The following is a 144,179-nucleotide window of genomic DNA, read 5'->3' as shown; positions in this document are numbered from 1 at the left end:
TTTCTATTGAAAACCAGTTACCCCTAGGACTTGTGTAGAACAACTAACCATTGGAAACTATTCTTTCTACTGAGGAGCAGTCCCATCCAGAGCTTGTGTAGAACAACTAACCAAAGGAAACTATTCTTTTTACTGAGAACCAGTCACCTCCAGGACTTGTGTAGAACAACCAACTATCGGTTACCCCCAGGACTTGTGTAGAACAACTAACCAAAGGAAACAATTCTTTCTACTGAGAACCAGTCACCTCCGGGATTTATGTAGAACAACTAACCATCGCAAATTATTCTTTCCACTTAGAACCAGTCACCTCCAGGACTTGTGTAGAAAAACTAACCATCGGAAAGTATTCTTTCTACTGAGAACCAATCACATTCAGAACTTGTGTAGAACAACTTACCATCGGAAACTATTCTTTCCACTGAGAACCAGTCACCCCAGGACTTGTGTAGACCATCAAACCATCAGAAATTATTCTTTCTTATGAGAACTAGTCACCCCCCAGGACTTGTGTAGAACAACTAACCAACGCAAATTATTCTTTCTACTTAGAACCACTCACAACCAGGACTTGTGTAGAACAACTAACCATCGGAAACTATTCTTTCTAGTGAGAACTAGTCCCCTTCATGACTTGTTTAGAACAACTAACCATCGGAAACTATTGTTTCTACTGAGAACCAGTCACCTCTAGGACTTGTGTAGAACAACGAACCATCAGAAACTGTTCTGAAACTACACACGGCTTACACTTAGGTTATGGACCCAATGTGCGTATTTAGTTTGATAATAAGAGAAGCCCTGGACGACGGCTGCAAAGCCTTAAACATATTGAGAGCGCATTATTTATCGAAAGGAAAACCTAAAATTATTTCTTTATATACTGAATTGACCTCTCTAAAATGAATGGAAGCTGAAACCATTACAGATTATATTATAGGAGCCAAAACCACTGCAAATTCTTTAAAAATGTCTGGTGAAATTATTAGTGATAGTCTGTTAATTTCCATGGTCCTTAATGGATATCCGAGTGATTTCAAGTCATTTACCACCGTGATAACCCGGACAAGAAGGCCACGAAAATCCTATCACTGGTGCATTGTTACTTGAAGCGCCCCATGGAATCGATGGCCAGAGAACATTATAGATATGTGTTGAATTTCGTAGATGACTATTCAGGCTTAATAATGGTTTATTTTTTAAAGAACAAATCTGATACCCTGCTAGCAACTAAAAAATATTTAACCGGCATGGCTCCCTATGGTAAACTAAAGTGTATTCACTCTGACAACGGATGGAATTCACTAATAAAGACTTTGAACTTTTACTAATTAACCATCGTATCAAGCATGAACAATCGGCCCCCAAATCGCCACACCAAAACGGGACTGTGGAAAGAGCATTGCGGACAACTTTTGTAAATGGCAAGATGTCTACTCATTGAATCAAAACTCCCCAAAAACCTCTGGACATACGCACTTATGGCGGCTGCCTATATACGCAACAAGTGCGTTAACAAAACACTATCTAAAACTCCATATTAAGCTTTCTGTGATAGAAAACCAAATGTAAGCAGATTGCATGTATTTGGTTCAACTTGCTTCGCATATATAGATAAAAAGAGTAAATTAAATATTAAAACCGATAGAGATATATTTCTTGGATACAATAAAAACAGTCCAGCCAATTTAGTATTTTTTCCAGAGAAAAATAAAATAAGAAGAATCCGATGTGTAAAATTCACAGACACGTTAAATTTTAAAGACGAAACCCTGTCATATGAAGAGGATGAAATTATATTTCTTCCTAAAGCAGAGTGCTCAGTGTTGGAATACAGTATTTCATGATTATATGATTAAACAACAATTTAAACAATGCCCAGCAGACCCCTGTTTATATACCCAACACAAAGACAAACTACTGATTTTGGTTTTATGTGTCGATGATATTTTAATCGCATCAAATTGTGACATAATGTTGCCCGATGTTAATTAAAATTAAGTCAAAGATTCAAAATGACCGATCTTGGCAAAATATCCTGTTTTTTTTGTATAGAATTTGCTCAAAAGAAAGGACTCATTACGATGAATCAATCGAGATACACCAACAAAATACTATTAGAATTTGGAATGGAAGAGTGCAAGAAACGTTCTACACTGGTCGAAAATGATATTAATAAAAATATACACACAGAATCTGAAATAATAGAGGATAAATTATACTGAGAAATCATAGGAAGTCTTATATATTTAATGACTGTGATGAGACCTGATATATGCTATACAATAACAAACTGTCACAAAAATTATCAAGACCGACAATGAAGGATTTAAACAAAGCTAAACAAGTCCTTTGTTATTTAAAAGGAACTAAAGAACAGAAGTTAGTATTTAGAAAATAAAAAAATCGCCTAAAATTAGAAAGATTTTCAGATTCAGATTGAGGAAACGACGAAGATCGAAAAAGTAATATTATATATATATTTCATTGTTTCAGACTATCAGAACATGGGCCTATTATTTCCTGGAAATCTTAAAAGGAACAGACTGTACCTCTCTACGTGTGAAGCAGAATTTATCGCGATCACACACACGACCTAGGAAGCACTCTACCTTAAAAATATCCCCCAAACTATTTTAGAGCCAGAATTAACTAAAAGCCCCTTAGTAATTAATTGTGATAATCAAGCTAGTATAGTCTTAGCACAGAACACAATAATCCACCAAAGATCTAAGCATATAGATATAAAATACCATTTCATAAAAAACGAGGTGAAAAAGGAATCCATTATTTTGAATTACATATCATCAGAACAAAATATCGCTGATGTATTCACGAAACCTGCAACAAGAATAAAGTTAAATCGTTTTGCTTCAAAACTTGTTAAGGGGATTCGACTTTGAATAATTTTTCACAGGCCTGTATGTATATAAATTTCTATATATTGGAAAAAAAAATGTTGTGGACAAGACGTTAAACTGCATCCATTTTGTTTATAATAACACTTTAACCTACTAATGCATAACTAATACTTTTACTGAAATAAAAAAAAAAACGTAAAAAAAATAAAAGTCACCTTTTGCAAACATTTTCTGTGGAAATTTTCTTTGACAAATACTTTTTGCATGCTTATTTTAAGGCGCGCATAAATTACAATTGACTTTTACTTTTTATGCATTAGTTTTCTTTCTTATTTATCAAAAATGCCCTATTCTCATTTTTGCATTGTTTTAATAAACAAAAAAACACCCCCAAAACAAACAAAAAACTCTTTTTAATGGGTACATATTGCATGTATATTTATTTATATGCATATATGTATGCCTTTTTTGAACAAAACTGCATAATCAAATTTAAGAAATGGCTTCTTTTTTCACATGCCCACTCCTTTCTAAGATAAAAATACAAATCCATTTTTTTTAAATTTCTCTTTTCTGTATACATATGTTTGACATTTGAACAAAATTAAAAATGGCGTCTTTTTACATTTTGCTAAAATTTTAAGATCCAAATGATTCCTGATTTTGTTATGTATAATTGGATATAAAAATATATTTTATTTTTGAGCAGAATGAACCAAAGGGACTTCCCCATTATAAAAAATGGGAGGGGGACAATATTTTTGCACTATAATGGGTATGATCCCGCACAGTCAGGAGATTCTATTTATAAACTATGCTGCTAGGAAGTGACGAATCAAATTAATTCACGTTCTGCTACCATCCCATCAGAAACCAGAATTGCTCCATAAAAATTAAACCTTTTCTGTAGCAACTTCGCATGTTTTCTTCATGTCAAGATGGGAAGAATATTTTGCTCAGTGGATTCCAACTCGAGAACTGTCTACTGAGAACCAGTCACCTCCAGCACTTGTGTAGAACAACTAACCATCGGAAACTATTCTTTCTACTGAGAACCAGTCACCTCCATGACTTGTGTAGAACAACTAACCATCAGAAACTGTTCTGAAACTAAACATGGCTTACACTTCTAGAGATGCCCAACATTATCCTCACCATCTTCCTTTGTGCCACTGTCAAGATTTCACTTTGGTGAGATGTCAAGGCCCATGTTTCACTACCGCAGATCATCACAGGTGTTAGATCTTTGATGATCTTCCTAGCATTATTATTTGTGGTGATATGTGGTTTTGTTTAAAATAAGCTGTTCCAATAGTTTTGTTCTTTCTCCTCTTTATTACTCTTATTGTGTAAACTGATCTACCTATTTCAGGAAAAGAATGGACCTTCCTGGACATAATAAATACAGTTACATCTAAATGTGGGGGCTGTTATGGCTCCAGAATCATGACACATATTTTGGTAACATACTTTTTGGTACTTGTGCAGAATTTGAACAAGATGTAACTGTCCGCTTTGAACATATCAGGTGCTCAGGTTTGACTGTAATGCTTACTTGATATTAGTTACAAAAATCAAGAAAAAAATGCAAAAAAAAAAAATAAATAATGCATGAAAAACACATAAAATGTTTATTTAAAACCCTTTGTTAAAAAAACATGAAAAACACAAAAAATCGGTTTTCTTATTTTGTTAAATTTTGTTACATAAAAAAAAAATGGCTGAAAATTTTGTTACATAAAAAAAAAAATTTTGTTACATAAAAAATTTTGTTACATAAAAAAAAAATTTTGTTACATAAAAAATTTTGTTACATAAAAAAAAAAAATGGCTGAAAACACTACTTACTTGTTTATTTTTTTCACTTAAAAAAATTTGTTGCAATAGTAAAACAGAAATTGTTCTGGTAGGTCGTTGTTTCTTTTTTATTTTTTTTCTGGTGATTTTATTATATTAAATATTTTCTTCTGTATTTTCAAAGAGTAGCGGTTGACATCATGTTCTGAGCAAAGCCGAGTGGCCAGTAAGTTACATTGGATTCAAATTCTCATAAGTACCTATTTTTGTTAACTATACCAGTGTTTGTTTTTATTATTACTGACCTTCAAAAGCACATTTACCTTTGTTAATGAGTGGGGGGGGGGAGAGAGAGAGAAAGAAAGTAAAGGAAGCAAGAGTGATAGATGCCATATAAAATAAGAAGGAGGGAGTCAAACAACATAGTGCGAGAGAATGAAAATGATAGATGAAAGTTTAGTAAGATATGGGTCATTTAGTGAGTTAACTACAAATTACAACTAATTAGAATAATAAAAATGAAATTTTTTTCAAATATAATTCAGTCCTAAAACTTCTTTTTCTGATCAGAGTTGAGATCCGAAGCAGGTAAAGGTGTTCTCTCATGGCTTGCTGCCATCAAGAAATGTTAAGAGCAACTCTTAACATTCTGGTGTACAAACTACCAGTTTTCTTTTGCAAACATCCATATACAAGAATTGATGTAACAATAACTACAAAAAATCATCCTGCCATGCCTTGTTGAGCTCGACGTTGACTTTTGCAACATGAGCAGAATAAGCCCATGCTGTGGAATCCTTGTTAATCTTTTGAGAAACCGAATACTGCACTACATCAATCTCGGTAAAAAAAAAAAAAAATGGTTACGATAAAAGGGTTCCAACTATTCATCTTGGTAGAAAGACTTGACTTCCAGATTGTTTTCATCTTGTCCAGACAGACATTGATGATTTGTACATATAGTTTACTTGCTGTGCAATTTTGCTTTGAAACTTGATTGCCAAGACAGGTAAACTCTTTTTTTTTTTTTTTTTTTACACAGAGATCACCACTTATCAAGGCCCGGAAGCCACTCAGGGATAAGGGTTATTGCAAGTACATTACGTTAGTGAGGAGATTTGATGAAGTGTTTACTTAAGGGGGCAGTTCATTAGGAATTTGTTAACATTAGACTTGAAGACATCCAAGTTGTAGTCCGGAGGGAAGCAGGCAGACGGAACAGAGTTCCACAGGCGTGCAGTTCTAAGAAAGAAGCTTTGTTCATGAAATCCGCGTTTTGATTTAGGCACAGATATAGAGTGGGGGAAATTTTTCACAGTGGATTCAGCTAGACGGGTGTTTTTCGTGAAAGATTGGCGAGGGGGGACCAGGGATTGGAGTTCAGACGAGCACCTGCCATGAAAATAACGATAAAACAAGGATAGGCTTGCAATGTCTCTTCTGTGGGAGAGGGGTTGCAGGGTAGAGAAAAGGGCATCCCCCACTAAACCACGAAGTCTATTTTGTACTCTGTCAAGGCATGATAGGCTGTTTTTGGCAGCTCCTGCCCAGATATGGCAACAGTATTCCATCCTTGGACGTACTCAAAAGTTTTGAGATTACAGGGTGGAATGGTAAAATTCTCGATGAAAACAGGTTTTCTTTTATTGTAACTGACCATCTATTAGTTGACCAGTTGTGTACGAATCCCAAGGGCGATTTTGCGAGAGGAACCTTTTATCATGTCTGAAAGTGACACAACTCATGCTCTCTACCAATCCAAGTTATGACAACAGGACCATTGCAAAATGCATCGCTGGATTGCCACAAATAATAGGGATATACCCATGGTGATGAAAAAGGGCCACCTCACATCTTTGAAGTCGGCTTGAAAGTCAACACCAAAATGTACCTGGATGTGCTGAAAAGTGTGGTGATCCCTTGGTGCAATCAGGTGGCCGCTGGCAGACCGTAGGTGTGGCAGCAGGAGGGCGCTGGCCCACAAGCCCAAAGAGACCCAGGCTTGGCTTCAAAAAGAGTGTTACAAGTTTGTACTTTTCTCTCCCTGGCTCCCCCTCCTCCTCCAACCTGAACCTGCTGGATTGCTTGGTTTGGTCATACATTGAGAACATCACCAACATGACCTCCTACAACATCAAAGCGAGCCTGATCGCTGCCACCTGCCGAATATCTGCCAAGCTCCCACCAGCGCTTATGGAAAAAACATGCTCCCAGTTCTGGACCCGTATCGAGACGGTGAGCGAGACTGAAGGCTACATAAAATATATGTCAGCTCTACTACATAATCAAGTTACCTGAATTGATTTTTTTCAATAAAAGTTTTAAAAATAAAGCTGTAGTGTTCTTTAGGGCAACACTTTTATCGTTCCACCCTGTAGACCCATTTAGAAAGAAGAGATATTCTACTATTGGTTCAGGAAATGAGCTCTGTTTTGCTTGTGCTAACAGAAAACCCAAGGCAAGTTGCTCGTTCTTCGAAACATTGTAGTCAGGTTTCAGCTTGTTTAGTTGTATCAGTTAAAATTGCAAAGTCATCAACTTAGTCTGCGTCAGTAATTTTCTCTGCAGGATCATACCTCCTGCTTCTTGTAGCGACCAACATCAAACCATTTTCTTTCACCTTGTCGACTGACATGATTTTGTCTAAAGACTTTCTCAATTCCAGGTCAGATTCAGTTCAACAACATTCCACTGTAGAATTTGGCAGAAATGGCTTGTAGTATCTCTATTTACTTGTCTCCCCACCAGGGCAAAGTTGAACACAAGGTCGATTTTTGAAGTGGGGAAAATCCAAATCCTCCCCCCCCCCAAAAAAAAAAAAGCACTGGATTTGGACAAAAATAAATTAAGGGTTAACCAAATTAAATGCTATTTGGTATTTAAGTGTGATTAACCAAATTAAAAGATTGCCTCAATCTAGAAGGACTTTTTCATACCTGACTGAGGATAGAATAGATTAAGTGTATCATCTAAACAGATACTATGCTTTCTTCCTGGCCAAAAGGCAAAAGACATGGCTGTTAGAGTTATTCCACAGTAGTTTAAAGCAAGTCTCCTTTCTTTAGCAATGGAAGTATGTATACTTTTCTCCATTTATTAATGCAGGGAGGTCTGGAGAGAGAGTCACATTAATCCAGGCCAGGAGCCTGACCAAACAGATAGATTATTTGGGCTATTAATGACTACTTTTCTCATCTTGAATGTTTATTTGCACAACGTTTCGGTTGATGTAACCACCATTCTTCAGGTGTATGTTATCAAACTCGAAATCTACACAGAATTTCAAATGTAACCCTTTATTCAATCATTCTGTCAACCACGATCACGTAGAAGTCTTAATTTGCAATTTTATTCCGAGTATCGCTCGCACTGACAATTGAAACTTCAATCTCCGTAAGAGTATCACAACTGAATTTACCAAGTACTTTATCCACTATACCATGAGTCTTTGCAGACAATTTTAGGAGTCTTAAACCCATTCCGGTTTTTAGATGTATAATCTTACTGCTTACCATTATATTCATTATAGAACAGGGTTTCCCAAACTTCAGTACACTAAGGAGCCCCTGAGAAGGGCAAAGGTTTTTTACGGAGCACTAACAAGATAATTTCTAAAATAAATATGAAAAACCCTCATTTCAAATTTTAACACTAACTAATGATAATGTTTAAAACCATTTTTTGTTTTTTAATTGTTGCATTTTTTGTTAATTAACTTTTTATTTTCTTTTTCATGAACTATCCTGAAACACTTGACATATGTAGTTATGTATCTCTTCCCAATAAAAAAGATAAAAAATTAAATGTCTACAGCCATTTCATTTTTCCATATAAAACATTTGGTCCTCTTTAAGAAACGGTTTACGAAGTCTCTCAGCCTCACTCACAGAGCCCCAGGGTTTCTACGAACCCACTTTGGGAAACCCTGTATTAGACCTCTACTTATTAATACAGATCACTCTAGATGAGAACAGTAGTTTGAATAATTCAAATAATATGAATTACCAATCCTTATCTCAATACTTCAGAAACATTAATAAAAAAATCTTATAAAAATGATGCTTGCCGTCGTCATGAATTCATTTGAATGCAGATACAGATTATAAAAATGAAATTCAAAATGGCGATTGATAGGCACATGACAAAACAAATTGACACTTCGAAACCTAGTAGATGATGCCCTTTTCTCTTCCCTGTAACTTCTTTCCCAAAGAGAGACGTTGCAAGCCCGTCTCTGCTTTATCGTCATTTTAGACAATGACAATAAAAATATGCGAGTGTGAAACATTTGTTTATCATCATTCAATCCCGGGCAACATTGGTCACCATGCTTGTTATTTACTAGGTGTTCAATTGTTCTTTAACCTTGACAAATAGTTTATTATTATTATACTAAAGCCGAGCTAATCAACGTTTGTTTCTCTAAGGTTCTATAATATATATTTTAATTGCATCTTGAGTGTACAGCCATTCTTGAAAAGAAAAATGTAGTTGTCTCAAGCAAAAAAAAAAAAAAAAAAAAGGCAACCCAAATCCAGCCACTGAAACTTTTCCAGTAAGAATCAGCAAAACATAGTTGTTTTCTCGGGGGAAGTTATTATTAGTAAAGAATTATTGGAATTATTAAGGAGTCACTAAAGAAGTGCCCTGTGATTGGATGAAATACAGCCAATCACAGGCTTCCTTTTTAGATCCTCACCAACACCTGCGAGAGCATTTTTTTTACAAATTTCCTTCCTCTTTTGCTTATTGAGCTCTCAAAGACAACACGTTCGCGTCAGCTTCCTCCATCATTTTAACACCTGACACATGTGAAGATTTTCGACAACAATTGCAGCACAGAACAACTCAAGGCTTCTTTTTTTTTTTTTTCAACCCGGCCAAAACGACACAAGAAACATACACCATTAACAGAACGAATCTTTCCTATGAATGCAAGTTTTTATGACATTTTTCAGTTGTGTTCCTTTCTTCTTGTCGATGTTACAATATATAATTGTGAAATTCCCAGCAGTATCACAATTTCAGCCTTAAATTCTGTACAAAGTTTGAAAAAAAATACACCTGAAAAAGGATAGAGTTTACATCAGTTGAAACTTTATGAAAATAACAACTAAGATGAAAGTAATAGCTTGAATAATGCACATTATAAATCCTCATTTAAAAAATTCTAAAACATGAAGACGCCTTTATCTACAGAGTTTAAAAAACAATATAAAGCATTGGGCAGACAGCCACCATATTTAGGCTGTTATGATTTTCAGTTTTATTAAAGCTTGACCGATATGAAATACCTATCTTCGAAATGAGTATGGATTTTAGAAATAGTGTTGAAGCAGTATAGATGTGAGAGTGGGAGTATTGAGTGAGGAGGAGGAAGGGATCGTGGATAAAAAAAAACGTCAAAAACATTTCTTTGATTTAGAATAAATCGAAAATTATTTTCTCCAGACAACACAGTCAAGTGGAAAATATACTGGAATGAAAAAAAAAATGATCCAAAAGAATATATATATATATATATATATATATATATATATATATATATATATATATATATATATATATATAATTATGCATGTTTTACTAATATTTATTCTTTGATGAAAAGAACTTAGTTTTGAAAATCCATGGGTTAAAAATTTCTCTTTATTATAATTCATTGCTTGAATTTTTGATGGATCAATAAATATTGTAATTTATTCAATTTTATTTTTCATCATCAAGTTTTCCTATTTCTTTATGAATAAATGACAAAAAATCTATATCTCGAATTTCAAGCTGTTGTCCATTTTACCATTTATTTCTTTATGTATGTTGAAATATTCAATTCTTGGCAGCACCTGTTTTGTGGCGCAGAAAGATGGCGTAAATAAAAGAAAACACAATTGCAACTTCTTTTCCAGTTTTTGGATTTTGTAATCATGCCCATATTCCTTTATTTTCTTTTAAAGTTGATGAGTTCTTTACCTTTTGATGAGTTAAGGGCGGAATAAATTTAAAAAATGACATAATTAAATTACATGAATAATTCTGCACTACAAAACAGATGCTGTCAAAAATTGAACATTTCAATATGCTTAAAGAAATAAACGGTAAGATGGTTAACATCTTGAAATTTGGAATGTAGACACTTGTCATTTATTTGTATATGTTCTGTAGTTACATCAAGTTTCATAAATTAAAGGACTGGTATAAATAAAGGTGAAATATAATTGAATAAACATATTTTACACACACACACACATATATATATGTTATGAAAATATATATTAAAATACACAGAATTTTCAGCGTTTCATCCCTGTAAGGAGTATTAGCTTAATGAATCCTCATGAGGATGAAATGCAGAAAATTCTGTGTAGCTTAATTGCCATATATATTTTTATAACTTACTATATAGCTCTACTTAGAAATTGAGCACTGTTCAATACTAAGAATCGATACATTAAATATATCTCTTTATAAAATTTTGTGGATACATGAAATAATAATAATAATAATAATAATAATAATAATATATATATATATATATATATATATATATATACTTTTTTATTTGTTTTACATAAGCATTAATTTGTCACTACACATTTCCAAGCATGTTTCGGTCAGTCATTTATTAGTATTAGTAACAAAAGAAATCTTCAGGTAATATTGCTTATAAAAAAGCTTTGTTTGTAAAGAATAAGCAATATTGCCTGAAGAGGTCTCTAGTTACTTGTAACTGGCTGTCCGAAACATGCTCATGAATGTGTAGCGACATATCAATGCTTATGTAAAACAAATAAAAAGTATATCTTAACCTACTTTGGTATTGAGCACTCTTGTACTAACCTTGTTAAAACTTTATAGGTTATTTAACCTCTAGAAAATATTAAACTGGAATTATATAAATAAATATATATATATATATATATATATATATATATATATATTTCTGGGGAAATATTATTTATTCACTTATATTTCCTTTTCATATCTACTAATCCTTATTTAAGAAGCTCAATGTAATTACAGAGCATAAAATGAATAAATGACAAAACATATGGAATATAGACTTTTGTCATTTATTCATTATATATATATATGTACATATATATATATATATATATGTACATATATATATATATGTACATATATATATATATATATATGTACATACATATATATATATATGTACATATATATATATATATATGTACATATATATATATATATATGTACATATATATATATATATATATATATATATATATGTACATATATATATATATGTACATATATATATATATGTACATATATATATATATGTACATATATATATATATATATGTACATATATATATATGTACATATATATATATATATATGTACATATATATATATATATATGTACATATATATATATATGTACATATATATATATATGTACATATATATATATATATATGTACATATATATATATGTACATATATATATATATATGTACATATATATATATATATGTACATATATATATATATGTACATATATATATATATATGTACATATATATATATATATGTACATATATATATATATATGTACATATATATATATATATGTACATATATATATATATATGTACATATATATATATATATATGTACATATATATATATATATGTACATATATATATATATATGTACATATATATATATATATGTACATATATATATATATATATGTACATATATATATATATATGTACATATATATATATATGTACATATATATATATATATGTACATATATATATATATGTACATATATATATATATATATATACATATACATATATATATATATATATATACATATACATATATATATATATATATATACATATACATATATATATATATACATATATATATACATATATATATATACATATATATATATATATACATATATATATATATATATATATACATATATATATATATATACATATATATATATATATACATATATATATATATATACATATATATACATACATATATATATATATACATATATATATATATATATACATATATATATATATATACATATATATACATACATATATATATATATACATATATATATATATATATACATATATATACATATATATATATATATATATATATATATATATATATATATATATATATATATATATATAAAGAGAAAGAGACAGACAGAGAGATAAGGCAATTTACTCAATGACTAATATAATTTCTCTCTCTCAATTTCAAGTGCCGCTCTGGAAACAAGCAGAAAAAAGGAACAAAAATGTTTTGCTTTCATTTAAGAACTGGATAATCTCATTGGCAAGCCAGACAAATCCATTTGTGTTCGTTTTGTGATGAGAGAAAGAATTGAGCTGAAATACGCAATTCTGCGATAAACACTCGGATAAAAGCCATAAATTAGGAAACCATGTCTCTGCATAATTGCAGCCTTCTTTCAAAATGGGTTTTAGCAGAACAAACATTCCATTGACAGTGCAAATATGAGAAAAGTCAAAAGTTGAAACAATTTACAATGAAACAAAAACAAATATTCTTTAGACAATCCATTTCTTCTGTGCATTTTGTGTAAAGGAAATTATTTTAAACTTATTTAAGACAGAAAAACAAACATGTCATTTCTAACATATGACAGATCTTTAAAAATTCTATTAGGAATTTAATCTGGTGCTCAAACTTAATGCTATTTCAAATTTGTGTGACTAAACAAATTAAACACTATTTGGTATTTAAGTGTGATTAACCAAATTAAACGCTATTTGGTACTTAAATGTAATTAACCAAATTACATGCTATTTGGTATTTAAGTGTGATTAACCAAATTAAATGCTATTTGGTATTTAAGTGAGATTAACCAAATAAAATGCTATTTAATATTTAAGTGTGATTAACCAAATTAAATGCTATTTGGTATTTAAGTGGGATTTTACCAAATTAAATGCTATTTGATATTTAAGGGTGATTAACCAAATTAAATGCTATTTGGTATTTAAGTGAGATTAACCAAATTAAATGCTATTTGGTATTTAAGTGTGATTAACCAAATTAAATGCTACTTGGTATTTAAGTGTGATTAACCAAATTAAATGCTATTTGGTATTTAAGTGAGATTAACCAAATTAAATGCTATTTTATATTTAAGTGGGATTAACCAAATTAAATGCTATTTGATATTTAAGGGTGATTAACCAAATTAAATGCTATTTGGTATTTAAGTGTGATTAACCAAATTATATATGTAATAACATTCAAGTGTTACAAACCAAATTTAATGATATTTGATATTTAAGCTTGATAAAATTCTATTTGATATCCAACCCCTACAAGTTAAGGTAAATACTATCTGTCTATTTGATATTTTTTTGGTGTGACAACACCATGTTATATCTATTTTATATTTAAATGTGACAAACAAAGTAAATGCTATTTGATAGTTAAGTGTGATTTTGTTGCTGCAGGCTAACTGATCACGTGCCAATTGATCATACAACTAAGTAAACATATGCTAGAGATAATGCCAATAGCAAAGAGATGACACTGAATACAGCGTGTGTAGTTACCATAGAAAAACGGTAAACTCTATCGCAATGGAAATCATGTATTTCGATCATTTCGGTGTGAGGCCAGACATCTCACGGAGTTGAATTTTGAACATTCCTGAGGTATGATTATGTGTCTTTTGTTAATCTGGAACGTACATACAGGATCTACTGCCAGATGTTGATGGTCACTGAACTGATGGCTGGAGGTTGACGGGCACCCGAGCTGGGTGGATATCAGTGAGCACTGGAACAGATAGCTGGACGTTGACAGGCATTGTAATTGGTGGTTGGAACTGTAGGAACAGTTCTAGCCACCAATTCCAGTGCCTGTTAACATCTGGCTCCCTGTTCTAGTTCCTGTCAATGTCCGTTTCCCTGTTCCAGTGCTCATTGACATCTGGCTACCTGTTTCACTACCTGTAGACATTTAGTTATTGTTCCAGCATTAAGCCTCATCTCCATGGACCGGACTAAGCAAAGGTATGTCATCATACCTCAGGGATGTCTGAACTCCACCCCATAAGATGTCCGGCCTCACACCAAAACGATCAGGATTGTGGAGATTAATGAAGAAAGTAATAAACTCCCAACCGAATGTTTACTTGTCGGCTATCACAAACAAACGCGTCACTATGCATTGGCTTGATGCACCCGTCCAGTTAAAAAGAGAAAAATAATAAAAATTAATTAGTGAATGGGAGTGGGGCATGATAAAAATAAGATTTAACAACCAACATGTATGTGGGAGCTGGCAAGAAGAAATAAAAATCCAAGATTTTTGTAAATGAGAGAGAGACAAACAAGACACAGGTGCAATTAAGCGTGAAGTCACCCGCTTTCACTGTTAAAACCAGCAAACACTCCTCTTTATGACTGCTACTCGACCAACAAAAAGAAACAAGGAATAAGTAATCTTTATGAACATTCTCCTTTTTTTCTCCATTTATTTCAATGCTTTATTTTGTATTATTTTGAAAGGTGATGACAAATGAAAATGAACCTTTTTTGAATACACACATTTAATCTAGTCTTTTGTTGATAAATTTTTTTCAAACCTTAAATGTTCATAATTTGTCTTGTGTGAAATGGAGTTTCTATTTTATGCTTTTTTTATGTTGCAATACATAAAACAAGCTACAAATGGTGATCTTCCTAAGAAAAAAAGCCGACAGCCACTTTTCTGATAGGAACTGCTATCGCACTATATGCACACACAAAAAATACATAATCAAAAGAAATTTTTACTCTCTGAAAGACAGCACAAAGTACAAATCAACAAATAACAAAAAACTTTCATCAAAAAGGCCAACAACAATATTAATAATGACCAGCTTGATCTGTGGAAATTCTACAGCGGACTCTTTCATATGTAATATATTGATGTTGGTAATTTGTGGATGTTGGTGATACCCTGCGATTATTTTAGGCCTTTTGTTAAAACTGCAAAAGTATTTATTTAAGCTAGCAGGGATGCCTTGCGTAGCCTGGTCATAAAATGCGCTTAAATATGATATTTTAATTTCTGCACATTTCGTATATATTATTATAGAGTTAATTTTCTATCGATTCTTATATATTATAAAGTTTTGATTAAAAAAATATATCCATATGACTTGGAGGCATCAGCTTGAATTGAAACCGAAATCAAAACTTATGAAGAAAAATATATATATATATAACTTGAATTCCTTTAGCTGTAATTGAAACCGAAACCAAAACATGTTAAAATTATTTATTACAAGAAATGGAAGGTTATAACGATTAAATGACAGTCACTCGGAAAAAAAAAAGATGTAAACGTGACACACAAAATAACACACGCTATCGTATTAATTTATAGATAATAAAAAAAACAGAAGGAAGACCAAGAAAATCTAGCACAGTTGTAATAAAAAAGAAAACAAAATCAAATCCACTTTCAAAAAATAAGCACTGATGACACTTTTCTGCTAAGAAACTTGCACTGTACAACTAAAAGGAAAAAAAAGAATGGATTATAAAAACAATAACCAAACGAAAAATCTTGTTACAAAAGGACCATACAAAAAAACATTTTACGCAATTTTCTTCAAATAATTTGCGTGACTAAAATAGGAATTGGCAAAAAGTTAACTATGAAGCAATTTTTCTCATAAAAAATAAAAATAAAAAATATTCATAAGGCCAACACCAATAGCAACAAATAAAATGCAATCTTCTGATATTTTTCAAAGAAAACCAGCAACGAAAAGACAAATCTTTTGCATAAGTATGAAAGCAAATTGAACTAAACTTTCCAACATAAAATAATGTTAAAAAATATTGTGTGTGATAACGTAATCTCGGTTTATTCATTTTCAACTTAAATGTTGCAGTAAGTCCTTTACTTCAAAATATACGAAATCTACGGTTTCATCTTAAAAAAAAAAAAAAAAAAAAAAAAAAAACTTGTCTAATTAATAGAATAACACTTAAAATTCAACAACAAAAAAAGGAAATGGAAAAACAATCCTCATTAAAAAAAAATGTTTGCCCAAGGCAAGTGCTCGGCTGAGCTCCAATCTATGGTTCCCTCTTGCCAAACATTCATGAGAAACACTTGTCTAGCTGAAAACACTATCAATAATTTCCTGACTCTTTATCTGTGCCTAAACCTAAATGTAGATTCCATGAACAAAGCTTCTTTGTTAGAATTGCACGTCTGTGGAACTCTTCCGTTTACCTGCTTTCCAGCTGACTACAATATGGACGTTTTCAAGTCCAATGTAAACAAGTTCTTGGTGAGCCGTTCCCCATAAGTAATTCAATTTACCAAATTTGCACTTCTAACGATTACTCTGATATTGTCCCGTTGACTACTGTACACTCTTTAACCCTTATCCTCGAGTGGCCTTTGAGCTTTGATAAGTGGTGATTCTTTGTATAAAAAAAAAAAAAAAACCTATTGTCACACGCTCAGGCAGACATGTTTGTTTTGCGAAGTACAATGATCATATTTACTACAATTAAAGGAGGCTACACCAAAAATTTAACTTTTTGAAAAAAATTCATTATAGTAAGAAACCTAAACACACTCCCCCAGTTACAAGTACTCTCACCGAGGGTTCTTGCAATTTCGGGTGATGATGTATTGTGAGTATTCATGAAGAAAGTATTAAATTTATTCAAAACTTAAACGTTCATTGTTTGTCTTGTGTTAAATGGACTATTTCATGCTTTTCATTTATGTTGCAACACACAAAGCAAGCTATAAGATACAAGGTTTCCATTGCATTACAATTTATCATTTTTCTGTGGTAAATAAACGCACAATATCCATCGTCTTTAATCGTTCATTTGTGTTTCTCATCACTTTTCTATTGCTTTACCTCTTTGGCATCTATCTACTTTCTTAGTTGTATGGTCGATTGGCACCTCACCTGTCGGCCTGTTAAAACAACTTAATGCTATTTAATATTTAAATGTGACAAAACAAAATGCCATTTGATAATTAAGTATGACAGACAACAAATATGGAAATGGAAACGGCACTAATCTTATGCAGGTTTAACTGGCTTCCTCTAAAGGAGGAAGTTCCATGGGAGTATGAAATTCACAAGTGGTCTCCAGTCGCATGTATATCCCCATTAAGGGGAGATGATGACGTTCGATTTTTGCGACTCTGGCAAGGAGGTGTCGGTGTCCTCCTATATACAGCACCTGGAATTCCCAAATTGGTCACCCATCTAGTACTGACCAGGCTCAATGTTGCTTAACTTTGGTGATCTAATGAGAACCGATGTTTCAATGTGATTATGCCGTACAGACAACAGATATAGCTATTTTAGACTTGTGTACAATAGAAAACCAAAACTGCTTTTTTAAATTTAAGTGTGATTGATTGACCGATCACGCCTCTGATAGAATTATGAGGATGCATTCAATTAAACTATCAACAAAATTTGAACAAACTGATTGTATTAGATGAACTCTTCTCAATCCACTTCCAAACAATAAAGACAATGAAATTCAACAAAACATCAATAAATGATAAAATCCTTGAATATTTTTTTGCTGATAATGAAAAGAGGTTACAAGTTGCCGATAGCAAATTTCATTTGATTTAATCATTTCATTCAAATCGCTATCTGTTTTGCCTTCTCTTTGACATGGAAAATTCATTCCTAATTAAATAATTAGCAAAATAAGATTGGAATCTTTCCAAACGTTCAAAATTATTTTGATTTGTTGCAATGTTTTTCTTAAGAGAAATCAAGTAGACAAAAACAATTTTTTTTAATGAATAAGAATTATGGGAATCCATTTCTTTGTACAAACATTACATTTTTAAATCTCATTTCCATTTCTGTAGATTCACCTTGTCAAAAATCTTATACTTTTATAAGCATAATATTAATTATGTAATAATTATTTCAACCTAAAAAATGCTGATTTACTATCCATAACTTATGAGAAAAAGAAAGAAAATATAATTTCATCCAGCTTTACATTTGAACACAAAATATTAGAATATAAAATATATTTTGAGAAAATGTAGTTTTATAATATACTAGTGAGGGTGCCCGGCATTGCTTGGGTGTTTGTAGGTGTTAAAAAAAGTGGTAGCAGGCAGACAAGCTCAAATTCGCGATGGGAAGGCGGAAAAGAAAGTGAAAGAAAACCTGACATCTTACTGCTACGCCATGACACAAGCAGAAGTGTAAAGCATTCAAATTTAGTGATGTCAGCCATTATGCCATAATGGATTGCGAAATGAATGAGCTGGCTGTAGGCCAGTTAAGATTTTAGCTTTGTGCCATATTTGTTTCCTCACGATGTTGAGGAAAACCAGCTCCCCGCAAAAAGAGTGAACTCTGGCAGTGTCCAAATGAATAGCAATTGTCTGATATGAAGGGTTTCCCCACATTGATCAGAGCTACTCACCTTCAAGACTATATTTTTTGTAGTTTTATAAGATATGTTGATATATTCCTTTGTAGTTTTATATATGTTAATATATTCTTTTGTAGTTTTATAATATATTTTGGTATATTCTTTTGTAGTTTTATAATATACTAGCAGTGGTACCCGGCATTGTTTAGGTGTGGAGAGGTGGTGTAGAGGGGGAGGGATCAAAACAACAGTAAGCAGCCCGGGTGAAGAGAGATGTTTAAAAAAAAAAAGTGGTAGTAGGCAAGCAGGCTCGAACCTGTAACACTAAGGAGGAAAAGAAGGCGAAAAAACCTAACATCTTAGCTGATGTGTCCATCGCAAAACTGGAAGTTGCGGGCATTTAAATTAAGAGTATTCAATCCAACGGAGACGATGACTTTGCAAAAATGTCAACAAAAAAACCAACCCCTTCTTGTAAAAAATGGCCCTGTTGAGGGTGAAGGAATTAATGTTTTGGGCCAATTTTTTTATATTTGTTGTCCGAGAGACCAAGCTTAAAAACAATACTGATTTTGTAACATTATGATGCGTCTGTCAAAAGTTTTAGAGACATACAAACATACATTCATACTAATAGACAGGTAAGATTTATATAATAGACTAGCCTGGGTGCCTGGCGTTGCCCGGGTGTTTGGAGGTGTATGCTGAGGAAAAAAAAAGTGGTAGTAGGCAGGCTCAAACCCATGACGTTAAGGCAGAAAAGAAAGTGAAAGAAAATCTGACATTTTACTGCTACTCCATGATGCGACCGGAAATCTAAAGCGTTCAAATTTAATGTAGTCATTGCAGAAACTGCATTGCTTTTAAAGCTCCCACAAAAGCAAATTAGATACAAGGTCATTTTTAATGGGGGGGGGGCAGCTCTCCAAAAAGGGGGCACTCTGGCAGTAGCCAAATAAATAGTAAGTTTCCCCTACACTGACCAAGGACCAATTACAGAACAGATACTACCCAGCCCGAAGGCCAGGTGCTTGTGTTCGAATAGTTTTGCTTTATTTATACAAAAAAGACAAACATTGAAGACGATGGCACGGTGGGAATTTTGTTTAACTCGATCATGAAAAAAAAAGATAGAGACAATGTCCGTTTGTGAATGTGAAATATTATGATCTGTGAAGTATGCAGAAACTTTTTGCAGAATGTAACCGACACAAGAAGCCCGATGCAAAAAGCCTTTCATGGACATACACAAATGCTCGCGCCCATTTTGCCTTTTAAATAATAAACTAGCGGGGGTACCTGGCATTGCCCGGGTGTGTCGAGGTGGTGTAGTAAAGAACCCCAGGTGGAGACAAGTGTTACAAAAAAACAAAAAACAATGGTAGTAGAAGTCGGGGGAGGGGGGTAATCAAAACAACACTACGCAGCCCGGGTGGAGAGAGGTGTTTTAAAAATATAAATGTGGTAGTAGGCAGGCAGGCTTGAATGTAACGCGAGGGAGAAAAAGAAGGTTAAAAAAAAACGTAACATCTTAGCCTATGTGTCCATGGCTAAACCAGAAGTCGTGAGCATTGGAATAAAGGCTAGTCAATCCAACGGAGACGATGACTTGCAAAAATGTTGATGAAAAAGGCGATCCTCCTTGTAGAAAACTGGCCAGTAAAGGGTGAAGGATTTAATATTTTTTGCAAATTTTTTTATATTTGTCGTCAGAAAGACCAAGGTTTAAAACGATACCAGTTTCATCAGAATCTGTTGTGTGTGTCGGAAGTTTTTGGAGACATACATACATACTCACACACACTAACAGACAGGTAAGATTTATATAATAGATGTTGATATATTCTTTTGTAGTTTTATAAGATTTCTAGGTACAGCATGACGTCATTGTTGTAGTACCAGGAGGAGAGAAAATGAAGGAACGATTTTTTCGGCACCCTCCTTGTAGAAAAGGGCCCAGTTTAGAGTGAAGGAATTAATTTTTTTGGCTAATTTTTTTATATTTGTCGGTTGACGGTTGGAGCTTTAAAATGATACCTATCTGGCAAAAATCCGTGGCCCGTGTCGAAAGTTTTTGCGAGACATACAAACACACACACACACACACAAACATTTCCGCTTTTATACATATAGATACTGATATATTCTTTTTTGGTTTTATAATATGCTAGCGAGGGGTACCCGGCATTGCCCGGGTGTTTGGAGATGTGTGTGGAAACTCGGGGGGGGGGGGTAAAATAAAAAATAATGTTTTGGTAGGTAAGTATGAGGATGGAACACGAACCCTTGAGGCAAAGTTGGAAATTCAAGTGTGAAAAAAGAAAGAGTGCGACGGTTTTAACCATTGGGCCACTGCAAGATGCTAACAGAAACATGTTTGAATTTATTTAATTACTTGTATTTAGCAGGTGCACGTTTTAATGACTTAATGAGGTCAAGTTTAACTGCGGGATAGTATTTCATTTACTGCGGGAACGCTTTTTTTAATTTTTATTTTCCCAAGACATTAGGGGTAGGGGGAAACAGCTCCACTTCTCCAATTAAATAGCAATTGTTTGATATATGGAAAATATTTTCACATTAATCAAAGCTGATTGCTTTCGGACATTTCCGCCGATAGACGGAAAATACCACCAGAATTGGTGTCGCTTTTATTATAGGAAAAAGACTAATCCACATGCGGCGAGCGACAAATGTTGAATATTTATCTTCCCAAACTCAACCGACCGCTTCTCTGAAAAAAGCCTTTTGTAGACATAGGGAAAAAACGAACACACATACATACATTTTCGCTTTTATATTTATAGATGTTGATATATTCTTTTTTGGTTTTATAATATATGTTGATATATTTTTTTTATAGTTTTATAAGATATGTTGATATATTCTTTCTTGGTTTTATAATATGTTAATATATTCTTTTGTAGTTTTATAATATACTAGCGGGTGGGTACCCGGCGTGGCCCGTGTGTTTGTAGGTGTGTGTGTGTTTGAGGGGGGGGGTAGATCAAAACAACCCTGTTTTAAAAAAAAACATTGGCCGGGTGTTTGGAGGTGTAAAAGAAAAAAAAAGTTTTAGTAGGAAAGTAGGCTTGAAACCCAAACCTTTGATGTGGAGGTGGAAACGAAATGGAAAAAAAAAACTCCTGGGAATTAACCATCTCAGCCACGAGAGAAGATGAATGAAAAGCATCTTAATTTAACGTTTATAAAATGAAATTAACAGGTGCGATAAATTTAAGTCGCGTGATGTTTGACCTTGAAACATGACGTGGCTGCAAGCCAGTTTTCGCTTGTTTTATACTGAAAAGCGAAAGGGACACGTGGCGATCAAAATATCCAGAAAATATAGCGCGTGAAAGTCGGGCAAATTAAATACACACGCGATCCTCGTTCTTAAGTCATAGATATTATCATTTAGACGTGATATAAAATGTTTTAAGAAGAAGCGAGCCGAGCGAAAAGGCCGACGAAAAAAGCCTTTTGCAGACATACACAAAAAGCGAACATATATACATACATACATTTTCGCTTTTATATATATAGATGTTGATATATTCTTTTGTAGTTTTATCAGATATGTTGATATATTTTTTTGTAGTTTTATAATATACTAGCACTTCAGCCCGGCGTTGCCCGGGTGTTTGGCGGTGTATGCTGAGCAAAAAAAAAAAAAAAGAGTTAATTTTTTTAAACTTTGACTCCTATTATGACCCCTTAACATTTGTTTTTGGCTCAAATTAAGTTATTAAGTTAGATCCATGTACAAGGAACCTATATCTAAAATTTCAAGTGTTTAAACCCAAAATTGTTGGAGGAGTTTGGTAGAGTTCTCAAAGGTCAAATCGTTAAACTTTGACCCCTTAACAGCAAAATTTCAGGCCGAAACCGATCACATCAATTTTCCCAAATCTCAGTACCCTGTATATCAAATTTCGAGTCTGTAGACTGAAAATTGACAGAGCTATTGTGTAGGGAAATGTACACAGACACGTTCACTTTTATAGATATATAGATGTTGATATATTCTTTTGCAGTTTTATAAGATATGTTGATGTATTCTTTTTCAGTTTTATAATATACTAGCGAAGGGTACCCAGCGTTGCCCGGGTGTTTAGAGGTGTGTGTGTGTGTGTGTTGGGGGGGGGGTAGATCAAAGCAACCCTGTTTAAAAAAAAAACGTTGGCCGGGTGTTTGGAGGTGTAAAAGAAAAAAATGTTTTAGTAGAAAGGTAGGCTTGAACAGCAAACCTTTGGCGCAGAGGTGGAAAGGAAATGGGGGAAAAAACCCTGCGATCTAACCATCTCAACCACGGGAATAGATGAATTGATAAGTGTGTTAAGTTGACGTTTATAAAGCGAAATTAACAGGTGCGAGAATGTTAAGTCGCGTGATGTTTGCCCTAGTTTTGCGCTGGAAGCCAGTTTCTGTTTTCCCCGCTACACGGCGATTAAAAGGCTATCTCGAAAATAGCTTGTAAAAGTCAGGTAAATTAAAGATAGCTGCGACCAGAGTTCCTTAGTCATAGATATTATTATTTAGACAGCATATAAAAAGTTTTAAGAAGGAGCGAGCCAACCGAGAATCATGGCCAAAAAAGCCTTTTGTAGACATACACAAAAAGCGAACACACATACATACATACATTTTCGCTTTTATATATATAGATGTTGATATATTCTTTTGTAGTTTTATAAAATATGTTGATGTATTCTTTTGTAGTTTTATAAAATATGTTGATGTATTCTTTTGTAGTTTTATAAAATATGTTTATGTATTCTTTTGTAGTCTTATAATATATTAGTATGGATGCTCGGCGTTGCCCGAGTGTTTGGAGGTGTGTGTTGAAAAAAAAAAAAAAGGTGGTAGTAGGAAGGCAGGCTCGAACCCGTACTGCAAAGGAGAAAAAGAACGGGAAAAAAATGTAACGTTTTTGCTGTTATGACCACCACCAAACCGGAAGCGACGTAGGTTTAAATTACGGTTAGACAATCGAAAAGAGGGGATGACTTTCGAAAATATCGGTGAAAAAAGCAATCCCCCCCTGTAGAAAAATACCCAGTTAAGGGGGAAGAAATTAATGTTTTTAGCCAATTTTTCGGCATTTGTCATCTGAAGACTCAAGCTTCAAAATGACACTGATCTTGTGAAAATCCGTCGCCTCTGTCGAAAGTTTTAGGCAGACATGCAAAACTACATACATACATTTATATATTGGTAGCTCACATTTTCGACTCAAACCAATTAAAAAGCTTGCCCTATCTCTGAATACCCTTTATGTAAAATTTCAAATGTTTAGACCAGAAACTGTCTGAGTAATTTGGTAGAGATCGCAGAAGTCAAATTTTTTTAAACTTTGACCCCTATTATGACCTTTTAACATTTATTGTTTTCAGCTCAAATGAAGTTATTAAGTTAGATCTATGTCCAAGGAACCTATATCTAAAATTTCCATTGTTTATACCCAAAATTGGTAGAGGAGTCTGGTAGGGTTCTCAAAGGTTAAATCATTGAACTTTTACCCCTTAACAGCCAAATTTCTGGCAGAAAACAAATTACAAAGATTTTCCCAAATCTCCATACCCTGCATATCAAATTTCGAGTCTGTAGACTGAAAATTGACGGAGTTATTGTGTAGGGAAATGTACACAGACAGAAAAACACTTTCACTTTTATAGATATATAGATGTTGATATATTCTTTTGTAGTTTTATAATATACTAGCAATTCAGCCCGGCTGTTCATAACTTTATGTGCACGTGTATATGTATATGCATGTATATATATATATATATATATATATATATATATATTAAAAAGTTTAACTCATGTCCAGGTAACCTGCATCTAAAATTTCAAGTGTTTAGACCCAAAATTGGCGGAGGAATTTGGTAGAGTTTGCAAAGGTCAACTCTTTACACTTTAAGTTGTTGCCAGCCACATTTTCGCTCAAAAACTGATTAAAAAGCTTGCTGCATATCTGAATACCCTTTATGTAAAGTTTCAAACGTTTAGACCTAAAATTGGCTGAATACTTTGCTAGAAACTGCAAAAGTCAAATCTTTTGAACTTTGACCTCCTTGGTAGCCAAAGTTTTGGCCAAAAACTGATTAAAAAGTTCGCCCTCTGAATACACTTTATCTAAAATTTCTAATGTTTAGACCAAAAATTGGCTGAGTAATTTGGTAGAGACCGAAGACGTCAAGTTTTAACTTTGACCTCAATTTTGACCCCTTAGCATTTATTATTTTGGGCTCCAATCAAATAAAAAGCTTTGTCCATGTCCAAGTAAACTACATCTAAAATTTCAAGTGTTTGGACCCAAAATTGGCAGAGGAGTTTGGTAGAGTTTTCAGAGTCAAATCGTTGAACTTTGACTCCTTGACAGCCAAATTTCTAGTTGAAAACTGATTAAAAAGATTTCCCAAATCTCAATACCCTTATGTCAAATCTCGATTCTGCAGACTGAAAACTGACAGAGTAGTTTGGTAGGGAAATGTACACACACAGACAATTTCACTTTTATGGATATATAGATGTTGACATTCTTTTTAATTTTATAATATATGTTGATATATTTTTTTGTAGTTTTATAATACACCGATATATTTTTATAGTTTTAACTAACTAAAATTAACAATAAATATTTTTTTAATCATCTACATCATAATTCAGGCCATAAAGGGTTAAAGATATAAATGTATATTTAAACATACATAGAAATAACACATTTAGTTGATTTGTACATGTCAAGTTTCCAAATTTTTTCAATTTTGACCCTTTGGCAGCTATTTTTACAAGCTAAAGACCAAAATGAATTTGTTCCACAAGTCTAAATCCCTTATATACTAAGTTTCAAGTCTATAGCCTAAAAATTGACAAAGGAGTTTGGTAGAGACTTTTCCTCACACAGACATGGTCACTTTTACATATAAATATATATGTGGAAATATATTTTCTTATAATATATACCAATCCTTATTTAAGAAGCTCAATATAATTACAGAGCAATATAGTGAATAAATGAGTAAAGACTATATTCCAAAGTTCATGATGTTTACCATCTTCTAATTTATTCCATATATATATATATATATATATATATATATATATATATATATATATATATATACCTGAACAGTGAGAATTATATATATATATTTTTTTCTTTCACTGGTTTTCCAACTGAAACCAATTTCCCTCTTTCCTCATTCGATTCTTAGCTTTTAATTTATCATTCTGACGTTCCTCTTAGAGGGTCAGACGATAAGGCTTTAAGGAAAAAAAAATTTTTTTAACAATTCCACCTGCCCGTTTTTTTTGTTTCTTTGGTATTTAAATTAAATTATGTTTCCTCTGAAATTTCTCCTTCCATTTTGCTGTACCAAGAATTTACTTATATATATTTTTTTTTTTTTTTAAATATTTTTATTACATTTTCACCCCAAACAAGGCAAATTGCCACTTTGGTGTAGGGGGCTACTATCACGGGCAACAACTACTGGGGTACTATGTAGGGATTCGGGCAGCAAGGTGTTGGTTCACGTTACACTTGAGCTTCTGCACGTCAGTACTGTTGGGGAAGCAGGGACCTGGAATGGAATTCCAGAGTCTAGCGGTTCTGGGGAAGAAACTATTGGAGTAAAAAGATCTTTTACATCTAGGGATCTCTACAGTGTGGGGGTGGGATTTAGCAGCCTGTTGGGTTTGTCGAGGGTGCTCACCTCGTGGGGGCACAAGTAATTGCAGTTCGTCAGAGCATTCACCACTAAGATACTTGTAGAAAAGGCAGAGGGATGCAACATTTCGTCGATGGGACAGAGGCTGAAGCTTAGATGCCAGTTCAGGGCCTATCAGGTTTGCGACTCTCTTTTGAACCTTGTCAAGGAGTGAGAGACTAGTAGCAGATGCACCAGCCCAGATGTGGCAGCAATACTCCATACATGGGCGAATGGTGGCCTTATAGAGGTACAGGATACTTTCAGGTGTTAGTAGTTTTCTAGCACGGTAGAGAGAGCCCACCTTTCTTGCAGCGGTCCTGGCAATGCCTTCAATGTAATTGTTCCAACTCATGTTTCCTGTGAACGTTAGGCCAAGGAGTTTGAAAGATGGACTCTCAGATAAAGAGTCGTTGGCCATTGCTATGGGTGGTAGAGAGGGTTTCTTGTAATTATTGAATGAAACTAGTTTAGTCTTGGCAGCATTGAACGTGACCAACCACTTTTGTCCCCATTCCACTACAGATTGGAGGTCTTCCTCTAGTGTTTCTACCATTTCTTTAGAAATATATATACAGTGATGATCATATTTATTGGCACGGTAAAATAAAAGTTAAATTTTGTCTAATAAATTCTAAAAAAGGGATTAAATTAAAGAAAATAACAAAGTATATTATGTATTTTTAACTGGCCTTTCCGATGCAGCAATTGGATTTTAGAAAAAATAAATAACAAAGGAACAACAAACATAATTGCAAAAAACCCTTGTTCAAAATTATTGGCACGGCTTTGTTTTTCTTTTAGTATCAGTATAATATCAATCAATTTCCGGTTTACGTGCTTTCTGAACTTTTTTATAGCCATATTATGCTTGTTTAACGCTAATTCAGTGAATAATTTTTTTTCAGATAATTTTTAGATAGCGATTTATTTAAACTATTATAAGTGACTAAATTATAATTTTCAATCACCATGGTTAAAACTAAGGAACACAGCGAAGACGTCAGGAAGCTTGTTGTAGCATGCCATACCAATGGGGAGGGCGATGATAAGATTTCAAAGAAGCTAAACCTTCCCAAATCCACTGTTAGAGCCATAATAAACAAGTTCAAATCGCAAGGCCACGTTATGAGTTTAGAGGGTAGAGGGAGAAAAAGGATTCTTTCCCCAAGAGATGAACGGAAAATTGTTTGACAAGTAAAACAAAACCCAAGGATCTCTGTTGGGGAGATTGTTGATGAACAGAGCACCTCTGCAGTGAATGTATCTCGACATACAGTTGGTAGAGTTTTGAAGAGAGCTGGTTTAAAAGCATGTCGTCCGAGAAAGACTCCCTTATTGATGCCTATGCACCTGAAAGCAAGGCTAGCCTTTGCAAAACGTCATATTGATAAAGATGTTGCATTCTGGAAACGTGTTCTATGGACTGACGAAACGAAAATAGAGTTATTTGGCCATAATAAAGTGTCTTATATTTACAGAAAATCTGGCGAAGCTTTCCTGCCTAAGAACACCATACCCACAGTGAAGCACGGTGGAGGCAGTTTGATGTTTTGGGGATCCTTTGCTGCCTCTAGACCAGGGCGACTTGTTAAGGTCACAGGTAGCATAAAAAAGGAAGATTATGTTAAAATATTGGATGAAAACCTGAAAGACTCTGCTAAAGAGCTCTCACTTGGTCGTCGTTGGTGGTTCATGCAAGATAATGACCCAAAGCATTCGGCTAAACTGACTAAGAAATGGCTTGAGGACAATCATATTAATGTTTTGGAGTGGCCATCACAAAGCCCAGACCTTAATCCAATTGAAAATTTATGGAGAACATTAAAATTGAGGGTAATGCAAAGGAAGCCTAAGAATCTTATTCAATTGGAGGATTATTGTCAGGAAGAGTGGGCTAAAATTACTACTGAAGAGTGCAACAACTTGGTTGTAAACTATGAAAAGCGACTGAGGAAGGTAATCAAGGCCAAAGGCTATACAATTGATTATTAAATAAATCGTGCCAATAATTTTGAACAAGGGTTTTTTGCAATTATGTTTGTTGTTCCTTTGTTATTTATTTTTTCTAAAATCCGATTGCTGCATCGGAAAGGCTAGTTAAAAATACATAATATACTTTGTTATTTTCTTTAATTTAATCCCTTTTTTAGAATTTATTAGACAAAATTTAACTTTTATTTTACCGTGCCAATAAATATGATCATCACTGTATATATAGATAGATAGATAGATAGAGAGAGAGATGATTGATGGAACGATTCCAATATAATTACTGATTCTTTTCTATATTCTTGATTCTGATACAATTACCAATTCCGATTCTTTTAAAATCTCAAAATATATCTTACCATAGAGTTGTTGTGTTAGTTTTATTTTAAGATTACCATAATTCAGGTCATAAAAGGTTAATGACTAAAAAATCTAGTAATAATATTATAAAAAAAATATCAGACGACTACTAATATGAAACATTTTTAAAAAATAATCATTGAAAAATGCAAATCACAAGAGGATCACTCATTTTCAGCTGAAGACAATAACTCATTCGTATTATTTAGATTCTTTACATTATTGTTCTCATCTTGTCCGTCATTTTCACTATGTTTCGGTTGATGTAACCTCTGACCTTCTTCAGGTGTATCTTGTTGAACTCAGGAATGTTTCTGTCAAACTTAGGAATTTGGACAGAATTCCCAAGTATATAGCATTTTCTTGTTCTGTCAGCCATGACTGGATAGAAGTCCTAAGTAATCCGCATTTGTATTTTTCAGCCGGCCACACTGAGAATTGAACCTTCAACCTTAAGGAGAATATTACTATTACAATTGATTTTTCCAAGTACTCTAACTACTGCACCATGGGTCTGTATTAAACCTTCCCGAGTTTGAAAAGATACATCTGAAGAAGGTCGGAGGTTACATTGACCGAAACGTAGTGAAAATGAAACTCAAGATGAGAACAGTCGTCCAAAGAATCCAAATAATGTGAATAACCAATACTCATCACAAAAATTCAGAAACGTAACAATAACTTATAACTAAAATTGTATTTTTTTTTTTATATATAAGCTTAACAATTAACAAGTAAATTGATTTCACTGCATCCCGAGCAACACCAATTAGGTACAGCTAGTATAGAATGGAATTTTTATATAATTAAATCTCATCAATTAATTTTATGACCAAAGACATTTACATGATACCAATTAATATATGTGCATATATAAGTATTTTCTGCCTGGGACACCATTTATTGTCACTCACCCAGACTATAAATGTAACATTTTAAATGTTATACAAACTTTGCACATGCATGTTTTCACCAGTGAACGATCAAGAAAACAAATCAAATAATAAAAGTTATTTATACATACATTGCTTGGGGTGTTTATAGGTGTTGATCTTTCGTTTATAGTAATTTCTTTCATCATCCATGACTAACCGTGATTCTCTTGTGGTTGTTGAGCTTCTGCTTAACTTAAGACAAATCTACTCATGCATAAAAACATGTTGACTTTCAAAGGTTTTATTTAGAGTTTACTCTTTGGGGGAGAGATCACTATGACTAATTAACTAATTAGTTACTTAACTTTTTTAACTTATTGGGCATTAAGGGATACAGACAGGGAAAATCTCCTGGTAACATTTGCTTGGATTATATTTACATTGTTGAACACATCTTGTTTGTATCACTCCCAATGAGGGACTAACTTTTAAAAATACTTTTGTTTCTCTCCACAAAGGTGTGTCAGCATTACTTCCTATATTTTAACACTTGTATTTCTAACACATTTTGTCTAGGGAACTAATGTTGTATTTTTGGTTCAGGAAAACACCGGAAAGAAACAAGATGATTATTATTATGACTGTGGTTTTATAGTTTAGATGTTTTATCAGCTAAAAATGTACCAGGAATGTTAACTTGATAAAATGGAATTTTAGAAACAAGTTAAGAATTTTAGTTTGGATAAATGATAACTTGGAATTGGAATTTTTAGTTAAGCAGGAACTTAAGTTGACAAAAATAATAACAAATGAACTATGTGACAGACATTAGGCCATGGTCTTTTAATGCTACGTATACTGATAACATAATTAGAAAGATAGTTTTTTATATACATGCAGAGTTGGAGTGATACAGTCAAGCTGAACAGACAAGGGAAGTCAGCTAGCAACCAGGGCCTATGGCCTCTGTATGCCGGGAAAGCTGTCCTCCATACAATATAGTCAGAATGTAGAACTTGAAACAAGCATGTAACTTCCAAAGGGAAAAACATTCTGGAAATAAAAGTTGCTGAAAATACAACCCAAGACTTCTGGTCATTTCTTTGGGATGAATCCTTATTGAAGTTTTTGTGGATTCGTTAAACAAGACCCAAAGATGGAAAAGATATGTTTCTCTGTTTGCTGGATGTAAAACTCCCCAAAACTATTATCCATCCCTTTTCTTGTAAAGACTGTCTGTTGTAAATTGTTATATGTCTGCATTGTTGAACTGTATCTCTGTATATACCAACATATATAAACAGACATGTTATACACACATCAACGAGAACAATAAAGAAGCTAGGCAATCACAGAACATTACTAGACACTCATAGAGACACTGTCATAAATATATGATATACATAAATAATTATATAAATGACACATGTTACTTATACAACTGTTATATACATCCAGTAGATAACAGATTACGATTTGGTTACTAATCATATGGACAATTATATAACACTAACATTTCACCCCAATTCAATCACCTCACCTTCACTGGGTAGATTTCCATTTGCTGGCAGATTATACTGATATGTACTAATGTGACTCTGGCCAAATTCATATTAGTTAACTAAATCACTACTTACCAAGATATAACATAAATTATAAACTCCTAGCTAGTACTGACATGAGTTCATTGTTAACTCCATAAATTCAGCCATTATACATATATACATATATATATATATATATATATATATATATATATTATATATATATCTTTGGTACATTTTATTTTCCTCAAGCATCCTTATCATTTCCTGAAGAAGTCTCCCAAAATGGAGACAAAACAGTTTTTCTTTCCCTTTTTTCCATAATATTATGATATCATACCTGGTTTTATTTTAACATATATTTATACAAATCTTTTGCGATGAATAATTTGTGTATTTATTTGTTTATTTGCAGACTGTTATCCTCATCTTCATAGTTGTTGTTCTTTCATCACATTTCGGCCAAATCATCCTCTGGCCTTCTTCAGATGATTAACCGCAACGGGATAAGAATGCTTAGTATCATAACTATATCCTCAGTAATTACTGAGGATATAGTTATGAGATGTCTGGCCTGCTTTGTAAGATTGAAACTGTAGAGATTCAAAGCCTCTATCCACCAGATAAAAATGAAAACTTGGATTATAAGATAAAAAAAAAATGAAAACTTGGATTTATAAGAGACAAAAATCCAACCTTGATCACCTTCTGTGATGCAGTAGATAGACGTGTTGAACCTCTATGGTTCCACGTGAACATTGTCTGAAGATAGTGGTTTCAATTCTACCTAAAGCAGTCCAGAGGTTTAGTTGGTCAAAACGTGGTGAGACAACAACTATGGAAGGCAGTAATTACTGGGGTATACATTTACGAGACTCAGCATTCCTATCTTGTTGCGGTTAATCACCTGAAGAAGGCCAGAAGATGAGTTGGCCGAAATGTGATGAAACAACAACTATGAAGATGAGGATAACTATCTTATTATTTATTTATTTGTTTTAATGTTTTCTTAAGATGATACGTAAATAAATAAATTTAGCCATGTAGTGTCTCAGTTTGCTTTTATTGAATTTGGATTTATTCTGTACATCTTATTATTTATTTGTTTTTAATGTTTTCTTAAGATGATACGTAAATAAATAAATTTAGCCATGTAGTGTCTCAGTTTGCTGTTATTGAATTTGGATTTATTCTGTACATCTTATTATTTATTTGTTTTTAATGTTTTCTTAAGATGATACGTAAATAAATAAATTTAGCCATGTAGTGTCTCAGTTTGCTGTTATTGAATTTGGATTTATTCTGTACATCTTATTATTTATTTGTTTTTAATGTTTTCTTAAGATGATACGTAAATAAATAAATTTAGCCATGTAGTGTCTCAGTTTGCTGTTATTGAATTTGGATTTATTCTGTACATCTTATTATTTATTTGTTTTTAATGTTTTTCTTAAGATATACGTAAATAAATAAATTTTAGCCATGTAGTGTCTCAGTTTGCTGTTATTGAATTTGGATTTATTCTGTACATCTTATTATTTATTTGTTTTTAATGTTTTCTTAAGATGATACATAAATAAATAAATTTAGCCATGTAGTGTCTCAGTTTGCTGTTATTGAATTTGGATTTATTCTGTACATCTTATTACTATTTATTTGTTTTTAATGTTTTCTTAAGATGATACGTAAAATAAATAAATTTAGCCATGTAGTGTCTCAGTTTGCTGTTATTGAATTTGGATTTATTCTGTACATCTTATTATTATTTGTTTTTAATGTTTTCTTAAGATGATACGTAAATAAATAAATTTAGCATGTAGTGTCTCAGTTGCTGTTATTGAATTTGGATTTATTCTGTACATCTTATTATTTATTTGTTTTTAATGTTTTCTTAAGATGATACGTAAATAATATTTAGCCATGTAGTGTCTCAGTTTGCTGTTATTGAATTTGGATTTATTCTGTACATCTTATTATTTATTTGTTTTTAATGTTTTCTTAAGATGATACGTAAATAAATAAATTTAGGCCATGTAGTGTCTCAGTTTGCTGTTATTGAATTTGGATTTATTCTGTACATCTTATTATTTATTTGTTTTTAATGTTTTCCTTAAGATGATACGTAAATAAATAAAATTTAGCCATGTAGTGTCTCAGTTTGCTGTTATTGAATTTGGATTTATTCTGTACATCTTATTATTTATTTGTTTTTAATGTTTTCTTAAGATGATACGTAATAAATAAATTTAGCCATGTAGTGTCTCAGTTTGCTGTTATTGAATTTGGATTTATTCTGTACATCTTATTATTTATTTGTTTTTAATGTTTTCTTAAGATGATACGTAAATAAATAAATTTAGCCATGTAGTGTCTCAGTTTGCTGTTATTGAATTTGGATTTATTCTGTACATCTTATTATTTATTTGTTTTTAATGTTTTCTTAAGATGATACGTAAATAAATAAATTTAGCCATGTAGTGTCTCAGTTTGCTGTTATTGAATTTGGATTTATTCTGTACATCTTATTATTTATTTGTTTTTAATGTTTTCTTAAGATGATACGTAAATAAATAAATTTAGCCATGTAGTGTCTCAGTTTGCTGTTATTGAATTTGGATTTATTCTGTACATCTTATTATTTATTTGTTTTTAATGTTTTCTTAAGATGATACGTAAATAAATAAATTTAGCCATGTAGTGTCTCAGTTTTGCTGTTATTGAATTTGGTATTTATTCTGTACATCTTATTATTTATTTGTTTTTAATGTTTTCTTAAGATGATACGTAAATAAATAAATTTAGCCATGTAGTGTCTCAGTTTGCTGTTATTGAATTTGGATTTATTCTGTACATCTTATTATTTATTTGTTTTTAATGTTTTCTTAAGATGATACGTAAATAAATAAATTTAGCCATGTAGTGTCTCAGTTTGCTGTTATTGAATTTGGATTTATTCTGTACATCTTATTATTTATTTGTTTTTAATGTTTTCTTAAGATGATACGTAAATAAATAAATTTAGCCATGTAGTGTCTCAGTTTGCTGTTATTGAATTTGGATTTAATCTGTACATCTTATTATTTATTTGTTTTTAATGTTTTCTTAAGATGATACGTAAATAAATAAATTTAGCCATGTAGTGTCTCAGTTTGCTGTTATTGAATTTGGATTTATTCTGTACATCTTATTATTTATTTGTTTTTAATGTTTTCTTAAGATGATACGTAAATAAATAAATTTAGCCATGTAGTGTCTCAGTTTGCTGTTATTGAATTTGGATTTATTCTGTACATCTTATTATTTATTTGTTTTTAATGTTTTCTTAAGATGATACGTAAATAAATAAATTTAGCCATGTAGTGTCTCAGTTTGCTGTTATTGAATTTGGATTTATTCTGTACATCTTATTATTAATTTGTTTTTAATGTTTTCTTAAGATGATACGTAAATAAATAAATTTAGCCATGTAGTGTCTCAGTTTGCTGTTATTGAATTTGGATTTATTCTGTACATCTTATTATTTATTTGTTTTTAATGTTTTCTTATGATACGTAAATAAATAAATTTAGCCATGTAGTGTCTCAGTTTGCTTTTATTGAATTTGGATTTATTCTGTACATCTTATTATTAATTTGTTTTTAATGTTTTCTTAAGATGATACGTAAATAAATAAATTTAGCCATGTAGTGTCTCAGTTTGCTGTTATTGAATTTGGATTTATTCTGTACATCTTATTATTTATTTGTTTTTAATGTTTTCTTAAGATGATACGTAAATAAATAAATTTAGCCATGTAGTGTCTCAGTTTGCTTTTATTGAATTTGGATTTATTCTGTACATCTTATTATTTATTTGTTTTTAATGTTTTCTTAAGATGATACGTAAATAAATAAATTTAGCCATGTAGTGTCTCAGTTTGCTTTTATTGAATTTGAATTTATTCTGTACATCTTATTATTTATTTGTTTTTAATGTTTTCTTAAGATGATACGTAAATAAATAAATTTAGCCATGTAATGTCTCAGTTTGCTTTTATTGAATTTGGATTTATTCTGTACATATTATTTATTTGTTTTTAATGTTGTCTTAAGATGATACATAAATAAATTGAAAGCACTCGAAATAACCTTATAACTTTATTATTTTGATTACAAAACAAAAGATCATTAGATGAATTGAAAAGAAAAACATAGTGAAACAATATTATTTGGATTCTTCAAACTACTGTTCACATCTCAATTATTATTTGCACAACATTTCAGTTGATTGTAAATACTGACCTTCTTCAGGAGTATCTTGTCAAGCTTAGGAAATTTTTTTGTTGAACGCTGGAATCTGCACTGAATTTCAAATGGAACCCTTTATTTAATCCACAGAGGTAGCATGCTCTCATTCCGTCAGCCATGACTGGGTAGTAAAAATCCTAAGTAACTTGCAATTGTATTTTGAGCATTGCTTGCACTGATGATCGAATCTCAACCTCAAGAAGAGTGGAACTTACAACTGATTTTACCAAGTACTTTATGCACTACACCATGGGTCCTTGAGAAAATAACACTCAAGAAGAAAACAGTAGTCCAAAGAATTCAAATAATTAATCCTCATCTCAAAAATTTAGTAAACGAACTCTGTAGTCGCATTCAACAATGTCTGTCTAAATATATTGGTATTTATTAAACAAACATTAATATGTAAAAAAAAAAAAAATATATATAAATATAAATGAGAATATAAAAAAAATTTTTTTTTAATTACAAAATACAAATAAAACTTCATTTACCTTTGTTTTGTTTATTATTCATAGTTTTTATACAGTTTTCAAATGAAAGCACTAAAGTCTGCAATGAGAAACTGTTTTATTCTAAAAAAAAAAAAAAAATTCCGGTAGTGGTGCATATTGTGAACCAGACACATCTCAGCATTCGCTCGGCTTTGGCTGGAACATGACATCAACAGCCAGATTATGCCAAGTAACGACTTCAGTTTAGCTACTGTCTGTTGTAACATGCTGATCAACCAATCACAACACGGTGCACTGAACTATAATAAGGCACCAGCGTACGCGCTTAGCACTCGACTTTTGGATAAATATTTAAAGAGGAAAAATAAAACAAAAAACACACCAGTTTTTATATGCGAATCATGAACAGTACTAGCATAATGAATCTTTAAAACCTTTTCCAATTTAAAAAAAACAAAACTTTTTTGTAATTATATTTTAAAAAAATACCTGTAATAAATATTTTGTTTTCAGTTTTCCTTGACAAAAAAATACTTTAAAACATTAAAAAATGGCAAAATATATTTGCAAAATATATCTGGAAAAAAAAAAAAAAATTTTTTTTTGAACCTTTTTAAAAACATTTCCTTTAAAATTATTTGACTTCCCCAAAAATTAATTTTTGCTTCTTCTAACCTTTTTGGTTCCTACATTTTATATGTATTTATTTTTCTATTTTCTTTTACGTAGCGTTATTATGATTTTATCAGTGACACTCAGCATAATCTAACTGTTGGCGTCATGTTCCGGCCAAAGCCGAATGAATGCTGAAATACGTTTGGTTCACAATAGGCACCAGCACTAAAATTTCAATTTCTAAAAATGCCAAATGCAATGTTCTTTTGAATGTTGCCAATTTAAGGAAGAATTTACAAATCCAGCATTTTGGGAAAACTGTTGGCCCATTCTAGTCCTTTGGAGTCATCCACTGGGAAAATAGACTCAGGATTCTGGATTGTCAAGAGAAACAAAGAGTATGATTACCATGATATCATAAGAACAACTTTATTTTATAGAATAAAAAACTATTTGAAAAATCAGTACTTATGCAGAGAACGGCATGTTTTTTTTTATGCCGCTAGATTACATAAACTGTCAGAATATGGTGAAACGCTGATCAAATTTTAAAATAAAGCAAAAAAAGAAAACATCCTGATAGAAAACATTTATTGCATAGTAATTTCAATGAAAATATGGATTTTGTAAAATGTGTAGCAACTTATAAAAACATTTTTGTTTTGTGCCATTTTTTTCATAAGAAATGTTACTGTTTAAAATATTTTTAAGGGGGTAAATGTTCAAATGAAAAATTTTATGACAAAATGTTTTTTTGACAACTTTGTTTTTTTTTTTTGTTAAGGTAAGAATGTAGACTATTTTTGGTGGGTAGGTGAAGAGTTTTGGTTATTTTCTGGGGATTCTCAAGGATTCTTTGCAAATATTTTATAGGAAACTTTTTTCAATCAGTCACAGTGTGTTCTAAACTGATGACAAACTCTGGCTTTAAATTTTGAACGGTTGCAGTTTCTTCCAATTTATTAACTGTTGTCTGCTACATTGGCTGAGTGTTTCGCCAAATTCTGGCATTTTACATGAGCTGCTGGAATATGTCAAGGCTATATTCACAGAAAAATTAATTGTTCTCAGTGTAAGTATCAACAGTAACAAAAACAGTCGAATCTACTTCCGGTCCAATGCTAGTCCTGAGACTGGCTGCTCAATAACTATCTTGGTTGCTGCAGATATTCATCCGTGATCTGCGTTTATCTGGAATGCTGTGTGTTCTATGGGAGGAACCAGCTAACCCGTTATGGGCGAATGCCATTAAAGTGAAATAAGTGTAATTATATTATTTATATATATTACATATGAAATTTTGGTTGATTGAACTATATTTAACTTTATTGTTGTTGCATGCTTATAATTATTGCTAATCATGAAATTATAAAAAAGCTTCCTCCAGACTTTTTAATTATATGAATGCATGAGAAGTAGTGATTACCTTTCTAATAAAATGTTATTAGAAAACATTAAAACTAATTACCCAGCAGTCAGTTGTGCAGTGGACAACACATTGCTATAGCCATTTACTAAAAGCAGTGTTTTAACTAGTGATGGGACGATTCAAATATTTTTGTCAGATTCTGATACAATTACCGATTCTTTTCTAATCTCAGTGCTTGTTAAAGATAGAGTTGACAAATCTATTTTTTTTTTTAAATGTATCGTTTTAAGCAAAAACAATATTACATACTTAATTTTCATGTTGAAAATAGTAATATATCCAAAAAATACAAAAAAAATCATTCAGTAGAACAACTGCTACGAGGGGTGTGCAATAAGTAATGCCCCTGACCCACTTCCCAGAGCAGTAGAGCAATGAAACTTGGCACGGTTATTAGCCTTTCTCTACAGAGGTATGCATTTCTCCCATCGATTGATGCAGTTCTGGAGACCATTTTTGTAGAACACCCCAGGTTGGTCCTCCAACCACGACGTGACTTTTTTTTTTTTTTTTTTTTTTTACACATGATCACCACTTATCAAGGCCCGAAAGCCACTTAGGGATAAGGGTTATTGCAAGTACATTACGTTAGTGTGGAGATTTGATGAAGTGTTTACTTAAGGGGGCGGTTCATTAGGAATTTGTTAACGTTGGACTTGAAGATATCCAAGTTGTAGTCAGGTGGGAAGCAGGCAGACAGAACAGAGTTCCACAGGCGTGCAGTTCTAAGAAAGAAGCTTTGTTCACGGAATCCACGTTTTGATTTAGGCACAGATAAAGAGTGGGGGAAATTTTTCACAGTGGATTCAGCTAGACGGGTGTTTTTCTTGAAAGATTGGCAAGGGGGGACCAGAGATTGGAGTTCAGACGAGCACCTGCCATGGAAATAACGATAAAACAAGGATAGGCTCGCAACGTCTCTTCTGTGGGAAAGAGGTTGCAGGGTAGAGAAAAGGGCATCCCTCACTAAGCCACGAAGTCTATTTTGTACTCTGTCAAGGCAGGATAGACTGTTTTTAGCAGCTCCTGCCCAGATATGGCAACAGTATTCCATCCTTGGACGTACTTGGCTTTTATATAGATAGAGAATTGCATCAGTAGTGAGATATCTTCTGGAGCGGTAGAAGGATCTCATCATCTTTCCAGTGACCTTGGCAACAGACTTGATGTACGTGTTCCATTTCAGATCAGGAGTAAAGGTCAAACCCAGAAGCTTGTCAAAACACGGGGCCTCACCCAGACGAGAGCCATCCATCCCAATTGATGCCAGATGGGGATCAGAGCGTTGATGATGTAAGGATAGGAGTTTAGTTTTGGATGCATTAAAGGTAACAAGCCATGTCTTCTCCCACTGAACCACACGCTCGAGATCAGAGGAGAGAGAATCAGAGAGAACTTTGTCATTTACAGCCTTTGATGTGTTGCCGTAGATGGTCGTGTCATCAGCATAGATGTCAACGAATGATTTAAGTATGTGTTTAGGGAGGTCATTGATGTAGATCAGGAAGAGAGTTGGGCCCAGGGTTAACTCCTGAGGGACTCAAGAATTTATATTGCAGGCCTCCGATTTTTGTCCATCTACCACTACTCTTATGAGCCTATCGGAAATCAAGGCTGCATCATCTGGGAAACGCTTTCCTTTCAAAAACAACTTCATGGCTGGGAAAAGGTGAAAGTCAGAGGGTGCATGGTCAGGAGAGTAGGTGGAATGGGGGAGGATTTCATAACCACACGCCTGTGCTTCTGATCCGGCGACATGCGAATTGTGGACCGGAGCATTGTCCTGCAGGAGGAGGGTACCTTTGCTGATCTTGCCCCGCCTCTTGATTTTGATAGCTTCCCTTAATTTCCTCAAAAGTGAAGCATAATAGGCTCCTGTAATTGTGGTACCCTTTGCCAGAAAATGTGTCATCACTACTCCGTCCTGGTCCCAAAAGACTGTGAGCATGACCTTGCCAGTGGAGGGCTGCACCCATGCCTTCTTTGGCGGTGGTGAGTCCAAGTGCTTCCACTGCATTAACTGGGCTTTGGTCTCTGGATCATATTGATGGACCCAGGTTTCATCCTATGTAATCAGTCTTTTGAAAAACTTTGACTCATCTTCTTGGCACATCTCCAAATTCATCCTCGAGCACTTGACGCGTTCTCACTTCTGGAATGGTGTGAGCAACCTGGGACTCCATCTGGCAGACACCTTATACATATGCAAATGATCATGAATGATAGTTTCCACAGACCCTGTACTAATCTTGACATCTTGGGCTATTTGGCGAATAGTAATGCGCCGATCTTCCAAAATGGCAGCCTCAACTTGACGGATAAATGCCTCATCAATGGCAGAAGGGTGGGCGACCAGGTCTAGGAGCTGTTTCCACAGACTTCCAGTCATGTTTGAATTCACAATGCCAGCGTTTTACAAGGTCATATGATGGGGCATTATCACCATGTTTCTTTCAGTTCATCAAAAGTCTCCTGTGGTGTGCGTCCTTTCAAATACAAAAACCAGATCACTGCTCGACATTCAACAGGCTCCATTTCACACCTGACTCAGTTCAAACACCTGTAAAACAGAAACCACAATTAGTTCAGAGCTGTAATTTGCCACATAACCCGTAGAGATATAAATCATTGCACATGCAAAATTTCAGCTAGATCAGACAACTGGAAGTGGGTAAGGGGCATTACTTATTGCACGCTCCTTGTATTGTATTTTTTGTAAAAGTCTATCAAATGTTACAGCGATAGACAAATAATCTAATATTCGTTTCGGAGTTATGTCCCCTGTGTGTAGACTCTTACTGTTTACTTCATAACATCTGAGAAAAATGCGATTTTACCCAATTTTCCATAAAAATATTTTTAACTATAAATAATTTTTACTCGATTTTTCGAAATTTTTGGATATATTACTATTTTTCGGCATGATAAGTACATGCTGTTGTTTTTGATTAAAATGACTTAAAAAAAATTGATTTGTTGGTTATCTAAATAAGCACTGTAATTAGACTAGAGTTATTGTTTTGTTTTTTTTTAATTTTATTTTCAAATTATGATAAAAACTCGCATAATATGTGCAAACATAAAAAACACACTTGTGAGAGTTTAGCTACAGATTTTAGTTTTACTAGTTAAAAATCAATAAATATTTATTTTATTGTAAGTACTAACAATGCAAAATTAAGTTTCCAAAAGAAAACAAATTAAAAGAATTGTTTTGGGCATGGGAAAATAAGCACAATTCTTTGTGATTCCGATACCAATTTCAATACAACACAAATTTGAGATTTTTTTTAATTCCTGATTGTGATTAATCGTCCCAACACTAGTTTAAACAACAATTGAAAAAAAAAATAAGTTCCAACTTAGTTAAAGTTGTACATAACACAATCTGTTCATTGCTAAAATAACAAAACAAATGCAGAAAAAAGTTATAATTTATGTGATTGTAAGATTTGTTTAGGCAATTAATTCATATTTCAGTCATGTAAATTCTTTCGAGTTGAAAAGAAAACACACACTTGAATCAAATTATTTTTGTACTTTTTAGTTGAAATACAATATTTTCGATTTTCGTTATTATTATGAAGAAGTAGCAAATATTTTTCCAACAAGTTCAAGTGTAATGTGAACAGATATCTTGCTGCCCAACACTCTACATAGTAAATTTGGTCCCAAATAGTAGTCCCTTATGACAAAGTGGCAGTATGTATTGTTTGGGATGAAACAACAGTAAAAAAAAAAAAAAAAAAAATTCTTTTTACATTAACAACACAATCGGATGTCAATTAGTCATCGTAATAAAATTTGATAATTCAAAAAACAAATTGGACTAAAAAATTCAATCCACAGAATATACAAGGTATTCATTGCACAATTGTATAAAGCTTGTTGTCAAACAAAATAAAAGAAATAGTCCTTGTCCAAAATTTTCCCTATATATGTATATTTGCAGATGATACTGCGATCTATGATGGGCATGAGAGAAAAACAGAAGGTACACATTTCTAAGGCAATGGCAGAATCCTTAGAACACAAAAAAGAAAAAAAATGAAAAAACGAAAGGAAAAAGTGAATTGGAGTTTTTTTTCCATGTTCCCATGTTAAAAATAGCTTTCTAAAATATCGCAAGTTTAAACTATTCCAAAGTTTTTCCGTTGTTTTCAAGACGACATTATGATATTAGATATTGCGAGCATATCTCTGCTCTATCATTATTTTCATGGCAAGTGCTTGACTGAACTCCAATCTATGGTCCCCTCTTTCCAAATTATCATAAAAAACACTCAACTAGTTACAACCATTATCAGCAATTTTCACCATTCTTTATCTGTGCTTAAATCCAAACGCAGATTCCATGAACAAAGCTTCTTTCCTAGAACTGCCCACATGTGGAATATTGTTCCATTGGCCTGCTTCTCGACCGATTACAATATGGTAGACTTCAAGTCCAATGTAAACAAGTTCTTGTTGAGCTGTCCCCTTAACTAATCCAAATTCTACTCAATCGAGACCCACCTTACATTCATTAACCCTTATCCTCAAGTGGCCTTCGAGCCTTGATATGTAGTAACTACCTAACAAAAAAAAAATATTGTCTTTTTTTGTTTGACCACAAAATTTGATTTTCTTACCTAAAAATAAAACTACTTGATTAATTTATGTGATTTTTGGTGTATGATATTTTCTTTCCGTCATGGGTATGTACATCATACAGATTTTTCTTTAATTCTTAATATAAGGGGAAATTAATTCAAACTTGTGAGATCAGCCTTTCCCATTAATTGCTTAAAACTGATTTTCTTTATAAAATACCACAATACCGTACAAACTTAACAAACAACACAATCTTTTCAGTTGCTGTACAGAGAGGAGGTAATGCCTTGGAGAATGAACCCTCTAAACCTGAGCCAGAACACATTTCATCCCAACAGATAAGGGCCTGGAATTCCATGGCAACCTCTTGTCTAGTGGATGCTTCTGCATTTATCAACTTGTGATTTCTACGAAGTTACTCTGGTGTGCCCAGTAGGTGATGGGAATAACCAGAAATGGCCGAGTGAACCTTATTAAAAAAAAAAAACACAAATTGTTACAACCTTTTCTTCCCATGTTAAGAATAGCAATGACCACTGAAATTCATTAAATTAAATTAATTTATTTACATTGGAAAAAAATGTCTTAATATCCAGAAAACTACTAGTCGACCATTCCCGGTTCTTTCCATTATCTGCTGGGCACACCTGAGTAACTTGGTGGAAATCGCAGGTTGATAAATGCAGAAGTACCATTAGATTGAGTGTGAAGGCAAACCTCACGGAGTAAAACAGATGCTGAGTTAGCACTTGTGATTCCTAAAAGTTGTTTTTCTTCAGGTTTTTTCAAAACATTTAACGACTGCTGAAGGATTTTGATAAACTGGCATAAACTTCTACTTCAGCTAGTTCATTTATAAATCAAACTAAAATTGTTCTTCTTACAAAATGTTTAATCAATTGCTAAACAACAATGTGTATAGAAAGAAAAGTGTAGCGAATCTATTTGAAAGGTCTGCAAAATTGTGAAATGAGAAATTTATAATTGTGCCTCAAAGGAAATGAACTTTGTCAATAAGCTGGTCTGGCACAAAGCGATTCCAGCTCATTTTGCAGCTGCTCTAATTATTCCCAGCTGAAATGAATATCTGAAATATTTATAACTGCCTTACCTGATAGTCAGAAGAATAGAATTCCTTATTCTCATTATGTTGTGGTGGAAACTTGCTGAAATAAGAATTTGAAATAGCAAACAATTCTATACATATCTGAATTTTTGAGATTTGTATTGTTTGTATTCTTCGAACTACCATTCTTATATTGAGTGTCATTTTCACAATGTTTTGGTTAATCTCTGATCTTCTTCAGATGTATTCTGGTAATCTTTCTGTCAAACTCTGGAATCGACACAGAATTTTGAATGGCTGACGTAATGAAAGTATACTACACCCATGCATTAAATAAAAGGTCTCATTCAAAATTCAGTGCAGATTCCCAAGTTTGACCTGATAAAGGTCAGAGATTACATTGTGAAAATGTAATGTAGTTGTTACAAACATACAAAGAAAATAAGTAAACATCTGGGTTGACATTTTTTTCTTTTTTAACAAAAATTTTTATTACTGTTATTTTTCCGCCTCGATACTACTTAAAAGTCTCTCACCATTGTCCATCTTGCCTAGTGTACACTTTTCTTATTCCTTTGACCACATTTTGGCCACAGCCTGCCCATTCTGGTCCTTGACTTTACACGTCCATTTTCTTCAACATCAACTTTTTTCTTTTTCTTCTCATGCACACTTCCTAATTTGCATATGTGCTTTTTTTGGCTGCTGCTAATCTCTTCGCAAGCCAGCCATCCTTTGCTGCTGCTGATATTTTCCCACATTCTCATATGCACTAAGTTACAAAAATAACTCAAAATGAGAACAGTAATCTGAAGACTTCAAATAATACAAACCATTCTATATCGAACAAAAACTTACAAAATCACATGCAAACTATGCTTATCGTCACATGTTGTGTAAATCATCACATTTCTTTCTTAGGTTTCTGAATTTTGGAGATGAGGATTAATTATTTGGATTATTCAGACTACTATTCTAATCTTGAATGTTATTTTCACAACATTTTGACCGATGTGACCTCTGATCCTCTTCAGGTTTATCTTGTTGAACTCATGAATCCACACAAAATTTTGAACAGAACTCTTTATATAATCCAGAGGAGTAGCATGCTCTTGTTCCATCAGCCATGACTGAATAGAAATTCTGAGTAATTTGCAATTGTATTTTTTCATATCATTTACACGGAGGACTGAACCTTCAAAATTATTAGTTACAACTGAATTTACTTAGTGCTTTATCCATTACGCCACGAGTCCTCACAGACAATTCAAGTATGAATTTTGAGAGCCTAAACTTATTTTTTCCTTATTTTTAAAGATGTGGATTAAATAAAGGTTTCCATTCAAAATTCTACAAAAATTAATGAGTTTGACAAGACCTAGTTGGAGAAGGTGGATTAAATAAAGGTTTCCATTCAAAATTCTACAAAAATTAATGAGTTTGACAAGACCTAGTTGGAGAAGGGGGATTAAATAAAGGTTTCCATTCAAAATTCTACAAAAATTAATGAGTTTGACAAGACCTAGTTGAAGAAGGTCAGAATTACATCAGCTGAAACATGAAAAGAACAAGATGAGAACAATTGTTCAAATAATCTAAATTGCATTTCTTGGTTATTTGTACATATCTACATATATATATACATATATATATATCTATATTCAGTTTACTTATCTATTTGATTATTACAAAATGTAAATAAGAATTCATTGCATCTGTAATATTTAAAACTTTCATTTTATTCATGTATAATGATTTTAATTTTAGAAAAACTAATTAAAAAATTACACAACGAATGTGGCACAAGGTCAAATTTCGTGGGATGAGATGGGAGTTGTGTGTCATCCTTTTAGTCTATTCTCTTAAATATCGCATTCGCACTATGGGCAATTCTACTTAATGTTGTCCCTAAGTTTTGACGTATTTTATTTACAACAAAAATATATACATAATTTCAATTCCATCAGTTGTGAGTGAGAGTTTCTACTAAAAAACCAGGCAGTATTTATGGTAAAAAAGAATAAAATGTAAGGTGGTTAGTAAAACACTCCCCAATCGATCAGGATAGAAATAAGCTGTTTACTGTATTCAGAAGTCTTTTTACCACCAAAAACAGTCAGTTCCTAGGTGGAGGGGATGACTATTGGGAGGTATGGTGAAAAGAGAACGGGGAAGTATCTTCTGAGATAGTTGCCAGGTTAGAGTGCGGACAAAACAAAAATAGAAAGTGGGAATCTCTGAGTATCTCTAATAAAAACAAAAGAATGGGGTCTCTGAGCTCATTTATACTACTAGCCAATTTTGCTAACTGGAATGGGGTCTGAGGAGACCGTAGGTTAGCACACACCATGCTAAGGTAGGGAACACATACTAAAACTTGGATTAATGCTTTCTAGAGTGGATATTTCAGACATGATAAAAACATGTAAAAGACATCAGTTTAATTGAATGATATTAATCAATGTTGGTGCGCGTCTCATGTGCACTTCAGCACATGGATATATGGGCGGCGAAGATTATACTTATATGTATAATATAAATGCTTGTTCTTCTAATAGCAGGATGACATTTACAAACAACATGGAACAGTGGGAGGAGGTATCTTCTGAGAAGAGTAGATTCGCATTTAGGTAACGAACAGAAAAGGACTACGGAATCTCAGAAAAAAAAAAAAGAAAAGTAAAAAAATAGTTTCTATCAAAATTAAAGTGTGCTGTCAAGGTCGATATCTTGATTCAGCAGCAGCAGCAGCAGTCAGTGTGATCGGTTATTTCTTTCAGGAGATAACAATTATATAAGAATATCATGAAAAAGAATCAATTTGGTACATCGGTGTATCTGGATAAGAAGAAGCTCAGAATAATTTTAAATGATTGCCATCATCATCAGTAGCAGCAATAACAGTGGTATCATCATCATCATGAGCAGCAACGAGAAGCACAATACGACAAAGAAAGTGGGAGCAATAAAGGACTGATTAGATGGGTTAGGGGATGGGATGGAAGCAGAAAAGATGAAGCCATTCTTGTTAGGTTAGGGAATACAAAACCCTTGCTAAGAATGATCCATGATGGGGAAAGGAGAGCGGTGCTAGGCTGGAGTTGGGGAGAGGGTAAAGGAAGGTGTTAGACTTAAACCCCGATTCAAAGAATTTTTCTGGCATATGTGACAGGATTGCCATCCCATTCCACTTGTACATTAAGAGAGCACAAAAAGAAAAAGAAGAACAACGACGTCCTACGTAGAATGCAAATGTTTTCTTTACGGCTTATACATATTGGATATGAATGACAATCGAGAGAACTTATAAAAACCTGCAGGCAGAATACATCGCGATGCAGACAAGGAATTATTATTAGAGTTTTGATGAGAATTAGCAAGTCACAAAAAAGAAACTGAATATGATTCGGTGAATTCTTTGCTGACAATGATGAGATGTTCTCACCTTATCAGTAATGGAAGCAGACACTAACATGCCAAAGTTCAGATTTTAAAAAAAATGGTAAAGACGGCAGGATAAGAATATGCAGGGAATGAAAAATAGCACAGCATGTCAAAATAAATGAAAGGGAATGTATTTTTTTTTTAAAGATTCAAATAAAGGAGGAGAAAAATGGATAAAGTTGTAGGGAGTTGAATGTAAATTAAATAAAAGCTGAATGTTTTTGTTTCTTTTAACAGCAGGGACAAGTAAGTTCATTTCTATGTTGTCTTCTTTGACCTTGACAGCAACGTTAATCACATCGGCTTATTATATGCATTATAATTGTAATTAAAAAAAAACAGGTAAATGCAGCAGATTAATATGTGAGGAATGAAAAATAGCACAGCATATCAAAATAAATGAAAAAGAAAAATTTTCTTTTTAAGAATAATCAAATAAATGGAGAAAAATGGATAGAGCAGGCATATTTAAAGGTTGCAAAACCAACATCAATGTTTTGTCATACTCTTTCATACAAGAAAATCTATTCGGTGTTGCCTGGGGGGGGGCATGAGTAATAATACACTATAATATCCGTTAAGTTGTATATAATAATAAAAGTGTGTTCAGTATCCTAGATAGAGTAAATGTTTAAAATCCACATTGCCTGGGAAAACCAACATCAATATGTTTTGTCATACTCTTATATAAGAACATCAATATGTTTCGTCATACTCTTATATAAGAAAATCTATTCGACTTTGCTTGAGATAGAAAGTGATAGTCATCAAAAAGTACTCAATATCCTAAGAAGAGTAGGCATATTCCAAAGCAACTTCATTTCTTCTATTTGTTTTGTATGGGCCTAGGCAATACCGAATAGTCCTGCTAGTGGATTGGATAAAGTTATTGAATGTAATAAATGAAATAAAAACTGAAGTTTTATTTTTTATGTCAGGGATAAGTTGAAGTAATGAGTTCACTTCTATGACCTTGACAAAGCGACGTTTATATCAATCTTGCAACAATCATAATATTAGCAGGATACAAAATGTCAATCTCGAGATAGAAGATATGCAAATATGACCCATTGGTTTTTATTTAAAATTCAATGTAATAAATCCATCACAGACCGAAAATATATTTAAAAAATCACGTAAGTTTATCAAGTATTTTTTTTAATATAGAAAAGCATTTTTCTAAGGATTTTTAATGATTTATAGTATATTGTAATCATTACAAGACTGATTTTAAAAATCTTAGTAGTTCAAATTGAGTTGTCAACCTTTATTAAACATGAATCAAAACATGTCTCTGTTCATCATAAAATTTGATTTACTTTGTATATAAAAAAATTATTTGATCAATTTACATAATTTTTGGAATATAACATTTTCATTTTGTGATGGGTACACATACATCATAAAGATTTATTTGTATTTTTTATTTTTTCATTAAGTCCAATTCCTGCACTGAATGGTTTACCAATGAAAACATTTAATATTAATTTACTTCTTTGTACATCCCATCTCACAAAAAACATCATCATTGCAAACATTGATTAATGATAAATTAATTACCTCCTCTTTATTAATTAAAATCATTAAAATCATTTCTTCTTAACAAAAAAAAAAAAAATCATGTTACAAAACATTTTTTTTATATTTTCCTTTTTTATTTAATTATTTATTTTAGTTAATATTTATTAGTTTTATTTAATTGTTAAACATTTTCTGAAATCTTAAAATTTTTTTTTTATAAACGTACATTATATTTTGATGTTATTATGATCTTTAGATTTTCACTTTACTGGTAATTTAAAAATAATAAATACTTATCATTTTATCATTAGTACCAGTAATGGAAAATAAGGTTAACAAAAAATAAATAAAAATAAAAAGTTAAACATCCAAACACTAATTATCACTCTTAAACTCTTTAAAATAAAAAGAAACTGAAATTTGGGAAATATTGGTGGTTTATTTTACAGCATATCAACCCTTTTCAGTTATTTAATGCCAACACCAGTAACTCTGGAGTGAGGTTATGCTTCAAGTTCTTATATTATATCTTCCAATATTTTTCATTCATTTGTTTAGTGGCATATCGACTTTCGGGATTAATTCATGCTAGAGTGGTTGTTTTGTAAATAGATGTTTGCTGTATTTTGTTTGTAATTTTATGTTTATATAATGTTGATGTTTTGTTTGCTATGTGCATTTAGAGTTTTTTAACTTTTCATATTGGTAGCAAAAAAATTAGATTTTGTTGTATATTCCATTTTTTTTAAGGAAGTCCATGATCTTTTTAATTTCGATTTCTTGAAAAAAATTTTTTTTTTCAAGTATTTTCACAATCCTCAAATATATGTTTTATAATTAGTATATATCCACATTTGGCACTTTGGTTGCTGTTCTTGTTTTAATAAATAATTGTCAGTTAGGTGTGAATGTCCTATGTAGAGTTGATTTAATATGACTTCTCTTCTATTTGTTTTATTTTTGTGTGTCCATTCTTTTGAGGGTGTGTGTTATTTTGAAAAGTTTATTTTCTTTGTTCAGTTCCCATGATTGTTGCGTTCTCTTTTAAGTATTTATTTATTGTTGGTTTCATGCCTGTGCAGGAGATTTTGCATTTTTTGTTTATAGTCATTTTTAGTGATTACTTTGCAGCTAGATCAGCTTTGTCATCTTTTATTGCTACGTGACTTAACTTCCATGACTTTGGTATCCAACAAAATATAACTTGCTCTTTTTCTTCAATTTTGTTTGTTTTAATTAAAAGCATTAAATTTATTAATTGATGCTTTATAACTATTTTTAGAATTTTTCCTAAATCAGACATATATATATTTTCATAAAGGACTTCTGCTTCTCTTTAACTTATAAACAAAATTATAGCCAAAACTCAGACCTCTTATACCTAGCAGTGGATTAAAAATTCATAATGATCCATTAATTAGTTTAGAAATTAATCTTGTTCATATAAACATAGCTAATTTTATAAAGATAGAAACTTAGTCAACAAGGGAGATAATTAGAAAACCACAATATTTGCTGATAACTGAAGTTAAAATGTAATCTCTTCTTCTTCTTCTATCTATCTTCTTCTTCTATATAAATAAAATGAACTCATTTTTTCCCTTCCGACTTTGACCGTAATAGGATTAAAATCATGACATTACATGCAAATGTAATGCTTACAAACTGTAGCACATTATGTGCGGTGTGCTATAGGCCTATTACCTCTACAGTTCCTCACCAATAGTACATTCCTATATTTTTTCTGGTGAGAGTCCACTGCCAAAACCGGTTAGATTCAATGGAAGTTGCAACATCTTTTCTCTCTATTAGATTCCTCCTTTCCCCGCTCCCCATTTACACCGCAGCAGATGCGTTCGCAAGGAACAGTATGAGGAAACACCGGTTTGGAATCGTACAAGGTTATTTATGCCATTTTTTTGGGGGGGGGGGTTGTCTTTTTTCCCTGATTTATGCTTTCTGTTTTTCCCAATAATAAAATAAAAATAAAAAAAAAGAAAAAGAAAACGTGATTACTATTATTGCTTCCTTTTTTTTTAGTGTAAGACGCAACCTGTGGGACTAACCAGTTTTTACTTCCGGTTTTAACGACTCTAACCGTGAAATCTAACTATGAGCTTTATTTATTAGTGCTTTCAACTAAACATTTATTTTTATACAAAGAATGAATTCTTTACTGTTTATTATTTCGATGCAACAATATCGTGAATTCACTTGCATTACACTTAAATTAAAATTAAAACAAATAATTCGAGAGAATTCGAGTGTGATGTGGGACTACTGAAACTAAACCAAAAAAAAACTTCACTGCACAATTGATATTTGACCTAATTCACTTTTTAGTTAATTCATCACTTTTTTTTTTTGGCACTTTTGCCTGAATGATTTGAGTTCGATTATTTAGTTTACAAGTGAATCCTGTAAATACTTATAAACATAGCTAATTTTATAAAGATCCAAATATAACCAAACTTTGTGAATCTTACCTTTCATTCATCCTCTGCTTTTGTTTTGATATTAGTTGACTCAAATGCTGTTCCACAATTCCATTCTTCTTTTCGGATTTATTTATCATGCTCAGTTTTCCTCGCTTTTTCTTTCTAAAATAAAAACACAAATTTTAATGTGAAATTTGTATTGTTATACAATCCAAACACTCACACATTTTTTTTTATTAAAAAGTTTGGATGATCCTTCTCTAGAACTGCAAGACATGGCCGATGAGAGTGAGGATCTCAAAAGGTTGATAGTATTTGACTTATCCTGTCTCTCTGTTGAATTCTGTAGGTTTGTTGGCATCATTTTGTCTCCAATGCACAAATCTGAATGTAATGCAGGATCATCTCCCTTAACTTAACACTTATCACAAGGAGACTTTGTTGGTTTAGTCACGCTGTGCACAGCAACACTGAAGAGTTCATCCATGGAGCAGTAGCTATAGAACCACTCCAAAATTGAGGAGGACGTCTGGGAGGCCGGCTAGTTACACACCATCAAAGCCAATGCTGGTCCACATGTCTACAGTGTTCGCCGCTGATCATGGGACTGCAGACCATTTTGTCTGGTCTGCATTTGTCTGAGACATTGTGTGTTCTATAAGATGAGCTGGCTCAACCTATCATGGGTGACTATTGCCTCAAATCAAGTCATTCAGCGTGGTTAAAGCTAATATAATAAATCCATAGATAATATAATGAAATTATTATTATTTTTACTCATGTTCACCTCTAACAAGGCATATCGCCACTTGAACGTAAGGGGCTATTATTGGAACCATGCCTGAGAAAGATTAACAAGATGTTGGCTTATGTTACATTTAAACTTCTGCATATCAGTACAGTCAGGGAAGCAATTCCAAAGTCTAGCGGTTCAAGAGAAGAAACTATTAGAGTAGAAAGTTTTCTGGCATTAAAGGACTTCAACAATGAAGGGGTGTGATTTTGCTGCTAGGCGGGTTTGTCGGGAATATGTACATCAAGGGGGCACAAATGAACTGAGTTCATCAGAGCACATTCTATTAAAACATTTGTAAAACACGCATAGAGATGCAGCATTGTAGCAATTGGACAGGGGTTGGAACATAGTTGACAAAATGGAACCTAGTGGAGACCCTTTTTTGGACCCTATTCAAAAGGGAGAAACTAGTTTTAGATGCGGCAACAGTACTCAATACATGGGCGAATGGTGACCTTGTAGAGGTACAGGATACTTTCAGGTGTGAGTAACCTTCTAGCACAATAGAGGGAACCCACCTTCTTTGCAGCAAGAAAATTAATTTGTATTATTCAGATTATTGTCCTTAAATATTATTTTCACAATGATTCAACGGATATAACCTCTGACCTTCTTCAAGTGCATCTTGTTGAACTCTGGGATCTCTATGGAATTTAGTCCATGGGAGTAACTTTTACTCATTCTGTCAGCCATAACTGGATAGTAGTATTAAGTAATTTGTAATTGTATTCTTAGTATTGTTTGCACTGAGTATTGAACCTACAACTTTAAGAAAATTGTCACTTAGAATTGATTATTACTTAGCACTTTTATCCATTATGCCACAGGTCTACAAAGGTACTAAGAATATAATTATGAATTATATAAGACTTCTATTGATTCATGGCTGATGGAACAAGAAAAAAATACCTCCCAACTCAAGACTGTCAGTAAACTTTTGCCAAACTCACCATCACTAAAACTGTTTATAAATAAACTCTAAATACATCAACCTCTATGTTCAATCCTTTATGCAAGTTACTGCCACACCTTGATTAACAATCCTATTTCAGTTGCCTTTATGAAAAATTCCTCTATATTGTCTTTCTACTAACTTCATTTCCTATAGCTTGGTTCTGCTGATCAACCTATTTCCTATTTTTGTCACAGTTTTTCCTCTTTCTTTTTACTTCCTTGGACTTTAGGGAAAGAACATTGATATTATCACAAGGTTTATAATATAAAACATTGCAATATTTTATAGCATAAAAATGTTTGAGAAATTTTCTATGAATTCTTTAGACATCAACTGAGCTTTAACCCCTGATTCCTCCTAGTAAGACATGAAATCTTCCTTCTATTACAATTGCAAAGAATTTTTCCTTCTTTCTCTGTATGCCAAGTGTCATATGGAATATCAATGAACAGAGCTTTTTTTTCCAAGAACTTTTCATCTGTGGAACACATTAATTCAGGACTGCTTCTTTGCAGGCTGCAATATGATTGGCTTCAAATTGAATGTTAATACTTATCATAAGTTGGATTTTGGTTGATAGTGTGGTACCTATTAGATTTGAATCTTTTTTGGACCATGTCTAAGATGGAGAGACTAGTGGTAGATGCACCAGCTCAAATGTGGCAACAATGCTCCATTCATGGGCGAATGGTGCCTCATAAGGAATCAAATTTTGTTCATTCAATTTATCATTTTCAATCCTTTCATAATATTCATCATCATTCAACTGGGAATGTATCCATCTTATTAACTCTTATCCTCAAGTGGCTTTCACCCTATACAGGTGGTGATTCATTAGTAGAAAGAATAAAAACATGCTCCAATAAAAATATTAAATTTATATATTTTATGACCAACCAGAACAAATTCGGAAAACTAAACCTTTCTAAGGTCATTAGAAATATTGTGAAGTTCTTCACCATTGTGAAAGAGATGACTCCAAAAGATCAGACCAAGTGAAAGCTGGAGCTTTTCATATACGTCTTCTGGTTGGTCCAAAAATAAATAAAATATTTGAAAATGTACAGCATTTTGTATGGATTTCAGATATTTGTTTTACTCACCTTCATTCCAAACAAGGCATATTGCCACTTGGACATAATGGGCTACTAATTGGCACCATGCCTAAGAAAGATTAAGATGCTGGTTTACGTTACATTTGAACTTTTGCTTATCAGTACAGTCAGGGAAGAAGGTAGCAGGAAGGGAATTCCAGTCTAGCTGTTCTAGGAAAGAAGCTATTAAAGTAGAAAGCTTTCTGGCATTTACGGACTTCAACAGTGAATGTGTGTGATTTTGATGCTAAATGGGTTTGTGGGGATATGTATGTCAAGGGGGCACAAGTGCAACGAGTTCATCAGAGTATACTCCATTAAAATACTTGTAAAATAGGCACAGGGATGCAACACTGTGGCGATAGAACAGGGGTTGGAGCCTAGTTGACAAAGTGGGATCTATTAGATTAGAGACTCTTTTTTGGACCCTATCCGAGCGGGGGAGACCAGTAGTAGATGCACCAGCCAAGATGTGGCAACAATACTCCATGCATGGGCGAATAGTGGCTTGTAGAGGTACAGGATATTCTCAGGTGTGAATAGTTTTCTAGCACAATAGAGGGAGCCCACATTCCTTGCAGCAGCCTTGCAATAGCCTCAATGTATTTGTTCCAGTTCATATTTCCTGTGAATGTTAAGCCGAGGCGGTTTTCTGATTAGTTCAAAAATAAATAAATATTTGAATTGAGAGTATTTCATACATATTTTCATGCATTTGTGAATTGCATCTTTACACAAAACAAAATAAGCAATAAATTGGCTGAACCTTACTCGTGTCAATCGAAAAACGTGTTGAATTAATTGCTCGAAACAAATATTTCCATTAGATTTATTCATGTAATTGTTTCAAACCTGAAAAAATTTAATTTCTTATTTTATATACGCATTTTTCTTGTTGGTTTTAGTATAATAATTGCTATTATTGATGTGCTAGCCAGGAGATAATCACTTCAGCCTGGCTATAAACAAATCCTCTTTGTTGTTACCACAGTGTCAGGTAAGAAAAGTGCTAGAACAATAAAATGAAAATAAATCAATACGTCCCTAGTTGAGAGAGAAAGAGAGAAATGAATCGGACAGCATGTATTAGAAAAAGTTGTGAGATAGAATGAAAAGAATTGATAAATCGATCGGCAAAAGATGTTTTCTTCTCTTAAAATAACAGAGAACATAATTGCAAGAAAAAATACATAAATAATGATTTTACTTCTGAAATGATTCTGACACCAATTCTCCTAATAAAAAAAGCCATAAAAATAATAAAGACGGATCCAGTCAGAAAGTTACATGGAAAATCTGTGCTAGTGTGATACTATTGATATTAGGAAGTAAAAAAGGGAAATATATAACAAAAAAAAAAAAAAAGAGGAAATGGGTTTATCGGCAAAACAATGGAGAGGAAGTTGTTTACAAAGGAACACAAAAGAAAGTAAAATAGAATTATTAACAGTATAAAAAGATTCATGCAGAGCAGGAGACTTAAATAGTATGGCCATGTTGAAAGAATGGATGAGAGTTGCTGGATTAGCAATTCTAGAATAATTGAGGTAGCAGGATTAGCTAACAGGTGAAAGTCAAGGAAAACATGGAAGGAAATTTTTTCTTTTTCTTTTACTCAAGTTCACCCCTACGAAGGCATATTGTCACTTAGACATAAGGGGCGACTATTTGGAACCATGCCTACGAAAGATTAAGATGCTGGTTTATGTTACATTTAAACTTCTGCATATCAGCACAGTCAGGAAAGCAGGTAGCAGGAAGGGAATTCCAATGTCTAGCAATTCAATGGAAGAAACTATTAGAGTAGAAAGCTTTCTGGCATTTAGGGACCTCAACAGTGAAGGGGTGTGATTTTGTTGCTAAGTGGATTTGTTGGGAATATATATGTAAAGGGAGCACAAATGCAACAAGTTCATCAGAGCACATTTCATTAAAATATTTGTAAAACAGACACAGAGATGCAACATTGTGGTGATGGGAGAGGAGTTGGAGCTTAATTGACAAAGTGAGATCTATTAGATTGGAAACTCTTTTGAACCCCTGCAAGAGGGAGAGACTAGTGGTAGATGTACCAGCCCAGATATGGCAACAGTACTCTATGCATGGGGAAATAGTGGCTTTGTAGAGGTATAGTGATAGGTTTGAACTTAAGAGAAAGAGGGATAGATAGGTTAGCTTGGAAGTCAATTTTTTTTAAAGCTGTCCAACACATGTCAGCATGTAAAATGGACATTAAATAATGATAGGCAGGACAGAACTTTTTATTGAGATAATTGAGCATGTAACATGTTTAAAGATTATGAGTTTTAGTGAAGATTATCTGTTAATTGAATGTTACACATTTTGTTGAAAGTTATGCATTAAATGTTACACATTTTGTTGATGGTTATATATTCATTGAAAGTTACACGTTTTGTTGAAGGTTTTCTGTTCATTGAACGTTACACATTTTGTTGAAGGTTACATGTTCATTGAACGTTACACATTTTGTTGAAGGTTACATGTTCATTGAACGTTACACTTTTTCTTGAAGGTTATCTATTCATTGAACGTTACACGTTTTGTTGAAGGTTAAATATTCATTGAATTTTACACGTTTTGTTGAAGATTATTCGTTCATTGAACATTACACGTTTTCTTGAAGGTTATCTGTTTATTGAATGTTACATGTTTTGTTGAAGGTTATATGTTGATTGAAGATTATACAGGATTGATGGCTAACCTACAACGTGAATGTCAATGCTCTTGAGACTTGACATGTCCACATTTAAGAGCAAAAATATAAATGGTGTTTATTTTATTTGTATGTTTTATTTTATTTTTTTACCTCAAACGAGCCATTTAAACCTAAAGCGCTACTATTTGTAGATAATGTCTAACATGGAATTGTGAGAAATTGAGCAGCAAAATCTCTGTTCACATAACATTTTATCTTCTGCAGGTTAGTACAGTTAAGGAAACAGGAAACAGGGAGGGAATTGCAAAGTCTAACAATCTTAGGGAAGAAACTAATAAAGTAGAAGGCTTTCCAGCATCTAAGGACTTCAATAGTGAAGGGGTAGAATTTTGCTGCTTGTTGAGTTAGTTGAGAGTATATATACCAAGGAGGCACACATGCTATAAGTTTATCAGCATAGATTTTATTAAAGTACTTGTAAACCAGGCAGAGGGGTGCAGCATTTTGGTGATAGTATAGAGGTTTGAGTTTGGTTGATAGTGTGAGACCTATTAGATTTGAAACTTTTTTGGACCCCAAGAAGGAAAGACCAGTTATTGACTCCGCAAAAATACTTCATGTATGAGAAAATGGTAGCTTTGTAGAGGTATAGGATACTTTCTGATATAAGTAATTTTCTAGCACGGTAGAGGGAACCCACTTTCTTTGCAGCAGCCTTTATTGATGAACATACAATTTCAAACTTAAGCAGGACAGTGGCGCTTATAAAGATACACTGACACATTAAAATATTTCAAATTTTTTTTGTGGGGGAGGGGAACGTACAAAGACAAACATAGGCAGAAAGTCTACTTGAAATACTTAGATGATTTTTTTCTCTTGGCTCCAAAGCTAATAGAATGATGCCATTTTTTAAATGACCACTTTCCTGTTGAACGTGGTTTGTTGTTGTGTGCAGTTCTAGGAGATCCATCCTCCCAGAACTTTCGTTTTCTAAGAAACGGTTAGTTTATTGCTAATTGTTTGAGGTGCCGGGGAATGCTAAGATAAGTTTTGCAGGCCCAAGTGCTCCTTCTCGGAGACACTGGCTCTTCAATCTAACTTTCCAACTCTTGTGTCACATCTTCATGCAGTGGAAGGGTGATAAATAAACAAAGCAGTTTTATGGATTTAACAATAAACTTTAATTCAATGTTTTAATCATTGGTGGCCATGTTTTTTTAGCCTTTGAGTGTGTAAACATTATCAAATTGATCATAGAATTGAGATGTCAAAAGATAAAAATAAAACAAGTTTCTATTTTATAATGCACACATTTGTATTGATTACTGTGTCATGTGAATAATCATCAGTTTATCAACGCAAGAAATTAGAAGCCGAAGGTGGTGAAATAGAAAAAGCAAGACTTATTCGAACAATCATGACAAATAAAATATTCGGGTTTGTATTACTGTACACATAGATTCGAAAAAGTTGTCAAAAAACAAATATAGAACAAATAAATGTTATCAAAGGCAAGATAAGTTACTTTTCTACCTAACTGGATATATTTTTTGTGTTTTTATTCAGTGTAACATGTTTATTCAGCTCGAAAAACATGCAGTGTTTACCGATGTATTGGAAAATTCAAAATGGCAGCCGACTCTCTCTCGGAGAGGGTAAGTTTGGGAAAAGGTATTATAAATAATAAACTAGACAAAATACTGTTAGAAAACAACCGAATATATGTCAACTTATGTCACGGTAACATATATTGAGCGAATTTCTAACAGTATTTTGTCTAGTTTATTATTTATAATACCTTTTCCCAAACGTACCCTCTCCGAGAGAGAGTCAGCTGCCATTTTGAATTTTCCAATACATCGGTAAACACTGCATGTTTTTCGAGCTGAATAAACATGTTACACTGAATAAAACACAAAAAATATATCCAGTTAGGTAGAAAAGTAAATTATCTTGCCTTTGATAACATTTATTTGTTCTATATTTGTTTTTTGACAACTTTTTCGAGTCTATGTGTACAGTAATACAAACCCAAATATTCCTATTAAATCATTTGCTAAACTCAAACACTGAAGAATCCAAATACGAATAATCAATCCTCATCTCCTGCATGATTCATCATCACATCCGCATTCTTTGTATTCATGCATAAAAGCATTCACCTTTTTTTTTTCTTTTTTTTTTACATGGGGGGGTGGGAGGGGTAACTACTTATCAAGGCCAGGAAGCCACTCTGGGATAAGGGTTATTGCGTGTACAGTAATCAATGGGATAGTGTCGTAGTAATTGTTAGTATTGGAGATTTGATAAAGTGTCTTACTTAAAGGGGCAGTTCATCAGGAATTTGTTTATGTTGGACAAGTTGTAGTGAGGCGGGAAGCACGCAAATGGAAGAGAGTTCCATAGGTGTGCAGTTCTAAGAAAGAAGCTCTGTTCATGGAATCTACGTTTTGATTTAGGCACAGATAAAGAGTGGGGAAAATTATTGTCAGTGGTTTCAGCTACACGGGTGTTTATTGTGAAAGACTGGCGAGAGGGGAGGGACCAAAGATTGGAGCTCAGACGAGCACTTGCCAAGGAAATAACGATAAAACAAAGATAGGCTCGCAACGTCTCTTCTGTGAGAGAGAGGTTGCAGGGTAGAGAAAAGGGCATCCCCCAGTAAATCACGAAGTCTATTTTGTACTCTGTCAAGACAGGATAGGCTGTTTTTAGCAGTTCCTGCCCAGATATGGCAATAGTACTCCATCCTTGCATGTACTTGGCTTTTATATAGATAGAGAATTGCATCAGCAGTGAGATATCTACTGGAGCGGTAGAAGGACCCCACCATTTATCCAGCGACCTTGGCAACAGATTTGATGTACGTGTTCCATTTCAGATCAGGAGTAAAGGTCAATCCCAGAAGCTTGTCAAAACATGAAGCCTCCTCAAGACGAGAGCCATCCATTTCAATTGATGTCAGATGGGGATCCGGGCATTAATGATGTAAAGATAAGAGCTTGATTTTAGATGCATTAAAAGTAACCAGCCACCTTTTCTCCCACTGTCCCCCACACTCAAGATCAGAGGAGAGAGAATCAGAGAGAACTTTGTCATTTACAGCCTTTGATGTGTTGCCATAGATGGTCGTGTCATCAGCATAGATGTCAATGAATGGTTTAAGTATATGTTTTGGGAGATCACTGCCCATCAACCACTACTCTTATGAGCCTATCAGAGAGAAATGATTTAATAATTGAGAAGACATTTCCAGTTATACCGTGGCTGGAAATCTTGTGAAATAGGCCTTTATGCCCTACCTTATCAGAGGCCTTTGATATGTCAAGAGCAATTGCCCTAGAAAGGAAGCTTTTGTCGAGAGATTCACTAATCATATGAGATATAACCGTTAGCACATCTGTTGTAGATCTAGCAGAACAGGTTGGTTGGTTTTGTTTTACGGCATATCAACCCTTTCCGGGTTATTTAATGCTGAATCCAAAGATTTTGAAGAAAAATTTTTTTAATAGAATATATTTGTTGTTTTCACGTTGGTTTCTATTTAACACATAGTTGGGACCCTAACAGGTATTACCACTCCGGGTCAGAGTGGACCTGGGAGCAATGGTAATTAAAGGGTGGCTCCACACTCCCCAAAGCCCACAAGCTGGGACCTCACCACTGGATATAGTTTAAGGTCATATCCAGAACCCCCATTGAGGGACTTTTACCCTCTGCAGGGGGGCAGTCAGCATATTCTAATGCCCCACCGACAGGGCCCTAGCAGAACAGAAACAAAAAGACTTTTAAATCATTCGCTTTGAGATAAAGATAAAATACAGTAATTACAAATTAACTGAAGAGCCATTGCTCAAAATGACAAGGTACTACAAGAAGGTTGACTGGGAAGCTATCAAGGATCTCATCAGAGATGCTCCATGGGGTAATGTTTTTTCTCTACCTGAGGAATAGTGTGCAAATGAGGTTACTGTTTGGTTCAAACCAGCAATTGAATCGCATGTTCCACATGGAAGTTCTATAACAAACCCCACACTCCCTAATGTTCACTTCTATTTGCACGGCTGTCATTGTTCAAAAACAGCACACACTCTGCAAATTTAAATGACATAAGTCCGGTACAAATATTCAAAAGTATACAGAAATAATTGTAAAAGTTCAATAGTCGCAGATAAAAGACATACTGAAATCACCAAACATACCGAAACGCACTGAGTCAAAGAAATTAGGAACTTGCAATTTCTGGAAAATTTATAACAGTGTAGTAAATAATAGACAACCAACAATTCGCATACTATCTAACAACATTGAAGTTATATGTAGGTTTGCTTCCAACTCCACAAGACACAGCAAACCACTCCCACCCACATATTCTTTTGCAGACAAAAACCACACTCCATGATCTGAAAAATAACCCCTTCCCAAGTTTGTAATATCATAAAAATCCTAGACTATGATCTCATCGCAGTTATACTATTAAAAAAAATGCTCTGCTGAGGTTGCTCCAGTTCTCTCTAAACTCTTCAACGAATACCTTACGGAATCTCATTTTCCTGGCTGCTGGAAAATTGCTTCTGTTGTACCAGTTTTCCAGAATTCTGATAAGAGAACTAACCCACTAAATTGTCACACCATTAGTCATTTCAAGGCCATCATTTACTCATACATGGAATATTGTTGCCACATCTGGACTGGTGGATCTTCCACTAGTATCTCACTTTTGGACAAGGTTAAAAAAAGTCACCAACCTAATAGGTCCCACACTAGCAACCAAACTGCAACCTCTGTCCCATCACTGAAATATTGCATCCCTGTGCCTGTCTTACAAGTATGTTAATGGAATGTGCTCCAACAAACTCAAAGCACTTGTACTTCATTGGCGTAAGTTCCCCTAATTGACCTGACAAGCAGTAAAATCCCGCCCTTTCACTATAGAGATCAATAGATGCCAGAAAGCCTACTTCCCTGATTGTACTGACATGCAGAAGTTCAAGTGTGATCTTAACAGACATCTCGTTGTCCAACTCCCTTCATAGTAACCTAGCTAATTTAGTCCCAAATAGTAGCCCGTTATGTCAAAGTGACACTGTGCCTTGTTTAGGGTGAATTATCAGTAGAAAAAAACATACCAATCATACAATTGGGAAAATACAACAAGGAAATGAAGATTGTTCATATTATATGCAGTCATAATACACATTACAATTTTAATAATTTGTGAAGTATTTTCATGGTGAAACTTAAACGGAAAACAATAGATCATGAAAAAACTCATGAACAAAATTGAAGGTATTTTTACTTATATAGGCCGTTTGTTTTTATTATGTGGTTTATTGTAGAGATTAATTTATTTTTATTATTTTTTTCATTTCAAAGATTTTTTTTTTCTAAATATGTGGTTTATTCCAGAGATTAAGTTTTGGCATTCATAACTGATAGTTTCCAAACCTGAAATGAAAGAAAATAGAGTTGTCAATTTAAAGTTCTTAACCTCTATAAAAAAAAACAACAACAAAAAAGCCACATCATATAGATTTATTTTTAAGAAAAAAAAAAGCATCCTCTAACTTATATAAAAATTAACAGTTGAAAACTTGCACTGAGCAAGAGTTAAGGACAGATTACATAAATAATAAAATATTACATCTTGATAATAAGAACAAATAATGACAATAATATTAATAACAATAAGGAATAAAAATGAATAAAAATATAAAATATTCAATAGAAACATATTAAATAGTAAAATAAAGAAAAGAAAATTCACGTCATTACAATATTGGGAGGTGACGGTGATCCAGTGGTTAATGACACAAAATGACGACCTGCGTATCTCAAGTTGGAATCCAGTTAATTTCATAAAAAAATCACTTTCACTAAACCTAAACGTCTGTCTTAAAACTGCATGCCTGTGGAACTCTCTTTCATTTGCCTGCTTTCCAGCTGACTACAATATGGTCTTCTTCAAGTCCAATGTAAACAAGTTCTTGATGAGCCGCCCCTTAAGTAATCCTCTTTACCAAATTTCCACTACGAATGATTACTACGATATTATCCCATTGACTCATGTACACTCATCAACTCTTATCCTCAAGTGGCCTTTATAAGTGGTGACTCTTTTGTGAAAAAGAACAAAAAAACCTTAGGACTGGTGCAACCATCATGTGGTCACTCCCATAAGTACCCGATACCTTTTTAGAAAGAATTCTGCCCAGACAAATATCAGGGAAACCAATACCAACAAAAGAATCCTCAGATTCATACGATATGATGATGATTACAATATTGTAATGAGATGAATCAAAGACACATCTATCAGTTGAGAAGGATAAAAAAAAAAACGTGCATGATCTATCGTCATATCTGTATTTGTTGTTTTTATGCATAAAAACATCGCGCTAAAAGACTGTTCTCATTTCTCGATTGCAACTGATTTGTATCTCGTCATTTGAGTTTAAATGCGAACCACTTCAAATCTATTGATCTCTGATGCACGTGCATTCAGCAGGAACGAAAATAATACAATCTGAAATGCAGTAATGAGGTTCCACTCTCATAGAAAAGCGTTAATAATTGGAAACTTCACAATGAAATTGTCCTCTTGGTTGGCATATTGTCAATTATAAGTTAATCAGCTTGAAGCTGCTGTTCTAACGGAATGGAACAGCTCCACAAAAATCTATATCATATCATATTTTGCTCAATAGTTATTCAAACGAAATTAACATTTGTTTCTGTTTCTCAATACACAAAAACAGTATCAGCACTAGGGGTTCATACCCCCCCCTTTTATCTATGATCCAATGTGACTATTCTTTGTAAACAAATATTAGAGAATTGATATTATTTGGATTCTTCAGACTACTGTTCTCATCTTGAGTGTTATTTTCACGTTTCGATGAACGTAACCTTTGACCTGTCAAAGAATGAAAAAATGCTCCAACTTAGGATGTATCTGAGTTTTAGTAAAGCTAGCACATTGCATCAGGCGTTTAGACTTTTGGAGCAGTAAAAAGATCCATCCATTTTTTTTTTTTTAGTTACATTTTCACCCCAAACAAGGCACATTGCCACTTTGGTGTAGGGGGCTACTATCAGGGACATAGGCATCAGGGGTATTGTGTAGGGAGTTGGGCAACAAGATGTCGGTTCACATTGCACTTGAACTTCTGCATGTCAGTACAGTTGGGGAAGCAGGGACCCGGCAAGGAATTCCAAAGTCTAGCTGTCCTGGGGAAGAAACTATTGGAGCAGAAGGCTCTCTTACATCTAGGGATCTGTACTGTGAACGGGTGTAGTTCAGCCGCTTGTCGGGTTTGTCGGGGGTATTTACGTTGAGGGGGGTACGAGTGCTTGCAGTTCGTCAGAGCATTCACTTTTAAAGTACTTGTAGAAAAGGCAGAGGGATGCAACATTTCGTCGATGGGACAGGGGCTGAAGTTTAGATGCGAGTTCAGGACCTATCAGATTGGCGACTCTCTTTTGAACCTTGTCTAGGAGCGAGAGACTAGTGGCAGATGCACCAGCCCAAATATGACAACATTACTCAATACATGGGCGAATGGTGGCCTTATAGAGGTATAGGATACTTTCGGGTGTTAGTAGCTTTCTAGCATGGTAGAGAGAACCTTTCTTTGCAGCAGTCCTGGCGATACTCTCAATATAATTGTTCCAACTCATGTTTCCTGTGAGCATTAGGCCGAGGAGTTTAAAAAATGTACTTTCAGATAAAGAGTCATTGGCCATTGCTATTGGTGGTAGAGAAGGTTTCTTGTAATTATTGAAGGAAACGAGTTTAGTCTTGGCAGCAGTGAATGTGACCAACCATTTATGTCTCCATTCCACTACAGATCAGCAACCTTAGAAATAAATTGGATACGGGTCTTATTCTAGATCTGGTATGAAGTTCTAGTATTTCAACTGGAACTGGAAAAAGGGTATGAGCATTGGTTGTGAAAGCAGAGAAGCTTGGTTAAAATTAACAAGCTAATTTCCTCCATTGCACCTCATGCTCTCGATCAGAAGTGAGACAATCAGCAAGATTTTGATTACAAAAGCTCTTTAAACTGTTGCCATATATTAAAAATAAACAAATTTGCATATCAGAACCTAATAGTAGAGCAATATTGCAGGTTAACAATGTCTGCATCATTCCCCCCCCCTTCAACATTTGAGATTCTATTTTAAGCGATTACATGTGAATATCCTGAAAAACTTGACAGAAACAAAAAAACAACAAAAAAACAATTTAGAATGTGGATCAGTTTCACATATAAATTTAATGCACAATGATCTCTCGTTTTCGAACAGTTCTTGCATCTTAAAACAGATAACCATTTTTTTTTTCGTTTTTACTATGCCAGATAAATCATGCATGTTCTTTTTAGGAGGTTTTACTTTTTTAGGTTATTAAATATTTTTATGTCCTTGCCACTCAGCCTTAGGGTTAGTGATAAGAAGATTAGTTAGTTTCCTTACAAATTTGATCCGGAAATAAGATATTTTACATTAAATTTATACACAAAACTAATCCCTATACTAAAATTCTTTTTTCTTTCCACCAAAAGTACTCGTCTAAAATAGAAAATCATAGATGTGGGAAGAGGAATATGTCACTCTCTCTGAACACTTGGTAATTTCCTATTTACTTATTATAATAGATTAAGTCCTGATCTAGAAAAGTGCAAAAGTGAAATCAACAAGAAAATGTGAGACGTTATTTTGCCAATATGAAATCAAAAATAGTTTTATATTATTTAATTGGAATTCATTATTGAGATGAGTATAATTTATTAATTTTATTTATTGCGAACTATTATCCTCATCTTTTTCTTAGTTGTTCATGACGTTTCGGCCGACTATTGCTCTGGCCTTCGTCAGGTGGTAACCGCAACATGATAGGAACTTTGAATCTCTGACTGCATCCACTGATGGTGAGATGACAACAACTATGGAAGGCAGTAATTGCAGTGGATGCAGTCAGGAGATTCAGAGTTCCTATCATGTCGTGGTTACCACCTGATGAAGGCCAGAGGAATAGTCGGCCGGAACGTTGTGGAACAACTAAGAAAAAGATAAGGATAATAGTTCGCAATATCGAATCTGTCTATACATCTCTCTCTCTCACTCTCTCTCTCTCACTTCGTCTAAAGACTGGAAAATGGCGTTTAGCTGTTTTTATTTTAAAAAAAACTTCGATCGTTAATAATTTTTGTAAGCATATTTTTTTTTTTTACTTCACTTTTTTTTTTACTTTATTTTTCGTTTAACTATCATATCTACCTATTTTGAATGTGGTAATAACTTTGGTAACGTTGCCATAGTGTAGAAGTTCATAGTTTAGTTTTAATTAAATTTTTTTTTACCGATAGCAACATTTTTTAATTGTAAATTCAGACGGCCATTAGAGGTTGCTGACGTCAAGATCACGTGACATGACTCAGCGGGTTTTAAATACAAGCTGACCCAAAATAAACGGCCGCATGTATACTTTATGTAGAAGAGTTGGTGGCCGTATTTTTTGGGGCAGTTATAAATCGATTTAAAAATATGTAATGTTTAACATTAAAATGTCACTTTTTTGCTCCCCCCCCCCTGCAGAAAATCGATCAGTTGACGCACTTCTGATGGTCACTTTGGGCCAATTTTTCGATATTTGTCGTCCGGAAGGTGGGGCTTTCATATGAGACCAAGTTTGTGAATTTTTGTTGTGTCTGTCGAAAGTTTTTAGCAGACACACAAACATACATACATTTTCGCTTTTATATATATAGACTAGCGGGGGTACCCGGCGTTGCCTAGGTGTTTTGAGGTGTGTGTGTGCTCTTAAATCAAAAAGAATCAGGGGGGGGGGAGTAAAAAAAGTTTTGGTAGGTAGGTAGGATCGAACTCAAAGCCTGAGGCGAAGTTGGAAAATAAAATGTGAAAAAAAAACATGACACGTTAACCACTCGGCCAGCAAGAAAGAGTTACTGAAGATGTTAATGAAGTCAAATTGAAGTCACTGTAAATATTTGCTGCGGGACAGTTTTTAATGAGGTCAAAATCCGGTTTGTTGGTTTTTACCCAACTTTGGGGAAAACCAGCTCCCCCTGTTTATTAGGGAAGTGTCCAGCTCCCCCGTTTTATTAGGGGAGTTTCCAGCTCCCCTGTTTATTAGGGGAGTATCCAGATGAAAGCAATTGTCTGATATGACGGTGAAAAACCGACATTGACCAAATATTAACATCGCTTTCCAGAGACTACTCAGCCATGGGCCAGGGAACTGCTGATTTGAATCCAGTTTCGCTTTTTTATACTGAAAAGCAAAAGAAACACGCGGCGATCTAAAAATCTGGAAAAATAGCGCGTGAAAGTCGGGCAAATTAAATACACACATGACCCCACCCCCCGTTCGTAACTCATAGATATTATCATTTAGATAGGATATAAAAAGTTTTAAGCTGACCGAGAAGCCCAGCGAAAAAAGCCTTTTGCGGACATACACAAAAAGCGAACATACATACATACATTTTCGCTTTTATATTTATAAACTAGCGGGGGATACCCGGTGTTGCCTGGGTGTTTGGAGATGTGTGTGTTGGGGGGGGGGATCAAAACAACCCTGTTCAAAAAAAAAAAACATTGGCCAGGTGTTTGGAGGTGTAAAAGAAAAAAAAAGTTTTAGTAGGAAGGTAGGCTTGGACTCCTTGACACGAAGGTGGAAACGAAATGAAAGAAAACCCTGAGACCTAACCATCTCGGCCACGAGGGGAGAGGAAGTGATAAGTGTCTTAAGTTAACGTTTATAAAGTGAAATATACAGGTGCGAGAAAGTTAAGTCGCATGATGTTTGACCTTGAAACATGACACGGCTGTAAGCCAGTTTTCACTTTTTTTATACTGAAAAGTGTAACGAAAACGCGGCGATCGAAAAATAATCTCGAAAATAGTGCGTAAAAGTCAGGCAAATTAAAAAGTAGATGCGAACCCCAGTCATAACTTGTAGATATTATAGACATATATATATATATATATATATATATTAGACATTATATAAAAAGTTTTAAGAAGGAATGAGCCGACTGAGAAGCCCGGTGAAAAAAGCCTTTGGCGGACATACACAAAAATACACACACACACTAGCCCACATTTTCGCTTTTATATATACAGACTAGCAAGGATGCCCAGCGTTGCCCAGGTGTTTGTCTGTGTGTGTATAGGAAAAAAAAAGTTTTGATAGGCAGGTAGGCTCGAACCCAAAGCATTGAGGCAAAGACGGAAAAGAAAGCATATCTTATCACGACGCTAAGAGGGCAGAGAAGTGAGAATTGTTCAAATTAAACGATTAAAAAATGCAGGTGCATAAACGAACGTCTGCTTTTCTAGATCAAACATCTCACGATAGGGGAATGAAATCACGCACTTAATTTTGGCTCCAAGCTAGTTAAGCTTGAAGCTTTCAGCATATTTGTTTGTTTCCCCACGATGTTGGGGAAAACCAGTTCCCTACAAAAAGGGGAGTGTCCAAATGAATAGCAGTTGTCTAATATGAAGGGTTTCCTTGACATTGATCAAAGCTGAATAGATATCAGCTCTACTACATAATCAAGTTACCTGAATTGATTTTTTTAATAAAAGTTTTAAAATAAAGCTGTAGTGTTGTTTTCTTTAGAACGACAATTTTATCATTCTACCCTGTAGAACATGGTTATATTCAAGTCTAATGTCAAAAAATACTTGTCGAGCCTTTGTTAAAAAAAAAGAAAAGAAATTCTGCCCTTTACTTATTTCCATTATTTTCATAGCACAGTTCATCATTCAACTTATAGTTCCATTACCTCTTATCCTCAAGTGGTTTTTAGCCTTAGTAGATGGTGAATCATTGATATAAAAAATAACTTTTAATTTGACAGTTAAAACCTATTGAAAGTTTGAAGGTCACAAAGTAATTTATTCTTTCTTTCAATAATAAAAGAAAAACATTAAACTGGTATTCTTGAAAAAAAGAAACTCAAAACAAATTCACATACACAACCGGCCAATATGGAGGAAGGTAGAGCTAGTACTTCATATTTACCTTAGTTTCGATGGATGAGGTAAGGATTCTATGCTTCGGTTTTGATGTAAACTTTCAACGTTACTTTCAGAATCTGATATTGAAAACAGTGGAGCTGGCTGAACATGAAAATAAAAAAAATTAAAACACAAATGAAACATGAAAAAAACTAAAAAAAAAAAATTGTATTTTAGTAGTATTACATAACAGATTACAATTGATTTTCTTTTAGATATGCAATATGAAATGTACTTTGTACATACAGTGGTAAAGCTGGGAGTTACAAGTGCACATGAAAACAATGAAAAAAATCTTGAAAATATTATGCCAACTATCAAGATTCTCATGTGGTAAATGTTATGAAAACAGAAACACATGATTTTCTTCTTTGGGTGCACAGCATCATTTTTAACGTGATAAATAAATTAACCTTTAAAAAAAATAATATCAAAGCAATTCCAAAAAAATTTTCCTTTTTTTTTTGTTCTATATATGCCAAAGAGAAAGTTATTGCCTGTTGGCTTAGAATTGGTGCTTTATGCCAAATTGATGGATGAATATGGTTAAATTTGAGCTCATTTTTGCATTAAATACTAATTCCTATTAATCTCTATCTGTGCATTCAGTAGATACCGTAATACTTAGTTTGCTGCACTTTATTATAACAAGTCCATACAAAATTTCCACCAGATCGGTCCAGTAGTTTCTGAGAAGAAGTGGAACAGACAGAAAAACAGATAAACAGATAAAGAGAAATATAATATAGAAAAAATATAAGAAAATTTTTGGTAAAAGTGAAATTTATGACTTTTTAAAGATTAAAAATATAAAATAACAGAATTTCTTCTGCGAATGATCATATACAAATATACTAACCTTCACATTAAAGCTATCAGAGTTGGAATCATATAATGTTCTGTGGAATAAAAAAGTGAAAAGACATTTCATCAAAATTATAATTGGAAAAAAAAAATTAAGACTAAACAAATTGATGAAAAATTGTTTAATTTGTTATTATGAGACAAATTTGAATTTTATATAAACTGTTTCTTCAGTATTTCATAAATTAAATCATAACTTGTATTTTAATAGCAAAATATCTCTTCCAATAAATATTATTTTATCATTGGAATTCTTTTGAGATGAGTAATTTGTATATATTTTTTCAATTTAATTATTTGTGGACTATTATCCTCATCTTTAAAGTTGTTATTTCACATTTATATATATATATAACTACTTAATTTACTCACATAAAATTAATATACGAAAGTATAGACTTATGCGTAAACTTTAAGTATTTACTTCAAAAGTGCTCAATACATAAGTAGAGCTAGTTAGTGATTTATAAAATATATATGGCGATTAAGCTACACTGAATATTCGGCGTTTCATCCACTCTAGGATTCGTCAGGCTTATGCGCAAATTCTGTGGTTGTTTCTCGTTTTTATATGGTCCTCTTCTGTTGATGATTTTAGTTAGCCAATCATAAGCTAACATAAAAATAACGAACTTCCTGGACGTCACGTTAAACTTAGATAAAAACACATATGAACCATACTTAAAAGATAACGCTACTCCAATTTACGTAAACCCTAAGTCCAATAACCCACCATCAATTATAAAACACATTCCTAACTCGATCGTAAGTAGATTCAGTAATAACTCAAGCGATGTAAATGCATTTAACAGGTCAACCAATATCTACAAAACAGCCCTAACAAATAGTGGATACAAAAATATCGATATCAAATATAAGCAACAAACACCTAATAAAATTAAAAATAGAAGAAAAAAAACTATAATTTGGTATACGGCCCGATACAATCAAATGTTAAAAACAAAACTTGGCAAGAAATTTCTAGATCTAATTGAAAAACACTTTGCCGCAACCAACCCCTTACACAAAATCTTCAATAAAAATACCTTAAAGTTATCCTACAGTTGTTGCGAAAATTTAGAGATGATACTTAAAGCACGTAATAACAAAATACTAAATAAAAACAATGTAAACAACAACAAATTAAACAATAAAAAAAGTAGACACCATGACAAAAATAAAACCAACACTAGTAGAAATAATAATAATAATAACAATAATAATAATAACAAACCAACCCCAGACAAGAACAACCATACCATAAATAAAAATACTAATAGTGAACAAGATAAATGCAACTGTAGACACCGCTCACTTTGCCCAGTTCAAAATAAATGTCTAACAAAAAGCGTAGTTTATCAGGCAACAATATTTGCGAAAGAAAACCCGAATAACAAGAAATATTACGTAGGCATGACTTCCTTAGATTTCAAAACCCAATACTATGACCACAAAAGTACATTCAACAATAAAAAACACCGTATAAAAACAACACTAGCGAATAAATACTGGGAACTCAAAGAAAGCGGACATTCGCTGGTAGTCGAATGGAAAATAATAAGACAAGCTACCACGTGTAGGCATTTAGACGACCCATGTAAATTATGCCTTCATGAAAAATTTGTTATCCTGTACTTTAAAGAACCCCAAAATCTATTAAACTGTGGAAGAGAAATAGCAAATAACTGTGTTCACAAAATAAAACGTACTCTAGGATAGCGATACAAAATAGCTTTAAAACTAACAAAAACAATAGAAAATAAACAAATAAATAAATTAAATAAACATGAATATACATAAACGATCACACATATATGTATATATATGTGCATCTATGTATGTACACATATGTATATTTATATATATATATATATATAAAAAAAAAGGAAAAGGTCTGCCTTAAACCACTAACCTAGTTCTAAAACAGATCCTTTGTTCGATAAAATGCATGCCCATTGGCTGATAGGAAGGGGCACGGTGGATACTAGAAAGATGATTGGCTAACTAAAATCCTCAACAGAAGAGGACCATATAAAAACGAGAAACAACCACAGAATTCGCGCATAAGCCTGACAAATCCTAGAGTGGATGAAACGCCAAATATTCAGTGTAGCTTAATCGCCATATATATTTTATAAATCACTATATATATATATATATATATATATATATATATATATATATATTCATAACACCCTCCCCCTGACTAGAGAAACAAACCTAGAAACGGACGATCAAGCCTTTATGTACTTTAGACTAAACATACAACATAACATTAGCTACTTTTATTTTCTCTACCGCTCTCCCTCAACCGAGGACTGCACCATAATAAACAAAGTCTCTGACAGCATAGACACAGCACTCTACCTCGACACTAGCGCACAAGTACATGTATTTGGTGACTCTCATGTTCACCACAAAAACTGGCTTGGATTCTCTACTCACACATGCAGCGGGCAGCTCAACACATAGTTTCGCTATATCTCCCTCCCTATCACAAATGGTTACGTTTCCAATCCGTTTCCCTGACCAGCAAGAACAACACACATCACTTCTAGATCTGTTTCTGACTACAGTTCCCGAGGATTGTATAACAAATGCTGACAGCCCACTCGGGAACGCTGACCATGCAGTGATAATGGTAGAAATCGCCCTAAATTCTAGACCTCAAACTGAACAGCCAGTGCTCAAAACAACGAGATATTATATAAAAGGCTGACTGGGAAGCCATCAGAGATCTTATCAGAGATGCCCCATGGGGAAATATTTTTCTCTTCCTGCTGAACAGTGCGCAAATGGGGCCAGTGAATGGTTCAAAACAGCAATTGAAGCACATGTTCCCATGCGGAAATTTTATAGCAAGCCTCACTCTCCCCAATGGTTTACTTCGACTTGCGCAACTGCCATTGCTCAAAGGCAGCATGCATACTGCAGATTTAACTGACATAAGTCCAGTTCAAACAGACAGAAGTATATAGAAGCTAGAAGTAACGTTAAGAAAGAAATAGCGACAGCTAAGAGAGAATTTACTGAAACCACTAAAAAACGCATCGAAGCACAAAAATTAGGAACTCGTGACTTCTGGAAAATGTACAACAGTGTAGTAAATAATGGGCAATCAACAATTCCTCCACTAACCAAAAATCACGAGGTTGTTTGCTCAGCAACCGAGAAGGCTAATATGCTTGCCAATTGGTTTGCCTCAAACTCCACACTGGACCTTTCCAACCACCCCCTGCCTGACTTTCCTTTGCGGACAGACGCCATGCTAGACAATCTAAAAATCACCCCTGCTCAGGTGCATGCTATCATAAAAAACCATGACACTTCAAAAGCATGTGGACCTGATCTCATCCCAGTTGTGCTATTAAAAAAGTGCTCAGCTGAAGTAGCTCCAGTTCTCCCCAAGCTCTACAACAAATGCCTTAATGAATCTTGCTTTCCGGGTTGTTGGAAAACTGCTTCTGTGGTACCAGTATTCAAGAATTCTGGTAAAAGAACTGACCTATCAAATTATCGCCCCATTAGCCTCCTCCCACTGTTCCCAAAAATATTTGAGACCATAATTAACCATGCTCTAGTCCGGCACCTTACAGATGCTAAACTTCTGACTGACAAACAATATGAATTTAGACAAGCCCGTTCCACAGCTGACATCCTCACTGTAATCTCTGAACGTATATACCATTCACTGGACAAAGCGGGGGAGGGTAGAGCGGTAGCTCTAGATATATCTAAGGCCTTTGACAGGGTATGGCATGAGGGTCGCCTCAGGAAAATTAAATCATACGGTATCACTGGTAGAATACTTAACATAATTAAATCCTTCTTAGATAAAAGAAAAATCCAGGTTGTCTTCAACGGTTGTACATCTAAACAGTGTGATATAAATGCAGGAGTGCCTCAGGGGTCTATCCTTGGACCTCTATTGTTCCTAATATTTATTAATGACCTTCCCGACAAAGCTGCCTCTGAGATGGGTATATATGCTGATGACACCACACTCTATAACAGGCATGACAGGAAAACAAATGAACACATAACTAAAGAAATGGCAAAAACACTAGAGGATGACCTTCAATTTGTAGTGGAATGGTGACAAAAATGGATGATCACGTTCACTGCTGCCAAGACTAAACTTGTTTCCTTCAATAATTACAGGAAACCTTCTCTGCCACCAATAGCAATGGCCAGTGACTCCCTGTCTGAGAGTACATCTTTCAAACTGCTTGGCCTAACATTCACATGAAACATGAGTTGAAACAATTATATTGAAAACATTGCCAGGGCCGCTGCAAGGAAGGTGGGCTCTCTCTACCGTGCTAGAAAACTACTGACATCTGAAAGTATCCTGTACTTCTATAAGGTCACCATTCGCCCATGTATGGAGTATTTTTGTCGCATTTGGGCTGGTGCATCTGCTGCTAGTCTCTCACTCCTAGACAAGGTTCAAAAGAGAGTCGCCAATCTGATAGGCCCTGAACTGGCATCTAAGCTTCAGCCTCTGTCCCATCGATGAAACGTTGTATCCCTCTGCTTGTTCTACAAGTATTTTAATGGTGAATGCTCTGACGAACTGCAGACACTTGTGCCCCCACGACATAGACACCCTCGACAAACCCGACAGGCAGCTAAATCCCACCCCCACACAGTAGAGATCCTTAGATGTAAAAGATCTTTCTACTCCAGTAGTTTCTTCCCCAGAACCTCTAGACTCTGGAATTCCATTCCAGGTCCCTGCTTCCCTAACTGTACTGACATGCAGAAATTCAAGTGTAACGTGAACTGACATCTTGCTGTCCAAATCCCAACATATTGCCCCAGTAGTTGCTGCCCCTGATAGTAGCCCCCTACACCAAAGTGGCAATGTGCCTTGCTTAGGATGAAAATGTAATAAAAATATATATATATATATATATATATATATATATATATATATATTGCCCGGGTGTTTGGAGGTGTGTCTTGAGCAAAAAAAAAAAAAAAAAAAAAAAAGAAATGGTAGTAGGCAGGCAGGCAGGCTCAAACCCGTACTGCAAAGGAGGAAAAGAATGTGAAAAAAAAAAAAGTGACGTTTTTGCTGTTGCTCTATCGCAAAACCGGAAGTGGCAAAGGTTTAAATTAAGGCTCGTCAATTAAAAAGACTTTCGAAAATATTGGTGAAAAAAAAAAAGCGATCTCTCCTTGTAGAAAAGTACCCAGTTGAGTGTGAAGGAATTAATATTTTTGGCCAATTTTTCAATATTTGTTGTCTAAAGAGTCAAGCTTAAAAATGATACAGATCTTGTGAAAATCCTTTGCCTCTGTCAAAAGTTCTAGGCAGACATACATACATACATACATACATTCAAACAGACAGATGAGATTGATATAATAAATACCATTTGGTATGGACGCGACAATAGGAGAATCAAATAACAAAAAAAATCCACCTTTGATCACCCTTTCGAGCCTGTAGTGCAATAGACAGAGATGTTGAACCTCTACAGTTCTAGATGAGCATTGTTTGATGATAGCCATTTCAATCCTACCCAAAAGCCGGCCAGAGGTGAGATCTATATAATATATTAGAGGAATAATATATTTGTCAACTGCGTTTCATTTGTAGAGTTTGGTTTGTTTTTGTTTTACGGCTTAACACCCCTTTTCAGGTTATTTAATGCTGAATCGAGTAATTTAAGGGGAAAAAATTTTATTTTTCAAATTCTTTATATTTTTAGATATTTATTCATAGTGTTTGGTTTACTTGTTTTATGGAAAAAAGTTGTTTTTGTTTTTGACTTTGCAGAACATGACTGAGTTCTGCAAAGAGAAAGAAAAAAAAAACAATAATTTCAATGTTTGAAGCATTGTTGATCAGGAAGCCAGTATCTTCAGACTGCCACATCTGATAGCACCAAATACCTCAACAGGTATTACCAAGTCAAAATGGATTTAGGAACAATAGTAACTAAGGGGCAACTCCGCTTTCCCTACAGCCCCCAATTGGGGCCTCATCACTGGATATCTTTTAAGGTCATATCCAGGTCAAAACTAAAAGGGTTTTTTTTATACTTTCTGAAACTACGAAATTAGGAACTCATCACTAATACTCTTAATGCCATAGCCAAGAACAATGCATTCAAGATAAAATGAAGTCACAGTCTATCAGTTTGTGTGAAAGTTTAAACAAATACATTTGAGCACAAATTTGTACAAAGAAAAGTTATGATCTGTCACCTCTGTCAAAAGTTTTAGGCAGACATACATACATACATTTAAAATGGAATATATATATCTACTATTATATAAAAGTCACTTTGAGTGTGTGCGTGTGTGAGTTCCTTCCTTGTAGGTTCTGAAACGGCCGAACATATCTTTTGTAAATCCACACAAAGGTAATTCGTATGTCTGGCAGTGTTCTTAGATATGTTTTGTACAGAAATTCATTCGATAACTATCGAAAAAATCCAGTCTTAAAAATAGTCTTTCTCTCTTACAGATAAAAAAGAATTTTTATCGTGGAATACTTTACGTTACACTGGCCAAGGGAAATAATAAAATCTTAGCAAATCATTTTTCTTAAATAAACAGATTTGTCATCTGGAGATATAGCTCAGTGTTAGAGCATTTGACTAGAGATCGAATAAGCCCTTGTTCAAGCTCGAGTGTACTTCAGCATTTTATTTTAATTTTTTCTTTTTATCTAGTTCAATTTATGATAAAAAATGGGTACCATTTAAAATCGCTGCAAACCATTTCTTTGTTTGCATATTTTAAAACTAAACATTAATCAGAAGTAACTTTTCTAGGGCATTCATCGTCAAGCCTAAATATCAGTTGATGTGATATTGTAAACAAGCACAGACGAAATTTGATGAACGACATTATCATTATTATTTTTTAAAAATTGTTTTTGCGGATTAGTTTACCAGGCAACTTATTTCTTGTAATATATTAACAGCAGATTGATTCTATAATAATACACTCACAATCTGCATAAATTAAAATATGGTTAAGTGTAGTGTACAACTGGGTAACGTTGGGTAGCCAGCTAGTATATATACAGCATCGAGTGGCCACCGAGTACATTTTTTATAAATTTCCCCCCCCCCCCCAAATGTTTTTTTTTTTTTTAAATTTTTTTCTTGTTTTTTCTTCAGATTCCTATTCTTTGTATTATTAATATTACTTATAAAATCAACAAACCCATCTATTAAGTATACAGGTTATAAAAAAATATTTTTTAATGATTAAGCATGGAAGAGGGGGTGTCATGAAAAAGTGACCAGTATGACATATGAACAAAAAAATTTTAAATTATTAATTTGAAGTTTTTTTATTTAAATTTTTGTTTTAATAATAATTCTTTTAATCTCTTTACTTGTTTTTTTACATTTTTTCTTTTAATATTTTGTGTGCCAGCCTTTTTTATAAAGACAAACCTTTGTCTCTTTGGCAGCGAATTGTAGAGCTTTGTTATGTAAGAATTCGGGATATTGTTGAATTCCTTATATATATATAATATACACCAAGGAACTTGGATCAATTATAGGCCAATGTTAAAAAACATTGGCCTATAATTGATCCAATTTCCTGGTGTATATTTTCCTAATTTAAATTTAAAAAAAACTCCAAAGATTTTCTATGGGGTTAAAGTCAGGACTCTATGCTGGCCAGTCAACCAACACAGTAATATCATTTTCTTCAACAAATCTAGAACGTTTACAGGTTTGGCACTTTGCTCTAACATAAACACATCCTCATTTTGGTGGGTTGGAAGGTATGTTTCATCCAATATATCTTGATATCTATAACTGTTCAAGTTACCTTTATACAGTTTGATGCATTAGCTTTGATACATCCTCAAATATTAACAGAGGAATTTGCCTGACATATTTGTCCTTCTTACGTAGGTGTGGGGTTGTTTTTACATATATTCAACCCCTTGGATAGAGATCTATCCTACATTCATCTGGGTAGGCAATATTATCAAGTTCTTGTTTTGTTTTGTTTTTTTACATATTCTTTCAGAAATTTTTCCTGTTAGCAACATGCCTCATTTTTAATAGTGTTTTTTTTTGCAAGTCACATACCCCCATAAATTATGCCTCCTTTAGTTCTCTTATATGTAGAAAGAGATATTTACAGACAAATCTGTAATTGCAAAGAGCTTCTTGGTCCCCAATATGGGTGTTTCCTTGAATTTAAGCAAATTCTCCTCTCATCTCTCTGTCAGTTTTCTCTTTTTATAGCCTTTTGGAAAATTCTTGATTGTCCATAGGTTACATATTTTTTCCGTATTTTTTCACTGTTGATCCATGCATTTCAAACCGTTTAGCTATGGAATTAAGGGATTAGCCTTTTCCTTCTTCATAACAATTAATTCTCTTATTTTCTTTGGTATAGTGGACATTTTTAATAATTTCTCTCAAATATGAATTTCAAGAAAACAACGTGGTTAGATGAGTCTAATCATGGAAATATTCCACTAAAGAGGGGTGGACACTTTTTCATGACCCCCACCTTCTTTCCAACATTTTTTTTTAAATATTTATTTTATTTCTATTGTAAGTTACCAAGAAAATTTTTAATGCTTATCATATTTACATCTGATATAACAATTACAATCCAGAAAAAAAAAAAAAAAAATGTGGCCACTTGAAACTGAGTGATGCTGTATAGATAAAAGAGAAAGTTCATGTGTCAGTATGTACACAGACAACATTACCATCTATAGCAACACTTCAAAGGCCAACAATGACCAAAATCTCTGAGCCTCTATTCTCTGGCTTAGAGCATGTGATACAATGGAGCAAAAGGTGGCTAGTTCATTTTTACGCATCCAAAACCATGATTTTATCTTTTTGCTAGAAAAGCTTTGATCCCCACTTGGCCCCAATTGATATGAATAGCTCGTCTTGTCCGAAAGAAGCTCCCTGCTTTGACAAACTTCTGGGTCTGACCTTCACTCCTGACCTGAATTGGAAGATTTAAATCAAATCTGTAGCTGCCAAGATCGCTGGAAAAATGGTAGCGGTAGCTCCAGAAGGTGTGTGTGTGTGTTTATATATATATATATATATATATATATATATATATATATATATATATATATAGCAATTTATAAAATATATATGGCGATTAAACTACACTGAATATTTCGCGTTTCATCCACTCTAGGACTCTTCATGTGCTTAGGTGCATAAGTGCATGAAAAGTCCTAGATTGGATGAAATGCGGAATATTCAGTGTAGCTTAATCGCCATATATATTTTATAAATTACTAACTAGCTCTACCTACGTATTGAGCACTTTTGAAGTAAATACTTAAAGTTTATGCATAAATCTATACTGTCGTATATTAATTTTATGTGAGTAAATTAAGTAGTTATATATATATATATATATATATATATATATATATATATATATATATATACAATAATGTGATTATGTTACACACACAAACACATATATATAAGTACATGGGTTTAATAAAATATGCTGAGATACACTTTAGTAAGAGATAAAAACATATTATTTGGAAAGGAAACACAAATAGAGGTGAAAGTCCTTAATCCGCAGAGTTTTGAAGAAATACTTTCCTTCTCATACAAGGAGAGGAATTAGCAAAATGTGTAAAGAAATTTTGCTTGTAAAGCATTTAATAAAACTAGGTGTGAACTGCATCATACTGGCGTGAAAATGAAGTCGACAACAATGAAACAGATGGAGTGGTATAAAAAGGAAAAATGGTTTCTTGTGAAAGGGTAGTTGGTCAGTAAAAAATCCAGTAAATCCAGGAAATTTGTAAAGTTTTCAGGGTGTTCCCATGGTTAGTGAGCACAAAATCTAGTAAATCCAGGAAGTTTTTAAAGGTAATAGATCCAATTTAAGGTAATCCGAAAGCATATCATTGGAGTGCAGAAGTGATCCAAACAACAAATTTCCATGTGATTAAGCGCAGATAAATCCCATCTGTAAAGTTTATTAATGAAAATGTGATTTGAAGAAAAAGTAGAGAGAATTAGCACGTAGCGAACTGAGTTATTTTAGGGTAAGAAAGATCATTGACCCAGTAACTAAAGCAGTTCAACATTGTAGAGTGAGGAAGGGTGATGATCTGGTTGCCACAACGACTTATCTTTGTAAAAATAGCAATTAAGGCAGTAGGAGGGGGGCAAGATGGAATAGGTCAGTGAATATGGTTTGGTGAGATTATGGACAGAGTTAACAAGGTTAAAGCAAATGTATTTAAAAATTGAGGGCTGTAAACTTTTTGCGAGAAACAATTTATCTGAAAAGTTGGAGAATTTTATTGAGAATTTTTAGTGGATTATAAGGGCTGAGGAAGGATTAAAGGAAAATTAGAGGAGGAAGAAGAGGAAGGCTGATGCCCGCAGACTCTACCATAGTACAAACAACTAAAAAGAACTACACTGAACACCTGTACAAATGCATATCTATATATCTATAAAAACAGATGTGTGTGCCACAGACGATTTCTGATTGGTTAATCCAATAATCACATCTCCTAAAAAACTATGGTTCCTACGTTCTTACCTTTACCATAAAATATTATGGCTTTATTTATTGTCCATCTTGGAAGGGTTTAATTTTTTCATAACTTGTTATTTACAAATTAAAAAAATACGAAACTTACACAATCTAACAATCGAACCTACGACATCACGGCCGCCATTCTGGTGCTAGCCGCAGACACGTACACACAACACGAAAACAATGTTTTGAAAATCTAGCAAAAATTAATTTTCCTGAAATTTTTCAATATTTAAAAATAAATTATGCCGGCTGATAAAATTTTAAAACTTTTTTTTAAAGCTAGAAAGATAAAATTTAAAAATACTTATTTTTATATAAAACGCGCGTTCACTCGTGGTCTTTTCATTTCAGGTTTGTATTACTATACACATAGATTCGAAAAAATTGTCAAAAAACAAATATATAACAAATAAATGTTATTAAAGGCAAGATAAGTTACTTTCTGGATATATTTTTCGTGTTTTTATTCAATGTAACATATTTATTCAGCTCGAAAAACGGGTTTGTATTACTGTACACATAGATTCGAAAAAGTTGATAAGATATGAAACAATATGCATAATATAAACACAGCACGAAAACGCGCACACACGCACACACAATCACGTCCACTACCGTCCTTGGCTACGTCACGTTGTTATGGCAACACGATAAACACACAGTAAATTTGATTTTCTTCATTTCTACGCAAATATTACGCAAATATAAATCATATAGAATATCTGTATGAATATAATTACACGTAATAGTTAAATAAAGATGATCATCGTATAAGAGAACCGAAAAAAAACTAATAGGGAATTAATTAAAAACGATAAAAAATATGCACATTAGCTAGATCTTTTGTAGATGAATGCAATTCCACGACTCATAAATAACAAAGTTGTATTTTCTTTTTAAATAAATAGAAAAAAGGGGTGTTGATAAGACTATCAATACACATAAAAAATATAGATTTATTTTTGGGTAAAGTTCCCTCGGGTTTTCCTTTCACTTCAGTAAATAATGGTCTTTTGTTATATATATGGCGTACTATTATCCTTATATATATGATGTTTATGTTTATATATATATATAAGTGATAGTGTCTGTGTGTATCTGTGCATCTGTGTGCATTTCCCTACGCTAAAACTCTGTCAATTTTAAGCCTACAGATTCGAAATTTGATATACAGGGTACTGAGATTTGGGAAAATCGATGTGATAGGTTTTCGACAGAAATTTGGCGATTATGTGGTCAATATTCAACAATTTGACCTTTGAGAACTCTACCAAACTCCTCCTACAATTTAGGGTCTAAACACGTGATATTTTATATATAGATTCCTTGGCCATGGATCTAACTTATTAACGTTACTTGATCCCTAAACAATAAATGTTAAGAGGTAATAATAGGGGTCAAAGTTTAAAAAAATTGACCGTTTTTTTTTTTTCCTCAGCATACACTTCAAAACACCTGGGCAACGCCGGACACCGATTGCTAGTATACCTATACAAAAGTAGTGTCAAATGCACACATAAATACAAGCATTAGAGCACATATATACATCAAAGCATAGATTCCCAGGTATACACATGTATGTACATTCTAGCAAAGTCCATGAGGGGGGGGCAGCCAACTAGGAAGAAGAAAATAGACTAGGAAATTTATAAATTAATAAAGTAACAAAGTGCTGAGAAAGTGAATGGAAGAGATCTATCATTTATGGTATTGAGTGTTTAAGGAAATTATTTAAAGTTAAGTAATCTCAAATTTAATGTTTGCAATAGGATATTAGTTTGCTTTTAGTATTTGTTATAGTATTGCATTGGGGGAAGTAATTATTGTTATAGCTTCAGATATATGTGTATGTATCAACACACATTAATCACATTAACACACCGATTTTCATTAGATTCCCAAAGTTAAGCAATGATGAGTTTGACTAGTACTAGTTAGGGGGACCATTTGGGAATATTAGGCGCTGTACATATTGTGCTGGGACATAGAAATTTCCAGGTTAGTATCTGGAGGCATGTTTAAAAGCACTAGGAGAGATGCATCCTTAGTCTTTATTAAGACATGCATTTAAGAGAAGGAAAACTTTGGTGTAAAACTCGAGGTCTACTGTCTCCTCTGTGTTGCAAATGTTTGCACCGACTGAGGTTAGCAGTTGTTCCAGAAAGTGTGGATGGTCTTACAGAAAGCCTTCAACACCATAAAAGAAATGATCTGTGTGGATTTCAGACAACTTAGTTGCTTGAATCTCATATGTCCGGGTTTTGATGGGAGAGTCCATTGTATATATATATATATATTTGGGGGTATAAAATTGGTAAAAGGGGAAACCATTCTAAACTCATATTTATGTAAAAATGCACTTACGTATAAATAATTGAATTCATTCAAAAGTATCACAAACAGAAACAAACAAATAACATCTACATAAAACATGATACACCCAGCAGTCACGCAAGATAGCCCAGGGGTAGAGGTTTAGGCTTCTAATCATGGGGTCCTGATTTTGAATCTTGCTAGATTCAGCCACTCTGATGAGTCATAAATGATGAAACATGTGTCAGTGGATAATTATATTCTTAACAAATGGTTTTATTTATATATATATATATATATATATATATATTACACACACACACACACATTCACTTATGAGCTTCCCCAAATTCAACAAAAGTTGTAGTTAATGATAGTTTACATTTTTAAAGTAATAGTGATTGTAAGGGAAGATAACTCATTCTTGTTTAATTATATTTTACAAGAGATTAACTTTCTATTATTCCCACAGAGACATCATTATAGCATTGCTAACTGTTGGTCATAACATCAAATGCTAACTGATCAATACACAATTTCTTACATAATGTTCAAAAGATGACAATCAAATTCAGTTATTAACAATGAAAATCTTATATGAAGAAAAATCAAAGCTGTGAGCATCGCCTCTCAAATATTAATAGAAGAAACAATATACTTGGGAATGGTCATTGATCTTGGAAAGTTTTCAAATGAAGTAATGTTTGAATGATGACTGATGCCACAACCATCTTCATTGTGTGAAGATTTATTTATATCAAACCGTTTAACGTCAATGACAAACGATTATCATGAAAACATTGACGTGAACTTCAATGAAACGTAACATAAAAGAACAGATCAAGGAATTTAATATAGACATTACTTGGAATGGAAATTTAATATAGACATTACTTGGAATGGAAATTGGTCTTAATATCACAGCATATTTCATATGAAATGTTACTGGCAATCTCCATTCGACCATCTGTAAAATTCTAACAGCAAGTTCTGGAAACATATGCCAGAAAGAACTGTTGTAAATAAGTCATGCACTATCCACTATGACTATGCAATCCCTACAGCTACTTACCTAGAAATCGGAGTTATTAAACCTGACATAATGAAATGGGACAAGAAAGAGAAAGAAGCAACCTTAGTAGAAGTCAATATCCCCAATGTTGCTGGATTAAACAGAGCTGAGTGGGCAAAGATAACAAAATACCAAGGTCTTATGTACGACATGAAAAGAAACTGGAATCTTAGGAAGATCTTCATCATTCCAGTAATTATAGAAGCAACTGGACAAGAAAAAGAATTTCAAAAACTACCTGGCAAATATACATAGTAAACCAAGTACAAGAAATATAGACAATTGGGAGGACGGTTAGAATATTAAAACGCTTTCTCTGTTGGAATGTATGAAATAGTGGGTGAATGTCTGGCATCTGGTATAATACCTCATCCCCAGCTAGAATAAAATAAGAAAATTAAAAAAAAGAGAAAAATGAAACAGAATCATAATTTATGAAATAAAAAATAATATAAGTAATTGACAAGGAATTATTTGTGGATTAATGCTGAAGAAACAAATTTACATCAATTTATTGATTTTCAAATGCTTTTCTAAGCTTAGTTTAAAATGAGGACAAAAGTAGCCAAAACATTGTTAAAAAAAAAAAAAAAAAAAAAAAAAAAATCAATATTTTTTAATCCATATCTCAAAAAACCTGGGTGGTGCATGACTGGGCTAATGGATACTACTAAACACTATAGAATCTTCATAATCACCTTCAGTTGCGAAATGAAATCCAACAACCATAAAATGCTCCATCTACTAGTCCTTGTTTGCACAATCCTTTTCTACAGGTGTGAAACTTAGCCCGTACAAGTAGAAAGTCTTTGATAGGTAGTGTTTTAGGTGCATTCTTAAGATTCATCCCAAATGTCACAATCCATGCACAAAGTACTTCTTATCAGGAGACTCTGATGATTTGGACACCCCCTTCTTTGTCTACCAACTAACCTGATTTACAAGGCAATAGCACCAACAAGACTACCGAGATGGCACAAGAAGATGGTCAACAGAAGACGTGGCTCACAATGGTTGAAGCTGACTTGGAAGCTATGACCACCCCTCATGTCTTCAGTGTGTAACAATAGAATTGCAAATGGTTGAAGTATGCTGAGGAGTTAGTATCAGGCAGACTTGGATGGACTGCCTTGATTTGTGATGCGGGAAATTCACTTGGAACTGGCTCAACCCACCTTGGGTGAATACTGTCACAAGTACATTTCCCCAGTTACTAGATTTTGTTGCTCTGTTTTTTTATTCTATTTTTTTTTCTATTGACTTTTTCTCAGATTTTTTTATGTTTTCCTAACAAATTTACATATTTTAACATTTATTTGAATCTATATTTTATGTCTATATTCCTATTGCCACTACTGGCTTACTTTTTATGAAACTGAACCAATATTCACAAAAGATGAAAAATTCTATGCTGTTTAATCTGCATAGAATTTTAAAAATTAGAAGGAAAAGGTTGTTTACTTGAAGCATTGCTGGTAAATAAAATATAAGTGTATTAGAAGGCTGTAGCAATGTGGTTTACTGGTGTGAAAACGTGTGTGGAAAATGAACAAAAATAGACAAACACGTGGAAGTCTTGTAAAATAGTGAAATACTGTATGTCTATTTTTCTAAGCAACATATAACATCACATATAAAATCAGTAAATGTGGGCTTACTGTTTTTTTGAGACCGGGATGGTTAATGTCTTTGATATTTCGGGATAACATCCCTTTGTCAAAAAGAAAAATGATTTCCACAAGTTTGTCCATTTTTGTTCATTCTCCACACTACTTCTCACACCGGTAACCCACACTGCTTTAGCTTTTTTATATTTTAAAAGTTAGATTTTCATTTGTTTATAAATTATGTTATAGTACAGGAAGAAAATGAAGAACATATATACTGACTTGCAAGTTAACATTGAAATAAATAAAACATCGAAAGAATAGAAGGGTCACCAGTTAGCAAGTGCTAACTAAAATATGGATAAAATTTTGTAAATAAAATTTGAGAAAAACAAAGTTTTATAAGAAAAGATTTTTATGCAACAATTTTATATGCATTAAAAAGTTATTTCTTTTAAAGTTATTTTCAATCATTGAATATTCAGAGTGCAAACACTGTGCATGACTGGGCAAATGAATACGGCCAAGTACTATGGAATCAGTTAAGTTCAAATCTAATTGGTTCTTTGTGATAATTTACAAACTAATCGAATGAAATTGAGATTTAAAAATAATAAATATTTGTTCAAACTCCTTCTTGCCAACTCCTAACTTCAACTGTAATCTTCACTGACCATTCTCACTTTCTGTCTCTCTCTCTCAGCTGTCCAAAAAAGAAAACTGCTCTGTGCTTTCCTCTTCATTCTGTTTCATAGCAGTCACTGTCCTCATAAGTAAATTAATGCCATATGTATATCAACAAATAGTCTATAGACAAAAGTTTTAATTTTCTTTCCTTTCATGATTCCATCACCCGACAGGATAGACAGAGGCGGCGGCGCTTGTATAAGTCACGTGTTGCATTACTTTTGCCACACTAATATTATTGGAAAACGTATAAACCCACAATTTCCACATGGATAAAACAGCAACTTGTGTTGATAATTCAAGAACCAATGAACCATTGAAAATATGTATTGGTCTTGGGAAGTAAATAAGCAAAAAGCATTTATATGTCATAAAATAAATATAACAAAAACAAAGAAACTTTATAAATTTGTTTCATTTTTGCAAGAACGTGTCTTTCTACCCCAACTGCAATGTATCTAATTGAACAGAGTTTCTTTTCAAGAACTTTTCCTCTGTGAGACACTTTGCCATGGAACTGTATCTCTGCAGGTTACAACATGATTGTTCATGATGGTCAATATTCAGAGATAATGAAATTTTATTTATCCTATTACTCATTTACAATCTGTGTTCTTAACCTACTAATCTGTTTATCTTGTTAACTCTTGTACTTGAGTTGCTTTTGGACTTAATTATTTTGTTTTTATTCAGTCAAGATAACAGCTGAAATATCTTTGGGAATGATAGGGTTAAGTATAGATAAATATTTGCTATTCATTTAACAAATATAATTTTATGTATAAAAAAACTAGCAAGGTTATCTTGCATTGCCCGGGACTAAAGAAACCTACATCTATGAAAACTTCTATCTCTACATTTCTATCCATCTTTCTATCTTTCTCTCCCGAACACATTCCTCTTTAGTTACACATAACTCTCCTTTATATAATAGACTAGCCTGGGTGCCCGGCGTTGCCCAGATATTTGGAGGTGTGTGTTGACCAAAAAAGAAAAAAAAATAGTAGTAGGCAAGCAAGCAGGCCTGAACTTGTGGAGCGAAGGCGGAAAAGAAAGTGAAAGAAAATCTGACATCTTACCAATACTTCATGCCGCGATCGGAAGTTCAGAACATTAACATTAGGTAAAATCAATCCAACCGATACGATGACTTGCAAAAATGGCTTGCAAAAAATCGACCCCTCCTTGTAGAAAACTGCCCAGTTGAGTGTGAAGGCATTAATGTTTTTGGCCAATTTTTCGATATTTGTTGCCCGAGACGTCGAGCTTCAAAATGATACTGATCTCATGAAAATCCGTCGCTTCTGTCGAAAGTTTTAGGCAGACATACAAATATGCATACATTCAAGCCAACAGGTGAGATCTATATAATAGGTTATTTAATGCTGAATCCAGTAATTTAAGAAAAAAAAATTTATTCTTCAAGTTCTTTATATCTTCAAATATTTATTCATGATGTTTAGTTTACTTGTTTTGTGGAAAAAAGTTGTTTTTGTTTTTGACTTTGCAGAACATGACTGAGTTCTGCAAAGAGAAAGAAAAAAAATCAATAACTTCAATGTTTGAAGCATTGTTGATCAGGAAGCCAGTATCTTCAGACTGCCACATCTGATAGCACCAAATACCTCAACAGGTATTACCAAGTCAAAATGGATTTAGGAACAATAGTAACTAAGGGGCAACTCCGCTTTCCCTACAGCCCCCAATGGGGGCCTCATCACTGGATATCTTTTAAGGTCATATCCAGGTCAAAACTAAAAGGGTTTTTTTTTTATACTTTCTGAAACTACGAAATTAGGAACTCATCACCAATACTCTTAATGCCATAGCCAAGAACAATGCATTCAAGATAAAATGAAGTCACAGTCTATCAGTCTGTGTGAAAGTTTAAACAAATACATTTGAGCCAAATTTGTACAAAGAAAAGTTATGAAATTTGTACAAATCAGAAGAAAGAGAAATTAAAGTGAGTAATCATGTGACCAAAGATAACAACTTTAAGTTTTCATCTGAATATTGTAGGGTTTGGATGCTGAAGAGTTTTATTAAAGAGAGATAATTATGGAAACTAGATGATAATCAACCTTGAAATGCATCACTCAACATAAACTTTGATGCTAAAATTTATCAGCTATGTCTAAAGATAACAGGTCTTCCAATAAAAGAACACTATTTATATAATTAAATATGCATTGATAACACAAAGGAGTACTGCTGCCACATTGGAGAAGGTGCCATTCAGAACACTCCTTCTTGCCTTGATATATATGTATACAATACAAGATCAACTTCACAATCTAGTGGAGGGGAGGGGAATTTCTTCTATATATATAAAAGCGAAAATGTGCGTATGTTTGTATGTAAGTATGTGTGTTTGTATGTCTCGCAAAAACTTTCAACACGGGTCACGGATTTTTGCCAGATTGATATCATTTTAAAGTTCCAACCTTCACCTGACAAATATCGAAAAATTGGCCAAAAACGTTAATTCCTTCACCCTGAAATCAGTTTTCTACAGAGGGGGGGGGCAGCAAAATCCGCCCTCTCATGACGAGTTCGGTTCTATGCATGCGCAAATGACGTCGGAACATGATTTAGTTTAAAGATTTTAAAAAACGACTTAATTTCGTTGACGTCGTCTTAGCTCAGTTGATTAGAGGTCGGCGTCATTATCTAAAGGTTTTGGGTTCGAATTGTGGTGGGGGATGTCTTTTCTTTTTCGATTTTTAAAGGTTTAATATTGAAACAGGGTTATTTAAGCCAGTGTTCTTTTTTTGGTTTTTATTTTTCAGATTTTTTAACGAAGTTTTAATGTTCGTTTTTCTGTTTCGCGTTTTCTTTTTTTGTTTTTCCCATTTTTACATTTAACATTGTTCGTTTGCCTTACGCTATTTTTTTTTTGTGTTTTTTCAATTTTTTAAAAGTTTTAAACTATTTACGTTGCTTATTCTTATGTTTTGATTAACACCCCGCCCAAGCACACACACCTCTAAACACCCGGACAACGCCAGGTACCCCCTGCTAGTGTTTTATACAGTTCCTTTCTTAAGAGACATTTCTTTTGTTTAATGGAAACTGCTCCAAAAAAGTCATGAAGTCACTTGATGCAATGAACTTTAAAAAAAAAAGATACAAAGGTCAAAAACTAGCCAATGATGAGTGTTAATGGATAAATTAACATCTAAAAATCAACAATTCTTGCCCCTTTGTCAGAAACATTGCTCATGTAATTTGAGGACTAAAGGACAAAATAAGGGAAGCGAGAGTTATGAGGCAACCCAAGATCCACTTTCTTTGCTAGTCTTTCTCCATTCTTGCGTCATTTCCATGGAACGTGTTACATTTCCGAATTTTTGAGATGAGGATTGGTTATTCGTATCATTTGGATTCATCGAACTACTGCTCTCATCTTGAGTGTCATTTTCATAACTTTTCGGTTAATGCAATCGCTGACCTTCTTCAGGTGTATATTGTCAAACTTATTTTATCTTTAATACACTTGTATAATGAACTTGTCAAATTTACGAGGGTAGCATGTTCTTATTCTATCAGCCATGATTGGATAGAGGCACTCAGTAATTTGCAATTGTATTTTTCGTCGTCCACATTGAGAATTGAACATTCAACCTTCAGGAGAATATCACTTTTACAATACATTTTTCCAAGTACTCTAACCACTGTACCACAGGTCCTTGCGGACAGTTCTAGTAAGAATTTTAAGAACCTTAAACCTATTTTATTTCTAATTGTAAATATCACTATTTTATTACTAATTATTATTACAATATTTTACTAATATATTACCAAATTCTGGAGTTTGGCAGAAACATTCCCAAATTAGACAAGATACATCTGAAGAAGGTTGGAGGGTAGCATGTTCTTATTCTATCAGCCATGATTGGATAGAGGCACTCAGTAATTTGCAATTGTATTTTTCGTCGTCCACATTGAGAATTGAACATTCAACCTTCAGGAGAATATCACTTTTACAATACATTTTTCCAAGTACTCTAACCACTGTACCACAGGTCCTTGCGGACAGTTCTAGTAAGAATTTAAGAACCTTAAACCTATTTTATTTCTAATTGTAAATATCACTATTTTATTACTAATTATTATTACAATATTTTACTAATATATTACCAAATTCTGGAGTTTGGCAGAAACATTCCCAAATTAGACAAGATACATCTGAAGAAGGTTGGAGGTTACATTGACCAGAACGTTGTGAAAATAATACTTAACATGAGAACAGTAGTCCAATGAATCCAAATAATATGAATGACCATGGAAAGTGTTCGACTGAGCTTCAATTTCTCGTTCCTTCTTGTAGGATATTCGCAATAAGAACTTATCTCTCTACCACAACTGCAAAGAAATTTCTTTTCTTTCTCAACAGAAAAGACGAAAAGACTGCTTTATCGTTATTTTTTTATAGCAAGTGCACATCTGAGCTACGGTCTATGGTTCCCCATGCCAAACTTTCACGAAAAACACTCGTCTAGTTGAAACCACTATCAATAATTTCCATGAACAAAGCTTCTTTCCTGGAACTGTCTGCCTGTGGAACACTGTTTTGCTGACCTGCTTCCCGGTTGAATACAACATAAGTTTCAAATTCAATGTAAAAAAGCTCTTGTTGACTTTTCCCAATAAATAATCAAATTCTACCCAATTTATACCATGAACGATTACTATACTACCACTTTACATTCATTAACACTTATCCTTGAGTGGTCTTCGGGTCTTGATAAGTGGTGACTCCCAAGTAAAAAATTAAAAATAAATAATCACATAGAGGCGAGAAACATACATACACATACACTTGCTCATCATTTAATGAAGATTGGTTTGCTTTCCTGCTTCAGTTGCGAGGAGACTACTAATCGATGATTCATTCTCGGTAATCGGCTTGACAGATTGTTGGCTATTTCCGTAGCCCTGTACCTGTCAGACTGAGGTATTCATCCTGTGTAGTACCTAGGAGGTCCACCCTCCAATGTCCTTGCTTTCTGGCTTTTAAGAGGGATAAGTTCATTGCTTACTATCTGAGGTTCCCTGACTGGGGAATGCCAATGAGGCTGTCCTGGCAATTTTTACTAGGCCAGAGTAGCCCATCTTTATTTAGGGGCTCTAGCTAAACTTTCTCCATGTTCCAACATCTTCCTGCTGTGAGAAGGAAGTAAATATCTAAACAGACAAACGAGAAATGATTATAGAATTTTATGAACATATAAGCATCATACAAAATCAGTATAAACCTTTCTATGCTTAAATGCAGTCTCAACCAGCTGAGCAATTAACCAGACCCTTCCACAACAAAACATTCTAGATTTACCAGTGAAGGAGGAGGGGGGGTACCAAAGAGGATAGAAAGAAAAAAAAAAAAAGAAGTAAATTCTAAGTATGTTTTTTTTATTTTTTTTTTTTTATTATTAAACAAAAAACAAACATTTAAAAGTTGAACTTTTCTCAGTTTGGCCTTTCTTCAATTTTGTTTTAAACACAGTAACTGATATAGCCACCAATTGTTTTCTTTTGTCCTGAACAGACATAGCATACAAACAGTAGTTCAGTTATTGTTTTTTTTTGTTTTGTTTTTTGATGCGCCAGGTGGTGAACAGTGATGTAAACTAGGCAATTCTGTGACACACCAGTTTCGTAACAAAATAAATACTAGCAGATGTCAAGCAGAGTCATAAAGTGACACAGCCATTCATTGGAAAATGTTTTCTAACTTAATAAATTGGAACGTAACATCAAATCAATGTCCGAGGGGTTTTTACTGTCACAAATATCATATTTTACAATATCTCAACCCTTTTTGTGCTATTTAATGAAAAATCCAGTCACTTTTGAAAAAGTTTTTATACATGAAGTTTTTTTTCATCCTCAAATATTTATTTATAAAGTTTGATTTGGTTGTTTTAAGGCATATCAACTCAATTCCTGTTATTTAATTCCAAATCCAGTAATTTCAGAAAAGGATTTTTATTCTTCAAGTTCTTTATATTTTCAAACATTTATTCATGATGTTTGGTGTGGTTACCATGCCTCAGTTCAGTTTTGAAAGACAATGGATACTCCCTGTAAGGGTAGCTGATCATGTAATTTTGAGGCAAGGTTTGTACACACCTCTCGCTGCTTGAGTCCAGTGGCAAGGAGAAGTGTTAGATGAGTGGAAACAATGCCAAAATAACATACAACACACATACAACACCTAGAATTCCCAAATGGTCACCCATTTTAATACTGACCAGGCTCAACATTGCTTAACTTGGGTGATCTAACGAGAACTGGTGTGTCAACATGATTATGTGTGGTTGTTTTATGGTATTTTAACCCTTTTTAGGTTATTTAATATTTTATGCTGAATCCAAAATATGTTTTTATGAATCAAGTTTTTTTGGTTATTTTGTAGGGGAAAATTGTTTTTGTTTTTGACATTGAAGAACATGATTGAGTTTTGTAAAGGAAAAACAATAACATCGATGTTTGGTGCATTTTATGTCAGGAAGCCAGTATGTTCAGACAACCCAATCACCAGGTATCATGATGGAACACACTAGAAATCAGATTAAGCCGTAAGTAAATAATAAGTAGAAACATTTTCTTTAGTTTGAGAAAAACTAAAGCCAATTTGACGTTATCTTCTATCTTCTAACATGCTAGCTTCGTTCAGTCTTGACAGTAAAGGTGCCTGCGCATGAAATATTTGTGGCAAGAGTTACGCAATCTCCAACCACACCTCTCCTTAGTTGGCATTGTTAAATACCAGTAGCAAGTGGAGGTTCAAGACAATTGGAAACAATGCTGAGATAAGCGGAGAGCACATACAGCACCTAGAATTCTCAAATGGTCACCCATCTAGTACTAGCCAAGCTCAACTTTGCTTAACTTCAGTGATCTGATGAGAACTGGTGTGTCCACGTGATTATGCCGTGTATATACATCTTCTAACATATAAGATTATCAAGCTAGATTTTCAAAGTCAAACGCAAATAACAATCTGTCTGATATATCAATATTGGATTTGAACCAACCTATTTTTTTTTCTTTTCATTTCTTCCATTCATTATGTTATTGGCATGGATTTATTTTATTCCACATTAGATTCTTTCTGAAAATATTTATTCCAGAAAAGAAAACTTTTTGTAGAAATGTTTTTATTCATCAACTATTCTTATACATTAAAGGGAAGTAATCATGTCATAAGTTATTTCACTTGACTTTTGAAAAAGTATCTAAAAATATTTTTAAATAATATTAACAGAGAATTGTAGTTTTCTTCGTTTTCTCCTTTCGCCTTCTGTGTTGACTCAAGTAAATAATCCGTCAGGCTTCGACATGGTATGTATGCATGGCTCACCTTAAAATTAACTCCCACATTCTTCAAACAGTTTGCTTGGATGCATATTAACAGTGATCAAGTAGGATAGGAAATCCAAAAGAAAGTATATAAACTAGTCTACATAACCAACATACTTATCAAAAACATTATATTTTGCAAAAGAACGACTACGTGATAAGCACAACCATTGCATTTTAATTTATCTAATTTGAATATAAATAGCAAGAATCCATGTAACTTTTAGTTACTATTAAACATAAAATCAACTGCACGCCACGATTTTGCGTTTCTGAATTTTTTTAGATGAGGATTGGTTATTCATATTATTTGAATTCTTTTGATTAATGTTCTCATCTTGAGTGTCATTTTTACAACATTTTAGTTGATATAACCCCGACCTTCTTTAGGTGTATCTTGTTGAACTTGGGAATGTTTCTGTTGAGTAAGGAAATTTGCATGGAATTTCGAACAAACATCTTTATTTACTTCATTGGGTAGCATACTCTTGTTCTGTCAGTCATGAGTGGATTGAAGTCCTAAGTAATTCGCAATTGTCTTTTTCAGTCGACCATACTAAGAATTGAACCTTCAACTTCCAGGAGAATATCACTTTTACAATTATATATATACATAGATTATATATATATATTTTTTTATATATATAAATGTTAAAAATAATGTTAAAAAATACACATTGTTGGTGACTACTCCCTTATTTAAATATATATATATATATATATATATATATATATATAGTAATAATAATTATTAATAGTGATATTAACAACTAGAAATAAAATAGGTTTAAGGCTCCCAAAATTCATACTAGAATTGTCCGCAAGGACCCCTGGCACAGTGGTTAGAGTACTTGGAAAAATCAATTATAAAAGTGAAATTCCCAAGTTCGACAAAAACATTCCAGAGTTTGACAAGATACACCTGAAGGTTTTTTTTTTTTGGTTTTTTTTTACATAGGCATCACCACTTATCAGGGGCCAAAGACCACTCAAGGATAAGAGTTAAGAGTGTACAGTAGTCAATTGAACAATATAGTAATTGTTAGTAATAGAAATTCGGTAAATTTGTTAACTTAAGTGGAACGGCTCATCAAGAACTTATTTACGTTGGACTTGAAGACAATCAGATTGTAGTCAGCTGGAAAGCAGGAAAATGGAAGACAGTTCCACAGGCGTGCAGTTCTAAGAAAGAAGCTTTGTTCATGGAATCTACATTTAGGTTTAGGCACAGATAAAGAGTGGGGGGAATTATTGATAGTGTTTTCAGCTAGACGAGTGTTTCTTGTGAAAATTTGGCGAGGGCGGACCATAGATTGAAGCTCAGTCGAGCACTTGCCATGAAAATAATGATAAAGCAGAGACAAACTCGCAACATCTCTTCTGTAAGATAGAGGCTGCAGAGAAGAGAAAAGGACATCTCCTACGAGGCTATGAAGTCTATTTTGAACTCTATCAAGGCAGGACAAGTCCTTTCTAGCAGCTCCTGCCCAAATGTGTTTGATGTACCTGGCTCTTATATAGATAGAGAATTGCATCAGCAGTGAGATATCTTTAGGGAGTTGGGTTAGTGCTTTTCGGGCACTCCCTAAAATAAATTATTCAACACAAGCTACTAAATAAACGAACAAACAACTTCGTAAAACTTAACAAGGAAGAGGTTTATTGAAGCAAGTCAGGGTAAGATGCCAAAAATATATAACTCGGATAAAACTTGTCTGCCTTTGCCCGGTAGTTATTCCCAAGTGGGAATCGTCGATACCTTTGTAGGCAGAGAGAGAGAGTGACGAAACAGGTCCGCTCTCTTTGGCGTCTCGCTGGAAAAGGAGGAATTTTTCTCGTCCGAAACGGAAGCAGTTAGAGTTCCTTAGGGGGTAAGGAAGGTCCCTGCGCTATGCCTCTGATTGGTTAGTATGTGCCATATCGCACAGTCAGGGGAGGCACTGACGCACAAGAAAAAAAGATCTATTTGTTTCTGCTACATATCTTCTGGATCGATAGAAGGATCCAACCATTTTTTCAACGGCCTTGGCAACAGATTAATGTACGTGTTCCATTTAAGATCAGGAGTAAAGATCAAGCCCAGAAGCCTGTAAAAACATGAGGCCTCCCTAAGACGAGAGCCATTCATTTCAATTGATGCCAGATGGGGATCAGAACGTTTATGATATAAAGATAGAAGCTTGGTTTTAGATGCATTAAAGGTAACCAGCCACGTCTTCCCCCACTGTACCATGTGCTCAAGATCAGAGGAGAGAGAATCAGAGAGAACTTGGTCGTTTACGGTCTTAGATGTGCTACCATAGATGGTAGTGTCATCAGCATAAATGTCTACGAATGATCTAAGGATGTGATCTGGAAGATCATTAATGTAAATCAGGAAGAGAGTTGGGTTCAGGATGGACCCCTGAGGGACTCCAGCATTAATACTGTGAGCTTCTGATTTCGGCCCATCAACTACTACTTTTATGAACCTATCAGAAAGAAATGATTTAATAATTGAGAAGACATTTCCAGCTATACCATAGCTGGAGATCTTGTGAAGTAAATCTTTATGCCATACTCTATCAAACGCCTTTGATATGTCAAGAGCAATTGCTCTAGAAAGGTTGCCTCCGTCGAGCGATTCGCTAATCCTATGAGATATAACTGTAAGCATATCTGCTATAGATCTAGCAGAACGGAAACCATATTGTGTGTCACTAAGAAGGTTATTTTTGCTGAGATGGTTGATTACCTCTATTTAACACAGATTCCAGGAACTTACTCATGACACACAAGAGAATTATTGGCCTGGACTGAGAGGGAAATTAGCGACCACATGAATTCTTAAATACAGGGCATACTGATGAGATTTTCTAGGGTGATGGGAAGCAATTCTCCTTAAGACAACGTTTAAACAGTTTTGTAAGTATGGGTGCTAGTTCTGGTTGAAGTTTTTTGAGTACTATAATTGAAATACCATCAGGGCCGGTTGCTTTACTGGATTCAAGGTTTTTGATAAGCTTGGCAACATCACGAACAGATATTTGTATATCACATAGCATGTTTTCTGATACAGAAAGAAATATTAGGGGTTGGCGGTCTTGGTCGCAAAGGGTAGAATTAGCTGCAAAGTTCTTGGCAAAGAGTTAATTAATAATTATTGGAAGGTTGGAGGTTACATTGACAGAAACATTGTGAAAACCACATTCAAGATGAGAATAGTAGTCTTAAGAATCTAAATAATTTGTCACCATTTTGGTTTTTCTATTTTTAAGTAACTAAACTTTACAAATTTTGCAGACGTGAGCATTTCTAAGGTAAATCATTTTTACAATTACTATAATTTTCCATATAAAACGATAATAATTTGAAAATATTGCATTAATTTTTAGTTAATCACTGTTAAATTTTAATCTCAACTTGAAATACATAAACAAAAAAACACATTCAATTTTATTTTATTAAGATATTCTAAAAATTATTGTCTTCAAAATCTACGTAGAGAAACACAAATCGATCGGATCAAACAAAATCCTTAATCTCCATTTTTTTAGGTGGAGCAAAGACATTGTCATGAAATTATGGCAGATTTCTTTCTTTTTTTTTGAAAGGAGGCATTTTATTATGAATACATACATGTGTGTTGTTAAAAATTGCATGAAAGAAAAGATAAAAGCAAAGACTATGTTAAATGTGTGTGTGTGTGTGTGTGTGAAAACATACTTGCTCTTGGATATCTAAAGGCATATATATTATTTTATGTATCTACATTAAATTATATATAAATATTTTCAGTATTTAAAGAAGGTGTATGTGTGTGTGTGTGTGTGTGTGTATATATATATATTTATATATATATATGTCTTATATTTTATTTATTTTTAAACATTTAAAAAAATTTTAATTTATATTTTTTATTAGTATATAAATCTAAAAGTTTTTTACTGCAGTAATTTTTAAATCTTAGTTTTGTGATTTTTCTAGCATTATTTTTTATTTTAATTTTATTATTAATGATTTTATTATTTCACATTTTTTTATTTATATTATTATTATTTGTACTCTTTTCCTGTTTCTTTCTTTCTCATCTCTTCCTTTCTTTCTTTTTCCTCAGTTTCTTTTCTCTATTTCAATACAAACTTTAATTTCCCCCTTTTCTCTTTGTCTTCTTCACATATATTAAAGGCCGTTATCTTTTTATTCTGAAAAACACATGATGTAACCTCCTGATAAATTTTTTGTGCTTGTAAACTACTGTAAAATTTTTATGACGGACTAAACTTTTATATAAACAATATCGCCTGGAGAGATCTCTAGTTACTTGTAACGGATTAACCGAAACATGCTCATAAATGTGTAGCGACATATTATTGCTTATGTGAAATAAATAAAAAGTATATCTTGCTCTACTTTGGTATTGAGCACTCTTGCATTAACCTTGTTAAAACTTCATTGGTTGCTTTACCTCTAAAAAATATTAACTTGGAATTATCACAAAATTTAATGTAAATATTTTCAGTATTTACTTCGATACGTAAGTGGAGTTAGGTAGTAAGTTTTGAAAATATATATGGCAATTAAGCTAAACGGAATTTTCTACATTTCATCCTCATGAGGATTCGTCAGGCTATTGCATGGAATTGATGTTGCCTTGTTTTTTTTATATATCTCCATAGTGTAATAATCAGATTCTTAGTTATTCATACACCCATTTATTGTAGCCAATGAGTACACATGACCCTGTTTCTTTGTTGTTTTAGCAGTTTTTTTTTCATTTTTTTTGTGATCAGAGATGATTTAGATTTAATTTGTATGCTTATTTACTATTTTTGTTATACAAGAATATTTGTTCATGTATTTGTTTATTCATTAATTAGTATTATCATTATATTTTTTGTTATTGTTGTTGTTATTATTAGGAGTTCACCATTTATGTCGTTATCCTAACGAAAAGTTTATTTTGTGTATACATACATTTGCTATTTAATTAATTTCTATCTAGTTTTATCCGTTTTTACAAAGATTTTGTTAAAAATTTTGGATAAAGTTAACTTAGGAACATCGCTTAAAACATAGTAAGCACGAATTCATTATTAAACTAATAAAAAAGATGAATAAACTAAGACACTAAATGTGATGGCGAGCGCACTTCTTTCTTAATAAACATGAACATCTAAATACAAAAGAATCCTACGGATTCAAAAGTCTAAAAAATGCAAAAACAATAGAACTCATAATTAACTTTGAAAATGATCTCTTAAATTTAATTAAAAATGTAGAGTTCCACATCAACAGTTTCCAAAAACAATTACACAACATCGTTAGAAACAAACAACTCTTGCAAAAGCCAAATCTACAGCAATAAAACAAGTACCTCTACCAACATGTTCCCCAAATGGAGACAACACACATTGGGGGACTAATGTAGTGAAAACTAGAAGCAGTTACTCCCTCTCACCTGAAGATTGATTATTCGCATTATTTAAATTCTACAGATTACTGTTCTCATTGTGATTTATTTTCACAACGTTTCGGTCGATGTAACCTCCGACCTTCTTCAGGTGCATTTTGTCAACTTTAGGAATCTTTGTTGAACTCAGGAATCTGCATGGAATTTCAAACGGAACCCTTTATTTAATCCATGGGTGTAGAAGGTCAGAGGTTACATCGACTGAAATGTAAAAATAACACCAATTTTAATGACAAGAATTCACTCCTGCAGAATCATGGAATAACTGCTTTAGTCACAGAGGATTGCTGTAGTTGAATGTGGGTGACACAAGGGATGCTTTTGAGCATACAAATATTTTATTTTTCATTTATAGAAATTGCTCCAGACAAAGCATGAAGCCACTTAATGTAAGAAGCTAAAAAAACAATACTAATTCAAGATCAAAAACTAGTCAATGATAAATGTTTGATGGATATATTCCTACCTAGAAAACAGTAATTTTCCCCTCTTTGTCAGAAAGATCTCTTATGGAATATGAGGATTAAAGGACAAAATACAGGAAATGAAAATTACAAGGCTGCAGAAAGTAAACCCAAGGTCTACTTTTTACTCTCCTGTCATTTGAGATAATGTAATAATGTAAATATTAGTATTATTTGGATTTTTTAAGCTACTGTTCTCATCATGAATGTTATTTTCACAATGTTTTGGTTGATATAGCATCCAATATTCTTCAGGTGTATTTTATCGAAATTAGGAATCATTCTGTCAAACTTAGGAATCTGCACAGAATTTCGAATGGAACCCTTTATTTAATCAACAGGGGTAGCATAGACTACAAGGATCCATGGTGTACTATTAAAGTAGTTGGTAAAATTCTGTTGTAAAATTACACTCTTCTGGAGGTTGAAAGTTCAATCCTCAATGCAGGTGACACTCAAAATACAATTGCGAATTACTCAGTTATAACTGACGGAATGAGAGCAATTAAATGAACGAATGGATTTTGAATGGAACTTTTTATTTAATGAATTAAATAAAGTGTTCCATTCAAAATTCTATGCCGCTTCAACAGAAAGATACCAAGTTTGACAAGACACACCTGAACACGGCTAAAGGTCATATTAAAGAATACGAATAACCAATCCTCATCTCAGAAATTTATAAATGTAATTTAAATATGTTCAGCAATCATCAAATTTTTATGAAAAATCTTACGTGTTTGCTTCATAAGGAAACGTCGACCAGAGATGAATATTTTGATCACCAGGAACAACCTGTTGTATATCATGTGATTCACATTTCATGAAAGGTTCCGAATTACGCCGTACGGTTTTAGACACCCTACAAATATAACAACAAAATCAATATATTAGCAGGGCTACCCGACATCGAGTCTTAATTTCTATAAATTGTATAGATAACAAACTATATAAACAAAACTAAACAAGTTGCTTAATAATCATAATTTAAGATTTCTATGTTTATTTTAAGACAAATTTGGAGTAAAAATAGTTATACCTAGGTGAGGTTAGAACTCTCAACCTTTCCTTAAAATATGGCATGCTGACAGTCCGAGCTATCAAATCTATTCTCTATTTTATTGGCAAATGTTGCTTAAAAGCAGAAGAGCTGCATTTTTTCAGCCAAATACAACAAAAAGAGAGAAAAAAGTGATAAATTACTTTTTTTACTAGAATTTTATAGAATTTTCAATGGTGCATTTTTGTCAAATTTTATCTGTTGTAGAAAATGTAGTTTAAAATTATTCAGCTTTTATTTATGCATTTTGCTATTTTGCTATAATCACTTTCCACAGTTAACACTTCAGATAATACAAATGGCAAACTGTTCTGCTGCCATTTTTGATGGCTTAGAATGAACACTCCAACAACATGCACTGCAACTTTGCATCTACGAGGGACTTTCACATTGAATGTATCTTATGTTTTAATTTCTGAAATTAAAATTCTATACCTGAAATTAACTTAAATAAAATAATTCCATTAAGAGAGCTTACACCATCACCCTCACTGAGATATGTTTCTGCTATTTCTCTTAAAGAGTTACAGTAGAAACATATGTAGCCAATAGTTTATATAAATACAATAAAAGTTTATATATATATATATATATATATATATATATATATATATATATACATATACATATATATATAAATACATTATACTCACCTCAAACCTAACAAGAGGAACTTCTATGTAACATTGCTATTTGTGTTTTGTTCGTATTTCATAGATTCTTGTTGTTTGTGGAGATTTTCAAAACAAGGTCATATACAAAATTATCTAAAATCTTCCACACACTTTAAAAGTCTTTAATCAATTGCATAAATACAAAATCAATTATTATTGTCTTTATATGCAACAGAAATCAAGATTACAAAAAAAAAAAAAATGAGTGAAAATAAAATAAAAAGTGAACAGTATTTTATTGATCAAATATTAAATACCAAAAATTAGAGAAAAACATTTTTTTAAATATTTTTTGTTAAAAATTAAGAAAAAGAAAATAATGACCTAAAATCTTTTGTTTCATGGCATGTCAACACATTTCACATTGCTGTAATAAATTTTAAGTTTTAAATTTGTAGGGAGGAAGGGTATAATTGGAAGCTTACCCTGTTCCCACAATAACATAACATAAAAAAACAAATATATTTTCATATATGATGCTTTAATAATACATTATTCTGGTGTTAAATGTTTGTTGCTTTCCTGTATTGTAATGTCCATTCAGCAAGATTTGTGTGTGGTTGTTTTGCTTTACGGCATATCAACCATTTTTGGATTATTTAATGATGAATCCAGTAATTTTAGAAAAAGGTTTTATGCTTCAAGTTCTTTATATTTTCAAATTGATTTTATTGTTTTGGAGAAGAAAAATGATTTTTTTTTGTTTTTGAGTTTGATGAAAATGATTGAGTTTCGCAAAAGGAAAAAAAATAATAACATCGACGTTTGGTGCATTTTTGTCTGTCTCGTCCCAATCAGCCTGATCTATTGACAGGACAGGGTTGAGACAGGTGGAGGCCAGGTGAGATCCAAAAGATGTTGGAAGTGTCGACATCCTCCTACATACAGCACTTAGTATTCCCAAATGGCCACCCATCTGGTACTGGCCAGGCTAAATGTTGCTTAGTTTAGGTGATCTAATGAGAACTGGTGTTTCAACATAATTATGCCATATATACATTGTCTATGTGTTATATATACATTTTCTATGTGTTATTCTTAAGATCTGTGCTCAGTTAAAAGTTTAAGCTAGGCTGACCTTTGATTTAAATAATTAAAATTTTAATTAAAAAAACAAATAGAAATTCAGTGTATAAAAATCGTGAACAAACATTGGAAGGAAGATACTATTTTACATGACTAAATGTATTTTATAATTAAAGTTTTCTAAGTAGTGTCCATAAGAAAAAAAGCATTTAAGCCTTAGATATGATGCCCATGTTTCTATGATCTAATTCTTCACATGATACTATGCTGACCAGTGAGAACTGTATTTTTTAGTTAGTACGAATTTGTGTACAAGTAAAGTAACTGCTATTATGAAGGATATGCACCATTTATCTTTAAGTAAACAAAACAAAAACATTCTAAGCATGCATGCATTACAAACAATAGCTAAATATAGTGTGCAATGTTGTATGAAGTCTGAGTTTAAAACATAGAATTGTAGGGGATGTTTTGTTGAGCTTTAACTGTACATTATAATAATGAAATGAAAATTTCTGTTATTGGGATTATTCACACTACTGTTCTCATCTCCAGTGTTATTTTTATGTTTCATTTGATGTAACCTCTAAGTGATCTTCATCAGATGTATTTTGTCAAACTCGGAAATCTGCATGGAATTTTGAATCAAGCCCTTTATTTAATCCACGGGACCGCATATTTTTGCTCCGTCAGCCATGACTGGATAGAAGTTCTAAGTAATTTGTAATTGTATTTTTGAGTATTGCTTGCATTGCGGATTAAACCTTTAACCTCCAAAAGAATATAACGAACAACTGAATTTTTACCAAGTAATTTATCCACTATATAGTATAGATTCCAGAGTTCAACAAGATACAACTGAAAAAGGTCAAAGGTTACATCAACCAAACTGTTGTGAAAATAACGTTAAAGATGAGAGTAATAGTTCAAATAATCCAAATTATCAATCCAGATCTCAAAAATTCAGAACTATAAAACAAAAAGTTTTTAATCTAACAACTTTTTATGCAACAGAAATCAATTCTGTAAAAAAATATATACTTAAGTACTGAATGACACCTTTATAACAAGTATTGATTAATTGTTAAGCTGTTTTCTAATTATTGGCAGACACAAATTAAGGTGCAACATCTGTGATGAATTATCAGATATTTGATGACTTAAATTTCCTAATGATTAATAAATGCAGGGTTTCAGAAGTCAATGTAAACAGTAAGTCAGGAGAATGTAATCGGAATCTAAGATACGTCACATCACTACTACTTAGCCAAGTTCCATACATAATTGTGGCAACATCAAAGTTTTGCGAATCTTTTAAAGCTAGCATGGGCATAGAACAATTAACAGAGCAACCAGTCAGAATCCATGTAGTACTTGTGACACCAAACTCCATTTAGTGCTAAGTTAGACACATTACAAGACAGATACTTTCATAACACACATGAATACATTTAGTGCCATGAGAGGTTCATATATAAACACTTTTATGTTAACATTTAACCTAGCCTACAGAAATCTAAAAATTTCAAATTTGACCTCAGATTCTGAAAAAGATATGATCCACTTTTTGGCGATCGTTTTTAAGTTCTGGTAATTTTTTATTTTTTATTAAAATTACAAATTACCTACCCTTTTTCAATTTGGGGGACCTAGAAATTAAGTATAGAAAAAAAAACACACCAAGATATATATTTCTGTAAAAGTCTGAGGATGCTACAGACGGCCAAAAAAACGGCCAAGTAGCTGAAACAATAATGTAACTTAACAGAAAGATATGGTAATAAAAAATAAAACGCATATCTGCTCTACAACGGTATTGAGCACTTTCTTCAGTTTTTATTAATTACCATTTCCACTATATATATATATATATATATATATATATATATATAGTATTTCAGTGAAGTAATTATAATTTTTTTTATTTTTTGCAGATTCTTAAACTTCAGATAGAAAACTCCTATTATATTCTTTAATCTAAAATGAGTTATTCTACATGCTGGTTTTTTATTTATAGGTGATTATTTAAAAATGGTTCATATTAACAACTTTTTGAGCCAGGCTAAACATCTTTTTTAAGACTTTCACTTTTAATTTTCAATATTTATATAATTTTATTGAAATGAAGGAAAATGTTATTTTTATAATTAAAAACAAACAGTTATGATTTTCTTCGTTATAAAGCAAATGTTTTGCATAAATAAAGGAATTTTATTTAAACTTTTTTTATTAATTCTCATATTTACTAACATTTGTGTTCAAATTATTTATTAAATGATAATCAATACACAATCACTTTAAAATAACATTGTAATTGTTTTAATTTTTTGATTTACAAATAATTTATATTTTTGAAATATTCTTTAAATGTAAAAGACTATTTTGCTTTACAATTATAAAGTTTTGAGATAAATGTTTGTATTATTTAGATTAATCAGAAAATTTTTTCTCATCTTGAGTTTTATCTGTTACGGTTGATTTAACCTCGCACTTTCGTCAGGTGTTAGTCACCATGTTTTAGCAGGAAAAAAAAAAGGGTAGCTCTGCACTCAAAGGTTTCAAGTTTTTGGATCTGGTTGTAAGTAACTTTACTATATCTCATAGGATTAGTGAATCTCTTGACAAAGGCTTTCCAGGGCAATTGCTCTTAACATATAAAAGGCCTTCGACAAGGTATGGCATAAGGGTCTACTTCACAAGATTTCCAGCTACGGTATAACTGGAAATATTCTCTCTATCATTAAATCATTTCTCTCTGATAGGCTCATAAGAGTAGTGGTTGATGGACAAAAATCAGAGGCCTGCAGTATTAATGCTGGAGTCCCTCAAGGGTCCATCCTGGGCCCAACTCTCTTCCTGATCTACATCAATGACCTCCCCAAACACATACTTAAATCATTCGTTGACATCTATGCTGATGACACGACCATCTACGGCAACACATAACTGACAATCAATTGAAATGGATGGCTCTCGTCTAGGAGAAGCCCCATGTTTTGACAAGCTTCTGGGCTTGACCTTCACTCCTGATCTGAAATGGAATATGTACATCAGGTCTGTTGCCAAGGTCGCTGGAAAGATGGTGGGATCCTTCTACCGCTCCAGAAGATATCTCACTACTGATACAATTCTCTATCTATATAAAAGCCAAGTATGTCCAAGGATGGAATACTGCTGCCATATCTGGGCAGGAGCTGCTAAAAACAGTCTATCCTGCCTTGACAGAGTACAAAATAGACTTCGTGGTTTAGTGGGGGGATGCCCTTTTCTTTTCTCTACAACCTCTCTCCTACAGAAGAGACATCATTGCAAGCCTATCTTTGTGTTATCGTTATTTCCATGGCAGGTGCTCGTCTGAACTCCTATCTCTGGCCCCCCCTTGCCAATCTTTTACGAAAAACACCCGTCTAGCTGAATCCACTGTCAAAAACTTTCCCCACTCTTTATCTATGCCTAAATCAAAACGTAGATTCCATGAACAAAGCTTCTTTCTTAGAACTGCACGCCTGTGGAACTCAATTCCGTCTGCCTGCTTCCCACCTGACTACAACATGGATGTCTTCAAGTCCAACGTAAACAAATTCCTGATGAACCGCCTCCTTAAGTAGACACTTTATTAAATCTCCACACTAACGTACTGTACTTACAATAACCCCTATCCCTGAGTGGCTTCCGGGCCTTGATAAGTGGTGACCACCTTGTAAAAAATCTTTACACAAATTATAAAAATTAATTATCCGGGAACCCTTTGGGAAAGAAAAAAGACAAAAAACGATAACAGCAAAACAAGGAGAGTTGGGTTCTGAATTTTTTGGATGACATATGAATGTTTGTGTTATTTAGATTAATAGGACAATTGTTCACATCTTGAGTTATATCTGCCCAATGTTTCAGTTGATGTAACCTCACACCTTCGTCAGGTGTTAAAATCGCCATGTTTTAGTAGGAAAAAAAGAGGGTAGGTCTGCACTCAAAGGTTTCAAATTTTTGGATTTGGTTGTAAGTTTACACGAATTATAAAGATAATTTAATTTAGGGGAAAATAAAAGAAAAACAAACAAACGGATAACACGCAATTATTTTTATAAATATTATGTTTCTAAGAATTTACAACAGGATCTAATTAAAAATTTAATAAGTTAAAAATTATACCCCCTAGGGTTCCTTGATAATTAAATTATCTTTATAATTCATGTAAACTTACTTCCAACCAGATCCAAAACTTCAAAACCTTTAAGTGTAGTGTTACCCCTTTTTTTCTTGCCAAAACCTGGTGACTTTAACACCTGACAAAGATCTGAGGTTACATCGACCGAAACGTTGTGCAGATACTTTAATTCATAAATAAAATTGTGAATATTATCATCTTAAATAATTGTAATCTTATTTAAGGATTTAAGTTTGAAACAATTTGCTACTTCTCCCATTCTATTATTCTCCCATTCTATTATAATGAAGAATAGTTAATTTTCGTAATTCCATGTTTATGGAATAAAAAAATATACATAAATAAAATATTTAATAATTTAAATTGAAATAATATTAAGGAATTTAATGGGAAAAAAAATTTAAAAAACAAAAATTAGTTTTAGATTTTGAAACCAGGTTACATAGTTCAGAAATTATATGCTACAAAAATGTACAAGAAAACAAAAATAGAATGTGTTGATCTAATTAAATGGAATTAATTTAAAATTGTTTCTTTTACACTCTTCCAATGAAGTTTAATTTGGACGAAATAAATTTAAATGTCGTTAAATTTTATTCATTTATTTATTTTTAACTTTTGCTCATCTCAAACAAGGCATATTGCTACTTGAATGTGAGGGCTACTACTTGGGATCATGTCTACACTGGCACTAAGCAGGAAATTGAGTAGTAAGATATTCTTTCACATTACATTTACATTTCTGGATGTTACTATAGTCATGGAAGCAGGAAACAGAGTGAATTCCAAATTTTAGCAGTTTGAGAGTAGAAACTATTACAGTAGAAGGATTTCTGGTATCTACGGACCTCTACAATGAATGGGTTAGATTTTGATTTTTGTCGAGTTAGTTGGGGTATTTATATCGAGGGAGGTACAAGTGCTATATTTCATTAAAGCACTTGCAAAACAGGCACAAAGACGTCATATTGCGGCAATGGGACAAGGGTTGGAGATTGTTTGATAGTACAGAACCTATTAGATTGGAGACTTTTTTGGATCCTGTTTAAAAGGCAAAGACTAGTGGTAGTTGCACCAGCCCAGATGTGGCAACAATACTCTTTGTACAGATACAGAGATGACAAATGTGAATAGGTTTTCTAGCATGGTAGAGGGAGCTTACGGTTTGTACAGCAACCTTGTCAATGTTTTCAATGATTTTATTCCAATTCATGTCGCCTGTAAATGTTAAACCGAGGAGTTTGAACAATGAGCTCACAGATTGAGTGTTATTGGTCATGACAATCGGTGGCTGAGAGGATTTCTTGTAATTGTTAAAGGAAAGAAGCTTAGTCTTAGTAGCATTAAATGTTACTATCCACTTACATTACCATTCTGTTATAGACTTGGTCATTTTCTAAGATTTTTATCCTTACCTCAAATATGTGTACATTTATTTTTCCCTCTCTTATGTTAGAGAGTTGTTATAGTGTCATCAACAAATATACCCATCTGGGACACAATTTTATCATAGGTAATTTTGTTTTTGATTGTCAAACATATTAACATGTACCTTTTTTTTAGATAAAAACCAATTATTTTAAAATCAAACTGACAAAAAATTACAAATCAAACCATAACATAATATTTATCAGAATTAATTTTCCGTGTCAAAATATGAATTAAACAAATACAAGGTGCGTCTGGTGTTTGAGAACATCACTTATTTTACCAATTCTGTTGCTTATGTATCAATATCATTTTATTTAATTACAGATGTGTTATTGTTCACATTTTTATTATCCTTAAAAATCTAATATATGTTCCTGAACACTGGACGCACCCTGTATTGTGTTTTCGCAACATGAAATATTTTTGGTGTTGTATAGATTTGTTAATGATTTGTGGACTTTTATTTTCTTAGCTTTGATGTAGTCAAAAAAAGGTTTTTATTGATAAAATCTTTTTCTGAAGTTTTGAGATAAGGATTAATTATTCATATTATTTGGATTCTTCCGACTATTGTTCTCATCTTGAGTGTTATTTATGCAACATTTCAGTTGATGTAACCACTGACCTTTTTCCTTGCAAGGACCTGTGGTGTAGTGGATAAAAGATGTAGTAAAATTTAATTTTAAATTACACTCTTCTAGAGGTTGAAGGTTCAATCCTCAGTGTAGGCGACACTCAAAATACAATTGCAAATTACTTAAAGACTTTTATCCAGTCATGGATGACAGAACTGTTTGAAATTCTGAGCAGATTTCTGAGTTTGACAGAAAGATTTCAGAGTTCAACAAAAAACACTTGAAGAAGGTCGGTTGGAGGTTATGTCAACCAAAATATAAAAATAACACTCAATTTGAGAACAGTAGTCCGAAGAATCCAAACAATATAAAGTAACAAATATAAAGCATAAGACTCCAAATAATATACATAAAATGTCATAATTTACAAAATTTTAGTAGGAAGTCTGTGTGTGGGGATGAGGAGAAGATTACTTACCCAACTCTCTAAATTAATAAAAAAAAAAAAAACATCAGTATCACTGAAAGTGCATGACTTACTTTCCAAATGGATAATAAAGTTTGAGGTTCTGATTTTTTTCCATTTCAAAAAGAGGCACACCACATTTAATTCAGGCTGGAATAGAAAAAAAGGAAAAAAAGTTATATTTCTGAATTTTTTAGATGATTAATGATTCATATTTGGATTATTTGAATACTGTTCTCATTTGAAATTTATTTTCATGTTTCAACTGTTGTAAATGCCAACCTTCTTCAGGTGGGTCTTGTTGAACTATTACAACATAGTGGACAAATTTCAGTTATATGTGATGATACTCTTCTGGAGGTTGAAGGTTCAATCTTCAGTATGGGCAATATTGAGAATACAATTGTTAATTAGGATTTTAATACAATAGTGGCTGGCAGAATGAGACCATGCTACCCTTGTGGATTTAATAAAAGGTTCGGTTTGAAATTTTGTGCAGATTCCAGAGTTCACCAGAAAGATTTCTGAATTCAACAAGATACACCTGACGAAGGTCAGAAGTTACATCAGCTGAAATTTTGTGAAAAAAATGCTGAAAATGAGAGCAGTAGCTTGAATAATCCAAATAACCTGAAAAAAAGAGATTTTTATTAAACAGATTTACATTTCTATATTTTAAACTTATCTGGGAGTCTACACAAAGCTGATTTGACAACAGAGTCAGTTATTTTTTTTGTTAACCGAAATAAGGCATAGTACCATTTGGAATGCAAGGGATTACTGTTTGGGATCGTGTCTAATAAGGGACTGTGGGGAGTCGAGAAGCAAGATGTCTGTTCACATTAGATTTAAGTGTTTGCAGGTAAGTACAATTGGAGAAGAAAAATAGAAAAGGAATTCCAAAGTCTAACAGTATAAACTTTCCGGCATCTACGGACCTCAACACTAAAGGAGTAGGCTTTTGATGCTTGTTGGGTTAGTTGGGGTATGTATGTTGAGGGAAAACAAGTGCTATGAGTTTATCAGAGCACATTTCATTAGAGTACTTGTAAAACAGGCACAGAGATGCAACATTATAGTGATGAGAGAAAGCTTGGCCGACAATACAGAATCTATTAGATTTAAGACATTTAAAAAAAAACAAAAAAAAACGTGCCTATGAGTGAGAGACAAATGATGGATACACTAGCCGAGATAGGGTAAAAATATTCAATGCATGGCCGAATTGTAGCTTTGTAAAGATATAGGATGCTCTTTGGCATGAGTAATTTTCTAGCATGGTATAACAACCGTTGGCAATACAGATTGTTGTCAGAGGCAAATACAACAGCCAGCCAACGAAGTAGTAGCTTGACAACATCAAGACTAACATCCGAATTCTAGGTTTCACTAAGAAAATAAAGATAAAATTAAAAGAGAAAAAACATTTTCTTCAAAATGTACAACCCAAAAGTGACATAATTTATTTTTTTTACATTGAGTCTTCGGTGATCAGGAGATCCTATTTATTAAGGAGGATATAAATTGATAACATACAACAAACATAAAAGTAGTGTATCTATATACTAATTTAATGTTGGTAGTATGTTATTACATCTTACTCTCCTTAGGATCTCCCGATCGAATCTGAAAACCTTGACATGTGCATACATTAAAAGTACTACGGTATTAATATATAGATTATCAATCCTCATCTCAAAATATTCAGAAGCAGATGATTTTTTGAGAACATCTCAGATAACCATGGAAATTCTTTACAAATTTTTCGACAAAATTGCGATTTGGAAAGAATCATCATCATCATTTAATGTCCATTTTACATGATGGCATGCGTTGGACAGCTTTTATAAATTGAGTACCTAAGTAACCTATATCTGGTCAGGGCGTTATTTATCCTTCTTTCTCTCTAATCTATTATCAATCAATTCCATGTCTCCCTTGTCAACTGACCTTGCTACCTCAAATGTTCTACATCTACTAATCTATGTGCTTTCCTCCATTTGTTTCAATATGACTTAAACAATAAAGTCTACTGTTCTGCACACATCTCCCTATATTCTCCATATTTGATCTTTCTGAGATTTAAGCATGTCTTTTAAAATTCACATTACACACTCATCATATCATCCTCATATCATTTCCATAAAACAGAAATTATTTATACAATCCTAAAATAGCATTTATAAGTTTCTTAAATAAATTGCTAAATTTTTGACCCTTAAATAAATAAAGGATTATTTAGACTATTGTTCTCAACTTGCGTGTTATTTTCACGTTTCAGTCAGTGTAAACTCCAAGTTTCTTCAGATACATCTTGTCAAATTCGAGAATCTTTCTGCAAGGACACATGGCATAGTGTATAAAGCACTTGGTAAAATTGAGGTGTAAAGGGAGTTTCTTAGCCATGGTGAAAGTAATACATCTAGGAAAGATGGTTATGTTGAAAAGCCAAACTGGATAGAAAAAATCCATTAATCCTGTAAAGCAATCTTCTATTGATGATGTCAAAGGTTAATGATGGGTTACCAAAAGTTTGCTGCTTGTAGTGAAAAGGAGTTTGCTGCTGGAATGTTATAACATGTAGGTGGAATTATACTAACAGAGGCACCAGTGTCCACGAGGAAATTCCAATGAGAAAGTGCATCAGATATATAGAGTAGGCGAGACAGCTGGAGAGATAAGATTACTCTTACTTGTACTTGAAACGACATTCACCCTGGAGGAGTTGAGTCGGCTTCATGAAGATGCACATCTCGTACTACTGCGGCCCAAGCCCGGCGATCGGAGGCAAGATCCCGAGTGAGCAATAGCCAGATGAGCGGGCCCGAAATAAGCTCAGCGTCGGCTTTGATAGTCCCGAGCCACGTTCTTAGCTGGCCACCGACACTTTTTTCCAGCTGGGTAGAGGACGTGGGGAGATAGCCTTGTGGATAAAGACCCCCGCATCACAGCGAGAGGCATGGCCGAACCATCGAAGGCATCGGGCCCGCAGTAGGTCAGTAATTGCCTGGAGATTGCAGCGACACCGGACTTCTTTGTTGGCGACGAAATCTAAGGGACGGACATGTAGAATGCGGCGGAGATTGTAGTGGTCGAAAACTTCTACGCGTCGCAGATCCGCTTTCCGTATGGGCCAGGTCTCACATCCATACAAAAGTATTGAGCGATAAGATAAGATGGAATTACACTACTGATTTAAATGGTCTGGAGTCTTGAATGAACAAAGTTGTACACATTTGCGTACCTTTTCAGTGATATGATGGTGGTAGTAGCACCAAAAAGCATGTGAGGTTGATCGTCGACGTCGCAGTGGATGTCTCATGAGTTACGTCTGTTGATGGAGCATGACTGTTATGAATGATCTAATTGCTTTGGTGATAGCTGCGATTTCTCCCGAGCTGGTATTGCCTGTTGAAACTGGAGCAGACTGGTTCACAACGGTTGTCATGGCTGGAGTATGGTGATAATTATCAGCCACATGGTCAGTGATTACTACAAACTGAGCAAGGTCTTTATCACTGACATACATGAACAGTGTGTGGGACATTTGCTGCGGTAATTTGTCATCCATTGAGTGGTTCTCTAGTAAACTTTTCATTTGTTGGAGAAGTTATGATGGCTTTCAATCACCAAGAGACAGTTCAATGAAGAGTTGTTTCAATGTGCTGGTCTGATCCAGTAAGGCTTGCTTCAGCGTTTCATATGGGATATTGCCAACAGATGTGCCTAGAATGTCTTCCGCTTCTTCAGCTATGTCAGTAGTTTGTGCTTCTACTACATAGAAATACTTTGCAACTGAGGATGAAACTTTCTGGTTTATGAAAATAGCTTCCATTTGTACAAACCAAATATTTGGTCTATGTGCCTCATAGAGAGGCATACGAAATGAAATTGTTACGATTAGGCTTGCTTTTGGCCATGACAAACAGAAAAAAAAAGAACAAAATCTGAGCTATACAGTTCATGGAGAAAATATATGTGAAGAAGAGAAAAAAGATTTGTGTATCTTTCATATATATATATATATATATATATATATATATATATATATATAGATAGATAGATAGATAGATAGATACCTCTTATTTTTTTTTTTTAATTTACTATAACGGAAAAAGTTATTTGTTCCCAGTTTTTTTTTGTTTTCAACTCTTGCACACATGGCACGCGTAAAAAAATGGCGGACAGAATAAAGTGACACACATGGTAGTGAATGCAGGGAAAGGGTGTGCTTGCAGAGAGATGTGATGAAAATATTTCTTCTTTTTTTTTTTGTTACTGCAGTTTTGTAAAAATTCCTTTTTAAGGTTGTATCAGCAGTGTAAATCATTTTCAAAAATAAAAACTATTCATAGCAACACTAGCAGTGTTGGTTACGATGTTGCAGTCGAGCGTCGGTCGGCCACCAATCATGTAGTGGGCGAAGCCACCCGCTGTTGAATAGAGGATAGGAGGAAAAGTTGCATGGTCCTCTGAGTCAAGAATAAATACACAAAATTTGCCGAATTATATTTACAACCAATGTACATTTATTTACATTAAGTTACATACGTAATGAGAAACAGTTCAATACCGAAGAGGTATTGGAAAATGTTACTTGCATGAGTCTTTTGAGAGTCTCTTTGTGAGAATACAGACGTCTTTTACTTGTGCAATATAGGACCTTGGTCTTGACACATCTTCATGGTCCTGTGTCTAAGGGAAAAGAGAGCGAGAGAAACAAAGCAGTTTGTGGCAAGGAATGATATTGTCAGAATTAAAGGGCGATAATTATGTTTACCTTAATGTCACAGGTTTGTGCCTGTGTGTTTGTTTGTGTGTGGAAACGTGTTCCCACAGTGAGGTGAAGAGAGATAGCTTAGTGAGAGATGGGTGCCTTAATCAGTTAATTACAAATTACAACTCCTTATAAAGAAATTTTACAAATCCTAGAAATAACAAATATTATAACATGCATGTTTTGTCATTAAAATACGAGTAGCCTTAAATAAGTTTCTAGACTTTTTTTTTTTTTTTTTTTTTTTTTTACAAAGGCATCACCACATTATCAAGGCCAAGAGGCCACTCAAGGATAAGGGTTAAAGAGTGTACAGTAGAAATTGGTCAATATAGTAATCATTAGTAATGAAAATTTGGTAAATTTAATAACTTATATGGAACGGCTCATCAAGAACTTATTTACTTTAGACTTGAACACAACCATATTGTAGTCAGCCGGAAAGCAGGAAAACGGAAGACAATTCCACAGGCGTGCAGTTCTAAGAAAGAAGCTTTGTTCATGGAATCTACGTTTAGGTTTAGGCACAGATAAAGAGTGGGGGAAATTATTGATAGTGTTTACAGCTAGACGAGTGTTTCTTGTGAAAGTTTGGTGAGGGGGGACCATAGATTGAAGCTCAGTCGAACACTTTCCATGAAAATAACGATACATCAGAGACAAACTCGCAACATCTCTTCTGTGAGATAGAGGTTGCAAGGAGGAGAAAAGGACATCTCCTACGAGGCTACGAAGTCTATTTTGAACTCTATCAAGGCAGGACAAGTCCTTTCTAGCAGCTCCTGCCCAGATGTGGCAACAGTATTCCATCCTTGGACGTACCTGGCTCTTATATAGGTAGAGAATAGCATCAGCAGTGAGATATCTACTGGATCGATAGAAAGATCCCACCATTTTTCCAGCGGCCTTGGCAACAGATTTGATATACGTGTTTCATTTAAGATCAGGAGTAATGGTCAAGCCCAGAAGCTTGTCAAAACTTGAGGCCTCCTGAAGACGAGAGCCATTCATTTCAATTGATGACAAATGTGAATTAGAATGTTGATGATGTAAAGAGAGAAGCTTGGTTTTAGATGCATTAAAAGTAACCAGCCACTCCTTTCCCCATTGTACTACGTGCTCAAGATCAGAGGAGAGAGAATTGGAGAGAACTTGGTCGTTTACTGTCTTAGATGTGGTACCATAAATGGTAGTGTCGTCAGCATAAATGTCTACAAATGATGTAAGGATATGATTTGGAAGATCATTAATGTAGATCAGGAAAAGAGTTGGGCCCAGGATGGATCCCTGAGGGACACCGGCATTAATACTGTGAGCTTCTGATTTTTGCCCCTCAACTACTACTCTTATGAACCTATCAGAAAGAAATGATTTAATAATTGAGAAGACTTTTCCAGCTATACCATAGCTAGCGATCTTATGAAGTAAACCTTTATGCCATACCCTATCAAAGGCTTTAGATATGTCAAGAGCAATTGCCCTAGAAAGATTGCCACCGTCGAGAGATTTTCTAATCCTATGCGATATAACTGTAAGGACATCTGCTGTAGATCTAGCAGAACGGAAACCATATTGAGTGTCACTAAGAAGGTTATTTTTGTTGAGATGGTTGATTACTTCTGTATTTAACACAGATTCTAGCAACTTACTCATGACGCACAGGAGACTTATTGGCCTGTACTGAGAGGGGGATGAGCGATCACCTGAATTCTTAAATACAGGGCATACTGATGAGATTTTCCAGGGAGATGGGAAACTATTCTCCTTAAGACAACGTTTAAACAGTTTTGTAAGTATGGGCGCTAATTCAGGTTGAAGTTTTTTTGAGTACTATAATTGGAATACCATCAGGGCCAGTTGCTTTACTCGAATCAAGGTTTTTGATTAGCTTCGCAACATCACGTACAGATATACGTATATCACATAGCGTGTTTTCTGATACAGGAGGAAATATTGGGGGTTGGCGGTCTTGGTCGCAAAGGGTAGAATTAGCTGCAAAGTTCTTGACAAAGAGTTTGGCTTTGTCTGATGCTGACGAGATTACCTCAGGTCCATTGATAATAGTTGGGATGGAGCACACGCTTCTGTTCAGGATTCTGTTTGCTATTTGCCAAAACTGGTGGGAACCAAGCCGCTGCTCAGCTACTTTGGACTTAACAGATTGAGCATACAACTCTCTTGCGTTCCTTATTACTTTCTTACAATGGTTGCTGGCAGTCCTGAAAACGGCTTTAGTTTCCATACATCTATTACGTTTGAAGCAGTGGAAAAAGTGATTTCTGTGCGCAATGGCAGCAGCACATTCTGGAGAGAACCATGGCTGGCTGTTAGGTTTTTGCTGAAACTTTTTAGAGGGTATGAAATGGTCAATACCTACAATTAACCATTCAGTTAGGTCTAATACTATAGAGGACACATCCTTTTTAAACATGGAATGCAGAGGTAGATCAGATATAAATGTACGGAAGCTATCCCAGTCAGCCTTAGTGTATCGATATACTGTACGATGAAGAGGTACGTCTGGGGACTTATTACATTTCATTTTTATCTTAATTGATACAACAGAGTGGTCGGAAGATCCAAGAGGCGACAGAACAGAAACTGAACATAGTTCAGGGCAAGTTGTGAGAAAAAGGTCTAGTAGGCTCGCATACTGGCCGTCATTATCGGGCACACGGGTAGGTTCCTGAACAATCTGAGTGAGGTCATAGGCAATGGAGAAATCATGACAGAACCTCCCCTCATCATCGGTCTTGTTTGAGTGGGTCAACCATTCGACGTTGTGAACATTGAAGTCTCCACATACGTGAATGTTAGCTGAAGGATAAGTAGAAAGGACTTGGTCAATTTTCTCAGATATGCTTTGAAAGATAGTAACTCCGCTGTTGTGGGGGCGATAGAGAGTAAATATAAATGCAGTAGTGTGAGCTAAAGCAACCCGGAAGCACATATAGGGTAAGTTAGGATCTTCCCTGGAGATGTCCCTACCACATGGAAAGCTATCTTTAATATAGGCACATATTCCATGCCCATGGCGATCTTGGGGGTCAGATTTAGAAGTTAAGTTAGAGTATCCTGAAATTGCAAACTCATCTAGGGAAATAGCCTGTCCAATGCCAGTTTCACTTAAAAATAAAAGGTCTGGTTTAGTCTCCTGTAATTGGGTTTCAACCTCTGGAAGGTTAGAACGAAGACCCCTGATGTTGGAGAAGGAGACATGGTAGTAGGGGTCTACGTTGGAAGTTGGAGAACCGGGTTTAATCGTGTATTTTTTCTTGAAACTTGTCATGATGAAATTTTGGAATTTGTGAACTAGGTCGACAGATTTACTTAGAGCAGGACAGAGAGGGGAAACTAAGAGAGAAAAAGAAACGAAGAATTTTTTTTTTTTGTAGCACATAAGGTAAAGCCGTAACAATTACCCACTAGTATGGCATCGAGAGGCCCCACCAGAAGCTACTGCATGGTCCAGATTCCATTCACCAAATGGCAATACAGCAGCCCCAGTACTTTGCACCTGCTGATAGGACAGCCTCCTTAGTGGTTAATCCAAGGTTCGGGTCCCTGACTATCAGGCGGATAACGTCAGCCCAGACAAAACGTTTACCTCCAGCACCCTTACTAGTGACATGGCTACAAGGATAGACATAGAAACAGAAAATTTCCACCAATTCTGCCAACTGTTCGCGCAAAAATACTGCCAACCTAGAAAACAACTTTTTCTTCTCCCTTTGTCAGAAAAATCACTCATTTAAAAAATGAGGACTGAGGGACAAATAAGAAGAAGCGAGAGTAACAGGAGCTGCCGATAACGCATCCACAATGCGTTTTCTACTCTCCATTAAAAAAAAAAACAAAAAAAACTATTAAGTATTGTACTTAATAAAAGTCCAACGGACGTGTTTAAGGGAAAGTATGGTGATAGATTCCCCTCTCACGAACTAAAAATGAGTACAATTAGGTAATCTATTTTTGCAATCAACTCGGTAGATGAATAAACATTTATGGACGAGAAAAAAAAGCTAGCATTTAATACAACAGAAATACATAAATTAAATACTGAAATAAAATGTAGTTATTAATATTTGAATCTAAAAATAAAAAGTGCGAATTAGTAGAGAAAATCACTTATCACAACAACGCTTCCGTCTCCAAATTGCAAACTAGTGAAGAATTTAACTTTTAATAGCGTTCAGAAGATTTTTTTTTTTTTTTGTATAGGCATTTAAAATTGTCATAGACTCTTGAACATTCAGTATGTTATTGCTATGTATGTGAGACTGGCCAATTTTTATGATTTCAAGTTCAAATGAACAACTACAACAGGGATTGGAATACACGCTACTAAAGCCTGATTGTCACAGCTGGTGAATTTCAAAAATGCAATCTGGATGTGAGAACACTTTACAAGAATGATATGCGATAAAATTCTGGTTTGGTTGTTTTGTTTTCTGGCATATCAACCTTTTTCGGGTTATTTAATGCTGAATCTAGTTATTTTGGAAACGGTTTTTATGCTTCAAGTTTTTGAGTGGTATAAGATTCAAGGAAGGGAGGAGAGGTGTGAGAGGAGTAAGAAAGTCAGAATACAAGAGTTCATTGGCTAAATAAAAAGTTTCATGGATCAGGACCATGGCGTCTAGAGACAATAAGTTTGATGCCAGAGTGGAAATTGTACACACAATTATTTGCAAAGAAACTTAAGATGCTGAAGATTTGCTCGAAATTTGTCCTAAGGATGCTCAGAGAGCATCATCCTTGTCACAGACTATTTGACCAAGATGGGCATCAAGGCAGTTCCTCACCCTCCCTATAGTCTAGACCTTGCTCTGTGATTTTTGCTTATTCCCTAAGCTCAAGGAAACCCTTAGAGGCTGTTGTTATGAGACAATTGAGATGAAAGAGGTTGTGATGGGGGTCATTGATATGCTCACACAAGAGGACTTCATGTGGTCTTCCAGAAGTTGTTGGAACAGTACAAGTGCATTGCAGCTGGAGGAGATTACCTTGAAGAGGACTAGAGTTTCATGTGTGTACTATCAATAAAAGCGCCGATATGAAAAAAGTCTGGAAACTTATTGAAGGCACCTTGTATATTGGATTATAATTCTTAAACAGATTTAATCAGAAAATGTGTATCCATTGTTCTTATTTTTAAGTGTCTTTAACGTCAATTCAAATAAAATTATAGACAGAATTTTAAATAAGCATTTATCTATGATAGGATTTATGCTAGTCATCTCTAGCACTGTGAAGTGGCTGTAGGTTCTGAGTTCTTCAATTTAGCCATTATTAGTATCCGCATTCCAATCTGTGAGTCAACAATGTTCATTGTGTTTGCTGGAGGCTGATCGTCTGTTAATCTATTATTATTGGTTGCAACCGCATCACTTTGATCTTTATCTTCTTAACAGCTTCTCAATTGGATGGTTAGTTGCCTTCAGGCCGAAGAGAAGCAAATTGCTGCAACTTATGCACTCTTACTCTCTCGCTTCCCATTCTGTAAATAATCATTACTGTCCTAGTTATCCGATTGCTTGGAGACGATGAGCGTGCTTTTAAATTACATTTGATGAAATTGAAAACATTCTCACATATTACTTTTGTAGAACGGAAAATAAACTTACTTGGCAACAGTCGCCATCTGATCGTTTTATTGGTGTTAAATACCCTCACATAAATGTCAAATTTAACAAGTCACATGACGCCATACTTAAATGGATGCATAATCATTACCTTATTAGGCTTTCTTTTTTAGTTTAGTTCCAACAATTTCATGACATGTAAATAGAAATATTAAACAATTCAGAGACAACATATAAACTTTTAGGAAATTTTTGTTGTTGTTTAGTAAAGTTAGACATTAGTCATGAGAGAAAACTTTCAGTGAAAATTTTTTCTTTGTAATGAAAAAAAAATGTTATAAAAATCTAAGAGGATTCCTCCAATTACGAAATACGAGAAACTTATATTTAAGTTGTTGCAGTCGAAAGATTGTATAAAGAAATGACGACTCATTATTTTCTTTTGTAAAACATAAAAGTGTAATAAAAAGACCTCAGGCTTACGTAGATGGAAGATTTAAAACAGATTTGGAGTTCCATTCAATTAATACAAAGACCAACAGTTTATTCTAATTGCAAGTGTTCATTTTTCTATAGACACATTCCAATTCACAGATGTGCACAGTTATTTAGTAAGAATTAATTATGCATAAATGAAAGAAGTATTCTTAGAAAAATAATAGATCTATTAGAATTTTAGTTTTATAATGATACAGCATAATCATGTTAACACACCTGTTCCCATTAGATTGCCGAAGTCTAAACATTACAAGTTGCCAGCCCGACGTTGCCCGGTTCTACAATATGCTTAAACATAATATTTTAATTTATGCAGATTACGTCTGTATCATTATAGAATCAATCCGCTATTGATTATTATATATTACGAGGAATAATTTGCCCAGTGCAAAACAATTTTTTAAAATAATAATGATAATATAGTCCATCAAATTCCATCTGTTTTTGCTTACGATATCACATCAACTGATATTTGGGTTTGACAATGAATGCCCTGGAAAAGTCACTTTTGATTAATGTTTAGTTTTAAAATATGTAAACAAAGAAGTGATTCATGGCGATTTTAAATGGTATCTCTTCTTTTATCATATATTGAACTCATTAATATGAAAAAATTAAAATAAAATGCTGAGGTACATCTGGCTTTAAACAGGGGATTATTCAATCTTTAGTTGAATGCTCTATCACTAAGCTATATCTCCAGATTTTAAAAAGAAATAATTTGCTGAAATTTTATTATCTCCCTTGGCCGGTGTAACAAAATATTCCCCTGTAAAAATTATTCTTTTTTTTTTATCTATAAGAGAGAAAAGCTATCTTTAAGATCAGATTTTTTTTTTATTTTGATACTTATCGGATAGATTTCTGTACTATACAGATCTGAGAACATATAAATGTCTTTTGCATGAAATTTGCAAAAGATAGGCTCAGTTGTTTTGGAACCTATGAGGAAGGAGTTCACATACACAAAGTGACTTTTATATAATAGTAGAGATTTACACTGGTCAGTCCTAAAACGGGTGACCATTTGGGAATATCAGGGGCTGTATGTGCTATCCGTTTATCTCGGTATTGTTTCCAATCATCCTGGACTTTTTTTTGCCACTGGAATCAAGCAGTGCTTACTCCACAGAGAAGTGATTAGAAATTGTGCAACCCTTGCTTCACAATTCAGTGTGTGTCATTCATAATCTTTCCAGGATGATGAATGACACACCAGGGTGATCAGATGATCATCATTCCGACGAATGAACATCATCCAGTTCTTAAATAGTGCAAAAATACAATGTTGATTTTTTCTTTTTTATATTTCCTAAACAGAAAAATTAAAAACAAAATTATTAAGTGAAAATAGTTGCATTTGTTTTCACACATCACTCAATATGTTCTGGGCCTAACATAAATGACATCACAAATAAAAAAAAAACATGATTTTGATAAAGTACTAACCTTCAAATGGCATGTGTAAAATTGTGCCTCAATCAGATTATTAGTTAAAAAGTTATTTACGTGAAGCTACTGTTGCAAATTTTCTAAGCAATGAAAATAATCTATATTTTGTGTTAATAAAGCATTGCTTTCTGATGCTGAAAAATACTGCTCAAGCAAAGCAATGGCATTCTAAGTGTTATCCGGACTGGTTTATCAGAAACAACTGTAAAGAGATGCTATGTTGACTTTAAACGTGGTTGTACAGACACAATTCGGCAGTTGTCCGCATAAAACATATTTAAACAAAAAAAAAACAAAAAAACAATGATCATAAAATGTGAGATAGCATAGGAGTTAAAGATATCAGAAAATGTATTTAATATTTTGTATGAACATCTGTCAATGAGAAAGCTGTTTTAAACATGAGTGCAGCGTTTTATCACAGTCGATAAAAAAGACACCATGTCAATGATTCAGAACATTGCTTTCAACCATTTCAATGCAACAAAAAGTCAATATGTAACAATGGGTGAAACATGAATCCACCCTTTCACTCAAGATTCAAATTGGAAATCCTTGAGAAAAAAAGAACCATTAATAGTGAATAGTATTATCTATGCATTTGAAAAAAAAAAAGAACCATTAATAGTGAATAGCATTATCTATACCATTGAAAAAAGAAATCACCAAAAAACAGCCACAACTAAAGAAGAAAAAAGTGCTTTTTCACTGAGATAATGTATCGTGTCATAAGTTGATTACTACAATGGCCAACTTACATGATTTGTACTCAAAATTTGTTAGGAGGATAACATGGTCAAAAGGAACTCTTTTCTGTAAAGGTAAATTTTCCTCCCCTGCTTTAACTCTGAGATAGCAGTTATCATGTATTCACACGAGAGCAACACAAGACCACATGCGAGCAGCCATCTTGATACAGAGCAGCGACACCACATGCCACATGTAGACAATCTGACTAAAACTAAATTATACGAATAGACTTAAGAACCTTTTCCAACTTACAAATAAAAAAACTTAATTCATACAGTAAGTCCTAACAGAACTGTTTCTGCACGTTATTTTCCAGATTTGTTTGCTCCCAGCGACTATATTGTTTGCAACCTCAAAAAAATGTTTCAGGGAAATAGTGTTGCCTTCAATGAAGAAATGATATTGGAAAATTGAGGTGCATTTAGAGGCCAAAGACAAATTGTTTTATAAAAATGACATTTAGTTATTAGAGAAACATTGGAATCTGTGTATTACCGTCTAAGAAGACTATATTAATGAATAAAGTAAAATTTTGTCTAAAAGTGGTTTTATTACTTGGTTCAGGATTTAGTGAATGATGTGTTATTTCTATTAGAAAACAGAAATAAAAAACTTATTTCAACTTGGAACCAAGATTTTATCAAATACTATGCTCTATTTGCAGTGATAAGTATCAAACACCAGAATTCAGATGCTTAAAACTTAGGCTAACATTATACTATCATTATACAATTTTCCTCAACTTTTAATAAGTTTAATAAATTCTTTTAAGAGGTTAATGTAGTTTGCTTGAATTATTATTTAGTGTCTATAAAGGAAATTTAAATTCATAGAAGTAAAATAAATAAAAGCGTATATGCATACATATTTTAATATGTAATTAACCATTACAATAATTATCTCCCCTTAACTATTGACAAAGTTGTCTCTTTAATAATTAAAATTTAAACCAACCAATCAACTGATCACAGAAATATCAAACAAATGAGAATTATCAACTCAAAAAATAAGATAAAATATTAAAAATAAAATAAATAATATTAAGTATTAACACAAGCTCTATATTATTAAGTTTAAATAATTAATACATTTACAAGACGCACATGCGTGGTCCCCCTGTGGTGCTGCATGTGAGATGACGCCACAAAAAATCGTGAAGAAATGATGAATGTGAGAAATGTGATGGTTGATTTAGTCCTAAAAACATATTACTTCCATCATAGTTAAAAATTGTGTGATTTGATTTGAACTTATCACATTTTTTCGCTCTTTTTGGCCCAATCATGGTGCCTGGGTGTCCTAAGAAATTACGATGCTTTCAGGGTACTTCCCCAACCACTTCTCACAATTGAAATTCAATCGTCCCAAGCAACATGCTTCTCCCTGTTGGATTCGTCAACATTGGGAACACCTGTTTCTTCAATTCTGCGATGCAAAACTTTTCTTGTGTCCCCTTTAGAGCTCCTGGGAATGCTGAATCCCAGTGAAAATGGACTAATAGCGCAGTTTCACGCCTTAAGACATGTATATTTAAATTCAGTACCATGGAAAAACCACTATATAGACATACATATCAAGTTTTTGAGTAATATGAAAAAAAAAGCTCCAAAAAGCCATGTTTTTTTAGTCCTAAAAGTCCCAGAATTTTGCCAGGGTCACCCATACTAAATTTATATTAAGAACAATGGCCTCCATATTTTGGCCAAGTTTCAGGAAAATCTAATGGATGGATCAAACCACATCCACCAAGATACAGAAGGCCTGTTAACTGAAAAATGCCTGCAGGCAATGCAGGTAAGATTTGTCATACTGTCAGTTGGTACTATATGAGGGCATTTTTAAAAAGAGCATTAAAACATGTTAAAATAGAAAAGAAAGGAACATAATTCGATTAATAATGAAACTGAACTTTATTCAATATAAAATATATATATTATCTATGTAAAATTATATAATTTTAAAGCAATATGCAATCTAATACTGATAAAACTGAATTATGAATTTAGGGAACAAAGAAACATTAAACACAAACAATTCCTGACCTTCGGGACAAGATCACAGTGTAGCATCTGTTCTGATGCTACACTTCACCTTTTCTGTCCTCGGTTGGTGGAGGAGAAATCCGTCATGATTGAAGCAATTTTTATTTTTGTTTCTATCCAGACTGCCTCTTATTGGGGAGCTGAATTTTCCCAAAAAGATTATATGTTGAAATATTTAAATAGATTATTACTTTAAATACAGAAATTATATTAAAATTTTAGTTTTCTGTTCTTCTATGTTCATTTTTTCCCCACGTTTTTCATCAAAATGTGTAGAGTATTTTCATCAGTTACATGGTTAGGAATCCTATACTCCGCTATAGTCTTCATTTTCATATCAGTGCAGAATACATGAATATGGAAATGAAGTTCACGTCACTACTAAAAGACAACCATGCCATGATGTGAACATTGGTTAAAAACTAAGAAAATATAGTAAACATCTACGATATTAAATCAGAGTGGTGGTGAATTTGGTAGGGGGACATTATTATTATTTCACTCACTAGAAGTTGTCTCATAGGCCATCATCAGTGATCGCTCACTAGCAGTAACCTGTGGTGTTCCTTGGAGACTGAGTGACAAATCTCTCTAGATTTCCGGTTTTCTCCACCTCTTGACTATTCGTGCAGATGATTGCACGTTATCGCAACATCCGTTTGCCATTGATTTCACGTCGGTCATTGGTGTTTCCTGGAGTTTAGGAGACAAAATGCCTTACCAAGGTACCAAACTTGAACTGCACACTTTCAGTGGAGATCTGGTTAGTACTCTCTCACCTCGGTCTTTCCATCCTCCTTGACCTTTCACAACTAGTTGGTGTGGTGCCAGTCGATGTCATCTTTCTTTTTTTTTTACATAGGCATCACCACTTATCAAGGCCAAGAGGCCACTCGAGGATAAGGGTTAAAAAGTGTGCAGTAGAAATTGGACAATATAGTAACCGTTAGTAATAGAGATTTGGTAAATTTGTTAACTTATATGGAACGGCTCATCAAGAACTTGTTTACGTTAGACTTGAAGACAACCATATTGTAGTCAGCTGGAAAGCAGAAAAACGGAAGACAATTCCATAGGCGTGCAGTTCTAAGAAAGAAGCTTTGCTCATGGAATCTACGCTTAGGTTTAGGTACAGATAAAGAGTGGGGAAAACTAGCGATAGTGTTTTCAGCTAGACGGGTGTTTCTTGCGAAAGTTTGGTGAGGGGGGGGGGGAACCATAGAATGGAGCTCAGCCGAGCACCTGCCATGAAAATAACGATAACGCAGAGACAAACTCGCAACATCTCTTCTGTAAGAAAGAGGTTACAGGGAAGAGAAAAGGGCAATCCCCACTAAGCCACGAAGTCTATTTTGAACTCTATCAAGGCAGGATAAGTCCTTTCTAGCAGCTCCTGTCCAGATGTGGCAACAGTACTCCATCCTTGGATGTACCTGGCTCTTATATAGATAGAGAATTGCATCAGCAGTGAGATATCTACTGGATCGATAGAAGGATCTCACCATTTTTCCAGTGGCCTTGGTAACAAATTTAATGTATGTGTTCCATATTAGATCAGGAGTAAAGGTCAAGCCAAGAAGCTTGTCAAAACATGAGGCCTCCCCAAGACGAGAGCAATTCATTTCAATTGATGCCAGATGGGGATCAAAGCGTTGATGATGTAAAGATAAATAAAATAATAAATAAAACTACACCATATTATTTTTTTTAATTATTATTGTTATTATAATAATAATAATAATTATAATAATAATAATGGTGCTTGTGCAGTGTATGCACCGTGCTATATTTTAGATAATATTTCCAAGTTAAATTAAAATTTTATGGTTTCTTTTTCTTTTTTAAATTGTAAGGTGAAAATGCAGAATAGTTAGAAACCCATGTTTAGAATGGCTTTCTGAATGATAATGTTATTATTTCAGTACGGTGCGTACACTGAAAAAGTTCCAAAATAAGAACATTTATTTATAAGATAAAACACAAGAAATATGTTAACTAAAATTTAATGTCCTCTTTATTTTTAGTTCATATAAAAACTTTAATTAAAACTGATTAATTAATAAATTTTTAAGATGAATTTGTGTTCGTGTGTCTCTGGAGAGAATAGAGAATTTCCTATTTCAGTCATGTAAAATATTTATAGTTAAAGTGTTGTAAAACAAACAAAAACTTTTACAGGTTTTAAATATATTTCAAAGAAATAAATTATGCCCGGTGCTAAAATATTGAATTCATCAATCGTTTTAGTAAAAAAAAAAAAAAATTGTTGTGGAAAATGCTGCTATATTACAAAACTGAGCGTATGGAAGCAAGAAAGTGACAAACGAAAAGGTTGAATTTAAAAGTTTTATTTAAAGTTTAAACGATCGTGAAACGAACTGTTTGATGTGTCAGGATAATTTGGCAGCGTCAGTAGGAATGCTGGTCTTGTGTTGATATGAACTCGGCAACGATCTAAGTTATTGTCAGGCTGAGTTAGGAGGGAGGAGCGATGGCAGGAATGTGGCTTGCATGTTCTGGCGTCTGGAATATGTGCGCGGTGGCGGCGATGACAGAAATGTGGCTTAGCGTTTTGGTATCTGGGATACGTGTGCGGCAATCCTTAATAGCTGGTGTCACTGGCGAGGGGTTGATGGCTGTGGAGCTGTGGTGATCTGGTGGTGGCCATGGCAGAAGAGGGGTGATCTTCAAAGCTTGCTGTCCAGTATCACGAGTGAGATGGCGGCAGTGGTGCAGTAATTTCAGTAGCTGGTGTCGCTGGTGAAGGGTTAACTGCTGCTGGCTGCTGATGGAGCGAGATTCATGGCTAACACGCAGGGGCTGATCTCTCCGCTTGTTGAAAACGCTGTCATTTTTATACTTGCGATGCGGACGTAGTAGCACACAAAAGGCGGCTTTAATCGCTTGGTCATCGTTTTCGCTTTTTATTTGTGTTTGTTTTTTGTGCTTTAATGTGTTGTAGGGAGTCGTCCGTTTGGTGTTTGTATACATGTGTTATATCGATTTAAAGCTAAGAAAGTTGTGAATGTGTTCTAGTAGGTGTTGTACTGTTGCAGTGTTTTGTGAAATAATTATTTGTGTTTATATGCTGCCGGAGTTGCGTCTGCGTTGATGTTTGTGTCATGTATTTTTCTTTTTCTTTTGATGTACGGCTTCCTCTGGCGGTTTTCTTTGCTGAAGTGCGAGTTATTCTGCTGATGTGTGCACATAAAAAAATAGGCTTTGAAGTTGTCGTGTGTGTTTAGTGTGTTCATTTATGTTGGATCAATGAACGGGCTTTGTCTTAGCGTCGCCATTATTGTCACTGTCGCTGCTCCTGCTGATTTCTAATTTATTCATGTAAATATGGAGGGATATTGTGGGGTGTATTCGAAAGGAAAAAAAAGTACCGTTTAAGGCTAGGTTATGGTTAGAAACAAAAACAAGAAAAATAAGTAATATATGACGCACCAGGCGTATCTGCATCGCTCTTTGGGAAAGAAAAGAATGACTAGCTCATTTATATACCCGAAGGGCATCTTGGGAAGGCAGTGCATGATGGGAGAAGCTATTTTTTTATTTTTTTTTGAGAGGAGGATATAAAAGTCGAGAAAAATTCCCTGGAAGGAACACAAAAAGAAAAGAGCCATGAACATCTCTTGAAAAGTATTTCGTGTTGCTGGCGTTCAGATTGTGCAGTGAGACATTGATGGCGAGAGGCCAGGTGTGGTCGATTGGAAAAGAAGAGGGCAGAAACGTGCTGTTGTCGAGCGAGTGACTCACTCTTTCCCGAACCCTAGAACTGAATCCTGATTGTAACCTCACAGATATGCTATATAACAATGCTTTAAAATATTGGAAATACTCAATGAAAATTTGTATTTATTATTAAAAGAACAGACTGAAAATATTTCCATATCAAAATTGTTTGTTTTGCAGTTTAAATAAATAAAATGAAATATTTGACTTTCTACAATAGATATCTGAGAAAAATTCAAAAACAGCTTACTGCTATATTTTGTTAGATAAAATTATCCCTGTCAATGTGCAATTATATAATTATCCAAATGGAGAATTATTTTTTCTCCATAGCCATTCTTTAACAAAACGAAAAATATTTTTTATGCCTGCTAGCATGGCCACATGGTTGAACACAGGCAGCTTTTACCTACATGTCGCTTTAGAAATGACATCACTCGTTCATGTACCCCGGTCTCCTTCTATATCTCAGTGGTCATGATCTAATGCTATGAGGCAAAGTATCATTTTTGGCCATTTTGGAGCATTTTTTTACCTCTTTTGAAACCCTGAGGATGCTGATCCCAGTGTAAATGGATAATGGTGCAGTTTCATGCCTTAACACATGTATATTTGAATTGACCACTGTGTGAAACCACTATATAATCAGACATATTAAGTTTTTGTTGAGAAATATGAAAAAAGAGACACAAAAAGGGGTGTTTTTTTTTTTTTTTTTTTTTTTTTAATTACATTTTCACCCCAAACAAGGCAAATTGCCACTTTGGTGTAGGGGGCTACTATCAGAGGCAACAACTACTGGGGTACTATGTAGGGATTTGGGCAGCAAGGTGTCGGTTCACGTTACACTTGAACTTCTGCACGTCAGTACTGTTGGGGAAGCAGGGACCTGGAATGGAATTCCAGAGTCTTGCGGTTCTGGGGAAGAAACTATTGGAGTAAAAAGATCTTTTACATCTAGGGACCTCTACAGTGTGGGGGTGGGATCTAGTAGCCTGTCGGGTTTGTCGAGGGTGCTCGCGTCGTGGGGGCACAAGTGATTGCAGTTCATCAGAGCATTCACCACTAAAATACTTGTAGAACAGGCAGAGGGATGCAACATTTCGTCGATGGGACAGAGGCTGAAGCTTAGATGCCAGTTCAGGGCCTATCAGATTTGCGACTCTCTTTTGAACCTTGTCAAGGAGCGAGAGACTAGTAGCAGATGCACCAGCCCAGATGTGGCAGCAATACTCCATACATGGGCGAATGGTGGCCTTATAGAGGTACAGGATACTTTCGGGTGTTAGTAGTTTTCTAGCACGGTAGAGAGAGCCTACCTTTCTTGCAGCGGCCCTGGCAATGCCTTCAATGTAATTGTTCCAACTCATGTTTCCTGTGAACGTTAGGCCAAGGAGTTTGAAAGATGGACTCTCAGATAAAGAGTCGTTGGCCATTGCTATTGGTGGTAGAGAGGGTTTCTTGTAATTATTGAATGAAACTAGTTTAGTCTTGGCAGCATTGAACGCGACCAACCACTTTTGTCCCCATTCCACTACAGATTGGAGGTCTTCCTCTAGTGTTTCTGCCATTTCTTTAGAAATGTGTTCATTCGTCTTCCTGTCGTGTCTGCCATAGAGTGTAGTGTCATCAGCATATATACCCATCTCAGAGGCAATGTTGTCGGGGAGGTCATTTATGAACATCAGGAACAATAGAGGTCCAAGGATAGAACCCTGGGGCACTCCCGCATTTATATCATATTGTTTAGATGTGCGACCGTCGAGGACTACCTGGATTTTTCTCTTATCTAAGAAGGATTTAATTATGTTAAGTATTCTACCAGTGATACCGTAAGATCTAATCTTCCTGAGGAGACCCTCATGCCATACCCTGTCAAAAGCCTTAGATATATCTAGAGCTACCGCTCTGCCTTCCCCCGCTTTGTCCAGTGATTGGTATATACGTTCAGAGATCACGGTGAGGATGTCTGCTGTGGAACGGGCTTGTCTAAATCCATATTGTTTGTCAGTCAGTAGTTTAGCATCTGTAAGATGATGGACTAGAGCATGGTTAATTATGGTCTCAAATATTTTGGCAAAAAGTGGGAGGAGGCTAATGGGGCGATAATTTGATGGGTCTGTCCTTTCGCCAGAATTCTTGAATACTGGTACAACAGAAGCAGTTTTCCAACAGCCCGGAAAGCAAGCTTCATTAAGACATTTGTTGTAGAGTTTGGAGAGAACTGGAGCTACTTCGGCTGAGCACTTTTTTAATAGCACAGCTGGGATAAGATCGGGTCCACATGCTTTTGAGGTGTCAAGGTTTTTTATGATAGCATGCACCTGAGCAGGGGTGGTTTTCAGATCGTCTAGTGTGGCGTCTGTCCGCATAGGAAAGTCAGGTAGGGGGTGGTTGGAAGGGTCCAGTGTTGAGTTTGAGGCAAACCGACTGGCAAGCATGTTAGCCTTGTCGGTTGCTGAGGAGACAACCTCGTGATTGTTGGTTAGTGGGGGAATTGTTGATTGCCCATTATTTACTACACTGTTGTAGATTTTCCAGAAGTCTCGAGTTCCTAGTTTTTGTGCTTCGATGCGCTTTTTAGTGGTTTCCGTAAATTCTCTCTTAGCTGTCGCTATTTCTTTCTTAACGTTATTTCTAGCTTCTATATACTTCACTCTGTTTGAACTGGACTTATGTCGGTTAAACCTACGGTATGCATGCTGCTTTTGAGTAATGGCAGTTGCACAAGTCGACGTAAACCATTGGGGAGAGTGGGGCTTACTATAAAATTTCCGCATGGGAACATGCGCTTCGATTTTAACACTAAAAGTCCCCAGGGACACAAACCAGAATTTTGCCAGGATCACCCATACTGATTTTATATTAAGAACAATGGGCTCCATATTTTGGCCACGTTTCAGAAAAATCTAATGGATGGATTAAAAGTTATGGAGCAAAATGTGTCATTTTTGGCCATTTTGGAGCATGTTTGACCTCTTTTGAGCCCCTGGGGAAGCAATGGAAATTTTTTTTTTTTTTACTGTACACATCTATTTAATGAAATATAATATTAGCATTGCAAGTTGATTTTTTCTTTTAAGATAATGGTTATTTTATCAACTTGCGTGAAAAGAGCTATGTAAAAGATGCTTAAAACCGTTTAAATTATGCAAAGTAGTTCAAAAGTTATGAGAATTTTAAGTGCCAAAACTTAGGCTTTTCCGTGGACATTTTTCTTTAGAAAAAGTGGGCTAAATTATGGACCTCAACATTTCAAGAAATTCAGTAATTTCGCCACCATTTATTTATTTTTCAAGCTATTTTTATGAAACTTGGCAGTCTTATGTAAAATTGTGTGCTTTTTCTGATGATGCAGTCAAATCTGATGTATCTCTTTACCATAAGCCATGAATTATAAATTAAGATGTACAAATTTCAATTTTTTTTAAACTGGCGCATGGTATCATACAGTGGGTGTCTATTTATGAACAAAACTAAGTATTATAGTAGTATTTAAATATAGCTTTATTGAGAATAGACATTTTCTTGCCTCCTCACCAAAGGAGAGCTTAATCTTGGGTGTAGTCATTGAATGCCTAAAGAGCATTCATGGCCGGTATTTACTACTCCCTTCAAAGAAAAAAAAATTGAGTAGATATGAATTAATCTCAGAAATAAATCAAAGAAAATTTTTCATATAGATTTTGGATTTCTGTAAAAGATGGAAATTCCTATAGTCGACCAGAACTTATGCATTTTGGGACTAGTCCAATTTTCAGTTTTGTAAATTCTCTCTATCTGGCCCAAAATATACCCTTATTTTCTAAGATGCAACCCTAAATCGTACTCTACATGAATCCTCAATATAACTTTCACAGTACCAGGATACCAGGAATCCTGATAAACAACTATATATTCACCAGTTGATGGTATTTTTTGTCATTTCTATTCCGTTGTTTTACTAAAAATTCAATCATGTAAACAAAGAAATAAAGCAATAATTTTTTACCCTGTTTCCACCTTAACATTTAAAATGATTACTTTTAGATATTTCAGGGTATACTGAAAACGAACATCGCATTTAAATTTTTTGCAAATAAGTTGTTTTCTGGATATTAAGCAATGTCATTTATGTTATCGCTAGTGGCCATCTTGGTACGTGCAAGTGTACAAATGCAACCCCAAGAAACTATGCACAAACGTGCATACCAAGATGGCCACCAGCAATAACGTAAGAAGTGACATTGCTTAATATCCAAAAAGCTGCTTATTTGCAGAAAATTTCAATGCGATATTCGTTTTTAGCATACTCGAAAACCTTAAAAGGTAGTGATTTTAAAGAAAAATGTTAAGGTAGAAACAAGGTAAAAATTTACAAAATGCATCGCAATGAAATTCTTTATCGAACCGCCTAATTATTATTATTATTTAGATATCCTCAGTTTAAAAAAAAAAACGGGTTTGTTTTACAGATTTGAAAAAATGGTCTTGACAATGAGTTAAAAATAAATTCAAGTTTCACAATATCTTTTTTATTTAATTGTTAGGTGAAAGTACAGAATAGTTAACAAAACACCCTTCCTTCACCATGTTAAGAATGGCTTTCTAAATAACATTATTTCAGCATGGTAGCATAAGTGCACAAGTACCTTTTATTTGTTATATGTTTGTTTTTTTTACCACTAAAAAACACAACTCTACCTTAAGTTCAAGTAAAAAGTTATAAATAGCATGAGAACAGAAATGCATGTACTTAGTACACTTTGTTGTTTTTTAATGCTTTTAGTACATGTGTACTAAAAGCATTAAAAACAACAAAATAGTATTGTTTGGAAATCAAATTTTAAAAACTTGAAAATAATTTTTTTAGATTGAAAAACTCAGAATAAAAAGTCAAACTGATTTTTCTGCTTTCATTTTGAAAGCAGAAAAAGGGGTTTTATTTTTAAGAGAATACATGTCCAAGGATGGAATACTGTTGCCATATCTGTGCAGGAGCTGCTAAAAACAGCCTATCCTGCCTTGACAGAGTACAAAATAGACTTTGTGGCTTAGTAGGGGATGCCTTTTTCTCTACCCTGCAACCTCTCTCCCACAGAAGAGACGTTGCGAGCCTATCCTTGTTTTAGCGTTATTTCCATGGCAGGTGCTCGTCTGAACTCCAATCTTTGGTCCCCCCTCGCCAATCTTTCACGAAAAACACCCGTCTAGCTGAATCCACTGTGAAAAATTTCCCCCACTCTATATCTGTGCCTAAATCAAAACGCAGATTCCATGAACAAAGCTTCTTTCTTAGAACTGCACACCTGTGGAACTGTTCCGTCTGCCTGCTTCCCACCGGACTACAACTTGGATGTCTTCAAGTCCAACGTTAACAAATTCCTAATGAACGGCCCTCTTAAGTAAACACTTCATCAAATCTCCACACTAACGTAATGTACTTGCAATAACCCTTATCCCTGAGTGGCTTCCGGGCCTTCATAAGTGGTGATCACTGTGTAAAAAAAAAAAGAATACACACGAAACTCGTTAATGCACTGACTTTAGTCAGCTGAGCGCTAGTCAGCACATGGGCGCATAGTGAGCTGTTTTCCCCATTAATCGTATTTGAATTTCTATAAAAGAACATTTTAAAGAAATTTCCACACGATTAATAATTATCAAATATTTACATATTATACATGAAAATAATTCTGAAACTTATCTAAACGAAAATGGATGGTATAAGTATATGAGTAACGATCTGTTCAGCTGTGTCAAAATTGAAACTTTCGTCAGGTGTTTTACTAGCAACTAAACTCGTTGTCAAATGCTACCAAAAAACGCTCAACTGTTATCAACTGGACACTGTCGTAAAATGTCACAAAAAACTTCCTACCATCATAAAATCATAGCCACCCTCCAAAGCACCTGCAAACCAACTCTAATATATCTACATTCCTTATTCCAACATTTTGTTAGTCATTGCCACACTTTTATTAAAATCCAACCTTAGCTCTCTTTTGTCTGCGTTAAGAAACAAATTCTGATCCCATGTCTACTGAAAACCCTATTTCCTATTTTGTCTATATATCTATAAAATGAGAATGTGTGTGTATGTGTGTGAGGACACTTCTTAACCTATATACTCAACTTTTTTATCTACAGACTTGAAATTTGGTATGTATGGTATTCAGACATGTGGAAAATCTTTTAATCGATTGTCAAAATTGAAAAATTGGTACGTGAGAATCATTGGATTTTTATCCGCTTGTCAACTGTTTCATGAATGCGCATGTGTGAATAGTTCCCATGATAGATTCCTTATGTTAACAATACGTAGGTTTGAAAACACTTTTTATAGATCATGTCAAGCTGGCCTAATGGTTATCGTGCTTGACTCACTGCCTTTAGGTTTTGATCTCAGCTTGAGTATTTTTTTTTTATTTATAAAATTATTTATACTTACTTTGTCTTATCCACATTAACATAAAGACCAATGTCATTTGCAGACTTTTTTAGCTCACGTAAAAAAGCATAGGCGGCATTGGATAAGTTGAAGTCAGTATGGACTTCTAAGTTAACTGACGAACTGAAAAGGCCGTTCTTCAGAGCAGTGGCAGAGTCTGTCCTTGTCTACAGTGCTAAACCTGGACACTCACAAAAAAATTGGAAAGAAAGCTAGATGGCATGTACACCCGTATGCTACAAACAGTGTTATATATATCTTGGCAAGATCATCCCACAAAGCAGAAACTTTGACAATCTACCTGCCATATCTACTACCATTAAGGAGCGAAGCTTACAATTTGCCGGTCACTGCCAGAGGAGCAAGCAAGAGTTGGAAAAAATGTATTGCTATGGACTCCACGGCATGGACGACTCAGATCCATGAAACATCCAGCAAATTGCACATTTTGTCAACTGTGGTCCTGAAGATCTAAAGAAGCTGATAGAAGACAGGGAAATCTGGAGAGAGAGAGAGTCACATTGATCCGAGCAAGGAGCTCAATCAGATAGATAGATAGATAGATAGATAGATAGAGATTTATATGAAACTACACTTGCCTTATGCCCTCATTTTGGAGAAGTTATCGAACATAGCTAGTTATTATGTAGTAACCAATTTTTTTTGAGGGGGTGGAGATCAGCCACAAACGTATTTGCATTTGGGTAGGTGAGTAACTAATCCTGACCAATTTCTTTTTCATTTCTTGGACTTGTGCAGAATAGTGTGCAAGTCACTTTTTACATAATTTTAAACTTATTTTGTACTTGCTTTTTTAAAGGCTTTGAGTATTGTTTTTTTCCCCCCTTTTGAATCAATCAGAGTTTAAAGACCGCAGCAGATGGGGGAAACAAGAGGAACAGCTTTTGGTGCACACTAGTTGATCTTGAGCTTTCCATATGCACATATATTCTGTAGACAAAAAAAAAAACGAGTTGTTTGGTGTTTTGCCAGCAGAATTTTTTAAATGCATGATGCATTATTTAAAAAAAAAAAAAGCACAAAACTTTTTAATAAAGCTATTAAAACGTTGATTTCTATAAAGCTATTGAAACATGACTTTTTAATAAAGTAATTGAAACATGACTTTTTAATAAAGCAATTGAAACATGACTTTTTAATAAAGCAATTGAAACATGACTTTTTAATAAAGCAATTGAAACATGACTTTTTAATAAAGCAATTGAAACATGACTTTTTAATAAAGCAATTGAAACATGACTTTTTAATAAAGCAATTGAAACATGACTTTTTAATAAAGCAATTGAAACATGACTTTTTAATAAAGCAATTGAAACATGACTTTTTAATAAAGCAATTGAAACATGCCGTTTTAATAAAGCAATTGAAACATGCCGTTTTAATAAAGCAATTGAAAAATGACTTTTTAATAAAGCTATTGAAACATGACTTTTTAATAAAGCTATTGAAACATGACTTTTTAATAAAGCTATTGAAACATGACTTTTTAATAAAGCTATTGAAACATGACTTTTTAATAAAGTAATTGAAAAATGACTTTTTAATAAAGTAATTGAAAAATGACTTTTTAATAAGGTAATTGAAACATGACTTTTTAATAAAGCTATTGAAACATGACGTTTTAATAAAGCAATTGAAACATGACTTTTTAATAAAGTAATTGAAACATGACTTTTTAATAAAGCTATTGAAACATGACTTTTTAATAAAGTAATTGAAACATGACTTTTTAATAAAGTAATTGAAACATGACTTTTTAATAAAGTAATTGAAACATGACTTTTTAATAAAGCTATTGAAACATGACTTTTTAATAAAGCTATTGAAACATGACTTTTTAATAAAGTAATTGAAACATGACTTTTTAATAAAGCTATTGAAACATGACTTTTTAATAAAGTAATTGAAACATGACTTTTTAATAAAGCTATTGAAACATGACGTTTTAATAAAGCAATTGAAACATGACTTTTTAATAAAGCTATTGAAACATGACTTTTTAATGAAGCTATTGAAACATGACTTTTTAATAAAGTAATTGAAACATGACTTTTTAATAAAGCAATTGAAACATGACTTTTTAATAAAGCAATTGAAACATGACTTTTTAATAAAGCAATTGAAACATGACTTTTTAATAAAGCAATTGAAACATGACTTTTTAATAAAGCAATTGAAACATGACTTTTTAATAAAGCAATTGAAACATGACTTTTTAATAAAGCAATTGAAACATGACTTTTTAATAAAGCAATTGAAACATGACTTTAATAAAGCAATTGAAACATGACTTTTTAATAAAGCAATTGAAACATGCCGTTTTAATAAAGCAATTGAAACATGCCGTTTTAATAAAGCAATTGAAAAATGACTTTTTAATAAAGCTATTGAAACATGACTTTTTAATAAAGTAATTGAAACATGACTTTTTAATAAAGCTATTGAAACATGACTTTTTAATAAAGCTATTGAAACATGACTTTTTAATAAAGCTATTGAAACATGACTTTTTAATAAAGCAATTGAAACATGACTTTTTAATAAAGCTATTGAAACATGACTTTTTAATAAAGCTATTGAAACATGACTTTTTAATAAAGCAATTGAAACATGACTTTTTAATAAAGCTATTGAAACATGACTTTTTAATAAAGCTATTGAAACATGACTTTTTAATAAAGCAATTGAAACATGACTTTTTAATAAAGCAATTGAAACATGACTTTTTAATAAAGCAATTGAAAAATGACTTTTTAATAAAGCAATTGAAACATGACTTTTTAATAAAGCAATTGAAACATGACTTTTTAATAAAGCAATTGAAACATGACTTTTTAATAAAGCAATTGAAACATGACTTTTTAATAAAGCAATTGAAACATGACTTTTTAATAAAGCAATTGAAACATGACTTTTTAATAAAGCAATTGAAACATGACTTTTTAATAAAGCAATTGAAACATGACTTTTTAATAAAGCAATTGAAACATGACTTTTTAATAAAGCAATTTAAACATGACTTTTTAATAAAGCAATTGAAACATGACTTTTTAATAAAGCAATTGAAACATGCCGTTTTAATAAAGCAATTGAAACATGCCGTTTTAATAAAGCAATTGAAAAATGACTTTTTAATAAAGCAATTGAAACATGACTTTTTAATAAAGTAATTGAAACATGACTTTTTAATAAAGCTATTGAAACATGACTTTTTAATAAAGCTATTGAAACATGACTTTTTAATAAAGCTATTGAAACATGACTTTTTAATAAAGCTATTGAAACATGACTTTTTAATAAAGCTATTGAAACATGACTTTTTAATAAAGTAATTGAAAAATGACTTTTTCATAAAGTAATTGAAAAATGACTTTTTAATAAAGTAATTGAAAAATGACTTTTTAATAAGGTAATTGAAACATGACTTTTTAATAAAGCTATTGAAACATGACGTTTTAATAAAGCAATTGAAACATGACTTTTTAATAAAGCAATTGAAACATGCCGTTTTAATAAAGCAATTGAAACATGCCGTTTTAATAAAGCAATTGAAACATGCCGTTTTAATAAAGCAATTGAAAAATGACTTTTTAATAAAGCTATTGAAACATGACTTTTTAATAAAGTAATTGAAACATGACTTTTTAATAAAGCTATTGAAACATGACTTTTTAATAAAGCTATTGAAACATGACTTTTTAATAAAGCAATTGAAACATGACTTTTTAATAAAGCTATTGAAACATGACTTTTTAATAAAGCTATTGAAACATGACTTTTTAATAAAGCAATTGAAACATGACTTTTTAATAAAGCTATTGAAACATGACTTTTTAATAAAGCTATTGAAACATGACTTTTTAATAAAGCAATTGAAACATGACTTTTTAATAAAGCAATTGAAACATGACTTTTTAATAAAGCAATTGAAAAATGACTTTTTAATAAAGCAATTGAAACATGACTTTTTAATAAAGCAATTGAAACATGACTTTTTAATAAAGCAATTGAAACATGACTTTTTAATAAAGCAATTGAAACATGACTTTTTAATAAAGCAATTGAAACATGACTTTTTAATAAAGCAATTGAAACATGACTTTTTAATAAAGCAATTGAAACATGACTTTTTAATAAAGCAATTGAAACATGACTTTTTAATAAAGCAATTGAAACATGACTTTTTAATAAAGCAATTGAAACATGACTTTTTAATAAAGCAATTTAAACATGACTTTTTAATAAAGCAATTGAAACATGACTTTTTAATAAAGCAATTGAAACATGCCGTTTTAATAAAGCAATTGAAACATGCCGTTTTAATAAAGCAATTGAAAAATGACTTTTTAATAAAGCAATTGAAACATGACTTTTTAATAAAGTAATTGAAACATGACTTTTTAATAAAGCTATTGAAACATGACTTTTTAATAAAGCTATTGAAACATGACTTTTTAATAAAGCTATTGAAACATGACTTTTTAATAAAGCTATTGAAACATGACTTTTTAATAAAGCTATTGAAACATGACTTTTTAATAAAGTAATTGAAAAATGACTTTTTCATAAAGTAATTGAAAAATGACTTTTTAATAAAGTAATTGAAAAATGACTTTTTAATAAGGTAATTGAAACATGACTTTTTAATAAAGCTATTGAAACATGACGTTTTAATAAAGCAATTGAAACATGACTTTTTAATAAAGTAATTGAAACATGACTTTTTAATAAAGCTATTGAAACATGACTTTTTAATAAAGCTATTGAAAAATGACTTTTTAATAAAGTAATTGAAACATGACTTTTTAATAAAGTAATTGAAACATGACTTTTTAATAAAGCTATTGAAACATGACTTTTTAATAAAGCTATTGAAACATGACTTTTTAATAAAGCTATTGAAACATGACTTTTTAATAAAGTAATTGAAAAATGACTTTTTCATAAAGTAATTGAAAAATGACTTTTTAATAAAGTAATTGAAAAATGACTTTTTAATAAGGTAATTGAAACATGACTTTTTAATAAAGCTATTGAAACATGACGTTTTAATAAAGCAATTGAAACATGACTTTTTAATAAAGTAATTGAAACATGACTTTTTAATAAAGCTATTGAAACATGACTTTTTAATAAAGCAATTGAAACATGACTTTTTAATAAAGTAATTGAAACATGACTTTTTAATAAAGCTATTGAAACATGACTTTTTAATAAAGCTATTGAAAAATGACTTTTTAATAAAGTAATTGAAACATGACTTTTTAATAAAGTAATTGAAACATGACTTTTTAATAAAGCTATTGAAACATGACGTTTTAATAAAGCAATTGAAACATGACTTTTTAATAAAGCTATTGAAACATGACTTTTTAATAAAGCTATTGAAACATGACTTTTTAATAAAGTAATTGAAACATGACTTTTTAATAAAGTAATTGAAACATGACTTTTTAATAAAGCTATTGAAAAATGACTTTTTAATAAAGCTATTGAAAAATGACTTTTTAATAAAGCTATTGAAACATGACTTTTTAATAAAGTAATTGAAACATGACTTTTTAATAAAGTAATTGAAACATGACTTTTTAATAAAGTAATTGAAACATGACTTTTTAATAAAGCTATTGAAACATATTTAAGAATTCAGGTGATCACTAATCTCCCTCTCAGTACAGGCGAATAAGTCTCCTGTGCTTCATGAAGAAGTTGCTTCATTCTGTGTTAATAGAGAAGTAATATATAGATATATACACACACACCTGATCAAAAATGTATGATCACTTGAAAATCTTTCAAAGGAAACCTTTTTTTAAGGATAGATTTTAAACTCCTCTCACTTGCAGACTCTACCAAACTCCTCTGCCAAGTTTGGGTCTAAACACTTGAAATTTTAGACGTAGGTTACCTGGACACGAGTCAAACTTTTTAACATATGCACATAAAGTTATGAACAGTACATAGGGCTCTAGCACAGCTGGGTTGAACTGCTAGTAATGTTATAAGAGTAAAATTCATTATTTTTCAGAAATTGTTGAACCAAAAGAAAAATTAATTATATGGCTTGAATGCTGCATTGCTGCATAGAGAGCAAAAATAAAAAAAAATTACAAGAAAATAAAAAAAACAAAAATAAAAAATAATGATTGGTAACTACTCCCTCCGTACAAATTGTAGCTATGTAAATAAAAACAAAATATAAATATAAAAATAAACTAAAAAAAAAGTTGCACTTTTTTCTTTTTCTACAAAAAATTTCCCCAAATTGGTGTTCAAAAAATGGGCGATCACTTTACGCTGAATTTATATAGTGATCCCCTTCTAAAATATAGGCTTATAAAAAAAATAAAAAATAAAACAAAATTCTGTACAAAGAAAGAAAACTTTGGTCCATAAAAAAATGCCAAAACAAACAGTGAATAAAAAAAAAATGGTGCTTTATTAAACAGCGCTTTTTTTTTTTTTTTTAAATAGTATTTTTCGAGTTAAATTAAAGTTTTACGATGTCTTTTTATTATTATTAAATTGTTCCTATTTACTGGCCTCCACACGAGGGCAGAGCTAGACACATGGTTGTTTTTTAAATGTGGGGAAATCCCACTCCCCCAAAAGGGGCATTTTGGATAGGAACAAAAATATAAATTGTCTCAGTCATGAAGGATTTATTTCCCACTGACCGAAGACAGAAAAGATCAAGTGTAGTATCAGAACAGATACTACACTGCGATCTTGGCCCAAGTTAAATTAAAGTTTTACGATATCTTTTATTCATTAGCCTTATTAAATTGTTAGTTGAAAGTTAAGAATAGTTATAAAACACCCTCCTCTCTTTTTGTTAAGAATGGCTTTCTAAATAATAACGTTATGATTTCAGCACGGTTCAAAAAGTGCATAAGTACCAAAATAATAAATATTCAATTATTTACAAACCAGGAATTTAAATTAAAAATTTTCTCGTTATAAACTTGAGTTATATTGAATATCCAGCCCTCTTTCTCAATATTTTTCTAATATGATTTTCATGTAGGAATTTTACGTATACAATTAAACTTGTTGATATATATATTTTCATTATTTCTTACTAAAACATGCTTTAAGTTCAATAATAATTTTTTAAAAATAAAAAAAAAAACTTTTTATCGGAAGACTACAGAAATCCATTTTAATTCTAAATAATTTACGTGACTGAAATAGGAGTTACCTTAACAAAAATGTTGTACAAGAATTTCAAAATATATTTTGAATATTTTAAATTTTAAAATAAATTTATTTTTAATTTCCGATGTACTTAGACGTAATTATGAAATATGATCGTAAAAAAAAAAAAAAAAAAAAAAAATTGAATTTAAATTAAATCGATTGTTTTTGTTTGAAGTTGATCAAAATTGAAAAATTGCTCAACCATTTCCAGGGAAAAATGACAGAGCCAACATTAAAATATTTCTTAAACTAAAAAATAATAATAATCTTGAGTAGAATTTTGTATTTAATTAAAAAAAAACAAAAAAAAAAACAAAACATTCGTGATGTTTTAATCCACAAAAGATTCAATTTTATGTAATATTACCTGCAATTAATTTTTTGACTTCGTATCGTCTGTTACTTTTCAAGTTGGACAATCATATTCTTGGTATTTTATTATTCTTTGTGCCAAATATCGTTTTCTTCGGGGAAAAATATGCCAATTTCTTTCCTATTAAAACTGCTTTTATTAATACAAATTATTTTTTGTATTATAAAAAGATACGAGTAGTATTTTTAAAATCGAGAAGTTTAAAAATAAAAAATAGAAATATTTTTAACCAGAAGTTCATTTTGCCGGAAGTTCTTATTAACTCCAGTTTTACTTTTTAAAAAAATAGCGGGAAAACAATAATAGAAACTGCTGCTTTATATATAATTTGAATACTAATTATTTGTTTTAAATTTTGAATTAGTTTTAAAGTTTACTTTTTTTTTAGATGGAGTTAAGGGGGGGGGGGCTTTTGCAGATTGCGGTTATAACAAATGAAGAGAGTTGACCTTGTGTAAGGTTTGCTTTTCTGTACTTCCGGTGGGTGTTGACAATAAATGTATACGTTTCGTTAACGAAGATATCAACATCGCCATTATTGCAACATATTGAGGCAGAGTTAATTAATTACGACCCTTTAAACAAGGGCGCTAAAGCTTGCTTCCTGTTGGTTTGAATTACACAACTAAAGAGAGCATTGAGCAGCCCTTTTTCGGTCTTAACCACAGCTGTTTTTTAACCGTATAGATTTGGTCTCATGTGCCTCATTCATGCAAGGTGTTACCGCTAGAATATAATAATCACCGTCAAAACTGTGGATTTGTGGCACCCTCACTGCATGTAGGGAAACGCGTGCCTTACTTGACTAGCACGTGTGCATGATTCAAAGGGTCGGTCGTGGAGAAGAAAAGAAAAAAAAAAAACAAACAAAAAAAAAACATGGCGAGACAGTTTGTTTTATGGTGAATAATCACGTGACTGTGAATGTTTATGTAAATGAGACTGGTCTATAAAACCGGACGTGAAGTGAGCATGAGGCAAGTTGAGAGAAGACATGTTACTTAGGCAGACGTGTGGAAGTTAGCTGGAAAGGTAGTTGCCTACGGAAGTTTTGACAATAGTGTCGAATTTAACCGAAAAATTGGTGATTTGAAGTACAGAATAAATAACACTTGAGTTATTTAATCATAAGCTATTTCGGCCCTTGATAAGCAGTGCCTCAAAAACAGAAAAAGAAAAATATGGACAGATTTGACTTTCGCTTGATACCTGAGTTTGATGGACCTACCAATGGGTTGAGAAGACTGAGAAAATCTGTAAACTGTGCAAAATTAAAGAACCAGCCACAGTCCGTGTTTGGCGCTTGTAGACACGGGGTGTTCCCAGTCTATAGTTAGTGCACATTGCTGTCAAATGTGGTGGAAACAACCAGTTGGCATTATGACCATCAATGTCTTATCCCGAGCATATAGGTGTAGGGACCGTCACAATCTGTACTGAGAAGGGTGACAAAGCAAAAGTTGACGTTCTGGTGATACAAGAAAAACCCCTTGGCTATAACATATTAATTGAAATTGATGCAATACAAGCACTAGGAGGCTGGAGGTGTAACGCTTGGTGAAGGGAAAGTCTGTGCAACTATTGAAGAAAAGGACGTCTATGCTATGTTTGATGACAACAAAAGGGTGTGAAGTGGAAGTGGACCATGAGCCAGGCACCAGATCAGCTGCAGTATGCAGTTTTCACCAAGAATAGGGCCGCATATGAAGAACTTCAAACGTGAATTGATAACGGTTGGTTAATACCATACCCACAGAAACGTCTGGGACTACTCAAAGGATTAATTCGGCTTATGGCTGTTGAACAACTGACTAAACACAAAATTCGACCTGTAATGGATTACCGAGAATCGAATCAACATGTTGATGTTTTCACTGAAAATGCAGATGTGTGAATTGCTAAACTAAATGGCGTTAGAAAGGGAATAATGTAGCACTGCTGGACTTAAAGAAAGTCTACCTGCAGATACGTGTTCATGAGTCATTATGGCCATTTCAAGGGAAAACGATATTGTTTGACACGTTTAGGCCAAAACCTAAACATAGCACCCTTAATAATGACAGCTATTATTAAAATTGTTTTGATGCAGGATGAGACCACAGCAAAAGCTGCTTCAGCTTACATTGACAACATCTATGTTAATGAGGACATAATGTCTGCAGGTGCGGTTTGAATGAAACTGGAATCTTTTGGTTTAATAAGTAAAGACCCTAAGCGCCTAAAGGATGAGGTGCCCGTCTTAGGCCTTGAGGTCTGGGATGAGGGCAATATTTTGCGATAAAAGTGATGGAGCCTGCTTCCAGAGTTACCCAGTGTATTGACAAGGCGCATTGTGTTTTCTATTTGCGGTAAATTAGTAGGACATCTACCTGCCTGTGGATGGCACTGATCGGCAGCAGGAGTATTAAAAAAACGAGTAACTGCATTAACCAAAAAATGGGACGACATGGTGGATGATAATTCTCTCGAGCAAATGATGGCCAAAATATTGACTAGAGTATATAGGAA

The 144,179-nt window shown here is 33.4% G+C and overlaps 1 protein-coding gene and 1 pseudogene across 2 annotated transcripts; both read right to left on the bottom strand.

The window, feature by feature from the left end:
* Nucleotides 1-36,295: 36,295 nt before the first annotated feature.
* On the bottom strand, nt 36,296-142,522 carry LOC145270443 (uncharacterized). Of its 2 annotated transcripts, XM_080126084.1 has the most exons (8): nt 141,666-142,522; nt 108,880-108,955; nt 100,142-100,267; nt 69,893-69,932; nt 69,038-69,135; nt 51,503-51,616; nt 44,097-44,151; nt 36,299-37,337 (listed from the first exon to the last, which is right to left on the bottom strand). In XM_080126084.1, the coding sequence occupies exons 2-8, from the start codon at nt 108,921-108,923 to the stop codon at nt 37,257-37,259; spliced, it is 558 nt and encodes a 185-aa protein (XP_079982210.1). In that variant the 5' UTR covers nt 108,924-108,955; nt 141,666-142,522; the 3' UTR covers nt 36,299-37,256. The 2 variants fall into 2 exon arrangements, with proteins under 2 accessions (XP_079982215.1, XP_079982210.1); XM_080126089.1 differs by lacking the exon at nt 100,142-100,267 and having other exon boundaries at nt 36,296-37,337.
* On the bottom strand, nt 92,952-93,068 carry LOC145275288 (5S ribosomal RNA; annotated as a pseudogene).
* Nucleotides 142,523-144,179: the final 1,657 nt, after the last annotated feature.

Source organism: Euprymna scolopes, chromosome 4 (assembly GCF_053919585.1).
Source record: "Euprymna scolopes isolate OS-2025 chromosome 4, ASM5391958v1, whole genome shotgun sequence".
NCBI lineage: Eukaryota > Metazoa > Mollusca > Cephalopoda > Sepiida > Sepiolidae > Euprymna > Euprymna scolopes.
This window is presented reverse-complemented; position numbering and strand designations above follow the sequence as displayed.

Coding starts and splice junctions, on each gene's coding strand:
- LOC145270443 (XM_080126084.1), bottom strand. CDS start 108,923: ATGGAAAAAAATCAGAACCTCAAACTTTATTATCCATTTGGAAA. Junction 100,268..108,879: donor CTTTATTATCCATTTGGAAA/GTAAGTCATGCA, acceptor TTATATTTGTAG/GGTGTCTAAAACCGTACGGC. Junction 69,933..100,141: donor TTTCCTTATGAAGCAAACAC/GTAAGATTTTTC, acceptor TTTATTCCACAG/AACATTATATGATTCCAACT.